This window comes from Nymphaea colorata, chromosome 5 (genome assembly GCF_008831285.2).
Source record: "Nymphaea colorata isolate Beijing-Zhang1983 chromosome 5, ASM883128v2, whole genome shotgun sequence".
NCBI lineage: Eukaryota > Viridiplantae > Streptophyta > Magnoliopsida > Nymphaeales > Nymphaeaceae > Nymphaea > Nymphaea colorata.
The window spans coordinates 26655449-26778834 of NC_045142.1; the positions used below are offsets into that span (position 1 = coordinate 26655449).

At 39.1% G+C, this 123386-nt stretch overlaps 12 protein-coding genes and 1 long non-coding RNA gene across 18 annotated transcripts in view; 7 read left to right on the forward strand and 6 right to left on the reverse strand.

Moving 5' to 3' along the window:
* The window catches only part of LOC116254284 (stress-related protein-like), a 3082-nt gene extending 1655 nt beyond the window's left edge, over positions 1 to 1427 (forward strand). The window contains exon 3 of the mRNA XM_031629567.2: positions 720 to 1427. Within this exon, the coding sequence (XP_031485427.1) occupies positions 720 to 1223 (504 nt within the window). The 3' untranslated portion in view covers positions 1224 to 1427. The remainder of the gene's footprint in view (positions 1 to 719) is intronic.
* Positions 1428 to 13761: 12334 nt separating this feature from the next.
* LOC116254597 (translocase of chloroplast 101, chloroplastic-like) lies at positions 13762 to 17839 on the reverse strand. The gene has a single exon (XM_031630079.2). The coding sequence runs from the start codon at positions 17707 to 17709 to the stop codon at positions 13825 to 13827; it is 3885 nt and encodes a 1294-aa protein (XP_031485939.1). The 5' UTR covers positions 17710 to 17839; the 3' UTR covers positions 13762 to 13824.
* A 3449-nt stretch (positions 17840 to 21288) lies between these two features.
* On the reverse strand, positions 21289 to 26170 carry LOC116254984 (uncharacterized). Of its 2 annotated transcripts, XR_004172793.2 has the most exons (5): positions 24967 to 26170; positions 24264 to 24751; positions 23863 to 24072; positions 23178 to 23333; positions 21289 to 21927 (listed from the first exon to the last, which is right to left on the reverse strand). XR_004172793.2 is itself a non-coding variant. In XM_031630671.2 (4 exons), the coding sequence occupies exons 1-4, from the start codon at positions 26102 to 26104 to the stop codon at positions 21808 to 21810; spliced, it is 1956 nt and encodes a 651-aa protein (XP_031486531.1). In that variant the 5' UTR covers positions 26105 to 26170; the 3' UTR covers positions 21289 to 21807. The 2 variants fall into 2 exon arrangements, 1 of the variants encoding a protein (XP_031486531.1); XM_031630671.2 differs by lacking the exon at positions 23178 to 23333.
* Positions 26171 to 30443: 4273 nt separating this feature from the next.
* On the forward strand, positions 30444 to 48501 carry LOC116254140 (uncharacterized). Of its 3 annotated transcripts, XM_031629284.2 has the most exons (28): positions 30445 to 30678; positions 30825 to 31032; positions 31134 to 31261; positions 33774 to 33890; positions 34029 to 34175; positions 35251 to 35755; positions 35852 to 35933; positions 36801 to 36922; positions 37005 to 37096; positions 37195 to 37417; positions 38202 to 38268; positions 39911 to 40059; positions 40169 to 40239; positions 40351 to 40524; positions 40732 to 40803; positions 41071 to 41172; positions 41246 to 41335; positions 41971 to 42046; positions 42140 to 42236; positions 42343 to 42412; positions 44504 to 44683; positions 46300 to 46422; positions 46503 to 46586; positions 46829 to 47013; positions 47112 to 47250; positions 47330 to 47389; positions 47904 to 48008; positions 48204 to 48501. In XM_031629284.2, the coding sequence occupies exons 1-28, from the start codon at positions 30601 to 30603 to the stop codon at positions 48315 to 48317; spliced, it is 3660 nt and encodes a 1219-aa protein (XP_031485144.1). In that variant the 5' UTR covers positions 30445 to 30600; the 3' UTR covers positions 48318 to 48501. The 3 variants fall into 3 exon arrangements, with proteins under 3 accessions (XP_031485143.1, XP_031485144.1, XP_031485142.1); XM_031629283.2 differs by having other exon boundaries at positions 30444 to 30678; positions 35251 to 35933; positions 37011 to 37096; XM_031629282.2 differs by having other exon boundaries at positions 35251 to 35933.
* A 2213-nt stretch (positions 48502 to 50714) lies between these two features.
* On the forward strand, positions 50715 to 55501 carry LOC116255315 (probable arabinosyltransferase ARAD1). The gene is made up of 4 exons (XM_031631112.2): positions 50715 to 50952; positions 51731 to 52557; positions 54030 to 54280; positions 54851 to 55501. Exons 2-4 carry the CDS (start codon positions 51918 to 51920, stop codon positions 55400 to 55402), a joined length of 1443 nt encoding a protein of 480 aa, XP_031486972.1. The 5' UTR covers positions 50715 to 50952; positions 51731 to 51917; the 3' UTR covers positions 55403 to 55501.
* Positions 55502 to 62157: 6656 nt separating this feature from the next.
* Positions 62158 to 70178, forward strand: LOC116254674 (ATP-citrate synthase beta chain protein 1). 2 transcript variants are annotated; one of them, XM_031630212.2, is made up of 18 exons: positions 62158 to 62389; positions 64387 to 64441; positions 64554 to 64682; positions 64805 to 64907; positions 65024 to 65089; positions 65200 to 65323; positions 65530 to 65664; positions 66012 to 66072; positions 66147 to 66223; positions 66683 to 66838; positions 66931 to 67059; positions 67198 to 67330; positions 67433 to 67560; positions 67643 to 67748; positions 68078 to 68154; positions 68247 to 68317; positions 69140 to 69424; positions 69887 to 70178. In XM_031630212.2, the coding sequence occupies exons 3-18, from the start codon at positions 64583 to 64585 to the stop codon at positions 69960 to 69962; spliced, it is 1827 nt and encodes a 608-aa protein (XP_031486072.1). In that variant the 5' UTR covers positions 62158 to 62389; positions 64387 to 64441; positions 64554 to 64582; the 3' UTR covers positions 69963 to 70178. The 2 variants fall into 2 exon arrangements, with proteins under 2 accessions (XP_031486072.1, XP_031486071.1); XM_031630211.2 differs by lacking the exon at positions 64387 to 64441.
* Positions 70179 to 72171: 1993 nt separating this feature from the next.
* LOC116255108 (40S ribosomal protein S21-2) lies at positions 72172 to 75466 on the reverse strand. The gene is made up of 4 exons (XM_031630865.2): positions 75342 to 75466; positions 74125 to 74215; positions 73819 to 73951; positions 72172 to 72446 (listed from the first exon to the last, which is right to left on the reverse strand). The coding sequence occupies exons 2-4, from the start codon at positions 74172 to 74174 to the stop codon at positions 72384 to 72386; spliced, it is 246 nt and encodes an 81-aa protein (XP_031486725.1). The 5' UTR covers positions 74175 to 74215; positions 75342 to 75466; the 3' UTR covers positions 72172 to 72383.
* Positions 75467 to 75618: 152 nt separating this feature from the next.
* Positions 75619 to 77028, forward strand: LOC116255109 (uncharacterized). Its single transcript, XR_004172823.2, has 3 exons — positions 75619 to 76165; positions 76246 to 76435; positions 76752 to 77028. It is a non-coding gene; the product is annotated as an uncharacterized LOC116255109 (long non-coding RNA).
* Positions 77029 to 78925: 1897 nt separating this feature from the next.
* LOC116254026 (uncharacterized) lies at positions 78926 to 86741 on the forward strand. The gene is given in 9 exon segments (XM_050077740.1): positions 78926 to 79084; positions 79200 to 79343; positions 79637 to 79749; positions 80411 to 80503; positions 81682 to 81713; positions 81716 to 81783; positions 83598 to 83693; positions 86225 to 86308; positions 86465 to 86741. Coding segments are annotated over 9 exon segments (711 nt in total). The 5' UTR covers positions 78926 to 79039; the 3' UTR covers positions 86501 to 86741.
* A 2136-nt stretch (positions 86742 to 88877) lies between these two features.
* On the reverse strand, positions 88878 to 91082 carry LOC116255287 (uncharacterized). The gene is made up of 3 exons (XM_031631063.2): positions 90973 to 91082; positions 90824 to 90899; positions 88878 to 90689 (listed from the first exon to the last, which is right to left on the reverse strand). The coding sequence occupies exons 1-3, from the start codon at positions 90982 to 90984 to the stop codon at positions 89047 to 89049; spliced, it is 1731 nt and encodes a 576-aa protein (XP_031486923.1). The 5' UTR covers positions 90985 to 91082; the 3' UTR covers positions 88878 to 89046.
* A 7327-nt stretch (positions 91083 to 98409) lies between these two features.
* Positions 98410 to 102264, reverse strand: LOC116254793 (uncharacterized). Of its 2 annotated transcripts, XM_031630370.2 has the most exons (7): positions 101820 to 102062; positions 101618 to 101656; positions 101450 to 101503; positions 101269 to 101322; positions 99336 to 99389; positions 99188 to 99259; positions 98410 to 98561 (listed from the first exon to the last, which is right to left on the reverse strand). In XM_031630370.2, exons 1-7 carry the CDS (start codon positions 101946 to 101948, stop codon positions 98514 to 98516), a joined length of 450 nt encoding a protein of 149 aa, XP_031486230.1. In that variant the 5' UTR covers positions 101949 to 102062; the 3' UTR covers positions 98410 to 98513. The 2 variants fall into 2 exon arrangements, with proteins under 2 accessions (XP_031486230.1, XP_049933933.1); XM_050077976.1 differs by lacking the exon at positions 101618 to 101656 and having other exon boundaries at positions 101820 to 102264.
* A 1845-nt stretch (positions 102265 to 104109) lies between these two features.
* On the reverse strand, positions 104110 to 111291 carry LOC116254703 (NADH dehydrogenase [ubiquinone] iron-sulfur protein 5-B). Its single transcript, XM_031630246.2, has 2 exons — positions 111084 to 111291; positions 104110 to 104446 (listed from the first exon to the last, which is right to left on the reverse strand). The coding sequence occupies exons 1-2, from the start codon at positions 111231 to 111233 to the stop codon at positions 104348 to 104350; spliced, it is 249 nt and encodes an 82-aa protein (XP_031486106.1). The 5' UTR covers positions 111234 to 111291; the 3' UTR covers positions 104110 to 104347.
* Positions 111292 to 118850: 7559 nt separating this feature from the next.
* Positions 118851 to 119579, forward strand: LOC116254838 (flowering-promoting factor 1-like protein 1). The gene has a single exon (XM_031630445.2). The coding sequence runs from the start codon at positions 119038 to 119040 to the stop codon at positions 119374 to 119376; it is 339 nt and encodes a 112-aa protein (XP_031486305.1). The 5' UTR covers positions 118851 to 119037; the 3' UTR covers positions 119377 to 119579.
* Positions 119580 to 123386: the final 3807 nt, after the last annotated feature.

Consider the following 123386-nt stretch of genomic DNA (forward strand, 5'->3'; position numbering starts at 1 on the left):
CTTTACTGTGTAGATGTCGCTTATATATAAAACTTGACAGTTCATGAATCTTTTCTCGAATGTCAGGCCTCAGGTTCATGTTTAGGCATGTTGCCACGTTTCAACATCCCCACTACCTTTTTCTGCTTCGTTGTTGTCGCTTAGCGACAGCTTTTTTACCATTATAAATTCATAGCAGTATAACTTTGGACTGTGGTACAGAAAAATGTGATTATGACATACCAAGATATTGGTTGCCAAATATATGAATTATTATTGCAGTTTATTGCGTTAATTGATTATCAATAGCACATGATATTAACCATCAGGTTTGACCGTTAGCTTGACCTTGGTCCCTCAAGGTATATAATAAAACTGTCTTACGCTGATTGATAGTACGCATGGAACCAACTATGAGCATTGAAACTTGAAAAAGTCATTATGAGCATTGAAACCTAATACTTAGGTAAATTAATATTATTCGAATTTTGAAAGAATCACCTGTCACGTTTCAATATAGTTTGTACATACTGATAGATAAAGGGGGCTAGTGCTACGAAGAGGAGATCAGTATCCCTTCTTAAAATAGCCTTTCTTAAAAGCGGTAGTTATTAAAATGAAATGTAAAATTATTAAAAAAAAAACCCCCAAACCTCATATAAGCTAATGAGTATAACTTGTTCACATTGGTTTTCAGGAGTCCTGAGCATTGAAGATTCCGTTGTTCTAATTTTCTGTAGGTCGACGAAGCGATCAGCAAGGTGGACGGGCGCGTGCCTCCCATTGTAAAGGAAGCCTCCAGCCACGTTTGCTGGGCTGCACAAAAGGCTCCGGCTGTGGCTCGGGAGGTGGCAACGGAGGTCCGGCGGGATGGCGTCGTCGGGGCGGCCAGCGGCCTCGCCAAGACCGTCTACTTCAAATGCGAGCCGGTAGGCAAGGAGCTCTACGCCAAGTATGAGCCCGTAGGCAAGGAGCTCTATGCCAAGTATGAGCCGGTGGCCGAGAGGTATGCAGTGACCACATGGCGAACACTCCACCGGCTCCCTCTCTTCCCTCAGGTAGCGCAGATCGTCATCCCGAGCGCAGCCTACTGGTCAGAGAGATACAACGACATAGTCCGCTCCTCAACAAACAGGGGCTACGCCGTGTCGTCTTACCTGCCTGTGATCCCCACTGATAAGATTGCCAAAGTGTTCGGTGAACGTGAGCACGCTTCAGGCGAGGGCGTCGGAGGCACTCAATGATGTCAGCGTCAACGACGGTCCTCTTACCCTGATCTCTTGCATGCCCATCTACATGGCTGGCTGTTACTTGGGACCGTGGGTTCGGTACGATAGCCTACGCAGTAGTTTGCTTCTGTTGTTTAGCTTCTGAAGGCATCTGCCTGCAGAAAACTTGAAACTTTTAGGTTGATTATCACAGTATTAAATCGTCGAGTTGTTTTACAAGCAGTTCTTGTTGATGCTTCGCCGCTTTCATTGCTCTTGATATTGCAGCTACACGGCCACCATCACCTGCCGTGGCAGGTTCATTCTTAATTTAAAATCTACAACCCACCATCTTCTTTAGTGTTTAATCTCCTAGCCGATGCTTGAGAGCCGGGCATAATCGAAGCCTAACTTGAATCAGCATAGAAAGAAGGTTTTCCCCAGCATGCCCAGAAACATCATCGTCACCAAACCCACAACAAGAAAAGTGCTAAAACAAAATAAAAAAAAGAGGTGACATGAAAGGGAAAAAAAGGGGAGAAGCAAGCTTTATAGCTAAACAATCTATCCAAAAGTCCAAACATGAATTGTTTTGTGACTTGCAAAGCTGACGACCATAGAGTTGCACAAAACAGCTTACAACACCATCCTTCCCAAAACTAAAAGACCCATATTTTGTTGATTCAAATCGTATCTACCTAAGTTGTAAAAAGGCAAAGCATAGAACCATGGCATATACTTTTGGAACAAATTCCATTTGAAGAGATTTGAAAAAGCACTATATATATATATATATATATATATATATATATATATATATATATATATATATATATATATATATATATAGGTTTTGCATGCTCATCATACCTAGTCCCTTCATTCAAACAGATATAGTTCAACATGAAAGTTAAATTCACACTTGCCATCTTGAAAACCATAAGTAAAGAGACATGTTTACTTATTACTACTTCTTTCTATTATTCTTTAATTTTAAAAATAATTTTAAATTATTTGAAAAAGTAAATCAAAAAATGTAAACCCATATTAGACATTCATCAAATGAATAAAGGGCTTGACATGGAAGCATACTAAACCATCTGACTCACTCTCTCTCTCGGTAGCCCTTACTCTCTTCAACAGTCTATCGTCTCTCTCTCATCTCGCCATCTCTCTCTCTCTCTCTCTCTCTCTCTCTCTCTCTCTCTCCTTCTCTTCTTTTCTAGGTATGGCGTTTACTTTCTCAAAGCGGAGCAAATGAACATGACATTTCCCACGAGTGATCCCCTTCATTTTTGTTAGGATTTTGAGGCGATGATGCAGATCTTCATGGGAGATCCCTTGATCAGAGGCCTAATATATGCGCGTCGGAGCAATCATCATGGCACATTGTTGGTCAAGATTCTCTTTCGCGTTGGTGAGCTCTTGATTTCAATCGTGGCAGTCGTTCATGGGTTATGCTGCGACCTGCATATCGTAGTAGTCTCTTCTACATCGACTAAGCGACAAAGGCAAACAAACCTAGCATCTACTCAAAGGTCGAGTCCAATCAGGAAGCCGAAACTCTACTTCGACTAATTCCCGTGCTTGAAAAAAAGCAACAAACCTCATTGTATCAGCTAGATGTAAATTTGGGACACACGATGGCTTGTTCACCACCAGCCAGGTCCGGCTGACCTATGCAAGGCCAAGAAGGCAAGATGGTTATGGTTATCACCTGAAGTACAGATTTGCTTTAGCGTAATGTTAGGATTGTTGGCGTATGGAACTTGATCTATACTAGACACTCATATGCAAATGTGGGTTTCGCCCTAATCCTTATGTTGCGAGGAGGGCCGCAATTTTATTCTTCTTCTCTGAGAGTGTCTATGTTTTATCTGTGAGTGAATAGTAAAAGATCTGTGCGACCGTAGACGTAAGAGTTTTTTTGCTCCGAACTACATAAATATTTGTCTTCTTCCTTGTTGTTTCTTACCCCCTCTTGAGAGTGCGAGAAAGAGTTTCGTATTGTTCCTAACAACTAGTATCGGAGTCAGGTTCGTTCGCGATAGGAACAATGGCGCTGGAAGAAGGAAAAGTCAGAATCGAGAAGTTCGACGGTAAAGACTTCGGATTCTAGAAGATGCAGATCAAGGACTACTTGTATCAGAAGAAATTGGATGAACCGCTCATGTGAGCGAAGCCCGCAACAATGGCTGATACAGATTGACAGTTGTTGGATAGACAAGTCCTTGGAGTCATCTGGTTGATGCTGGCCAGAAAGGTCGCCTTCAACATTGTTAACGAGAAGACGACAACAAGTTTGATAAGGACGCTAACAGATATGTATGAGAAACTCTCTGCTTCGAATAAGATATATCTGATGCGTCGATTATTTAATTTGAAAATGGTTGAAGGTGTCTCTGTTACGGATCACATAAATGAGTTCAATGTTATTACTTCTCAATTATGTTTTGTGGATATTAAATTTGATGATGAGGTTCAAGCTCTAATTTTACTGTCATCTCTACCGAAGAGTTGGAGAGCCACTGTGACCGCTGTGAGTAGTTCATCGGGGTCAAGTAAATTGAAGTTTAGTGGCATTTGAGATTTAATACTTAGTGAGGACATTCGCAGAAGGGAGGCAGGAGAATCTCTCGGTTCTGCGCTAAATGTTCAAAACAGGAGCAGAACTAATCAACGTTACCAAGAGCGTAGAAAGGTCCAAATCTAAGGGAATAAGTCAATCCAAACCTTGAAGTGATGGTTGTTGAAACTGTGGCTTACCATAACACCGAAAAAGAGATTGCAGGTGGTTAAAGAAGAAGAACCCAAATCGTGAGGATCATTCAACAAATGTAGCAACTCAAGATATAGCTGATGCACTTGCTTAGAGTGTACACAGCTCCATAGAGTTTTGGATTTTAGACTCTGGTGCATCTTTTCATTCGACGTATTCTAATGAAAGTATGCACAACTATGTTGCAGGAAAATTTGGCAGAATATACCTTGTGGATGATGAACCTCTGGATATTGTAGGGAAATGTGAGGTTCATATTAAAATGCAGAATGGACATGTATGGAAGTTAAAACATGGGAAATGTGAGGTTCACATTAAAATGCAGAATGGACATGTATGGAAGTTAAAATATGTCAGACATGTTCCAGGGTTGAAGAGGAATCTCATTTCGGTCGGACAGTTAGATGACAAAGGCTATGTTACTACCTTTGTTGGCGGATCTTGGAAGATAACCAAAGGTGCTATGGTTATAGCACGAGGTCATAAACTTGACACATTGTACATGACCGTAGATGTGAAAGACATAGTGGCTATGGGGAAATGTGAAAATAAATCATTGTTGTGGCATTGCAGGCTTTGGCATATGAGTGAGAAGGGAATGAAGATCATGACAACAAATAACAAGTTTCATGACTTGAAATCTATAGCCATTGGGTTATGTGAAGACTGTATCTTCGAGAAACAGAAAATGGTCACCTTCTCCAAAGTTGGACGACCTTCAAAGAAGGAAAAGTTAGAGTTGGTGTATACTGATGTTTGGAAACCAGCTGTCACGACCCAATTTTTGACACTATTTTTTTTTCATTTCTATAATAGTGGAAGCAATATTGAGTCATGACCAGAACATAAAGAAATCCAAAGGATCATGTACATACTGAGTCATGTCCTCTTGCAAATCAACTTATTCATGTTTATCTCATTCACCCTTCCATTGTAAAATACAAGTTCTTAACATATCTTCAAGAGTCTGAATGATTCGCTCGGATTGCCCATTTGTCTGCGGATGAAATGTTGTACTCAGTTTCAATTTTGTTCCCAATGCTCCTTGTAACATTCCCCAAAACTTGGATGTAAATCTTGGATTTCTGTCAAAGATTATTGATTTAGGGATTCCATGAAGTCTCATAATTTCATCAACATACAAATCTGCCAGACTTTCTAGTGATTGTGAAATCTTGATCGGAAGAAAATGTGCAGATTTAGTTAGGCGGTCTACCACTATCCAAACAACATCGTGTTGTCGTCGAGTAAGTGGTAACCCCACGAAGTCCATGGTGATGTCTTCCCATTTTCATTGAGGAATTTCTATCTGTTGCAACAAACCATCTGGTTTCTGATGTTCCACTTTAACATGTTGACACACTAAGCATCGTGAGACGAACTCAGCAATCTCTTTTTTCATTCCTGGCTACCAAAAGTTTATCCTTAAATTTTGATATATCTTTGTGTTTCCTGGATGTATGGTGTATCTTGTTTTGTGTGCCTCATCAAGCAGCTTGTTTTTCACCTCTGGATCATTCGGAACCCACAATCTACCGTTGAACCACACAGATCCATCGTCATCCTCAGAATAAAGAGTTTCTTCGTTCTTGTGACACTCAAGTTTCAACTTCGCATATTCAGGGCTCTGTTTTTGTTTCTCAATAATTTCATCAAGGAAACTATCCCGAATTATTCCAGCACACTTCACATTTCCATTATCATCTCGCAATGGATGCCATTTTTCAAAGTCTTCCACCAAATTTCATGTCTGCATTAATAGTCCACTAGCTTTAGTAGGTATCTTTCTGCTGAGTGCATCAACTACCACATTAACCTTTCCTGGATGATACTTTATCTCAAAGTCATAATCTTTGAGATATTCCAGCCATCTTCTCTGTCTTAGATTTAATTCCTTCTACGAGAACAAATATTTGAGGGATTTGCGGTCAGAAAATACTTCAAATTCCACACCATAGAGTTAATGTCTCTATATTTTTAGTGCAAATACCACAGTTCCTAATTCCAAATCTTGCGTTGAATAGTTTTTTTTTTCTCTCATGTAGTTTTATTCTCTAGAGGCATATGCTATGACGTTCTCTTCTTGCATAAGCACTGCTCCATAACCTGTTCCTAACGTATCTGTATATACCACAAATCCTTTCTTCCCTTTTTGCAGTGCTAGAATTGGGGCACTTATCAAACTATCTTTCAACATCTGTAAACTCTTCTGATAGTCATTTGTCCACATAAATTTCACTCCCTTTCGTAGTAGTTTAGTCATTGGGGTTGCAATTCTCGAAAAATCCTTAATGAACTTCTTGTAATAACCTATCAAACCAAGAAAATTTCTGATTTGGGTGACCTTGGTTGGCACATTTCATTGTTCTACAGCTTCTACCTTGGCCAGATCAACTGCTACTCCATCCTTCGAGATTATGTGTCCCAAGAAATTCACTTTGTCTAGCCAAAACTCGCTCTTAGAATACTTGGCATACAGTTGGTTTTGTCTCAATAATTTCATTACTATCGCGAGATGTACCGCATGCATTGCTTCACACTCTCAGTACACTAGTACATCGTCAATGAACACTATAACGAATCGATTTAAATACTCATGAAATATCTGATTCATAAGATCCATAAAAGCTACTGTAAAAACACAACCATTTTGGACTAACATAAAACTTTAAAACTCAATATTCACAACAAATCAAAACACCATTCTCTAACCGGCTTGGATGACATTTCCTCTGCTTGTGATCGACATTGGCATTGGACAAGAACTCTAAACACTGTGCTCTGATACCAAAGTTGTCACGACCCAATTTTTGACACCAATTTTTTTTTTTTCATTTTTATAATAGCGGAAGCAATATTGAGTCATAACCAGAACATAAAGAAATCCGACATTGTTTTATTTCAATAATAAAATACTTGGACCCAAATAAAAATAACCACAAATTCAAAAAAAAATTGACGCAGTGTCCAGAATGCCAATGTCCGTCCATCACAAGACCAAGGTCGTCACTCTAAAGCCAAAATCTATCAAGAACTACCTGTAGAGATAGAAAGAAGGGCCAGAATTCCTCTGAGTATGGAGAAAATCCAGCCATGAATGGAACATGGCCCATTAAAATAATATTTTACTTTTGCAAAACAAATATCTTTAAGTTTGATCACATATTGGAGTTACGTCACATTAACAGAAACAAAACGAGGTGTGCACAACCTCCAAATATTTCGTAGGCTTCCAACCGTGGTTCTCTGACAATGTCATGGTCATCGTGCCGAGCAACAGAAAACCCCATGGGCACTCACGGGCAGAATAGAACATCTCTTCACCAGGCGATCCAACGGATCGAGGGTACCTGCAGTGAAGCCTCTTGAGATATCCCAGATCGCTGCAGCAGCAGCATGGTCTCTTTAGGAACCCGGGTGGAGAGACCAGGAGACGTTTCGCTCCCAAACAGAAACAGAACAGAATCTCGGGCCCTTGTGCTGCCCAATACCCTGTGGGCCCTCCAGTACAAACAGAGGAGTGAGTGACAAGAGTGAGCCTCGCTCACCACTACATCATAGGACGAAAACAAACACTGGGCAAAACAGAAAGCTCGCACTCGCATAAACCATCACACAAAGTCCATGCTTCGCCTTCGAATTTCAAAAGTGAGGGTTTGCCAATGCCAGACATCGTCTAGTATCTCTCACAGAAACCGCCTTCAGGCTCGGTTTCCCAAACAAAAGCAATAAGTCGTTTCTAATTCAATTTAATGACAACGAAGCAAAGTCGAGTAGTAATGCCATAAAGCAAAACACATCACGTTCAAAATTAACACAATAATCACCATTTCAAAACAAGAGAGTTCAATAACCTTTTCCTGAAATTTAAATAACCCAAAAGGTACCACAGAGCAATAATGCATAACATTACGTTTTTCCTTCGAAATTACAAACAAATATAAGAAAACCCCTTTTTTGACAATTTAAGAAATTGAGAGGGTACCAAAACGTGATTGCACATTAAATACCTGGTTTTTACTGAAAATTACTTTCGCAAACCTCTTTTTGAAGAGGTTTTCAGCAAAAACGTTGCGGCATTGTCTTCTAAAATCTAGAACAGCTTATCCATAAATTATACTAATTAGGTGGACCCTCTTTGAAATTTTTCCATCTTAATATAAAACCCATCGAGCCCTCGTTTTCTTTCATTTCTCTGGTCCACTTTCTCTCTCCTTGTGAGAACGCCTCCACCTTCCTCTCGTGCGACCGACGGTGGGGCTTCCACCGTTTTCAGCAACTCAAAACCAGAAGGAGCGATCTCTCCTTCTCCCGTGAGGTCCGTCGCTCGGTTCAACGCCGTTGCGCCACTTGCCGCCTGGTGCCTTCAGCCACCGCCTTCCTCTCTCTGCCCCCGTTTCTCAGAACTGTCACCGTGAGGAAGACCTCCCAATCCAGGTGCGTCTCTCCCTCGACTGCCGCTTTCTTTATGGCGAGGAAGAATCGGCAGCAAGGAGGAGCGACGGGAGGAATCTGCATCTTCAATGCTGTGTTCCTCCCTTTTTCCCCAAATCGCCTCTGCTACCCCACGAAGGAGACGACTGATTTTCAGTCGATTGGCGATAGGTCCCGCTCGTTGCCAGAGCAGAGGGTATTTCCTCTACCTCTCCTGGAGTTTTCCAGCAACAGGGAGATTGAAGAAAAGGGCAAATGCTGCTGTCGACACCCGTGACAGAAACGAAAAATAGAAAAGTCGAGGGCTTTGCCCTTCACGGCAGGGGATGACCGATCAGGAGTTTCATCTACCCTGAGAATTCGGAAACATGGTCGAATCTTACGGTATTAATTCTACCTCTTTCTCATCATTTTCTTATACCATGTCATTCCTATTCGTACATACAAATGTTCATATTTTTTTTTACAACTCCACGGGGATTAGCATGCTCTGTTCGAAGGATTGAATGAAGTTTGGTTTCTCACGGATGAACACACATAGCATAACACAGAAAGTTTGAGTATTTCAAAACATAAGCAGAACGGAAGTCTAGAACCTCATGCTTGGATTCATTTCGAAGCATATGCATACTTAAATTTAGATGTATATGTATCTATACGAAATCGTAAATACATGGCTTCATGCTCCCATCATAACCGAAAATCCCCATACCTTTCAAATCCAAGCTAAACTTTCAGCCGCAGTCTTCTTGCGCTTCTGGTTCCCTCACAATAGTCACCAATCTCTACCTCAACTAGAAGGAGGGCAAAGATGAGGACGTCCCTCACTCTCTCTATCTTAAATCCTCTCGTTGCAGGACTCTCTCGTCGATGGCTGTAGCAATAACGGATGTTTATCTTTCATCCTCTCTCAAGTAAAGGAATCACGTCAGTTTCTCTTTCCCCTTCATTTCTTTCCATACGAGTGTTGCAGTTACCCTTGGCAGTTACAACCTCATCCCTATCTTTTCCATAATTATCTCCTTTATGATAAACTTGACCGTTTTTGAAAAATCATTAAGAATCATTTGATCTTTCATTTGATTCCTCCCCAAATTAACGTTTCAAATATTAAAGGAAACTTAATAAAAATCGTGGGTCTTACACCAGCTCCAGTTCGTTCTCTTGGAAGATCCCTATACTATGTCACATTTATTGATGATTGTACCAGAAATGTATGAGTCTATTTTCTCAAGCATAAATCCGACGTGTTTAATGTTTTTAAAAAGTGAAAAGCAGAAGTAGAAAATCAGACAGGAAAGAAGATTAAATGTCTGCAGTCAGAATGACAGGAAAGAGTTTAAAGACTTTTGTGCAGATCATGAGATTTGAACACAAAGGACGATCCCTAAAAAGCCATGACAAAAGGGGGTTGCTGAAAGAATGAACAGAACCATTTGTGAAAGAGCAAGAAGCATGAGACTGCATTCAGGCTTGCCAAAGATTTTTTGGGCTGATACAATCAGTACTGCTGCATACTTGATAAATCGTGGACCTTCTGTTTCTTTGGACTATGGGATACCTGAAGAAGCCTGGATCGGCAAGGATGTAAATCTTGCACACTTAAGAGTCTTTGGTTGTATCTCTTACATACATATAGACTCGGATAAAAGGGATAAATTAGATCCTAAGCCCAGAAATGTTATTTCATTGGTTATGGAAATGATGAGTTTGAGTATCGTTTTTGGGATGATAAAACGAAGAAAATTATTAGACATAATGACATAGTGTTCAATGAGATGACTCTGTACAAAGACATGATAGTCTTATGTCTGAGAAGAATGAACATCATGACACAAGTGAAGACATTGTAGAACTTGAAGATGTCTCTGAAGATGATGTTGCAATTAAGACTCAAGTTGGAAACAGTCAGATGGAAGAAGAGATGGACTCTCTACATGCTAACAGAACATGAAAATTAACTTAGCTTTTTTATGGGAAGAAGGTATTGCAAAACAAATGAGTATGCATGATTAAATAAGAAGCAGATGGAAGAAAAATGTATAAAGTAAGGTTAGTAGTGAAATGTTTTCAATAGAAAAAAGAAGGTATAGATTATACAGAAATTTTCTCTCATGTTGTAAAACTAACTACTATAAGATTGGTATTAAATTTAGTTGTAGCTGAAAATTTATATTTGGAGCAACTAGATGTAAAAAACTACATTCCTTCATGGGGATTTGGAGGAAGATATTTATATGGTGCAACCTGAAGGTTTACAGGTACTAGAAAAAGAAAATCTTGTATGCAAGTTAGAGAAGAGTTTCTATGGTTTGAAGCAGGCAGTGAGACAGTAGTACAAAAAGTTTGATAACATCATGAAGAGAAATGTCTTTAAGAAGTGTGATATGGATCACTGTTGCTATTTCAAAATTTTTGATAATTGTTATATCATATTACTATTATATGTGGATGATATGCTTATTGCAGACTCAAATCTGCAAGAGATCAATTCTTTGAAATAACAACTATCAAAGGAATTTGAAATGAAAGATCTAGGCACTGCGAAACAAATCCTCGGGATGAGAATTAGAATGGACAGTAAGACAGGTACTTTAAATTTGTCTCAACAAAATTATATTGAGAAGATCTTGTGCAGGTTTAAGATGCAAGATGCTAAACCTGTTAGTACGCCTCTTGCTAGTCATTTCAAATTGTCCAAGGATTTGTCACCTAAGACAGATGAAAAACATGAAAAAATGTCAAGGATTCCATATGCTACAACAGTGGGTAGCTTGATATATGATATGGTATGCACCAGACCAGACATAGCACAAGCAGTAGGAGCAGTGAGCAGATACATGGCTGAGCTTGGAAAGAAACATTGGGAGGCTGTGAAGTGGATATTACGATATTTGAAAGGAACTTCAGGTATGAACCTTTGTTTTAAGAAAAAATAATTACTTTTGCATGACTTTGTGGATGCAGATTTGGGTGGTGATCTTAACAGTAGGAGAAGTACCACCAGGTACATTTATACCCTATGAGGAACCTGTGTGAGTTGGGTTTCACAACTTCAAAAAGTTGTTGTGTTGTCTACTACTGAAGCTGAATATATTGCAATTACAGAAGCCAGTAAAGAAATGATTTGGTTAAAGACTATTCTAAAAGAATTGCATGTAAAGAAAGAGAAGAGTGTTCTTTCTTGTGACAGTCAAAGTGTAATTCATTTAGCCAAGAATCCAATATTCCATACTAGAACAAAGCATATTGAATTGAAGTATCATTTTATTAGAGATTGTTGGAAGAGAAGATACTATCTCTTGAAAAGGTTCGTGGAATAGAGAATCCAGCAGACATGTTGACAAAGCTAGTGACTGCTGAGAAGCTGAGGTTATGTTTTGAGGTTATGTTTAACCTCAGTTGGTCTCCAAGGTTGATTGATGAGGAGACGTCGCATAGGTTGAGTATATGATGTAAGGTTGATTGATGAGGAGACGTCGCATAGGTTGAGTATATGATGTACAAGCACTTGGATGGATCAAATTTCAAGTGGGAGATTGTTGGTGTATAGAACTTGATCCATACTGGACACTCATATGCAATACCGCGGATCCAGCGTAAGGGCATTTATGTCATTTTGTACAAATACGGGTTTCGACCTAATCCTTATGTTGAGAGGAGGGCCGCAATTTTATTCTTCTTCTCTGAGAGTGTATGTGTTTTATCTGTGAGTGAATAGTAAAAGATCTGTGCGACCGTGGACGTATGAGTTTTTTTGCTCCGAACCACGTAAATATTTGTCTTCTTCCTTGTTGTTTCTAACCCCCTCTTGAGAGTGCGGGAAAGAGTTTCGTGTTGTTCCTAACAAAGATCTGGAGCTTAACACCCTGTTGATATTGTAGTGTTGTTTGGAGTTCTACTAGCGCAAAATATTAGACCTCTGTACTGGTGTTTTATTTTTCTATTCTCTCGTGTTGTACCTCAGGAAAGTACTGTTGTTTTATTTTTCTGTTTTCTCTTGTGTTGTTGTAACTCCGGAAAAGTATGAGGTGATTCTTGCCCGCCCCCCCCCCCCCTCAGCAACTTGTTGGTGGGTGGTTTTTGTAATGTCAAATCATTTCTCTCTCCCTCTCTCTCTGATTCATTATTAAATTTCTCTTATTTCTCCAGGCTTTGTTCATGTCATTTTGTATGAAATTATTTTGTCTTACAAGAAAGTTGCATATGATCAACTCTGGACTTCTTCATTCTTCATGACATTGTTTTCCATTTCCATGTATTGACTATTAACTTTCTTCTAATAAAAACACTTGCTGTTTGCGCATTTGAATGTAAGAGAGAACCAAAGATGTGATGTGGGTGAAAGAAGACTAAAGTTTTAGACACTAATATACTTCTGCCGTTTGTGCATTTGAATGCAAGAGAGAAAACAGAAGTTGTGTGTGGCTCAACAACCCTTTATCTAGTTAAGTCTATTCCATCAGCATTTAAATAATGGTGGCAAAGGTACACGGACGGGGTGTCTCAATATTTTTCCACCATTTGTTTCTTTTGCACCCTTGCTGGTGCTACGGATTTTAGAGTAAGTCCGTACACTTCACATGGTTAAATCTGAACAAAACATCAATTTCCTTCCGTACGGATGCTTTTCCTATCAGAGATTGTTTTTCCACGATTTGCGTCATATGCTCTGTAGTCAAAGACCTTGCCTTCCACAATGCAATGAAAAGCTATTGGTAACAAAAACTTAACAGAGAACAATTTGATCACCTGTGCAGCTAGCCATGCAATCTAGAAGCGGCCGCTTATCATTTGACACCAAGGATATACGTAAAGAGATGTTGGCAAAACTGAGAAAGACAGGGAAGGCGATGCTCTTTTAGTGATTTTGCTGCAGAAGACATTGAAGAACCTGTACTTTCGTGGCATCTGATGAATATACTTCTTTCTGTTTTTAACTTTTAACATTCTTCGGATGCAGCATTCTATAATAACAATCGAATATGAGATTGTGGTCATGCAGACACTTGGTCAATGGACCAGACCACTTAACAATTGACATCCTGACCCTCAAGCGGTCCACCGCTGTCTTATATATGAGGACAACACCATAAAAATCTCAGCCTGCATAATGGCCATGGCTGAGACTTGATTAGCCTACTGTCTTCATGTGTTAAAAGATGTATCAGACAGAAAATTTGAGAGGAAAGAACAGGGAAGATTCTCCAGCACCTCAACAATGCATTTCCTTATCCTATTAAGAAAATATAATCACTAAATACTCATCAGTTGGCAGCATAAGAAAGAGAATATTTATTCTGCTCTACTCGTCAAAATCTCTATCTAATATCTCCCCACTGCTGCAACGTATGTTACGTATCCCGCCAAAAGAACATTCGATTATTCGAATATGAAAGGAAAACTGATAACATAATTAACAATCTAATGCATAACCTGGGATTCACCAGGCACAATGCTCCTGAAAATGGCCGCGGCAACCGGCAAGAGACCAATCAGAGCAATCTGAAGCTGCTCTGAGCTGCTGGTCCTAACTGTTATCTGCCCACTTCGCTTGTTGTTCAGGCCAACGCGCACAGCAGTCTTGGTGCCACGGCCCACAGAAAACTGTGTCTGTAAGTTGGCACCCAAGGCCAAGTCTCGCCGCCATTGCATCAGAGAGAGACCAAGGGTCGTGCCATCCTGCCCAATTGGATAATCCTTTTCCATGATTCGTGCCTCCAAGTTGGCACCGTAGGCCACATCACCTTGGGCACTCATAGCTCCTGCGCTCGCCGAAAGAGTTGCCTGTCTTCCAATTGAAATCTGATCCTCTATCTTGATTCCAGAGGCGACAGCCTGTCCGATGTGAGTGAAAGACAACCCGGCAGCAGTCCTGTTCTTCTTGAAGCTTTTGAACTTCGATTCACCTCTGAAAGTGTAAGCAAGCTGCTTACCAAGAGTTTGAACATCAAAGGCCGCCATCGTGGAGCCGTGATCCCCATGCTTCATAGCGATTGAAGAATCCATATGGATACTAAATTCTTTCTTGTCTTTGGTGATCTGCAATACAAGACCTGCTGGAAACCGACCAGACACCGTGCGATTATCCTCCAGGCTAATGCCATCGTATCCACAATCGTGATCCCAGCCATGGGCATCCAACACAGGGCGCACAAGCAGCTCAGATTCAGTTGATCGGTATCTGTATGCAGGGCTATCCCCATCAAATGTAGATGGCAATAGCATGTCGGGAAGTGGGACTTGAATAGAGGGGGGGTCCCCATTCTCGGGATCAGATTCATCTGATCTACTTCTTGGGCACGAACCAGAGAGCTTCTCGGCTTCTCTCCTCTGGCTCAATTCCTCCTTCAATTGCTTCTTCTGGAATAGTTTCACTCGATAGTCATACTCCTGGAAATAGGCCTTCCTCTGTTCCTTGCTCAGCTTAGCTATCTGAGATTTTCCCAAAGGTTTGAATGGTGGAAGCTGATCATATTCTTCTTCGTCAGTATCAGCTTCAGGCAACTCTTCCTCCATCTCAAAGTACGCTTCCTCATTATCTGCAGAGGCAAGACTAGGATGGGATCTTGACTGCAACAATGAGGACAGCAGAAATGGAACAGGTACTGAACGATAACGATGACCACCGAACAAGAGTTTTGTGATGGCAGGATCTTGCGGTCTCAGTAGAGAATTTACTTCTGTTAAGATCTTAGAAGAGTAGCATAACAGGAGCAGCCGCGGCCGCCAACTCTGCCCATTGGGCAGCACCTGGTGGCCGCGTTGATTCCGTCTGCATGATGGGTGGTTCTCAACAAGCACCACCTGATTCATGAGACGCATATCTCCAGCTGCCTGCCGGATGGAATTCTGAACGGCTTGCGACCTATGTGAAACCAATGTTTCATAAGGAAGTGGAGAGCCGCTGGGACCTTCTGGTGGTGCAGAAGATGCATGAGTGAGAGCCACGGTGACATTGAACCATATCGATGTCCCAAGGTTAGAGGTGATCGACTCTAACAATGGAAGATTATTGGTGTCACGTGAACAGGTGTCCATCCGATCGACATAAAAGATAATATCTGGTGGGAATTTCTTCATGAATTTCTTCACCGACGAAAGAATTTTCCTGTTGGTACGCTGTTCCATAACTGATGGTCTTAATCCTGGAGTATCAATCACTCGAAGTTTCACACCATCCACAATGCCAGTGATCACTCGCACCATACTTGTAGCTGGCTGAAAGGCATCGGTTGGAACTTTGTCTTCACCAAATATAGAATTGATGGTTGCACTCTTGCCAACTCCAGTCTTTCCAATGACCAAAATAGTGCAGGAGAAGTCGATCTCCTCTTTGCCATCTTCTTCTAGCTTTTTTGCAGTTTGGAAAGCGGTGTCTAGGCTGAAGAGTCTAGTAGTTTTACTATTCCTCGTTCCTTCAGCAAGAGCTAACCTGTAAAGAACCTGAGCAACAGCCGACTCGTCGAGTGACTGTCCTAATCTGTAGACAAGGCGCAAAAAATTCATCCTGATCATGTTTATCTTGTCATGAAGCTTCTTCTCTTCATCATCCATGTTCTCTGTTTCTGATTCTCTTGTGGCTGAAGAAGCAAAATTACCCGCACTACTAATTCTGCGAGGTGCAGACAGACCTAATGCCGGAACTGATGATCCCAAACCGGCAGGGTTTTGAGAGGTGGATCTGGCATTAACATTGCTCGCGGCCTTCAACAGAGCAGTCAGGGTAGCTGAATCAAACAACACTTTATCATCATCACCATATTCTTCTTCTTCTTCACTATCTGCTGCCTCAATGATGTGAGATGCGGTAGACCCGTTCTCAGCAAATCTGACGTCAGAGTTTCTGGAGAACTTCACGAAATTCTCTAACTCCCTGACGAAATTCAAATCGTCACTGTTGTCACCTGTAGCAATCGATCCATCATCAGCATCCAGCTCTTGCTTGTTTCTAATTTCGGAATCATTTGGCCCCTGTGAACTAGTTCGGTGTGTTAACTGGTTGTCTTGCAATCGGCCCGTTGGATCAGAACCATCAACTTCAGTATCGTTCCCACACATCCCAACATAGGAACTGGTTTGGAACTCCCAGTCAGCAGCATCTATTGCCTCAGAAACCGGTTCCAACGCTGGTTCAATCACCAAGCACGTTGAACCATCATCACTTGAACCAGCTTCAACCATTCCCTCCATCAGGGCCTCATCTAAAACAACAGTCTCTTTGCCAAAACCGACGTTTATACACGAGGCAGCACCATTGGGGTCTTCCCTCTTGGCAACAGTAGAACCCTTGGAGCCTAACGTCATGAAAGGTTCTTCATACACCCGCTCACCAACCACACCGCTCACGGAAGCCTCAACCATAATGGTATCCATGGAAGGTGAGTACTTCACATGTTCACTTGTTGCCTCAGCCTCTTTGTCAAACTCTCTACTAAAAGGTACAGTTCGTTTCATCTCCTCTATGCTACGAACCTCATCTCCATCAACTCCAGCAACATCTACGCAGATAATGGACGAATCTACTTCTTCACGACCAAGTTCTGCAATTACCCTGGTGCCACCAGCCACTTTGGTCTCTATTGATCCCAACTTCCCGCCATTATCCTCTACCTCCAGAGAGCTCGTGCCAAAAGAACCAAGGGTTTCAGCAATTGGGTCACTTATAAAATCAGATTTTCCCTGCCCACCGTCAAAAAACTTCATCGCTCCGCCCGCTGCACCACTCTCCTTCCCCAACCCTACCCCTTCCGACGCCGAGCTCTCCTTCTCCTCAAACCTACCACCCACCAACCCCTCCTGCCCTGTTTCTACAGGGATTCTAAGTACACCAATGAACCCATCATCCCCATCGCTAGAAACGCCATCCCTAACCTCACAATCTTCGTCTTCTGTCTCCGACGTCAGCTTCGCAACTGGCACCATCGTAACGGCTGGGCCGTAAATGCCGGGAGACGACGACAGGTCGTAGCTTCTCACAATTGGGACCCGACCACCGTCACCATCCTCCTCCTGTTTCTCCTCGACAAGCTCATCTTCGAATCTTTCCGACGCATCCCAAGGCGTCTCCGAGGCGGTCTCGAACTCGTCGTCCCCGCTTAAGAAGCTTGCAGAATCATCGCTGAAACGGCTCGCCACACCATCACTCTTGGCGCTAGCCTCGCTCGAGTAATAATCACCGTCATGATCATCATCGCTATCTCCAGAAAGGGGTGCCCTGATGGGCGGCAAGGGGGAGCCTGACGTAACGGCAGATGACGAAGGCGTCCCCTTTGCCCGGTAAAACGCAGCTGGGAGCCATGCGTCCATGGCGGTGTTCCTTTCCTTTCCGCCCTTCTTGGTTTTGGCTTTGGAGCGCAAAACATCAAGCACTTATAAAGAGGACGTGTGAAATCCTTTTCCCATTCTTAAACTTTTCCTTTTTGTTGACACATTTCTCTCTCTCCTCTCTCTCTCTCTCATTTTATGCCTCAATGCTCGCAAGGCAAGGGTTTATAAACTCTTTGTTTAATTTTTCATATTTTATGTTAAAAAATGATAACCGTACATTTTGAAGAAGCTAATTTGGTAGAGGGCATGTATTGACATGTCGTATATAGACAATTTTTTAGTCCATGAATTGAAAACTTTTGGGCACATATGAATGAAAAAGACAAGCACAAGCACAATGAACAAATTTCTTTGGAAAAGTAAAAATAATAATCATGTCATCGGCATGAAAAATCAATTTCAGTAAGCTTGAATTCAGCTATCAGCAAGTGATTCAGTCTTTCAACTTTAGAAGCTTTTTCGCATAAAATCTGAAAAAGGATTAGCTTGAATTATAAGTCAGCTTATTCAAATCGACTTGGAAAAGAAGAGACGTAATTGCTTGCTTTGATATTACTACCTTTTTTGTTCGTTTCCTCTGTTATTTCACAATTATGCTTCTAATTGATTAAACTTCATAACTCATTATTTACTTCTTTCATATTATTTGGGAAAACTTAACTTTAATGTTTCCTTAATGTATATTTTTTGTATTTAAAGAAATTTGAATCTGTCAAAATTTCAATGTAGAAAGAATCCAATGTGATTCTAGGCTTTTCATGATACGAGTTTATCAAACAACAGCTTTTAATAATCATTGGATAGATTAAGTTCACCATGAATGCTTTCCGCAGATTTTGTCAGATTGTCGATAGATAATTGTTTTCCAATATCTTAGGTCAAAGTTTGCGCTGGATTCTACAGTTCCTAGTTGCCCTTAGGATTCTCAGTATCCATTAATGACGCTCAGCATCCTTAATGTATCTCTGTGATTTTTGAACATTGGTTGTCACTATAAGTTAAAAACTTGACTATTTTAAATTGTCCTGAACCCAACTCAAAAGAACTGCTTAGAGAATTTTAAAATTTAAAGCTCATAACTGATTATTGTCAGTCCAAGTTATTATTTAGGCAATCTCATGAATAAGGATGTAATTGAGCCTGGATACGATTCTAGGATTTCGATTTTTTTTTTTCCTGGCTTTCTGGTAGTACCAATTCATCCAGCTATGATTTTTTTAAAGTACTTGTTCAAACTAACCCGTTTAAATCCCTGGAAATTTATGGTATAAAAAGTAAACTATCTTTCACCAGCGTTTGAATTTTAGAACTTGGGTTTTGGACTTTTTCAACTGTTTCAATGAATTTAACGATGCTGCAAAATTATGCTTAATATTTCTCTGTGCCTCCCCTCTTTTCCATGACCATTGTTCTTAAATTTCTCTGCAGTTGGTCGAAGCGGACCTTCACTTAGAAAATACATATTTCACATGCTGATAGCACGAGAAGTATATAGGAAATGGAGCTTTAGAGTTTCAATTCATGTTTTACACGTGAGCCTTTTTTACAGGTCATCCAAAAAGAGAACCCGTGACAAGCATGCATTCCTCATGATCCAAAGACTACAATGGAGGACTGCCTAAAAGCAAAAGTTATTAGTGATAAAAAGCATGAGAGATGGTCTAATCTTTTTAGCATCCATAAATTATATATATATATATCATCTTTAAACTTTTAAGCTTTCACAGGTGTCACAGGGCTTTCTGCAACAGATTTTGTGCATGTTCGCTTTCTGCAACAGATTTTGTGCATGAACATTTCGCACCAAAGGGTTCGAACAATATTCTTCCTACCACCATTTCTTCTCCTAAACAATATGAATGCCCTTTTAATTTCCCTTTCTCTTCTATGACAATGAGGGACTCCTATCACATCAAACCAACTAACGTGCTTGATCTGTGAAGTAAACACACGTCGAGCTTCCACCATATACCAACTCTCATACTCGCAATTCAAAGCCAAGAGATCTGAGACACCTTGATAAAGATCAGATGTGCCCTAAGTTCAAGCTTATGAATCATGTTCAGATGCTCATAACCTAACAACCATTTTAAAGTTTCCTTCACTGCCATTACAGTAGTATATTTACAGCACCAAGAATCTGCCTCACATGAACAATTTGATCAAATAAGGCAGCAATCAGCTCAGTGCGTCCCGGCTGCCATTTCTTCATGTAGATGAGAGGCAGCCAACCACCAGTAATCGATCCTTACAACCATTCATCTTTATGCACTAGATTCAATGTGTATCACTAGCTTTGAGACTACTGCGCAGATTCCATGTCATCTAAAGCAAGGCATCCATCCATGGCGGGTGACTCCTCGACCTAGATGGATGAACTGCAGAAGGAAGATCTTTGAAGGTTTACTGTTGTGGCCACCACCTCACAACTGAGAAGTCCTTTGACATATTGGAAGCCAACCGTTTTGGCATGCGAGACAAATGTACATGCTGCATCAGTTACGATGGAGTAAACAGTGGAACAATTAAGACAAAAGTGAATGTCCACTTTACTCTGCCTTGTTTTAAGTTTTAACTAGGGAACCATGTGATCCTGATGTACGAACAAGTGTTCAGCTTAACAGCATAGTTTTTTACTGGCAAGAATAAGCGTACTGCAAATTACAGAAAAGAGAAACACAATGTAGCCTCTAGCAGGCCATATCTTATTGAGAAATAGATCGGGAAATCAGTTCTTAGATCCCCAAAATCATGTTTCTCATATATACTAGTTCAAGGTTGATCTATGCTCATAATTTGTACTGGGCATCTGCTTCATTTGGATAGAGTAACCTTGAGCTTACGTCCACTAAAAACTTGTACGGAGCAAAACTGATGAACGCTGAAACCGAAGCTTAATTTGCTTGCAACTGATCTCAGTTCTACCCACTACTGATCTCAATTCTACCCACTGCCGACCAATCTCAAACCGCATTAATATGAATAAGACATCATAAAATTGATAGACTTGATGCACCTTCTGCAGATTGATATCCAATACGAACGTGTTCTAAACGGGCAGAAAGTAAGGAGTTAAGAAAGGTATTGAGGTAAAAAAAAAAAAACCTAAAGTTCAAGTCCCAACGATACTCCGCGCCCCTGAAATCTTCTGCATTCTCATAAGCACGGTGGTCCAGACTCACCGAGGCTTACTTCCCACAGGCAGGTCCACTAAGTAGTCTGGTCCTTGTAGAGTTCCTTGTTATCCAAACTTTTCACGTGAAAAACGTGAAAACAAACAACAAACCAAAGAAGAAAAGAAATTCCAAATTCAGAGGTGACCAGATAATATCTTGCAGTTGCAGGTAAGGGACAATTTCCCTTCCAGTCCATAACTAGTATACTTTACCAGCTGCAGTACGCAGAAGAACCTCCATACGGAAATTCCAGTACCTATTCAGGCCCAAATCTTACAAGCTACAAAACAGATAATGAGATAACAACCTGATGTACTAACTTCCAGATCCTGTTGGCACGAAGGTTAGTGGGATTCCTGTGTCATAAAAACAATTTTGCATGTTTTGTGGCTTCAAAGAAACCGAATGATGGATCTTATTTTCTCAAAATTGATAGCTTACAAATAAATATGATGTAAATCACCTCAAACCTAGGGATTTTGAGGACCCTCATTAAGAATCTCAATTACAACCATGCTACATCCTTTTCTTTCCTGGACATACAAAAAAAGTTATGAACTATCTGAAAGAATTACATTCTGATATTCTAAATCTATAAGGGATGAATAAGAGGTAAGAATATTGAAACCTTGCAGAAGTTGACTATGTTGACATAGCTATGAAAAGCTATGATGGAAAAAGCACTTGACGACATGATTATTCTTTTATATAGCCCCCATATAGATTGACCATGAAATGGATCAACGTGTCACCATCTTTCTGCTTTTTTTCAGATTCTTCTTCTCTCCATGATTGTGCTTTGTCAATAACTAAAACTAAACCACCACAAGGAAACACAAAGAAATATTAACCTGTTTGATTTCTTCTCCTTGTTTCCTTTTCTACATCTTGGAGAGTTGGTCTAGAGGGAACGCAATTTTCTCTCAACTTCCTCTAGTGGTTGTCCAACATAAAGCTTGAGTTCTCCCTTCCTCACCACTTTGACATTCATGGAGCCTGACTTGACTTCACCATGGAGCTCCTAAAAACACAGGTCCCAAGTTAGTTAGTTTAATGTATCTTGGTTCTGGATTAGATAATGCACATCATTAGCTCCCATAAGACTTGAAAATGAAAGAGGAATGTTTCCAGACAGATGTGTGTGTGTGACTTTGGGCTTTTTTGTCCATGCTTTTAGCCCAAGATTTTGTGTGGCTGTAAAACAATTTAAACTTCATCTAGTGTATGTTTGAAGTACGGATGAAATTGAAACTCAATAAATCCAACCATGTAATGGTTGGACAACCACATAAAAGGCACTCAAATTAGAATCAAAGTGCATCTCTTAATTCAGGTTTTAGTAAAAACTCAGGAAGGTGAAGGTGTAAAGAAAGAACATAACCAATTAAGCCATAAAAAACCTTTGATAAAAAATCCTCATAAGATAGTATTGCACTTGGAAATCATGAAAATTTGAAAGAAGTATTGGTTGACAATGAAATCAGAAACTAAAGCCGTTGCCATGACGGCATTACCCAGCAAAAACAGCTTCAGTCTTTCAGTCAGAAACTAGTAGATTATAGCAAAAATGACCTCTTTGCCACAGACCCTGGACTAACAGCAGACTTGCCTGTAATTTCAACCACCATCTCCTCATAGCTACACGACTAAAGAAATCATAGATATATATCCACCTTACTTGGACTATTACATGTTAGCAACCTCTCTAATTTGCCGCTTGAGTTGGATGTAGGTCAATCATACAATCGCAACCTACTTGTGTTTCTACAAAGAAAGATCCTTATTCTTAGCAAACTTCAGCACAAACTTCACATAACAGTCAACTAAGTCTTATTACCCAGGAGAGACATCATCCATTGTCTCCTACCAATGAGAAGCATGCATAGCTCCAAGTAATGCAAAATTACTGCACCAATATTATAGAACATACCAAAAGCGACACTCACATCATAGCCAAGTGTCTTGCTTAATCAATTGGTATAGGAGAAAAAAGCCAAGTACCTTTACCAACAGAAAAAAGCAAAATTTGGGAAGGCATAATTCTAATGATGTCATATTATAAGAAGATCCACAACCCAATTGATACAGCAAATTCTTATAATTCAAACAGAATTTCTCAGAAGTAATACAGCAGTGAGATGTTCCTGGCTATATATTCTGCCAAGCAAGGGTGTTTTGAACTGGTAATATGCAACAACAGTAGACAACCAATTCCCCACTTTTGTTTGGAAAATATTGGAGAAACATACTATGACTATGAAAAATTTTCACCTTGGCAATATCTAATATCTTAGACTTCAGTTAATGCCACAGTTGTCCATCAGAAGTATGTCATCAACTGCTTTATCAGAGCACAGAGTAGAAGACAAAGCATGGCTAACTTTACTTCTCCTTTGAAGATAACCCAGGAACCCAATCGAAGTTGTCCTGGTAACAAGGATTATATTAGATATCTCGATTTTGAATGGGCCTTTCTTCCTATGCCGAATGGAAGAAAACTTTGAGGAAATCACCTACTTCATGGGATCATAATCATTTCATTTTTACAGCATTACATGACTTGGCTTCTGGCTAGCCTGCTGTCCTCTGGAGAGACAAAGGGACTCTTCTTTCCATACTATTCCTTGACTCTGCAGTAGGTCTTCTTATTTGTTTCTCGTTTTACTGAATTTTGATTTTCTCATCCCAAAAAAGAAAACAGATAAGTGAACATCTCTATTACCTATAGCTGTATCTAATGTAATGCTGATTCCTACTGCAGTAGCGACAGACGAAGACCGCGATTGCACTAACCAAGACTCAGTTTCAGGGCTCTAGGGTGGTTCCATTGTAAAGTTGTACTATGAGCATAATTTTGCCTCCCTCTAGCTCCTCCCATGCAATGCCAAAGTAACACGTTTGATATATCATAGTACATGATAGAATTATCCAACCTATACAGTAAACTAAGACATACCTTGATTGATAAAGGAACAACATCAGCATACGCATCTCCCAGGTCTTTGAAAAGGGACTCTAAAAGAAAACAGAAATTGGTTGCATCACCACGGTCTTGAAATGCAATGATATGAGAACCAGCAGCATCGTTGTCTGCACCATGATGTAGCTTTAAGGAATAAAGTCCCTTTGCACGTGTATCACCCACTCCTCTATGCAAAAAAATTACCTGAAGCACAAGTTGTATTCATAGTGCTCACTAACTATTCAAACATGAGAAACAAAACCAACCACAACCAGATTACTTATTCAAGATGGCAGTACACCAAAACAATATTAATATCAGCATGATGAAAAGAAAAACCCACCCCACTGAAAAAAGGGTTAAAAAACAAATGTATAAGGCTGTTTATTACTTACATGGACATAGGGAAGGCTTAACCACCAAAATTCATTTTCTTTTGATTGATTGTGTTTGGTATCATGTAGTTGCGATTTATGTTTATCCTCTTTAGTTTGCAACCTCTGCTGAGAACCATTATTATGCTTAAGCAACGCTGAACTCCCAGATCTTGCGGGCTTTGCAGTATTTTCCTTCATTGACTGCCCAGACCTTCTATTTTCCACATTGACTTTTTTAGTTTCCACGTCCTTCATCGGACTAGGGTCATGAGTTACCACAGAAGGCATATAAGCATCATTTATTTTGTTCATACCATTAACTTTCGTGAGATTATCCTGCAAAGATCCTTCAGAATTGTAACTACCTAAACGACCGCTAACAGCAGTATCTCCGCCGTTTCCAAGCCTCCCAACAGCTTCGTGACATGAAGCACTTGATTCTCTTTCTTCGCTGGATGTAATAAATGGTTCAGTAAAGCTCTTATGCTCCACTTGTTTCGCGTCACCTAGACCACAACAAAAACGCAGTTATTCCAGCAAGGTTTATAATTCTCTCGGGTAAAAACACGATAACGATTCCAACATATAAAGCAAACACATCGAACAAAGAGAGTAAGCATCACAGGGGTGCCTGAGACATTTATAGATCCATCTTATCAGCTGAACTGTTCAGAGCAATGAACTCTGTCTCGTCCCCCCAAATTACAACTAACAATCATACCTTTTCTTCTGCCTAAAGAGGAATTCCTCTCTTTTGTACGTTTATCTGTTTTGCTGTTCAGCGCAACACCATCTTCAATATGAGCCTTGTTTCCTTTCTTATTAACCCCTCCAGTATTCTGAAATCCTCTGGGTTTCTCTCTGATCACTGGTTCTGCACTTCCTCCTTTTGGGTTGTCGGAGCCCGATTTCGCCAATTCATCTTTCGCTGGTAAGGGAGACGAGCCTCTGTTGCCAACCACGTTGTTCCTGTTCATTCTTCTTCGAGGCGCTCCAGCGAAGCGCGCTAAATACGATTTGGGAGGCAATTTCCTCAGACGAGATCGAACTAGCTGAGGCAATTCTCCCAACAGCTCGTCCACTTCTCCTTCTATCTGATTTTTCTCAGTTCTAGGACTCGCTGTATCCGTCGCCGAGTCCATAACTGCAGGTGGCACAACTTCCTTATCTTCCTCAGCTGCCAAGCCGCCAATGACGTCGCCATTGCGCCCCATTTCCAACCTTTCCATCAAGCGAGCTTCCCTAGCCATTGCACGAATTTTAGATATTTTTTCGTCCAAATCCTCGTCAGCATTCGCATGTAGCTTACCCAAATTCGATCCAAGACCTTCACTAAAACGACCGCCACCGTTCTGCAACTGCAATCCATTGTTCCCCTTCATTTCTCCTCCCCTCAACTTTGAACTTTCGAGATTCTTACTACCCCCAACACCCTTATCCCTCGCTTCTTCATCGGAATGGCCGGCCCCAAGAAACCAAACGGCACAAATTGTCTGAAAAATGAAGATACCAACCAGCTGCAACGACCAGCGAAGAACGGGAACTCTAGGAAGAGGGTCGGAGACTCCATGGAGGACCTCCGACGGAGTAGGAGAATGACCGATACTGAGTTCGATACGACGGTCGTCTGTCGAAACAACGGTTGCAGAATCGTCCAGGGTCGTTCCATCCCACTCTTCTCTTCTGTGGATGGTCTCCTGGGTTGGAGGAAGCGAGATGGAAAGCGGTTGGCGGGGAGGGCCAAGGGTCTTGAGGAGCTTCTCCCTGAGTCTGTTGGTTCTCCTCTTGGCGAGCCTCGACGATGGGAATGGTGGGGAGATGGAGCAGCGAGGAGCAACGCCCGCATAGAGGCGCGCCATGGGCCGAAGCAGACGGGAGCGAATGCTCCTGCCCGGGAAAGGGCCTATCGCATTGAGAGTCAGAGACTGAACGTTGGTGAGAAACGTTTGTGACGGTCACTTTTAAGGTACTTATCGTGTTAACGTGAAAGATCTGTCATTTTCTCTTTGTTCGGATGGGATCGATTGGGTTGGGTTAGCGAGTTGATTTGAATGACTCGTTCGGATTAAGTTATAAATTTTTATATTTCATTTTTTTTATAGTCAAATGAAGAAAGTAAGTACGCTTAGAGTTCATGTTTGATCTTTTGATCAACTGAACAACATGTAATATGAATATTTATGTATGTTTAAGAAAATTGATGATATTCATAATTTAAAAGACAACAAACTTCAGTATTCAGCAGTGCATGCATGACAAACAATCTAGTTAATGATCCCAATTGACCCGATGGACCCTAAAGTTAATAGACATTGGTGTTGTCTCTATATCCAAACATTGAGGTGTTTGATATAATTTTGCAACATTTTCTATAACAAAAATATGATAGTCTTGGAACATGCATTTTAGAACAAAATCAGATCTATTGAGGCGTTTGATTAATGCCTTTGGTAGGTGAGGTGAGAGACGGAGAGATATTTGATCATGAATGGGCAGTGATAATGACCTTAGTTAGCCTCTCTATCTTTTTACCCTTTCATGTGATTTTGATTGCTCGAATAAAAATTGCTTTGTAATGGTTGGAATTGATTAATGTATCAATTTATCAAACATCAAAAAGAGTAATGTTTTTCTACTTTACATCCAAGTAATGCAGTGAACAAAGTCAGTTCATTTGTGGTTCATATCAAACTTCCTGCAATATCATAATTTGTTGGGCCAAGAAAGAAGGCCAAAACTTTCTCCTCTCTGTGGTACCTTTAGTAATGTCAATGAACACACATGACTGCAATAACTTTTGAGTGAGCACAAATAGTATTTTATCATACTGCTTAGAAAATAATTGAAGCTCTCATCCAATCTCTTGTTTTCTTAGGGTGTCGCCTCATTATGCTTTAGTTTGCACATAAGTGGTCCCTTTTGCAACATAAAAAAAAAGTTGACACTTTGAGTATTCGAAACAGGAATTGACGGCCAACCAACCCCTAGCGTGACTATTGCACCGACCTCCTAAAGACATTGCCTCAAAAACTTAATCCTCATTAATGATAAAGGGCATTGGCATTGCCCCCTCGTCCATGGCTAAGGTGTGCTGGCGGTTGATGCATTGGAAATATGAAGTTGAAAGAAGTTTTCATAAACTTATTTCAATAAACAAAAACAAAATCTTGATTTTCAAAACCCCTTTGTGTTTGTTGGACTTAGATTTGTGTTATAAGAAATAAATTCCTTAGTTTGATAGGAATGAGAGATGAAAAAAGAGAAAGCGTTGGAGGATTAAGGAATTATTTGAGAGTTCAATAATTACTTTTTTTTATCCTGGAAATTTGATTCCACCCTTTGAGGTGGAAAAAAAAAATATGGAATGAAATTTCTGAAAACCAACTCAACTTACTTTTCTCATCTCAAGTTTGATGGGCAAGAATTTTTTTTAAAAAAAATTAAAATTTTATTTTCAGTGCTACAGAAAACATCCTGCCCATCAAACAGGAAGTTCAACCTCTCTCTACTAAACACCATGAGTGCCCTAACTTGTTGAATTCATAGTTCCAGTAGATATCACATATAATATTGTGATAACCATAGTTTGTTGTCATTTTATTATAATTGGCAAAAAAAATTCTCTCTCTAGCTGGTCGGGCAGGGGCGTGTATTAGGCACGTCTCTTATGAATTCCTATTCTCTTATGACGTTGAGAGTTGGGCTGATGGCTGATAGATTACTCAAAGCATGCCAAGTAGTTTAGTAGAAAATTTTAAGTCTAATTAAGAATAATTTTAAGAGTCAGTTTCATATGAGTTTTGCATTGTCTCATATCCCACTAAATATCATGGTAGCAATCTTTCTCTCTTTCTCTCTCTATAACTGGTAGGGTAAGAGGCACATATTGGACATGTCGATTCTTATGGACACTATTCTCCTAATGACATTGAGAGTTGGACTGAGGACCACTATTCAATGGTGGAATGTGGAGCATTACTCAATGGGTTCGGGACAGGATTTTTTTGGCTCGTGTCCCCCACAAAAGTTACCCCCACTACAAACACATAAAGCAAAACAAAAAACAATAACCACTCACCCAAGATATTTGTTGTTTTAGATTGCGTTTGATAGCCTCAAATCCAAAATTCGAGAGTTCATAAAAAGATGAATTTTGGAATATGTTCAGTTTAAGTCCATAGTTACACAAAACGCGTTTTTTCAAAAAAATGGGATAAATTAATTTGCTGTTTAAAATTTTTTAAAAAACACATTTTAAAAGGAAAACGTTTTTAATGCACTTTAACGTGTCTTTAATACATTTTTAACCAATTTTTTGTGCGTTTTTTGGTTTTTTTTAAGTCAAACTTTTTTTTTTCATTTTTATTTTTATTGGTTGCAAATCTATTTATCTTTTGATGTTTGTGTTATTTCTCACTTATTTTATTTTTTCTCATTTTTAGTTTTCTAAATTTTTAAAAAATCATCATTTTTTTTTTTTTCAAACTTGTCGTATTATACCCGATAAAAACATCACAGTTTAAAACTCCGAGATATTATCTGTGTATGATTTTTCTTTTATGGGAAGGGGGGAGTCTACCTTAAATCCATGAATTTAAGATCTTAAAGATCTCTTATCACCGAAACAAACACACCATACAAGTTACCCATGAACAACTTTTTTCATGCTTACAAATACCCAAATCTATCATGTTTGAATGGCTAAAGGAAATTGATAATGTTATGAAATTCAGTGTTCCTTTACCACATCAATCAAACACAAGACTAAACATCGCAAGAAGGTCAACGTCATTTTCTTCTTTGTATTTTAAGTTCAACTAGCAAAACAAATATTCATGTGTATGTGTCTTATGCACATCCAAACAATAGACAATAATTATGTACATGTTATAACAAACAACGTCAAACAATGAACAGCAGTTACATGTTGTCCTACTCCATCGAAGTGAAAAAAAAAATGACAAACAAAGACTCTTCATCTTGGAACCATTGCACTTTTTTTTTTTTAAAACAGTACATTAGGACATGTTGTCATAGAGACAACAAATTAAATGACCTTTTATAAGTGCATGAGAGAATAGGAAAAGCCCATGTCTTGTTCTGTGATAGGGCATCATGGGATGGTTTGTGCCATCAAGCAAACACAACCTCAATAAATTAATACAAAAGTAAATTATCTAGCTTGTCATAAACCCCACTACCATATAAATGTGTAGGGTATTTTGATTACCTCGAATTTTAGATCCATGGCAATTTAAGATCTTAGGATATTAAGTTCGAGGATTTTAAACAAGTGGGTTATAAAATGATCCAACATCTTATACTTGAAAGATGCAAATATTATGTGCTTTGTATTAATGGATCTCAAATCAAATCTCATCCCCTCTAACTTGAAATCAATGCATTTAAAAGATAGTGGTGACCATAAAGGCGTGTTTGACGGCACTTCAAGTTGGAATTAGAATGAAAACTCAAGTTTTATTTTTATTTGATAGTCTAGAGCTTTGATTATAAAATTGAAAATGATGTATTGTCATGACATGTGCCTTAAAGAAAGATGAATAAATTACACATTTCAGAACTCGTAATTCTATTCCGAAATTTTGATTCAAGAATGAGACTATAATTTTAAAACCAAAATTCTTTGTTCGATGACGCAATTTTCATTTCCTCAAAAAGGAAAATTTTAATTATAGAATTATGCAATTCCGGCCTGATCAAACAATCCTAAAAACCATGGTTCTTAAATCTGCTATTTGTTAAAACCATAGCTGAATCATTTATTAAACCAAATACAATAAAGAGAGATCCAAAAAGCTGACCGCCATCTAGGCACATCTTTTTAATAACATGGCCCTCCATGATTGATTGGAAGGGTCAAATTGCCAGGATCCCATTCCCATCCTTGATATGAGACAAACAAATCATCAGATCAAATGCAAACAGGAAACTTTCAACGTTTTTTCACAGAGGAATTTTCAGTCCACAACCGATGGAAAAGAAAAACGAAGAAACGGGTCGACCATGTCCAAGCGCACGCCGAAGATTTTTTTATTTTTTTGTTTTTTCACATTTCCACGTCCGATTCAATCTCGCTCGTCTCATCCGTATTAATTACTTGTAATATTGGATTAGGACTCATCACTGTCATTTTTGAATATCAAATGGTATTCCTTCTTGCTGCTTACAAATAGCAGCTGACCCTTCGTTGTCTTCCCTTTTTTCCTCCTTTTGCCGTTTCCGGAAGACAAGAAAGAGGAAGAGCGACCGACTTTCGTCCTCGCACAGAGGAGGAAAGTGGGGGAGAAGGACAGGAGAAAGGGGAGAGAAGGGAACACGATCAGAGAAGGGAGTCATGGTTTCCACCAGGCGCAGCTCTTCATCGGCGAAGCTTTCTACGCCGTCGCCGGCGCCAAGCAGCAAGCGTCTCAAGGTATTCGGATGAAGCAAAGGTTACCCAAATCTTGTTCGTTATTGTTTACTCATACTTGGGTTTGTTGTCGACTGAAACCCAACCTCTGGGTTCTTTGTTTTTCTTGGGGGGTTGTTTTTCTTTGGGGTTTGAATTGGGGGAATCAGGCGGAGAACTCGCATCCGAAAGAGGTGCCGGTCGCACCCAGGGACGATGTGCTCAATTCGAAGGAATTGGCGTCGTCGTCTTCACGATACCAGCTCCCCTCTGATCCGGCGACCGGTTCTGTGGAAGATCCGGCACCGGCTGAAACCCCAGCTTCCGATCCAGATGCCTCCGTCGACAAACCGGTCGCGATGCCACCTCCTTCACCAGGTTTGTATCCCGAATTCTGCGTGTGCCACTTGGGGAGAACGATGATTGTGAAAACCTGCTTTCCTTAATCTTTTTCCGTTTTGCTTATTGTGGGCTTGTAGGTTCTGCGCCGATGGAGGTGGAAAAATTGAAGACAGTGCCATCGACATGGAATAATAGGTCGAAGAAAAGGACGCCTAATTTGGAATCGTTGACTGCATGGGGAAGACTTATATCACAGTATCCGCAGGTATGTTCCCCGATCCACTTCCCCATTGCTGATCGAGTACATTGTTTTGTTGATTCTCCTGACTTCGGCTGTAGGTCATGTATAGGGAGGTTTTTACTGCCGCAATTTGGTCAGATTTCGGTTGTAGGCATCGGCTGGGTCGGTTGCATGTTGTTCTGATTTATTAACTAACATGGACTTGAGGTCCTTTCAGGGATTTCCGTGTTTATAAAGTATGGTGCCTTGATTTGAATTACGCTGTCATGCTCGTTAAGATCGTTAGTCTTGTATGCTGTTGCTCTGGACGGGAAATTTGGAAGTCTATGTCTGTTTAGGCGAAGCAGTTTCCTCAGTTATCAGCTTAATAATTTTTTTCTCTGTACTGGATTCAAGAGTTTGAGATTCGCCTCGTCGCTTGGTCCTATTTCACAGTGTAGAAGGTAAACTCTAGGATTATCATTTGTCGTCAGTGTATGAAAATGAGTTCTCTAAGTGGTGTAGCTTGGTTCAGGCCTTTCACAGACCTCTCAAATAGGAAGCAAGTCAACAAATCCTGCAAATGAAGGGCAGCATTAGGTCATGGGAAGGAGTAGGTAGATGACAGAAATAAAGTCAAGTCCATTATGCCTCCATGTGCGGCGACATTGTGTTTGGATGTGTTTTGCTAATGCTGTATTAGTTTGTGGTCAAGAATATATTTTAAGTTCATTATGGCATCTTTCCATGGTCAGACAATTATATAAACGGATGAGGGCAAGTGAACGATTAGAAACCAGTGTCAGAGACAGTCTTTTATAGTTAATCTACGAATGTTATCGCTTAGTAGTGTACATCTTCCCAATCAGTTTTGTTATTTATATGAGGTTAAGGACCTAAGGTACTTGAGTAGAAAAGAGCATCCTCATTAGCCTATTGTGCTGAAACCTGGCATGTCAGAGGAAGCCTGGCAACTGGATGCGACTTATTGTTGTGGTTGGTTCCGAGTATGTTGGAGAATGCTTTCAATGTGTGAATTCTGACCAGTTAGTTACTTCATACATAGAAGCTCTCAAGGTAATTTATTGTTGTAAATTGCACAAGCTGTTGGGAGTTGAGAGTCTTGAGACAGTTCAATCACCTACAAAATTAGTATTGAGATCCACTAGTGGATAATGCATACAGTGTTGCCACATTAGTGGGAAGGTTTTAGGATTTTTGATGTATAATGGTTTAAACTCCATTCCCTTGCTTTTATTGCATTATTTCATATTTAAGCAATCTTCAAGTGGCCTAGTGGCTGGCACTTCAAGTCTTCTAATTAGTGTTGGGCTTGTTGGTCCGTATGGTAGATATTTTCTCCCATATATCCAAATGAAATTGCCCTTTTTGCTTCTCTTAAATAACCTTGATGCTTGAGATGTGATGGTATCCAGCATATTGGCGCATAACATTTTCTCTTGCTGTTTGTTTTTTGCTTAAGGAGCCAACATGATGACTCTGATAGTTAAACAGAAATCTGAAGAAATGTAGAGAAAAGATAATCTCCACTGAGTTAGTACTAAAATACTGATTATATATATTGTGGAAAATAGAAAGGGAAAACAGAAAAGAGAATCCCCTCTGATCTATGTCACATATGTACGGGTGCGGGTACGGACCATTTTTAAAAAACTTGGGTGCGGGGTTACGGCCGTACACACACATGCACATACATATATAGAAGTTAAAATGAAGAAAAAAGAGGGAAGTGAGACATTAAAATGAGGGTTTCGAAAATTTTAACGTTAAAATGGTTTAAGAAGTTAAAATGTAAAAATCGTTAACATTAAAATTGGACAAATTTGGACTCAGTCAACATTGACCGAGTCTGAAAAATGTCAAAAATGACCTTGGGTGCGTTGACCGCACCCGGTACCGTCAATGCAGTACCCTGCCGTACCCGTGTCGTACCCGTACCGTGCGGGTACTCCTCCTTAGGAGGAGTACCTGTGTGACAGAGCCTCTGATGGTCTGACATTGATTGAAACTCGGTCTGGGTCATCAAGTTGACCCGTTAAGTCACGAGTCGTAAATGGACAAGTCGAGTCCTGAGTCCCTGAGTTTTAAAACATTGCGCGATATGTGTTTGTATATGTATATATGTACAATAACAGAAAAACATGTGTTTATACATAATGGTATTTTGTCTTTATTACGTTTGGCATTTTAATGTTGTGTTTCCATTCTTTTTGTTTTCTTTTGTTTTAGTTGACCAACTTTGAGTGATTCAAACCAACTAGTACAACTAGATTTTAGGGACTTGGCTAACTTTTGTGTGATATCATATTCTGAAGGTGAGATTTGGAGACATTTGTCTGCAGGATTAGATTAGAGTTATTGCTCCTTTAAAAGCTAGGAAATCAATTATGCCTCAGTCTATTTATTCCCTCCTCTTTATGACCCTTCTACAGTGCGCATTTCTTTTTGGGCTGTAGAAGTTGATGATTTAGAAATTAGTCAATTGTGTGTTGCTTTTTTGATGTAGTCTGAAATTTTGCAAGTTTTATTTTTTCAGAATCCTCATTTGCTCATGTATGGTCCTGTTTTCACGGTTGGTCAAAGTCGTAGCTGCAACTTGTACTTGAAGGATTCATCTGTGAGTTCAGTTCTTTGTCGACTGAAGTTTGTACAGGTAATCTTAAAATATATCTTAAACTTATTTGTGACATTATTTGCAAGATAGCATATATTTATCTTGTTTTCTGCAAATACTATCTTAAACTTGTGACTGGCATGTGCTCTCTGGAATCATTATTGGTGATGGGAACAGCGGGAGGAAGGATGCACCAGTATATTGGAAAATGCAGGAGCTAAAGGATCCATTGAAGTCAACGGAAAGCCTGTCAAAAAGAACTCAGATGTCATCCTTCGGGCTGGGGATGAGCTGGTGTTTAGTTCATCTGGCAACCATTCTTATGTATCCTTTACTTGCTACTGGAACACACTGTTGCTTACTAAACTTAAGATTTGGTTCTATGGGACTTCATGGTGCTCTCTGCCTCTCTCGATCATTAACTTGGTACTGGACATGTGTCTCTGTCTAACATACTAGTCATAGTGGCAGAACATTTTGCATATCTTGTCAAAATTTTATTTTGTTTTTCTTTTCGCCACACATCTGTTTGTTGATACAAATACATCTGTATGCAGTATGCACAAAATAGTCTGATCTCTGGGTTATAATTTTATGTAGTTAACTCTGAAGTAGCTGAATTCTAAGGTTCTTTCTTCTAGGCCGCTGCATTATATGATATGGAGGCGTATCGTACGATATATATCATATAGGTTGGCAACTTGGCTGAATATATATCATACACATTTTTCATGTGTGTCGTATATGTTTTGACCATATCTTGCCTTGTCTTATGATACGGTGCAATTTTTAAAAAAGGGGCACGATGCACCTTTTGATTGATTTTTTTTTTAAACTGCCTCTTCTCCTCCATTTCTGACACATTTGAGAGCTTTGGGAGAGAGTTTTGCTGGTTTTGGAGAGAAATTGCCAAATAAATCATCAATTTGAGGGAGAAAGTGTCATTTTAGAGGAAGATTTGCTCATGGGAAACCCATTCATGTTTGGAAAAAGAAGTCTTTTGTGTTTTTTCTTATATAAAAGATATACGATCTCTCAATTTCAAGGTTTATATATATTTCTATTGTTTTCTAAAGTTTACCATAAGTTTCTGTTTGTTTTATGAGATATTTTTTTTATCTTTACCATATTGTGTCTTATGAATGATGAATCGTGTATGTTCATTTATGTGTGTGATGAGTGTTTTATTATATATAACAAATATTAATGATTTTCTGAAATTTTTTCTGGTTTTTTTTGGTGAGTTAAAGAATAGTTTATGATACACTATGGTATGTTATGACTTATGATATGGTGTATAGGTTATCTCGACCGATATGCGCTACAATATGCCTTTACAACATTGCTTTTAGGCATTCTTTGCATCCTTGCTTCATGGTATTCCTTAAAATGCATCTAGATTTTCCAGCAGCTTACAGTTGAGAGTCCTACTGCTGCATCTTCTGTCGGTATTACAGAGGCTCACAGTGCCCCTTTAAAAGAGGTTCAAGTTGAAGCAAGATCTCGTGATCCATCTGCTGTGGCAGGGGCATCAATATTGGCATCTCTGTCAAATCTTGGGAATGATCTGTCACTTCTTCCTCCACCTTCCCAAAGCAATGAGGATGCCCAACAAGCAATAGGGAGACCAGCATTATCTACTGCCTTTGAAGTACCAGACGATTCTGTTCCCGTGCTTGATATCAATACCTGCACCAGGAAAGACAGTGCTGATCAAAATTCTGGAACTGATGTGCCACTAGATGATAATGCACCCGCACCAGCTGAACAAACATCCAGAGTAGATCTTAATGTTGCCAACATTGATCGTGGTATGAATGCAGATAATGGCAGATGGAACTTTAAGTCCATTTCACATAAAAAATTTATGCGTATGCTGAAGGATACAGCTGACATTGATCCAAGTGGGTCCTTTTTCAAACAATTACTTGAAGATAGAAAGGAGATGTTTAAGGATTCTGATTCATCAACACTTTTGCCAATGTCTGCTAAATGTCAAGCTTTTAAGGACAACATGCGCGAGGGAATTCTGGATGGTCAAAACACTCAAGTGTCATTTGACAACTTCCCTTATTATTTGAGGTGTCATATAATATCCATTCGGTTTCTGCAAAAATTCCTTTGTTTTTTGTGACTTTAGACTAGCTTTTGTCTCATGATGTGAGATGTGTCCATATCTTGTTTTGTTACATATTATAATTGGTTTATTCTTTTGAGATTTCGTATATCAAAATGTGAGATGAGAATCTGTTAGGTCTAAGTCACCATATGCCAAGCTAATCTCTCTATTATATAGTCTCTAGAATTACATGCATACAATGTCATTGCTTATATATAATCGAAGTAGAATAGGGACAAGTAAAAGAACATTTCTCTCATGGATCCAACATTGTAAAAAGCATGGCAGAATCAATCTCCAGTATCCTTCCCCAAATTGGGCATCTGGTTGCACCTTGGTATCTAGTATTTACATATCAACTTTACTTGAAGAGGGTACTAGGGAGTAAAGTTGTATGACATTGTTTCTTTTGCATGATCAAAATGGACCTGAAATTACAAAATTTAGGAAGTTAAGGAAATTTGTATTTTGCATATTAGAGTGTGGTGCTTGAGATGAAGAGAAAAAGTTATGGTCGAATTGGTACTGTAGAGATAAAGCTAAGGAAACTGTACTATAAAGTATAAAGTATAAACTATAATCTGAAGACAAAATATTAATGAAATTGTACAATTCTATACTAGACTTCGTATCTATCTGGATAGCAGCAATTGGACATTATCTTGCCCATGTTTCCGAGAAAGTAGCATCATATTTCTTAATTTTGCAAACATGTTTAGCGTTTCTTTAGTTGCTTGTTATGATAAGCAGTAATATTATTTATTATATGCTTATATGTATTGATTTATCAAAACTTTGAGCTACAGTTTGATAATCCTTCTTTTGTTTAGTGAAAACACAAAAAATGCGTTGATTTGTCCTATCTACATACATTTGAAGCGCAAGGAGTTTGCCAAGTTTACCACAGATCTTCCTACTGTTAGTGCAAGAATTTTGTTATCGGGTCCTTCAGGTACTCTTCTTGGAAATTTGTGGGTGTTAAGTGGAGGTTAGTTTTATCTACAAATGTTGTTACCATATGCTGTCATTTCTAGGTTCAGACATATATCAGGAGACATTGGCAAAAGCACTTGCCAACTTTTTTGGTTCCAAATTGCTTATAGTAGATACAAACTCATTACCGAATGTAAGTGCATGATTGTGTTTGCACATATTTGTCTTGATTTTTTTTGTTTTCAATTTATTTTTCCTTGTTTAATTTCTTTAGAACTTTATTTCGGTCAGGGGCTGTCGGCAAAGGATTCAGATGTTAACAAGGATGGTGTAAGAGTTGAGAAGTTATCCGGTTCTGTTAAACATCGTTCTTCACATTCAGATGCTGTGCAGCAGAAGAAGCCAACTTCTAGTGTTGAAGCAGATATTGTTTGCTCTTCTGCCATTAACCCGAAATCCCCACCGAAGCAGGAGGCTTCAACTGCATCATCCAAAACCTATACCTTCAGAAAAGGTAAGCTTACTCCTTTTCTTGCCAAATCCTTATTAATCATATAAAAAGCTCACCTGATAGCTGCTAGTTTAGCCAGCTTTTAGTTTTACATGACATATCTCCCTAAACATTTAACTTATTACATTATATTCTCTCTTCTGGTAATAAAACTGCCCTTCACCTCTTGAAAAATCATACTAACTACTAAACCCATCTTTTGACTGCAAAACCGTTATTTTTGAGTGCTTGAAACAGATTTGAAAACTTCTGTCATTTAATCAAATAATTTTTCATGTTGCCTCATTCCATGAAAACATCGTGATCTCAAACCAGCCTAGGTCTGCAAGATACTTTGAAAACAGATCACATTGGCATAGTAACCTATCTACAATATTTTTTGGACATGGTTTATGTGTATATCATTGTCGTTGTGCATAATGATTTGGAGAAAAAAGAAATACTTTGCTGTTGAAACCTGCTGTCTCTAATTTTTTTCTCTACTATTCTTGTTTTATTGAATTTTTAAAACGATATGATTTTCCTATGCTTTACTGGGGGCGAACATCTATATCCAGAAAATCCCTTCTGGAGAAAGAGGTATATGACTTATTCCAGTGCTGATGACTGTACTTAGTAAAATGGTGGAGAAATTGCAGGGTTGTACGATGATAGTCAATAAATGTTGAAATCTATCTTTTTTCTTTTTCCTTTTTTTTTATAATCTTGTACCTATTTTGCAACTTGTTTAATTTCTTGAGTTCTTTTTTACCTGTTGTTTGCTCATGATGACATGACAAAATTTCAGGTGATAGAGTAAAATATATGGGTTCCCTTCCTGTGTCAGCATATTCCTCATTTCATTCTCCTCCTAGGTAATCCTCTGCTATTTCTAGACAAACTTTTGTTATTACTGTTTCATGTGAGATTGACACTATTGGTTGGCATTTCCTTGATATTGTAGTTCTCATTTTTTTAATTATGAACATAAATATGAATTGGATGCATGGCTTATTTGCAATAATAACATGATTCATTAGTAGTAGTTTCAAATAATTTAAAGTTTAAACCCATCTCCTAATTAAGGAGCTACTACTGGGAAAAGTGCCGCATATCATAATGAATCATTAAAAGATAAAAAACGAAACTCTACTTCATTGTTTTATATGGTATGTTTTCCAGTGTACTTTCCTTCTGGTATTATTGTCATTTTGATGTTAGTGGTTTGGATGCCAGATGATGATCTAGGTGATCCTTGATTGTCCTAAAAAGCATCATTATCTTAAATTCTTCTATGACAGCCCTTATACGTGTATGTGTTCTATCTGATTTCTGTCATTGTTGTGAACCAATGGCATTCTAAAGATTCTACATTTGTTTCTTGGTTCTAGCAGCAAGATGTTTAAATTCTTCTTGCATAATTTACTTCATTGTCTGTTAACTCAGCTAATATATGTGACCATACATAAGTACTACAATTACAAAGTTCGGTTTGGGAGATGGTGACAAGTTGATGGCCTTTGACTATTCTATAACAGGACTTAATGACATGAAAAACTAAAGCGGTACAAAGAATATGCTAAATGTATTCACATCATTTTTTTTTTTCAATATCTGATTTTGTACATGAAGAGGGTACTACTGTGCTGCAGTTTTGTACCACTCATGTATGTCTGTGTGTCAGCATCCATATGGGTGACATTATCATCATGGCCATTCCCAAGCTATATCCCAGTTTCATGGGGTTGATTTTCTGGTTCCTGCTCTATTTGGTTTGTATGTAGATGTTAGAGCACTATCCAAAAAGTATGGTGCTTTTTCAATAATATGTTAAGTGAACTGTGTATAGTTTTCGAGCAATATTATAAGTTAGGTGCATTTTTTGTTAAGAATGCAATAAGTAGATGCATCTTTGTAGATATTCTTGAATCTTCTCTGTGCTTTCAAATATCCCCAAATGTTAGGTGCTTTTTTATGACTGGGTTTAATGGTGGAGTGTTATGGAGTTTATTGATTGACCATGAAAATTTGTGACGTTTGTAACAATGTTGAAAACTTGTGTGCTTCATTGTTGCTGAAACTTTTGTTGTATGTTGAAGGGTTCCCTAATTCCCTTTCTCCAATGGAAAGAGAGTTCTCATAATACCAATATGGGGACATTGAGCTTCTTCATCCTTTAGTGGATACTGAGCACAACTGGCTCTTATTGACTTTGACAGCTACGCCAACAAATTTTCACACTTGATCATGCATTCCTACATTAATTGCAAGATAACACCATTCATGTAATCTTGCAAAGGGAAAAACATTCTATCAATGGAACTTTGGAAAAGCCCTTGCTTTAAGATTTCTCCTTGCCAAGATTCAGTTGATTTCAGATGGGAATTAAGTAATAAACCCATTACTGAATTTCTAATTGGTATGATGTAACAAAATTTAGCATAACTTGTTAGTGTTTCCTGACTGTGTCAGTGTGCCTTGCACTATAATATTTATATTATTCCTTATGGTTTTCAGGGGTCCATCCTATGGTAGTAAGGGCAAAGTGCTGCTTGCTTTTGAAGAAAATGGATCCTCTAAAGTCGGTGTTAGATTTGATAAGCCAGTTCTGGAGGGGAATGACCTTGGTGGTCTATGTGAGCCAAAGCATGGCTTCTTTTGTAGTGGTTTGTTCTTCTTCAACGAGTGGCTTTATTCAGTCATTTGATCATCTCTCTCTCTCTCTCTCTCTCTATGTATCTCCTCTATTCTGATGACTATTTTGTCGTGTTGCAGCTGACTACTTGCATTTAGAAAGTTCTTGCGGTGAGGAAATTGACAAGATTGCTATCAATGCAATGTTTGAGGTATCCTTATTTGTCACTTGAGTTGCTTGTACACATATACATACTTGTGTGCCTGCACACATATGTGCATGCCTTTTCTGCCATCTGAAATGGTTTTTTTTTTTTACCCAGCTTGCCTCCAGTGAGAGTAAAAATGGCCCCTTGATATTATTTCTGAAAGATGTCGAGAAATCTTTGGTTGTCAATTCAGATTCATGCACATATCTGAAGAACAAGCTTGAACGGTTGCCGGACAATGTTGTGGTGATTGGGTCCCATACCCAAGCAGACAGTCGTAAAGAGAAGGTAGTGCATGATAACTTGTATTATTCATTTTAAACTTCCCTCAGCATCTAAATAATGAAATTATAAATGGCTGGTGAAAAATTTTGTTGTCTATGCACATTGAATCTTATCTTTTGATCTTCTGTAGTAAGGATGAATCTTATTCAGTATGTACTATTTATCAATAATTTATTCTTTATCTCATGGCTTCAGTTGTGTTTTTTCCAGTCACATCCTGGTGGCCTACTTTTCACAAAATTTGGCAGCAATCAAACGGCTTTGTTCGACTTTGCTTTTCCGGTAGGTATTCATAATCTTTTTTTCTAAGGTTCATCTGGCCTTGTGCTATATTCGTAACTTTTTTGTCTATTTGCTCTTCTCCAAATATTGGTTCCATTGGGACAGGACATTTTGTGGGATATTTTCTTTTCATGAACCATCCTGGATGTTTTCCATGGTCTATATGGTGGTGGCTCTTGTTTTATTCTCTGTTTTTGCCCAGTCTGGTAGATGGGGGCTTTACATGTGCTTGAACTTGAAGCTTACACTAGTATTTTTTGAATGCAGGATAATCTTGGAAGAATGCATGAGAGAGGGAAAGAAATGACAAAGGCAATGAAGTTATTGTCTAAACTTTTTCCAAACAAAGTAACTATCCAAAGTCCACAGGTAACTGAGAAAATGCTGTCTTTATGAAGTTGATTAGTGATAAGCATATTGTTGATTAGGTTGTTTCTGGCAGGATGAAAATGTGCTCTCAGATTGGAAGCAACAATTGGAGAAAGATGTTGAAACTCTAAAAGCAAAGTCAAATATTTCAAATATTCGTGCTGTAAGTGGATTCTCATGTTTATGTCCATCTAATGTTTTTTTGCTTCTTTCATGTATGGAGTTCTTTCCCTTTTGGGCAGTTCTTGTGGGCTTTGTGTGGTCTGGTGACCTTTATGAAGAAAATTTTAGTGAGTTGGATGGGTCACAGTATGCTCTCTTTCTTGAAATTTTACTGATAACCCTGCATAAAATATGTGAAAATAATATATTTGTACTTCCTGGTTTGTTAGAACATTTGTGGTTTAGCGCTTTTTCCCTGTTAAAGAGAAAAAAACCATGATATTGTGACAGTTGAAGCTAGAGAAAAGAAATACACGATGTTGTTCACCTGAGTTTCTAGGTAATCTGGTTCTAGCTGACGTTTCTGATTTTCATGGAAACCATTCTTGTATTAGATAGTGACTTTAGTGGTATTCAAATGTTGTTGTTACTGAAAATATGCAAGATTATATTGGTTTTTATTCGGTTCTAGCAGTGAAATTAAAGTTTCGATTTTAAAATTGTTAGAGTTGAGCTTAGTTGTGAATCTAAGCTGTTGTCGATGTAGTATTTTTCTTTAGGCCATAAATACTTACCTGGTTAAACTGGCAGAGTGGCAAAATCTTTATTGGACCAAATGATTTTTCATGTCTGTAGGTGCTAAATCGCAATAAATTGGAGTGCAAGGGGCTTGAATCATTATCTATGAAGGATCAGTCACTCACAAATGAAAGTGCGTGCTTTTCTTTCTCTTTCTTGATTTTTCCCCCTAGTTCCTATATGTAATTTAACACATATTGGATGCTTCTTGTTCTTGCTTTTACAGGTGCAGAGAAAATTGTAGGCTGGGCTTTGAGTCATCATCTTATGCAATGTACCGAAGCTTCTATTGAGGATGGCAAGCTTATGATATCCAATGAGAGGTTATTGGATTTTATTGTCTCTTGAATTTCTTTCGGCATTTTAAGTGTTTTATTCCAGTTTGTGCTGATTGGCCTTTCCGATAATGAATGATTGCAATGATTGCAGTATTCAGTACGGGATCACTATTTTACAGGGTTTTCAAAATGAGTCTAAAAGCTCAAAGAAATCACTCAAGGTAAAATTTGCAACTGTGTTATGGTCCTTGAACTTGTGTATTTTTCTTCTCTATAGTCCATCTCATTGAAGTCTGATGAATAGTTTTCTTTCTTTAGAATCTATATCCTTGTTCTTGGTGCAGACTGGTCGTTTGGTTGAGCCTAGAGCCCAGGTGGGTCTAGCTGTCAAATTACCTTTAAATCTTTACAAAAATCAAATCCAAAAAAAGAATTAATTAACCCACCAACAGCCTCACGATGATCTTAATAGCAATGTCAGACTCACCAGTCAAACTTTGGTGAACTGTGGCTGGCATATAAAATGTATAGTATTTTATTGAAGTGCTGATTCACAAAAGTAACAGCCAAAGGAAGGGAGCCCCATTATATGCAACTCAAGAAAGTGAGCTAGTCTTTGGACTAGCTCCAACAGCAAGATTGCTAGCTATTACAGCTAGTCAATGGCTAGCGCGCTTTGGTCAAAGGCCACAGATGACCAAATGAACCAGCAGCAAAAAGATAATTAACAACAGTCAGTTAATTACATGAAATACAGAAAATAAACTACACTATGAAATACTAAACAATCCACATACAATATATACTATTTTATTATATACAAATATACTAACTATACACATACATAGCCACAGACATATGCCTATGTATTATATACATGTGTAAAATTAATTTATATATACAGAGACATAATTGTATCTTCACTTTTTTTAACACAAAAGCATATTAAGTGGTAGAAAGCATTAAAAAATCTTGTAAATTTGTCTTTAAATGATAAAGTTAACATGATAATTGATAAATGAAGCATTTCTCAATGAAACAAAAAAAAACCCACCAATCAGTTTAGAACAAATAACACAATTACACTAATGGTAACTCGAGAGGTAATGCTGAATGATAACTCAGACAAGAAATGCTCTTAACATCAATACTCAAAAATTTATTCAAACTTCAAAGGTAAACAGTAGCAACACAAAACATGTAATAGAAAGGAGAAAGCAAGAAGAAGAAGAAGAAGGAGGAGGATTTGGAGGAGCAGAAAATGAAGAGGGCGATAAACAATCGCTCCAAAGAATTAAAAAAATAGTCGGATGGCAGGAGATGAATAGGAGGAAGAAGAAGAGAGAGTTGTGGGCCAGGAGTTGATTTATTACACGTCCCTGCTTGTTTTCCACGTTTTCTTCTTCTTGTTCATCTTTAGTCTTTATCTTTTCTCCTGTCTCATGCAGGAAGGATGGGCATAATGTCCCTTCCTTCAATTCTTGCTCACCAATACACACCTTTTCACAACTTAAAGGTTATAGTCCTTTTGTTTTCTTCAAAGGACTCACTATATGTCCTTTACACGTTTCTTTTTTTGTTAAAAAGACTCAAAACACCTAGGATTGATGTTCCCTGTAATTGGCCTAGGTGCTGAAAAATAGTTAATCGCCGGCCCTAGACTGCTGGGCTTTGGGGATGGCTTCGCCTGACGTGTGCTTAGGTGTGCCTTTTCCAACAGAGTTTAGAAAACCATCTGGAGGGATAGGTGTCAGTTGTTACGGATTTCACATGATCAATTTCTTGCATAATCAGAGATAGACCAGTGTCTCATGAAAATTCCTATGATCATTTTGCCTTGAAAGAGCATGTAAAGAACAAACTTTTTAAATTACAAAAATACTCTTTATGTACATGAACATCAGTTGTGGTGCAGTTTCCTATATACACAATGCACAAGCAGCATCTTCGTCTCGCTTGTTTCTGTTTCCTCTTTTCCTTGAGAGGGAAAAATGTCTACTTTTCATTATTCTAGAGGATGATTTTATTTACAGGAAGATATTCAGATATGTAACGGCAGATTGAAGTAACAGTCGACGTTAGAACAAAAAGATAAAACACCAAAATCTTGAACTTTTTTTTTCACCTCTCTCTGTTCCACCTAAATTTTGACACTTATGTTGGCCCGTTGGGCCAGATATGTATGATACTCTGATGTAAGTAGTTTGTTCTAACTAATAGGTGTACACATTGTGCTTTGACTTATTCTTTAGATAAGGTCCTTAGACTTAATGACATAAAGCCATTAACAAATTGTTGATTAACTTGGTCAGGATGTCGTTACGGAGAATGAATTTGAGAAGAGGCTGTTGGCTGATGTTATTCCTCCAAGTGATATTGGTGTTACCTTTGATGACATTGGAGCCCTGGAAAATGTCAAAGATACACTGAAGGAATTGGTGATGCTTCCCTTGCAGAGACCAGAGCTCTTCTGCAAAGGACAGTTAACAAAGGTTTGCTTTATGTTCTTTTAAATATTGATGCTCTAAGAAGATATTGTTCTTATTTTCTTCATGTACATTATTCCTAGATACAGATTTACGAATGTAAATTTCTCTATGCTCATTTCAGGGTTGTATCATGTCTTTTACAAGGAACGAAATCAGCTTTGGCTGATTGCTGTACTTAGATTTCTCTATTGAAACTCTCTAGTATTAGAACTTTTTTTCTCGTATCAGGAAGTGTGAAAAACTTGTTAGTTTCCGTATGAAGACCGATCTTGTTCTTGCTACTCTCCATTTACTGTCTCAGTAGTCATTGAAATTTTAGCTATGATATTTCTTTGGGCTGCTGAATGAGTAACAATGGATTGGCCTATTTTATGGTATAGAGTCTGTAGACGCCTGCCTGTTCTTTGCAGAAGATGATGATTCTATATCTTTTTCTTGTTGCTGTACATATAGGCATAACACATTTGAGATAATGTTTTCTCTTATTAAATGGATTTCTTGCACTGAAATTATTTATTTGGTCTCTGCTTTTCTTTTTGAGTTCAGTTTCTTTTTGGTCATGCTCATAACAAACTTGTTTACATTTTATAACTATAGATGTTTCACTCCATAATCTCTAATTCAATATTTAAACAATCCAGTATTTGCTGGATAAATGTTAGTGCCCCATTACTTCATCTCTTAGATTTTTGCACACTTGAAAGCACATCTACAAATGTGAGCTCCTGTGTCCCTATGACTGGAGTTTCTCTGGAGATTCAACTATGTTATTGATATGGCTGACACTATTGTGCCGCGGGGAAGGGGGGGGGGTGGTATGGCCATTGTTTGTGTGTAAGGTAATTTTTATATAAGCGAATGTGACTGCAGTTGCAAGTCAGTATCCCTGTGATATAGCTCCAAGGATCAGAGTGGATCATCCGGTGACATAGGTCCAAAGTTCAGGCTTGTTTCGATATTAGATCAGGCAAATACCATATGAGATTTTTTAGTCCATTCTGAAGAACCTGTATATGTAGTGTCTGGTAATTTCTGGCAATTATATGAATGCTTGCTGTGCTTGGCTTACTATGTGATCTAGATTGTAATCATGAGTGATTGGTTCTCATCTAGTCACTTCTAAAATGGTTCAAAAGATATGTAGAATGGTGTTTTGTGCAAACGGTGAGATTGGACGGTCCATTTAGAGAATCTCCAAATTAGGCCCACATTCATTTCAACGGAAGCACTATAAATTTGACTCCTTATTGATGCAAAAATGTATTTTAAAAGTTGAAAGTATAAAAGCGTCTTGCTTTGGGCAAAAATACATATTAAAAACACAATTACAAGACTTTTGTATCCTTTTGTCTTTCAAGTTTGAAATCATCAGCTTAGGCATGCGAGGTACTGTCATGGTGTTTGATTGTGTGAAATTTGACAAATGATTTTTTTTTTTTTTTTGGTGAGGATCCATACTCACATGAAGGCCTGCTGTTGTCTGTTTGTTTGAATTGAAATCTTTAACACAAGTTGTTTATAGTTAAGGGAGGTATTTGTTTTGTTTACATAAAGATATCTCTATGATTCGTATGTAAAACATACTGACGGTTGTGTTTCATTTATGGCCATCTAACCAGCCTTGCAAGGGAATACTCCTTTTTGGTCCTCCGGGAACAGGGAAGACAATGCTAGCTAAAGCTGTGGCAACAGAAGCTGGTGCAAACTTTATTAACATATCAATGTCAAGTATTGCGTCCAAGGTATTTGATGCACATGATGAGTTGTAGACATCTTTGTTTTGGTGTTTCCTATTTAAATTTATGTTATTCTTTGCTGGCAGTGGTTTGGTGAAGGAGAAAAGTATGTAAAGGCTGTTTTCTCCCTTGCGAGCAAAATTTCCCCCAGCATTATATTTGTGGATGAGGTCAGTCCTAAGCACGAATTTCTATTCCTATATCACCATGTTTTCTGAGCCTATTATGTTGTCTATTTCTTTAATTTGCTTATGAATTGAGTATTGATTTGCTTATGGATTGAGGATTGTTCCTTTATATTGTCCGTGTAGTGTTGTGTTGACTGCCAGATTGCCATGTTAGTTTTTCTTCCATACATTTGTGAGGATGTTGAAAGTTTTATGTTGTGTTGTGGCCTCACTTCTTTTGATAGGTTGATAGTTTATTGAGTAGACGAGAAAATCCTGGAGAACATGAAGCTATGCGTAAGATGAAAAATGAGTTCATGGTTAACTGGGATGGTCTGCGAACTAAAGACAAAGAGCGGGTTTTAGTACTTGCAGCGACCAATAGGCCTTTTGATCTTGATGAGGCAGTCATTAGGAGGCTTCCAAGGAGGTGAGTGCTTTGACATTCTTGCTCACAATTTTGTTTAAAGCCTCTGGCAGGCAAATACAGTTGGCTTTTCCTGACGTACTGGAGAACAATATCTGCAGGTTAATGGTGAATTTGCCAGATGCAGCAAACAGGGAGAAAATCGTGAAGGTGATATTAGCGAAGGAAGATATGGCACCTGATGTTGATTTAGGACATATTGCTAGTATGACTGATGGGTATTCTGGAAGCGATTTGAAGGTGTTCTTTAGCTACATTGCATTTCTTCTGGGAAGTTGTAGTTGCTTTAGTTTCTAAGATAACTTTTGTTGTATTTCAGAATCTCTGTGTAACGGCTGCTTATTGTCCGATAAGAGAGATATTGGAGAAGGAGAAGAAGGTTAGTTCATTCTAAAGACTTGAATCATCTGGATCAGTTGCAGTTGGATGTTATGGTTATTGTGTTCTTTTGGTTAAGTGGCATGGTCTAGTTATAAGTATGGAAATACTGGTAAGTGATTGGTGTTGCATGCTCCTACCATCTTCCTACTAGTTCAGTAGTGCTTGTATCCATGGGGACCTAGTTGGGGCAAGGTTAATTGAATTGGTCCCCCAGGGCAGAGTCTGTCAAAACACTTGATTCTGTTGAAGCTTCTAACAGTAATTGTTCATTCATATTCGTCTTAATTTTTTTTGGTGAATTTAAAAATGCTGTGCAAAAGAATTATTTTCAGCTTTATAGATATTAATTCAAAAGGATCTCCAATAGTGTCTTTTTGTGGAAACAGAACTTGTGATAACATAGATAAGTATGGATTCAAATTACTCTAAAGCCACTTGCATGTACGTCCTTCAATCTGAACTGTTGTTTTCTTGTATTTGATTATTTCTAACTGCTCTCCACTTCTTTGCAGGAGAAAAGCGTAGCACTAGCAGAAGGTAGACCACCACCACCACCCAGTGTCGGTGCAGATGTCCGTCCCCTCGGCATGGATGATTTCAGATATGCACATGAACAGGCATGCAATATTCTACTACTTGGATTCTAGTTACTTTTGGGCCTGGATCTTAAAATTTGGAGTAACTATTCCATTTATTCAAGATTGTCGAGGAAAGAAAACGTTTGTGCTCCTTCAGAGCATTCAGTTGTTTACATCTTGCTATACAATATGTTGCGGCATTGTTTGTAGCTAAAACAGCTTTGACAATGGCAGGTGTGTGCAAGTGTATCTTCGGAATCTGCCAGTATGAACGAGCTTCTCCAGTGGAATGATTTGTATGGTGAAGGTGGTTCCAGAAAGAAGAAAGCATTGAGCTACTTCATGTAGGTATCAATTTGTACAGCCCCAATTTTTTCCCTCTTCCCTCTTCAATATCTTTTTCACCATGTTAAAGCGCCAGAAGAAAGCATTGGTTGCCAAATACATGCCCCTTCTCCTCTAACTTTTATGTATGAAATTGCTATTTAAATATCAATATAATAGTATAGTAATCACAGTTCCTTCTGCTTAAGCTGTTCCAAGTTGGAGAACAATGGCTGTCTACAGTTGTCAATTGACATTATGCAACCCTGGTTGAAAATTTGTGCTCTATTAGGTCCTCATCTAATCGGACTCACTACAGGGGCTGATTTTGCTTTTACCTTAATCACAGTAATTGCTTCTCATGTTGTCTCGCATGAAGCTTATTGTTGTACCTTAGATTTTTGAGTATCTTCGGTTTGATCCTTTTGCTTGGCAACATGGTAACTAAAATTTTGAATGAATTTGAATAGCAGGAGAGCATGGTTGTACTAGTTTAAATAATATGAGAGAGAGAGAGAGAGAGAGCACCAAAAATATGAGCGCCGCCATGGCCTCCAAGGGAGTATAATCTGCAGGGAAATATACAAGAAGATTGTTAAGTGTTTGTATTGTCATAAATGCAGTCACTGTCCAGTTCTGGTGGGCATCCTTTCTACAAGTTCGTTGCATGGGATATCACGAATGTAAACTGACGTCTCTCTCTCTAGCCTCAAGAGGGCCTCTCTCTCTCTCTAGCCTCCAAGAGGGTGTAGCATAGTTGGTCGGTCCGTGAGAAGGTGTGTTTCGGGCGTGTCCCTTGTTTGATTTCCATTAAAGCTACTCTTTTGATAGGACTGAGTTTAGCTGAGGAGTGCTTCAGTAGCTATGGGACGGAACGGAATTGCTAGTTGTCCTCTCCCCATCTCTCACAAACATGAGTTGTATTGGAGAAAAGAAGCATTAAAAACACGACTACCACGAGAAAAATTTATTTGCCTTTTGTCAGTATCTAACTGGATCCAAGTCCAACAGTGTTTGAAACCTTAATCTGCTTTCATTTTATGAATGTAGATGGTTTGGATTGTTTCTTCAATAAGATGAGATTGAATCCAGTGTAAATGGAAGCAGATGGTTTGGATTGTGTCTTCAATAAGATGAGATTGAATCCAGTGTAAATGGAAGCAGATGGTTTGGATTGTTTCTTCAATAAGATGAGATTGAATCCAGTGTTGTTTTTGAGCCAAATCTACTGGGTATCAAGAAGAATGTGGTCGATGTCTCGCAAAAATATATGGTTCGTTCTCTGTACTTGGTTTCCGAAGCGCCTGAATCTCTCGGGGACACTGACGCCTTGCATGATGCTTCTATTTCACGTCTCTGATTGATCTTGACACCGGTGCTATTATATTTAAGTATCTCAAACCCCGCCTGTTCATCATAAGATCGGCTGGTCGTGACTCATTATAGTTTCGCCTTTTAGGTAGGGGACAGAGGAATTGAACCAAGTTTTGGCTTAGCTGCGAAAATTCATGGGATCGGCCGATTCAGTGATTCGATTCTCGTTCCAATTTTGTTGGATGTCTTCGAGGAGATCAGTGATTCGGTTGTCGTGATTATAAATCAACGAAAGGTATTATTATGTACATGAAAATTAATAATCAAACTGTAAAAATGTTTGAAAAAATAACATAGAAAATCAATAGTGTATGACGTGCAAGGTCCTCATATTATTACGAATGTCAAACGGTGTGCCACCAAGTCGTTTCAAGGCTGACTTTCACAAATATTCCAGCTGTTTGTGACTTCCAGATATCCAGCTCATTAAGTTGATAGTCCCGGAAACAATTTCACTGTATATAATACTCATAACAATATTATTGGAAGGTTATAGTCATTGCATGGCTGGCATCGGTAGGAACTTATTTGGATCTTTTTGCAGTTAAAGAAAATCCAGGTGCTTTTCTTTGTGAAAAATAAAGTGTTTGAAAATATAACATTTTTTTTTTTTTTTTTTTGCAAAAAGAGATTGAAATTTAGCTACTGCTGGGCACTGAGCCAGGACGAGCCAACTTATCAAGGCCTGACAAGGTTTATGGGGACTGAACAAAGCCAGCCTCTTTTCCTCCCAACAGCCAAGTCTGAGATTATATGTTCAATGGGCAGGGCAATTTGTCTCGTACACACCCAAGTCAATTTAAATAGATATGATCTTGTCTAACTAAAAAAATAAGTCTCTTAAAAAAATCTCTTCTATGCTATTATTGAATTTTTAATTATTGATTTAAATCTAACAATCTTAATAATGCGTCGTAGTTCCAACATATATCTTATATTATTTAAGTCTAATAATATTAACAAACACAAAAATCCATCACAAAGTTTTTCTAGCCGAGTACCGATTGAAGATCCCTGAGCCGCTCTGATCCAGCCCATTAAATAAACATGTTGAGCGCCTGAGTCCGCTCAGTAAAGGCCGGGCGTCGCCAGTCGGTTCCGTCGGTGACTCGTTCCGAAGCATGGTCATCTTTGGGAGGTTCCAACCGGAAACTTCCGGGAGATGGGCTTCCCCACATTTTTGAGGTTCGGAATGAATGGGTTACCGTACCAGAGGCCGGTGTTGCTGCGCGTGAGAAGGCTAGAAGCCACCGTCGCTATCCATTCTCTCCGGCATTCACGGGAGGTAAGCCTCTTTCTCTCTCTCTCTCTCTCTCTCCAAGAAATGCCTTTGTTCTGGCTTTCCTCCTCTGTCGCTTTCTATTGCTCTTGTCATGTTGGTTTTTCTCGATCGCGTTTCTGCAGTGCCAAGGAGCTGCTATCTGCTTGCTTTTGTTGCAGGGTCACGTTTTAGATTAGATTGTAGTTTTGGCAGCGACTTTGTGTAATTCGGTAATGAGCACTAGATTGGTTGCATGGTTTTACTGATTATAGATTTATCTGGCAATCAGATTCGTGGAGCTTTACTTTAGTGGCATGGCTTTGATTAGGTGTCTTTCCCAAAGATTCAACTTGTACAGGAATTTGGATCAGGTTCAGGAAATGTTTCATGGAGCACAATCCCAATTCTAAACTTATCCCGCTTTGCTGGATGTTGGGTGCTTCAAAAAACCTCCTATATTCAATGAGGATCTTGTCGTGGTATCCATTATTTTAGTCGTACAAGTTAATAATGACTTGGTGCGATCTAGTTGTGACGGATAAAGTTCAACCTATAAGTGTCTGTTTCAGCTGCAGATAAATTATTCCTTTTGTTATTCACATTGTCTAAAAATAGTAAATGGGTTAAGAAGAAAGCCTCAAAATTCTCTTCTTAGAGTCTGGTTCGGTGGTCGTCCTAACATTCAAGATGTACTTGTCTACGACTCTACATGCATTTAGCAGTTTCTTAGCAGCAGCAATGCAGTAAATCCTTTTCCATAAATAACAGCAGATTTACCCATTTTGGTTATAATACATTGCAGGCTCTTCTATGTAAAAACAGTCATTCGTTCCAACAAGTAAGGGTACTCTGGCAGCTGGCAAGGGAAGCAAGATTGCTGCTGCGGACTTGAAAAAAGCATTGGTTTCATTATCTTGTGTGCTTTCTAGTGATACGAAGGCCATCTATTTGAAGATGACACTTTTCTAGCGTGTAGCAAGCTGCCAATCATGAGAGAAAGGACGACTCAGAAGGGGATAATTCTACCATGCTCCATACCTTCCCTTGTTTTTTCATTTGGTCTTCTCTGCATCTTTCCACTCTCCCTTTTTCTCTTTTCCACCCACCACCACACAAGCCATATTCCATTAGCCACTAGAATCTCTAGATATTCTGGCGATGAGATCAAGGTTTATCTTGCAGACATCCCGAGGTCTCTTAATTATGGGCTGCTTGAGGAGTATTGGTCTCTGAAAAATTATAGCAGACTAGGTGATGATGAAGATGAGATCGTGAGGTCTAGGTTTTCGTCTAATTATAAGGGTGGATATCCTCCACCTTATCCAGAGAACCCTTTGATCAAGCAATATAGTGCTGAATACTGGCTTTTGGGTGATCTCATGACACCGGAGGATCTGAGAGTTTCCTCATTTGCAAGGAGGGTTTTCAATGCAGAGGATGCTGATGTGATCTTTGTGCCATTTTTTGCAACACTCAGTGCAGAGATGCAGCTTGGCAAGGCTAAGGGAAAATTTCGGCAGAAGAATGGGAATGAAGATTATGAGAGACAGAGGAAGGTGGTGGACATGGTCAGAGAAACACCTTCCTGGAAGAAATCTGGTGGGCGGGATCATGTGTTTGTTCTAACAGGTCTGAACCTTGTGAAGTCAAAAACTTGGTCATTTAATATGATTTTGTATCGTTATCTTTTTATTCTATTGAAATTCTTGTATCATTATCTCCTTTTTTGTTCTATTATAACGGTGGTTCTTTTAGTTTGTACAACTTCCTAGTGATTAAATAACTCTTCTACTGTTCTATTTTATCTAAGTAGGTTCATTTTCATAGTTTATGCATCAAACTTCAAAGACATGCATCCATTGTAGATGCCTGTAATTTTTTTTTGAAAAAAACACCTTTTGATTATGGACAAGTATAACATTGTCTGTTTGCAACCTTATCAACAAGTAGCTTCTAGTAGTTAGTCGTGGAGCAAAAGTTGTTAACACAAGGTAACTGGGACTGCAAATTAGTGCATGACTCTTTCATAGGCTTGCTTGGTTATTTCATATGTTCTTGGCTCGTAATCTTTCTTGTCAAATTTCACTTGTGTGAAGCTGTAAATGTGGCAGCTAAATTGAAATGATTTTTTATTACTTAAACTCATGGTTACTTTTCATTTGATGCCTTTTGGGAATTTTTAACTGATCAAAGACTCAGATGGCTCACATACAACTGTTTTTTTTGCTGACCATTTGTGAGGCTATGAGATGGCTAAATGGATGGCTTTTAGATCATCAAATTTCATGTTAACTTAGGAACATTTTCAATACTTAAATAGTAAATACACAAATATATGCAATAGGTATCTGATTGATGACGAGAAGAAAGACTTAAGGATTACTTTAGGTTATTAACCTTTTTTGTGCCTCCAGTGAGGTTAATCTGTGTTTTGGGCATTCGTGGCTCTACAAGGCTAAAGGTTCCAAAGTGCCTTAGATGGGGTATATTCCTTTAGTCCTTTAGAGTGGCACAACAGTATATCCAACAGAGAATAGATTTTCCCTTGTAAGGAAGGAACAAATACAATGGTCTAGAAGCGTAGACATTTTCTTTTGTCTAATGGCCCTAATGTGCAAACTGTGTCAAATGCAAAAACCATGATATACTTATGTGGTTATGCGAAAAATAGTGATCTAATAGTTGGGCAAAAATTCTCAATTTGTCTGGTTTGAAGATTTCAAGTGATATTAGGTACTTTGACATTTGGACGTGTATGATTTACATCCGCAAATGCAAGCTCTAAAAACAAAACATAATTATCTCTTAGACACCCCCCCTCCGATGTAGTGCAGGTCCACACAGAGTTCTTTCATGGCTTAAGATGAGTGAGAAATACCATAAGATTCATTCCATATTTATGTATTTTAAGATACAGAAGATAAGTTGCCTTGTACTGTCCTTGCATAATTCTCTGTCTAAACGATTGGTGAACCATGTTTGTTCTCGGTTTTTTATATTTCTAATTGACTGATGAATAAATTGACATGATGGTTAAGCTAGAAGTTCGTTGTTGTCATCAGTATATTGGATTGAGTTATGCATTGAATTTTCTTTGGCAGACCCAGTTGCAATGTGGCATGTGAGGGCAGAGATAGCACCAGCAGTGCTTTTGGTTGTTGATTTTGGCGGTTGGTATAGAGTTGATGCCAAATCTTCTATGAACACTTCAGAAGTGATACATCATACCCAGGTTTCTCTGCTTAAGGATGTGATTGTGCCATATACTCATCTTCTCCCCAACTTACTTTTATCTGAAGATCAGGAAAGGAAGACACTTTTGTATTTCAAAGGAGCTAAGCACAGGCATCGAGTGAGTTTTTTCCTTCTATGCTTTTGGTACTTTTGCTTTCAATCATGAAATGATTTTATATGGTTATCTATTTGTTCAGGGTTGTCTTCGAAGATAACTCTGAAAAGGCTTATATGTCATATCAAGGAAGCTTCCTCAATGAAAGTAATGGAGCAATATGCTCTGACAATTAGTTGAATATGGGTTGCTGACTGCTGTCACGTGTATAGGACCTGACACCTGAGAGCCATTAATCTAATAGTGTATGACAATATGCACACTATGAGATTCTTTATAGTGTGAAAAGGAAAATGATTTATTAGTTCTTACCTATGGGAAAGGTGAAGTTGTCACCTTACCCATGCAAGCATGACTTCGCAGAATATATTCTGACTAGCGACTAGGTTAGCTTGCGTTTGAAATTTTACAGATAATCTCTATATTGTCTACTGCCCTCTCATGCTTTTCTATTAGATGATTCTTTGGATGGAATTTTAGTTGGGTTATTTACAGGTTATTGTTTGTGATTCTTTTTTGAATGTCTGTCATTTGAAGTACTAAGAACATTCTGCAATTTCATTGGTTTTTCAGGGGGGCTTGGTTCGAGAAGGATTGTGGAATTTGCTTGTAAATGAACCTGGCGTTGTCATGGAAGAAGGTTTCCCCAATGCTACAGGTCGTGAGCAATCAATAAGAGGGATGCGGACATCAGAATTCTGTCTGCATCCAGCTGGTGATACACCAACATCATGCCGTTTGTTTGATGCCATCCTTAGTCTATGCATCCCGGTTATTGTAAGCGATAGCATTGAACTTCCCTTTGAAGGTATGATTGATTACACGGAGTTCTCAGTCTTCATCTCAGTAAATAATGCTATGAAGCCGAACTGGCTTTTGAGTCACCTAAGAAGCTTCTCCAAGGAGCAGAAAGATTCCTTCCGCAAGAAGTTATCACAGGTTCAACCGATCTTTGAATATGATAATGGCCATAAAGATGGCATAGGACCTGTTCCAGTTGATGGTGCTGTAAATCACATCTGGAGAAAGGTTTTTGAAAAGCTCCCAGCAATCAGGGTAGCTGTTGCTCGTGAGAAGCGAAAACCAGATGGTGTGTCAATACCTGCTCGTTGCCACTGTACATGAACGTAATTTTTTTTAGTCTTTAGTTGTATTTTAGTGATTGTGAAATTTATCATGGAGCAATTCATTCTCTACAATTATTTTCAGTTCTTTGGTAAGCAATTCCTTCATGTGTTGCTTTTCTTCTTTGGTCTTGTATATTGTTCTTTTATTGTGTATGTGAAAAAAAAGCACTATAACTTGCCGGTTGCAGAAAGAATAATGCAACACATTTCTGATTCTGGTTGTTGCGGGGGTCGACTGATGTTTTCTGTTGGTTTCTTAGCCTTCTGCCTTCCCAAAAATGGCCAGAATCTGACGTGTCATGTGTCCTTTAGGCCAGCACTATATGGACAGAATGACGAATGTAATAACAGGAGAGTTGCTATATTTCTCTAACGTTCTCTCTCTCTCTCTCTCTCTCTCTCTCCATACATACATATATCTGAACATGCAACTACGATGACCCTATCCATGACAAGAATGCAAAAGGAAGAACCCTACTGGGGGTTAATGCAGTTTGGTGGGTCTCAACTATCTGACTAGCAGTGACTGACTGACTATGATCTCTTATATTGCCTCTTCCTGTACAAGTTGATGAAGGGACAGTTACCTTCAGAGGACACGACGTTGGGCTTTACCGCAGCTCCCGCAAGACTTCACATGGCTGCAATCTTCTGTTTCTGCTTGGAAAATAGATTGAATAAGCAAATGATGTCAACTTGATGGCCAAGTGGTCCTATTTTAATGGCGTCCGTTCTGTAGTCTCTTTGTTCATCTGGCCCTGAGAGCAGAATCAGTGAAGGCAGAGACGAGCAGATTAAGAAGAGGTAAAGTTTTAGTTTAGAGGAATGTAAATTTTGTATGCGCTAAACTTTATTCACTGGAGCTGATACACGACGTACTTGTCTTAGGTGCCACAATAAATCAAAATCAGGGTTTTATACCGGACTGCAGCCATTATAAGAACAGCAGTTTTCGAAGATTTGCATTTGCATTCTCAAGCCAAAAATAAAGACACGTAAAGCAACCAAGTGTTGCTCTCAACATTCAATTATTTTAGGGTAGGCCGGCCGTTGCAGAATCAACATCAAATGAATCTGCCGGCTGCCGCTTCGCATGCTCAATTCAGCCCAACTTGTGTGAACAGTTATCTGTGCGCAATGCATGATTGCATCTCATCTAGTGCGTCGTCAACATCTCCTCTCTCTCTCTCTCTCATGCTAAATCCTTGTAGGCATATGAGGATTTAATATTAATTTTCATTTTTTTCACCATAAACAAAAAAACATTGGTCAAGATCGTTACTCATGGGTTTAGCATATGAGGGTCTGGATTCTAAAGGGAGTCTGAGTTGTCCACAACGTGGTCACTCTCTTTCTTTCTCTTCAGCTTGGTGGCGTATTTGGGAGGAGCGCAACAACAGAGTTTTTAGAAACACTTTCTCTTCGCCAGATTATGTGGCTCGTCTTGTGCAAGGGGATGTCCAGTTTGTCATTCGGTTGAAGCGCCGCTGTCCGTCTGCGGCTGAGTGACAGTGTCGCTCCGTCTTTTCTCTCTCTTATTTTTCTGTGCATTGTATTGTATATTTATTCTTCTTGTTTCTGTTTTTGCGGTTTATTTTTTGCGGATTGTTTTTGTACTTAGGGGACTTATTGTCCTCAGATTTTGTTATATATTCTCATTTTATCGGCACTCTCTTTATCTCTCTCTCTCTCTCTCTTTATATATATATATATGTATATATATATATTTAGAGTTATGTAGATCACTCATAAAGCCAACAAAAAGGAAAATGTGATGAATTTTTTTGTTGTTTAGTATTAATACACACCTATTTTTCATTGTTTTTCTCTCAAAATCCATTATGATGGATCAAACGACCCGAGTGAAATAGGTGATTTTGAAGAACCAAAGTCACTATTATCATTCTAGTCACTATTATCATTCTTTCTCTCTCTCTCTCTTTTTCTTTTACGTGATCGACTTGTAATCACACGTAATAGAGCTTCAGATTCGCAAGTCTAAGCACCTTTTACTGAAAATATTTGCGAGGATGTGGTCTTCCTTAAAGTTCTTATATTGAAAAAGATTTCTCAGTGAAACGTCATATAAAAATTATCAGCAAATTCGTTAAATTACTGCCAATTTGCTTCTGCGTCACAATTCTGCAGACGCTTGACGAAGGACGCCTCCCGTTTTTAAATTGGATTCAGATCCGGTGTAGTGCTTCTCCGGAAAAATTTTTGATCCCTTTGGTTTTCAATTAACTCGCCCTGAAGGCCAGGAAACATTTTTCTTTTCTCCTGGAAATTCCTTGAGTTGAGTTATGAGATTGACAAATTCATGAGGCTCAAATTCTCAACACCAGATGGTACGTCCGTCAACTAAGTGTCGAGGTCCCAACTTTTATGGTTCATAAAAATAGCACTCACGAGACTCAAACACTATGCAAATATAGTCAGATGTTCATAACTAAGGGTGCGCGTCAGGCCAGACTAGCCCGAGTCTCATTTTGGTGGCTCGGGCCTGACTAGCCCGAGTTCTATTTTGGTGGCTCGGCCCCTCTCGGTTCAGCCCGAGCCAGGCTCAGCCGTTATGTTTACACTAAAAGATATATATATATATATATATATATATTATAATAACAAAAAATAATTATTGAGCCCAGGTTGAGGCCCGAAAGCCTGACGAGGCAGTGCTCACTCTTAATCAGGTCAATGCTTACTTGGTCGGCCCGAGCTGGGTCCGGGTTTGAACAGCCCAGGCCGGTCAGAAGCTAACCCGTGCGCAGCTCTAATTCTTAAATGCAGGTGATACAAAGTGTGATAAAAATAAATATATTTTATTTTAGCTAAAATATTTTTGGATTGCTTCTTAAAAAATAACGTTTACTCGTAATATTTTTGACTGTTCCGAATAAAAAGTTAAATATTGTATGAAACGAAGGACCAAAAAGACAAAGAACCATTTTAAAAGCAGACGAGACGATCTCGTAAAGGTGGCGACCTTGCAAAACGTGCAGAGTCAAGTTGTTCAGTCCTCCTTACCAAGCGGAGGTTACGAAGCTGAGCGCATACTGGTCGCGTGTTCGGCCCTAACACGTACTTGGGCCAAACCACATGGCATATAGGTAATTGGTCTTTTGATTCGAGCTATGAAAGTGGGAGAATAATCGCATTTAGAAGGATGCGATAAGTATAAGTATTATGAGACAATGATCTTATATGGATTAGTTTTATGTTAAAATGACATTTACTAATACACGTTAAGCAGTCAAAATAGAACAAATTCTGAGAACATAGTTATAAGATTCATTTTGGGACACACTCAAACACTTAGAAAAAATTAAATGAGAAAATGATACTATATAAACTGGTTTTATGATAAAATAACATTTACTATGAGTAGAAAAGAAGTAGATTGTAATAACACAACATCAGGATCCGTTTTACGATGCACTCAAATAAAACCATATTTACAAACACGTGATGGTAGTAAAAAAAATTAAATGTAACAAAAAATTAAATGCGACAATGATACTTTATACAATGGCTTTATGACAAAAATACTTTTTATTAAAAAGCGATACCTTTCAGGTTTTAGATTGTTAGACAAGTGACAAAAGCCTAATTGTGGTATTGTTGTCAAAATTTTTGGGTGAAAAAAAAAAACAAAAAAACTACAACTTTGCTGTCTCCTGGAGGTGAATAGGGATGAAATAAAAAACTATGATGAAGGATTTCATTTTCTTGAATAACAATACCATGGAAAAGGTCAAGCAACACAATGATAAAATGGAAACCAAGTCAATAGCTTTTCTTAACTGTTAGAAACTTGAAGGGATGGTGTTTTCTCATGGCTCTTGCACCTACCCCTAACCAACTACCAACCACGTACCCATCATTAATTTTCAAAGTGCAGCAACCAACTCAGTGGAACGCTCCATTTACCAAACCAACCTTCCCTCCTTCTTCCTTTCATTCACCAGCCACGGAGAAGAGCAGTGATACCATGCTTCTCTTCCCACGTAGTGAGGCGTGGGAGCACCGCCATTGAAGTGACAGTTTAGAACCGCTTCCAATGCATTGGTGGTGATCCATTTATTTTAATTGTATTCTTTATTGTTCAGGCCAATTCAAAATCTAGGGTTCAGCTTGAAACAACTTGACTCATTCTTACACTGAGTTTGAGTCTTTGGAACCGACCCACTTTTGGTCGCTCGACCCCCCTGATTTGGCGGATCCCAACCCGCCCCTTAACAGTTTCAGTTTTCAACCCCAAAAAAACTAAGAACTAAGACAATCATCTATTTAATAATTCTTTTTATAAGCACTTGAATATCTCTCTTAATTTTCAATACGAGACTAAATTTTTAAGGTGCTATAGCACATGCGTTCGTGCATGTGGTACTTTAGGTCTGAATGTTGAAACCAGCTCTAATACCACTATGTAACTCACTTGATGCTAGGGGTGGAAGGAAGGTAGGGCCGACAAGAGTTCTGACTTTTCATAATTTTAAAAACTTTAAAAATTTATATATAAATTAAAAAAAAACTTAAATTTAATATATAAACAGTTTAAAAAATTTATTTTAATTCCGATTAAAATTCTAACACTATAATTCAACCCCTACAACAAAAAAAAGAAAAGAAAAAAAGAAAAAGAAAAATTCATAACTTCGCTATTACCTTATGCTCACTCTTATTATCCGTGATATTGCTGGTCCTGACCCTGCTGGGCACAGCACCATGTGCCTGCACCTTTCACGGCAGCCCTGTAACAAGGACTTACAGGACGCGTGGAAGTGAATGCAAGAAAAGGACAGTCTTCTTGTGAAAAAGAGCCAAAATTTTCTTTTCTCGAACAAAGCAACCTCATCTCTCTTGTTTAGATTTAAACGGGTAGTATGTGTCATAGATTGGGAAGTATAAACTCTTCCATTTGCTGGACCATAAATTAAGATCAACTGATGGGTCTTGACGTATAACATCTGTATAATGTTTTCCACCTATGCAGTTAGAATCGGATTCAGAAGCAAATTAGAAGAAAGTTTTGAAACCCAAAAATATATGAAGGTAAAGAGAAAATTTAATTATTTCTAAAACAACTGTAGAAGTAAACCAGATGATGGCATTTAAGATTCAAGCACTTGGAAAGGAATGGTTACTAAAATACTAAAAAGTGCTAACAGTTAATGATGGTGTTCATTTTTTTCATTGACATCCGCTGATTCGGACCGATCAGGAGTATATCATTCTACCCGCTCAAGAAAGAGTCGAAGCTTCCACTCAACTCTCCATTTCTTTAGAATATAAGTCATGCTTTTATATTGGAAAAATATGTCTTTTAGTCATAGAATAACACATGATGATTGAGAAAACAGAATTTTGGCCAACATAAAGACAGGATGATTTCTAAATTCAACCCTGCAATTAAGTGCAGGTTGAAGTTGACATGTGGGTGCATTTTAGTGAGTCTATAATCAGAGTCTGGGATTGATTTCTTGAGAACTGCAGTTTGGAAACTTTAATTGCTTAGATCTGATGCAGCCTTCCAGGTCAACCTACAAGAGCGGAGATACCAACACGGTGGAGAGTGACCTGATTCAGATTTAAATCCAACCCGATAAGGACTTAGGTTTTGGCTTTTAATGCAACAGATAGAATTAGCTAAGCAGGAGGGGAGCGCATATAATATGGTTGATTTGATTCTTCTTGCTAGCAAGATTCACAATTCAGTTGCAAGTAGAGGTGAACAACTAGCTCGACTCGTGAACGAGTTCGAGCCGAGTCATTTGCTTAATGAGTCAAGCTCGAGTTCATGAGTCCACTCGTTCAAATAATCGAGTTGAGTTTGAGATCAACACGTAATTGCCGAGCCGAGCTCGAGCCTTAATCGAGTTTGTCGAGCCTTAATTGAGTTGAACTCGAGCTCAACACATAATGATGAATATCAATGCTATTCAAACGAGTTTGTCGAGCCTTAATCGAGTTGAGTTCGAGCTCAACATGCAACGATGAATATTAATTTTATTCAAACGAGTATGTCCAACCTTAACCGAGTCGAGCTTGAGCTCAACACGTAACCGTCGAGTCGAGCTCGAGCCGACTGAACTCGGGCTCGACTCAGAATGATGTTCACTCCTAATTGCAAGGTTCAAATAATCGTTTATAATAATCACTTTCCTTCTCTTTTCTTTCATCCCCTCTTTCCTTTTCCATCATTAATTCTTTCATATTTTTTCCTTTCTTTTCTGTTAATTAGTATCATTTATTTTCCCTCCATATAAACATGGTATAAAGGACAACAAACAAGCTGCATAAAACGAAAACCAGGTTTGCGGTTGCTATTTAAGCAGACAAAACTTGGTTTTTGTTTTTTTCTAAAACACAGTTATAAAGACTACTGCTGTATTTGGTTAGAGGAAGAAAGAAAAAAATTGTTGTCTTTGGTTAGCTAATTAAAAATGAAGAAAAAAAAAAGGAAAATTGAAAAAAAAAACTTATTTACATGCAAATGCAAATGAAAGAAAAGAAGAGGAAGAAAAAAAAAAAAAAAAATCAATGTAAATCCAATCTCGAGAGCATAACATCAATTACCGACTCGGGCTCGACTCGGGTCAGTTCCTAAACTCAGTGGTGGTAAGTGGGGGCTGTTCCTATTTTAAGAGAAAGCAAGGCATGTAAATTTGGAGGAAGGCTCAGGGTGTTTTCGTAAATGGAAGAAGTCCTGTATCTGAAACGCGACAGGCTTAAACCGGTGAACCCTCCTCACCACGTGACATCCCTTCTCCCTCCTCCCTCTCTGTCTGTCTTCCTCCTTCCTCTCATCACAACCACCAGCGCGGAAGGACTCTCTTGGATCGTCATCTCACCATTCTCCTGCTTATAAATATCGCCCACCATTCCCCATTCTCTTGTCCTCTCCAGTGACTTCCTTCCTCTTTCTCGTCGTCGTCTCTCTTTCTGGCGCTGCAGTGTCTCGGAGATCTGAGATCCTAAATCTGAGGTTAGTTACCCGCTTGATCTTGAATTGTGGAGTCGTCATTGCTTCTTGCTGTATGCAGTTCTTCTACAGTTATACGATGGCTGAATGTAGATTTTGGCCTTGGATGATGCTTGAGATCAAGATCTGCTTCTCGTTCGTTTTTTTTTTTTTTTTGCCTTTCTCTTCCTTCCTTTCCTTCTCGCTCGTTGTTGTGGAGGACGGAGAAAGAAATCTTGAAGTTCATTTATGAAACAGTACTAAAGTGTCCAGTTTTCTGCGTGTTAGTTACCGTTTTTGGAAGCCTTTTCTAAATCGGATAATGGAGAGTTCATTTGAGTCACCTCAGCTGCTGGGATCAGCGCTTTTTCTTTTTTATCCGTCTTTGAATTTCGACGATTCTCTCCTGGACTTGCATTTTGTATAAGCGACGCGTGTCTTGTCGAACTTGCATGTTATAGGAATGCATTCCTATACGGTTTGTTTAAAAGTGTTCAGAAAATTTATTTATTAATGTATTTCCTAGATTGTTTGTTTGTTGTTTGTCTTTCACTGTTCACTGCTTCTTCGGACTTTAAAATTCTTTGAGTTTTTTTTTTTTTAGGTACAGTGTAGCATCTTATAGTTTCTCGCTTTGAAGTTAGGAGACGTTGGGTTGACGTCACTCGCTTCAGTTGAAATACGATCAAGTTTCTTGATTCTCGTTGATAGATTGAAACAATGAATACGATAAAATTCGTGATTTCTTTCCTCAGGGTTCGCTCCTCGTTGGTTAGATCGTCATTTTAAAGTACATACTTTAGTTTCGTGATGCCTTTATTACTTGTTTCCTGTATCTTTGTTGTGTTTTTGGCATTCAGAATTATCCTTAGGGATAATAATTTCTTAGCATTCTCAAGGTATTTGGTAGATTTTTTTTTCTTCGTCTGTGCATTTTTACTGTGTTGCACCCGGGTACATCTTTATCTCAAAATTTCATTGATTACCTGATGCAGTGAAAATGAGGACTGCTCCTCAATTCCACGATCAACGCCTAAACTAAATAGGAAGAATCAAAAGAAGATGCCAAACGGAACGTGAAAGGGAAAGGAAACACAAACAACGATTAGCATGGGATTTCATTAAAATTGATCTCTGATTATGAGCCCTAAACATCTTTAGATAGACTAAAAATGGATCCCTGGATCTCGATCCAATAAAAGAAAACGATAAATAATAAAAAAACTAAAATATCAGAACTGGATCTGTTTGGCTCCTGCTCCTGCATCATTACCTCAAGTTCTTTTAATTGCGGCTGTCTAACATTATTTCTGTTATAGTTGGTTGTAAGATAATTGCAGTAATAGAGCGTTCTAAACTTACTCTTTTCCATACTTGCTTTTCTCATGTTTGTAACCTATGCGTAGGAATTGATTCTCTATATTTCCTTATATTAATTGTGAATCGTACTTCAAGAAATTAAATATCTTGAGCTGTCCTTAGGAACATCTTTTCATCTCTTGCAATGTAATTTTTGGCTTTTGAAAATCTTTGGCACCACTTTTTGGTAAACAATTTAGTTTTTTGCCTCAAGATCAGTGATTTCATGAATTCTTTTTAGTGCAGTATTTGTTTAACATCCTCTCTGTTATGGCTTGGTCTACTGTTTGTTCAAACTTCAAAGCTAAGTCCCTTATTTTGTTTTTCTAAATTTTATTGTTAATGTAAAAGTGGTCGTTTTAAAACAATAGTCCTGGTTGTGCAGCTTTTCTGGAATTATACAACAGGTAGCTTAAACTATGGGACATATACTTTTTTTTTTGGCTGTAGACTAAGAGGAAATATATGGGGCTTAGAGATTGTCCTTATTTTCCTCACAGTCTTTCCAATTTCCATGCTCAGAGAATATGCAAGTTGTTGCTTCCATGTCATTTGTAGCAGTTACTTGTCCTTACTTGATAGCAAGCCATGCATCTTGGCTATTGTAGCAGACACTGCTAAAAATTTGGATTTCTTTTCGTTTGTATATCTTACACTACCAGAGGAGGAGCAGTGGACTGGTGCAGATTCTTGTACCTTTTCTTATGCCTTCCCTGGGTAAAAAAGTTGCCTTCTTTGTTACCTTTTTGGCTTTTGCTCATCATTGTTGGCCATGGTGAACAGATTTCTATTGTATTTGGAAACTGATACTTCCATTTCCTTCCTGCAGGTTGTCTATGCTAAAGGCCATTTGACAGGATGGCAACTGGGCAACTGTTCTCCAAAAATACACAAGCTCTCTTTTACAACTATAAACAGCTTCCTATTCAGCGGATGCTTGATTTCGACTTCCTTTGCGGTGTGTCTTTGAGTTTGTGTTATTTGCTTTTCCTCCTCTCCAGCATGCTTACATTCCAGTGATGATTCCAGAATTAATCTCATTTTAGTTTCCAATCCTATATGCTGGTTTCACACCTCTAGGAAGAGAAACTCCATCTGTTGCTGGCATCATAAATCCTGGTGCTGAGGGATTTCAGAAACTATTCTTTGGTCAAGAGGAAATTGCGATTCCCGTCCATGGAGGGTAACAATATCTCCTTTAGTCATGTTTGTCACAATTATGATCTGTACAAAGATGTTCCAGAATGCAGAAAGCTATTCTCAACAGTGTTGTTGTTTGTTTCCCTTTTCTCCCTCCAGCATTGAAGCAGCATGTAGCGCACACCCAACTGCTGATGTTTTCATCAACTTTGCATCCTTTAGAAGGTCAGTGTTGTGTTTATGCATAAACTGTAAATGCCATACAGGCTTCATTTCACTGTTTTTACTGTTGTGTATTGATTTTTTTTTTTTTTGCTTTTTTGGGTTATTTGCAGTGCTGCTGCTTCCTCTTTTGCTGCTCTCAAACAGCCTACGATCAGGGTTGTGGCTATAATTGCTGAAGGTGTTCCTGAAGCTGATACTAAGCAGTTGATTGCTTATGCCAGGGCTAACAATAAGGTGAAACTTTGACTTCTATTTCTTATTGCATATGTTTGCATTGCTAAGGAATATTGTTCTACTTGTACAACTCAAAAGTGATTTCATATACCACAGGACTCCATCTTTTACTTATTATTCTGTCTAGCTTTCAAGTTTCTATTATCTGATGTGAACAATTGCTTGTCCATATCAAGTCTAACCTAATTTTCTGATCTCAATGATAGGTGGTCATTGGTCCTGCTACTGTTGGTGGTATTCAGGCAGGTGCTTTTAGGATAGGAGATACTGCCGGTACAATCGACAACATTATTCATTGCAAGCTTTATCGGCCTGGATCTGTTGGATTTGTTTCCAAATCTGTATGTGCTTGCCCAAGTTGTCACTCAAGTCTTCCTTTTGATTTCTTCATAGTGCACTTATAACATAATGAACTGCTTCTGTAGCAGAGCTTACCAACTTTCACATATACTAGTGTTAGCATAAACTCCCCTTGTTATATGTTTGGTGAAAGCATTTCAATGCATGCTGAATAACACTATGAATCTGGAGTACCATCTACCATGAGTAAGCAAATGTTATGTAGCACCTGTTTCTTGGATGGGCAATCGTCCTTGCTTTCATGCATGTGGCACAGTTAGCTTCAGTTATCTTGGTGAAGTAAACAGGAAAAATAAAACCTCTTAAGCTTTTTTTATCATGAATGCAGGGTGGGATGTCAAATGAAATGTACAATACGATTGCACGTGTCACAGATGGAATTTATGAAGGTGTGTGTGGATGTTATCTATTGCTAGTGGAGCATGCATAATCAAGTAGTCATGATTATTTTTTTATTTTGTAGGCATAGCAATTGGTGGAGATGTATTCCCAGGCTCAACACTGTCTGATCATGTCCTGCGGTTTAATAACATTCCTCAGGTAGGATATTTTCATCTCGAATATTATCTAAGATACTTCTTTGTACAGATTTTTACATAACATCTGTTTTATTTGTTTATTTTTGAAGTCCTAATTGTATAGAAAATTGATGGTGACGGTACCATAATCCCTACTTATTAAATATTAACATGAAAATTTGAAGTTGTATCTCTTTCAGAAATTGGATGTAGTGTCTATCCAGAGGCCACAACCCCTAGACTGTTAGAGGCTCCTGTTGTTTCTTGCAATTGCATGTTTCACTTATAAAGCCAAACTCTTAATACTTCCAAATTTTGGACTTAGATGGATGTAATTCATGCTTAATTGGAATCATGAGTTGTAACTTTCTAGATTAGTATCTGTTACTAGAGTGTTATATGATTCCCTTCGTTTTTCGTCTTTTCAAGAGTTGTTTGAATGATCTAAAACTTGTATATCTTTATTACTTTGATATTGTAGGTCAAAATGATGGTGGTTCTTGGTGAACTTGGTGGACGAGATGAATACTCCCTTGTTGAAGCTTTAAAGCAAGGAAAAATCAATAAGCCAGTTGTGGCCTGGGTCAGCGGAACCTGTGCAACTCTTTTCAAGTCGGAGGTGCAATTTGGTCATGCAGTAAGTCATTGATTAGTTTGTTTACTGTTGTTCTGAATTGTTTTTTAACATTATTTCTGTCTGCTAATCTTTGCTAAATTTTTTTAACTCAGGGTGCTAAAAGTGGGGGAGAATTGGAATCTGCTCAAGCAAAGAATCAAGCATTGAAGGAAGCAGGTGCAGTGGTACCAACTTCCTATGAGGCATTTGAGGGTGCTATTAAAGAGACATTCCAAAAGCTTGTATGTTGTCATTATCTCTCATGTGTGCTATACTTCCACATTTCTGAAGACTTCTGTCAGCTAATGGTCTGTCTTTCTAAATAAAATGAAACTCATTTGGAGGCTTTGCCTCTGCATTGTACTGGTGCTTTGGTTAAGGTTGACGAAGGAAAGATTACTCCAGTAACTGAGTTTAAGCCACCTCCTATTCCAGAGGATCTAAGTACAGCAATAAAGAGTGGAAAAGTTCGTGCACCAACTCATATTATCTCCACAATCTCTGATGACAGAGGTTTGGGTCTTGGAGCACCTTAGACTTCACTTAGTTTTTGCAAGTGTTTTATGCTTGAACATTTGATTGGGTCTTTCCTGAGATATTCCGTTGCATATTCAGGTGAGGAGCCATGTTATGCTGGTGTGCCAATGTCAACTATTGTGGAACGAGGCTATGGTATTGGTGATGTCATCTCACTTCTTTGGTTCAAACGTAGTCTTCCCAGATACTGCACACAGTTTATTGAGGTGAAGTTCCTGCATCCATGTATTTCCTGCAAGGCTTTGATAACTATTGGCATATGTCAGCTGAACCCGCTGTCTTTGTCAGATTTGCGTCATGCTATGTGCTGATCATGGTCCTTGTGTCTCTGGAGCTCACAATGCAATAGTTACTGCACGGGCTGGAAAAGACCTAGTCTCAAGTCTTGTTTCTGGTGAGGCTTAACGTGTTCCAAATTTCCCATTTTTGTGGTTCATGTGTAACAATAGTTATGAATAATAGGGTGAAGTGAAGTAGGACTCTGCTATACTTTTGACATTAAGATGATGCTTTAATTTTCACTTTCCAGTCTGATGTAGTTAGTCAATGGAATGTTGTTAAATCCTTTTGTATTTCGTGCAGTCTCTGCTCACTATTTTTGACATTTAAAATCTGATGTTTTCTCTTTTACCTGCCAATCTGATGTAGTTAATTGGAAATGTTGTTAAATCTTTTTATGTTTCAAACAGGCTTGCTTACCCAATCCTTTCTTATTTCAAACAGGCTTGCTTACCATTGGTCCACGGTTTGGTGGTGCTATTGATGATGCTGCTCGGTACTTTAAAGATGCATATGATAAGGCAAGTAATTTTGACGAGGATGTGTAGTTAGACTTTTGTTTGTGCAAGTTTACCGAATTAGATCGGCTAAAGAAATTTGTTTGGTTTGACAGGGCCTTACTCCTTATGAGTTTGTTGAAGGAATGAAAAAGAAAGGTATTCGAGTTCCTGGCATTGGTCACAGGTATAGCAAATAATTTTCAGTTGTCTTACATTTATTAATATTTTGTCCCGATCCACCATGCAACACATTTTAATGGATCTGTAACATGATTCCATGAAAAGACAAGCTTCCCAATAGCAAGATGCAGTATTGCTACCGGACATTATCATATATGCTGTTATGTTCCTATACTTGCACTGCAAGCACCGGGATTCAATAAGGAACTGCATCAAAGCTATTACAACTTCTAAGAAGACTTTTTTGTGTTGGTTTATATTGTATGATGATTTGTTCACTCTTTTACCTTTTGCAATTTTTAACTGGAATGCCAGACGAATAATTAAACTTATCATAGTTTAGTTTCCAAAATCTTTCGGTCACCTTGCATTAGTACTTTGTAGTAGCTGGTCTAAACCCTTTAGGTTGTGCTATCTGGTCTAAGCCGTTAGGTTAGGTATTCTAGTCATCTTATAACTGGTGATTCTTGTAGCAGAATTTGTGTCCAAAGATGCCAATCCTAACACACGTCTCATGTAGTATATGCTAAGTTGGCTCGACTGACTTGGAACGTCTGAAATCTAGGAGATACTTGAATCGGTGACTCAGCCAGGTTGCTGAGTCCGCTTTCAGTTTTTGGTTGTACATCAGAACAGAAAAAGGAAAAGAAAAAGGCTACATTGGCAAATAATGTTGGTTTTGATATCACTTCTGCTTCTGTTGCTCCATTTGGTGTGGCTTGGCTAGATACTATATTGATACGGTAGTTCTTGAATTTTAATCGTTTGGTTGCATACTTGCAAAATCATGAATCAACAACTGAATTTAGTTTTTTCTTGATGAAAGAATTAAGCGGGGAGACAACAGAGACAAAAGGGTGGAGCTGCTTCAGAAATATGCTCACACGCATTTTCCATCTGTGAAGTACATGGACTATGCGGTGCAAGTAGAGAAATATACCCTGTCAAAGGCTAACAATCTGGTTCTCAACGTTGATGGAGCTATTGGATCACTTTTCCTGGATCTTCTTTCTGGTAGTGGAATGTTCAACAAGCAAGAAATTGATGAGATCGTGGAAATTGGTTATCTAAATGGACTGTTTGTTCTGGCACGTTCAGTTGGCCTGATTGGGTGAGTTCTCTCGAGTCATGCAGCATTGGTTTTAATGCTTTTGCCTTTTCCCTGTTGGACGTGTTCTTACCTCTTCTTTCTCGATCGCAAGTCATAACTGCTCATATTTCAGTTAACATTTTTAGGTCCCTTTAGCTCGTGACAGTAAAACCATATGGATGCAATAACTATTTGATCTTTTTTCTTCAAAGCCGGTTCTATATTTTTGCATTCTATCTTGATGTCCACATCTTAAATCATTAGTGCTCCAAGCCATTTTGCCCCGAAGTCTAGATTGAACCCCTGGTTTTAACCTTGCACCATGTTCACCTTCAGGCAATTATTGGAAAAATCCTCACCGTCGACACATATTCTTTTTTTTTTAAAAAAAAAGAACTTCTTTCTAAGGGCGTCAAAATCAATTGGTGCCATTCATGCTTGGTATTTAGCTTAACCTTCTAATTACTTTCTTTATATGTACAGGCATACATTTGATCAGAAGAGGTTGAAACAGCCGCTGTATCGCCATCCATGGGAAGACGTTCTATACACGAAGTAACAACAGAATTTTGCTGCTTCTGCTGTTGCTACTGATTTACCTTGCTACTGTTTGTTTCTTGCCATTGGATTTTTCTATCGTTCCTGCTGCATGAGAAGCATATTTACCGAGATCTGTCTTAAAGCGGAACAGGATTTTTTTTTTCTCCTGCTGCCAATGCATTTAGGCTGTTGTACGAAGACAATCATTTTAAGCAAAAAAAAATGTGGTAACTAATTCGTAGTTTTCTTATCAGATAGCTAGAGAAGGGAAAGAGGAAATTAGCATTTTTTTTTTGTACTTTTAGATAATCCTGCATGCACGTGGGATTCGGGTTTCTTATTCAAGTTCGCAATATCAGCCTCCCGTCCAAGACTGTCCTTCCTCTTGTGAGCAGTTTGGGGAGAAGGGGAGGCAACAGCTTTCCATTACATGAAACGGACATTCCAAGAGTTCCACCTAGCAGAGGCTGGATGAGTCCCTCTTCTTCCAAGAACTGATGTTCGGAAACAAACAAGTGAACAACCCATGGATGTCGCCGTTGGGGCATGGACCTTGTTAACCAAGCAACTCGTTATCATATCAAACCACCGAGACTTTAGAAACCACCGTCCTCTCCCAAGTTCATACAGTGCTGTGTCCATGAATGAAAACGGGCAAGGCCCGGGTAAAATCTCCAGTACAGCTGAAAAAAAATGCCAAAACCCTCTCCACCAGATTCGGCCCATTTGCGATCCCGGTTGTACCTAGGGTAGACCTGCAGTTCTGCTTGAAAACCAAACCGAGGGAAAAAAAACAACAAAAAAGTTGTCCCTCCACAGAAAGATGAGTTATGAGAAATTAGACCGTGCAGCAAAACCAATCCGTCCATATAGGAAATACTTCAGCTGCTGGGTTGAGACTGACGATTTCAAAATGTTGCCTCGTAAGCAGAGTACAGTTCGCCATCATGCAGGAAACAAATAGTAAGGGAATTTATCCATATGGTTGCGCACTCTTCCATCACCACCAGTGGCGGAGCCAGCGTGGGGCAGGTGTGGGCGCCTGCCCACGCCAGCTCAAGAAAACTCCATATGAAATGGAGTCTCAACCCAGCTTCACCCCTGTGTTGCCCACGCCAATATTTGCTTTATTTTTAAAATAACAGAGCCAAAAATTTCTGGCTCCGCCACTGATCACCACCAACCCTACTATTCAAAATGTTTCAATGGATTGATCTTAATATAATTCCTAACATGCAAAATTGCTCAGAAATGAAAATCTGCTTATTCAAGGCATGTGGACAGGCTTTATGGAGATTTCGATAGTATATTGTGTTCACACATGCTTCAAAAAACACAGTTGGATTAAAAGCAATATTTTATGATCACACAATGTTTATAAAAAATAAAAACACAATGTTTTCTGAAATGAAAACACGGTATTCCTGAACCATATGCCCTAGAAACATTAAGGCTACGGACGCTGATAACTTCAACGCTAATAGATGTTTAAGATTTGCTTTCTTCCCTCCAGTTGAAGGTTACAACAAAGCTCAGACATTCTTCTGCTCTCAAACGTGATCAAACCATCGAAGAATGCACCACAACAGATCGCGGGGAACCACCGATAACAATTCTACCCCAAGTATATAGAACTTAGCACTCCTAAAGTGCACAGCGTCATGGGAATATGAATCGTATCAAAAGCCAAAATGAAAGCTTACTCTCACGCCCCCAGCTACAAAATTAACAGAATATAAATCGTATCATACTAACTTAAGTAGTCAAAAGATTAACGTGGCAACATGTTAATGGGAGAGACGAAGCAAGAAGTCCTAAAAATTTTTACTACCACCTTTTCGAACTTTTTTCTCGGTTCACTGCTTCCCTTCTCACTTAAAACTTTTTTATTGACCCTTCTAAGCCTTCTTTCTATCCTTCAACAACTTCTTTGCCCGCCTAAGCGCCTCTATGTGCCGCTTTTACTCCTTTTTGAAATAACCCTGCTTACCGCTTTTGACTTCCAAGTCTGTTAATGACAACCATCCACATGGCTACATTGGTTAAAAATAAGACCTTCAAGTTGCAGGCCAAGGTCAAGAAAACCATGCATAAGGTAGGTGGGTCTCTTTTCTCACCATATAAGCGTTCTCTCCGTCAGTCAAATTCAACCATTTCCAAGCGAAGGGATCTAAATAATTTTATCAAATTTGAGCCAGCTCATACATAATAATCGAAAGAAACACGCAGAATAAAAACGAGTCTACATTTAATCTGAAAATCAGGGCATGTAAAATGTTTCCAAGGTTACCAAAGCACCAGGATCAGAACAAAATGAGGCCCAGGTTGCCAGGACAAGAACCTAAAAGTCTTTACTCATGAAATCAACATCAGACAGAACGCCAGACACCAAGGAACTATAGGCTTAAGACAAGCAAAAAATATTGCAGCAGACTTGCCCCTATTGTCGAATTTCTGCCTTCTTCTTTTGCCACAATCTGTCCAGAGCACTGTCAGCATCACCCTGCAATACGAGCCCAATAAGAACCAAAAATGAGTTTTTCGTTGCATTTCCAGAATTTTGAAACTTAACCTGAGGAAATGTAGACCATCATATGTTGTCATAAGGTAGACCAGATTAAATAATCCAAATAATGGAAAGGGAAATAATGGAAAGGGAGAAGTGACTTGGTAGACCACATATGTTGTCATAAGGTAGACCAGATTAAATAATCCAAATAATGGAAAGGGAAATAATGGAAAGGGAGAAGTGACTTGGTGCGGAAATGGAAAAATGACTTGGTATCCAAGTTCCATGCATAATTTCAAAGGAAGAATGATATAAAGCCAGTAAGTTATAAAACGGTAAAGCCTCAACAGTTCTTATCCATTCAAAGCTTACCAACCACGTAAAGAGTTGACTTTTCTAAGTCCATCAAATGATGCATTTCACAAATTTCTCGGTGTAAATAACTAACACAAAATATTACAAGTTCACAAGTCAGTTGCAATTCGACACAATCAAAATCCAACCAACCAAGTTGAACCAACACCAGGGTCTTTAGTAGGACTACAGATTCCTTCAGTAGAGCTGCTCTATTTTTTCTTATCTGGTACAGCTAGTTTGGGGAATACCTACTTGTTTGAAGGCTAGTCAGGAAGTTCACCAATTAACAATCAGAATTGTCTAGTTCCTTAATACAAAAGATGAAGTATTACTATTAGCAATAGTTCTACCTTACGAATAAAGAACAGAAAACAAATGACACATGAACATATCATATAAAACATAATTCTTATTGCTTGCAGACCTTACTGTTATCTTCTCTTTTAGGTTGCATTAAAATGTTCCAACTGCTTTTTGTTTAAGGCATTGGAACAATCAACACATCATGTCCTCTCTTTGGCTGACACATTACTTCTTCCACACTGTTCCTTTTTCTTTAATTTCAAACCAGAGAACTATAAAATTTTATTCACAAAGACAAGGTGCAGAGTCAACTGCTGCAAATCTCAAAACTATGACCAACTTCAGATCTCCGCTGTCATTTATTAGGAAAGGCTTACGTACACTAAGTAAATTGATAAAACAGCTTGGAACTAACGAGGAAATTCTCTGATATCAGTTATCTTAAACATTTCAAATTCACACTCATAATTGAAAATTTGTATTCCATTCATTCCACATGCCCCAATCCCCATGCTACTCAGGTCAGAGCAAAAGCCAGCGACGCTTTCAGCTACTGGACTCTCGCCATCTAGGGTTAGAAGCTGTTACTGATGTAATGAAAAATATACAAAAGGAACTTGCCAAGTTACGCTAAATAACAAAATAAAAATAGATAGATTTTTTCCAATGCAATAGAGAACATTTGCTTATGATGTCAGAAGGAAACCTGTGCACGAATGAAACCACAGAGTGCAAAAGTGGTGAATTGTCCAGTGTAAATCCCATTTTCATCAAGATGTCCAATATTTATCTGAACCGAAGCATGATCCTTTGAAGTAATGAGGCGGTTTGTTGCAGAGCTGCAAAACCCAAAACACAAATAAACAAAAAAAGAAGCGAACACAACATTTACAAATTATATTGACCTTCTAGGTAGTGAAGACAGGAATAAGAGCCCAAATCAAGCTGATAATAGCCAAAATGAAAAAATAGTATATCTATTCCGCAGTTTCTGGGTTGAAATTTTTATTACCATTTCCTTGGGATGTAAAGATCCATGTACTGACCCTCCTCGTTCTGCATCTTGTCGGAGAATTAAGAATCACAGTAGAACTTCAATCCACCTGAAATAGAGTACAATAATTAGGAGTCATAAATGCCTAAGATTCTAATTACATACATAGAAATCATCTTTAGAGGACAAATTCAGTCCACCTTGAGGCAACTAATGAAGGGAAACTGAAATGAAAATTTTTGGTTTTATATGAACTGGAAAGTTTAACAAGTTCAGCGTAAAACAGCTTTGATATGCATCTTTCATGATGTATAGAACCAAAAGCATCTCCTACCTTTATTTGGCAAACTTGCAAAATAATGTGAGCAACAATTCATCAACTAACATAGTGAACTCAGTTCTCTGACCACACCATGATTTATATAACAATTTTCATGATGAAATGACCATGTTCTGGCTGGACGATATAGTTAGGAACCAGCAACACAGATATATGGTTTTTCCAGGAGAAAACTGTTTGTTCTCGTTACAACCTATAACGCTAAAAAGCTAAATAAATCCATTATATGCATTCAATGCAAATGCAGTAAAAGGCTAAATAGAGCAAGAAAAATCCAAAAAACATGCTGATAGATAAAAGTCACCCACGTAATTTTCTATTCCAAGTAGCAGTAGTAACAGAAGTGTCTTACTCATATATATCCACAAATTACTCACCGATCCAGTGGAACCTTACAGAATTTGACCCCGACTCCGAGAAACCATGAAAAACTAACTAAACAACAAACAATGTCCTTGAATGACTATCCGGAAGATCAAGATGACCTCATGAAGGACTCGAACCCCAAATCCATCCTAAAGAAGGGAAATTAACACCTATTGCATATAAACAATTCGATAGTCCAAGAGTGAAAAAGAAATGGAGGCAGCAATCAACTCAATCCACAGGCAAGGTACTCTTATGGTTCAACGCTTCAAGGAACTGAAGAAGATAACGCGGTTTCACAAAAAAATAAACCTTATAACGCACCAAGAAGATAAGCACAACAACCGGTTCGCAAGAATCCAGTATAAAACAAAAATGGAAGCAAGATCATTCGAACCGCTGGATGGAAAATGGACAACAAAGCCCAAAGACTTCCGCGATACGACCAAAGAACTTGTCGCAGAAGAAATCATAAGATTCAGATCCATAACAAAATGGAAATCTAGAGAGAGAGAAAGAGAACGCTCACCCGAAGGCTCCTTCGACGAAGCGCTACAACAAGGCCTCAGAAATCTCTAACAATGAGGAACTAGGGTTTTCCGGGCCTCAAATAGAAGAAACATGCTGACGGATTGGATTTGAGACGGTTCGAGATCCATACCCGCTGATTTAAGTCCGGCCCTCCCTTTTTACGTGGAACAGGTTTTTCCAATTTCCAGCCAGTGAAACTGAAACCCTTGGAATTTTAGGTCTCAAGAAGGAAAATACTTTAATTTTAATCGTCTTTATTCAGATGAGGGAAAATAAAAATTTCCAGGAACCACGAGACATTGCCAATAAATAAACCATAGGAAAGCTTAGGGTAATTTTTTTCCAACGCCTTTTTTCTTTTCTTTTTTTATAATTACAAAAATCTTATGCCTTTTCCGAAAAAAGCTACGCTTTTGATAAAAATTCTTAAATAAGTACTTTTAAGGCAAACTTTTGCAAAAACGGGAAAAGAACAATAAATTTTTTAATCATTTTCTTGTCGTTACCTTATTAAAGATTTATGGAGTTTCTCAATGGCCCATCGATGGTATCATGGTGCCATCATCTTTTGACAATGCAAGAAAAATGAATGTGTTTCGCAATTGGGAATCTTTTCAGTTCCATTGTTCTGCAACTTTCGAGAACAAGATCCGCAGGTGCATCCATTCTTCTTCATGCCTGCAAATCGATCTTGCAGATGTCCAGCAACAGATCTTCTGAGTTCAAGTATGTTTCGAGAACGAGATCCGCAGGTGCATCCATTCTTCTTCATGCCTGCAGATCGATCTTGCAGATGTCCAGCAACAGATCTTCTGAGTTCAAGTATGTTTTGTTGTGATCTGAACGTGAGAGCGTGTGAGCTATCTCCCTTGCAGCTTCAAATTTTCTTGATATGAATGCAGGATCGTGAGCTTTCATGCTCGTGGGCACAAACCAAAACATGAAAAACTTGTTGCAGGAAGAACTCATGTAGTGAAGGAGGACACTGCAGATTCCACAAGAAAGCCATTCATACAAGGAACATCTCATGTACCACTGCCTTATGACAATTAGAAACAGCCCTGCTTCTAAAAGTTTAAAAGCAGCTTCTTGGTATGTTCTAAGGCTAAACCTCAGCATTACCTTGCATTCTGATCTACAATCCTTTTACCATGTAAAGGCATTTTCTCCCCTCTGCCCTAATAGTAGCATTTTTTTTTATCCTGTTCTGCTTACAAGATACTTAGTTCGTTCTGCTTCTTGTGCATCGACCTGCTTGACTTCGATGGCAGCAGAAAACTACTTTTGAAAAGCAAATTCTGTCATGAACACATCATCTAGAGCTATGTTAAAGTATCTTGCCCTATCTGCCAAAATTTTTCTGATCTCAGCTACTAACAATCTGCAAACTTAATATGATTCAATACAGAAGAGTCAAGGAATTGACAAGGAAACTCCATATTCAGCCATGCCCAATGCTTAACATGAATTCCACGGTTTCCAAACTGCCTAAGGACCACTCTTTGGACAAGTTGCATTCCCTCTCTTAGAGTGATCAGCCGGTTAGTATTGTCTTGTGGAACCACGGCTACTGTTTCAGTGACCATTTAACGCAGAACAGTTCTATTGTAATTTTTAGCAAGGATACAGTGGATTGCAGGAAATTGGTATGGTAAGGGACGATTGAGAACTCTGACACCAATGCTGACCTGCATAAATGTGTAGCTTTTTTATCATAATGCATTGTAAGAGAAAGAAAAAGAATGAAAGCCTTGTGCTTAAGGATTTCAGATTGTGCAAAAATTAAACCAGAAAAATATATGAGAGAAAGAAAAGTTCAAAAGAAGTTCGTCTAATAGTTAACAGTTGCAGCCAGTGATCCCTACGTTTAAGTAAAATGAAAAACAAGTATTTGTGACATGTTAGATGAATCTGTGCGTGAACATCGTACATGATCGATCTATCAAGCAAAAGGTATCTTTACATGAGTTCCTTCAGGATGAACCTGCAACAAAGGCATACCAGCAAACAAATAATGCATCTTCATCCACTGAACTTGAAAGCCAAGAAAAATTAGAAAAGCTGTGACCTAATTTTGTGAGAGCAATTCAGCTGAAACCAGCCGCTCAAAATTAGCCATCAAGCCGACGGTTCGTGTTGCCAAAGTATCAAAATTAGCCATCAAGCCGACGATTCGTGTTGCCAAAGTATCAAAATTAGCCATCAAGAAGACGATTCGTGCTGCCAAATCACAGAAACATGAAAGTGTTCGGTGTTTCTGCGATCAACTTACGGAGAACATCACAAAGCAAATGCCACTGTGCTCAAGCTTATGCAACGTCCATTAATCAGACTCACCGATTTAGGCGTAACTAATGTGAAGCGACTACCAAAGGCGTCGAAGGAATCAGAAGATGCCTTGTCCTTGATGCCAACAGCCCTTTTTGAAGACGACAGCCCGATGGCCCGCCCCAACATTGAAAAGGCTATGATTCGATAGAGCAAGGTAAGGACTGCCTACTTCACAAGCGTTGAGACCGGACCTTGGAACGGCACTCTCGGGATTCGAATATTGGTCGACTACGTGGTGATAAAATTTGATTTGATGCTAATGAAAAGCTGTGTAGATACGGGCGTTCAGTTGTCTTCATCTAAAATTCTTCTCTAAGACTCTTCTGATTCGATAACCCATGAATATAACCCATTAATTTAAGATGGGACACTTCCTCCCATGTTAAATCTGACATTTTCTATCTAGAAGGTAAAATTAAAGGTTTCAAGTGTCAATCTTGGGTAGACTTAATTTTATTAGTTTAATGAACCATTGATCTTTTACTTTTGTCACAAAAATATGTCGTATCATATCCACGTTAGACCAATGAATTTTGAATACTATGTAATCAAATATCCCTATAGAGTATAGAGGAAAGGAAAGAACTTGAATGTCGCATGACCACGAGCGATGGTTTATGATGTGATAACGGTTTTTATGATATTTTTAACACTGATCATTTTTTTATTTCTAAGGGACACTTGTCATATAACATATATATATATATATATATATAGTTGTTAAATAGTAACTTTAGCTATTTAGAATCACTCAACCTTCTAATCAAGCTCTCCATCTAGTTAACTTTGATTTTTGAAAGGGAGCCCCCGATAGTTCCCTCTCTTTTAAGAAGGTTAGGTGGACAACCCCATCCTTGAACACCGTTAAGAATGCTTGAGTGCTTATCTATATGGTACCAATGTTGCTCAGAAGTCATTTAAAACATTTTAGGGTGCGGCTAAGTCTCAGTGCTCCCAGAACTTCATGGTAAGACTTCATGTAGCAACTCATACAAAAAAAGAAAAAAAAAACGTAGCTTATGTTCAGGCACGGCTTTACAATAGGACTTTATGGAGCATTTTTTTTTACAAAATAATGTAGTTTATACTGGCTAGGTCTTCAAAGTTATAACAGAACCCATACCAAATATTCAGAAATTAATGTGAAACATATCTGAAAATTATAGGATCGTTAATTTTCAAAATACTCGCTCGGCCTTTTTTCTTTCTTTGGATGGTATTTGCATTCGACTCGAATATCTATTCTTTCAAAAGGCATTTGCCAGTTACCTTTACCCGTCAGTCTGGTCCGTCCCTCTCCCGCCAAAGTGAGAGGGAGAGAGAGCTGATGGACTTTCCGGCGACCAAGTTGACATATTTGGTTGAATGTGGACACCGTACTCGACTGCCTCCATCATCGCCTATTTCATGGTATGTCTCTCTTTCTGTGAAGTCTATGAGTTCTCTCCATATTTTCTTTGTTTTCTTCCTCTTGGCAGTTGGTTGGCTCATACCAGCATTTTGGTGGGCAAAATGATGATTGAAGGAGGAAGATCGGTCAGTTATGGTCTTGGAATCGACCATCTTCCATCCTCAAGGAGGCGGACGGCCGTCCGACACGGGCTTTATCTCAGACGCGAGCGGCGAGTTCAAATTCAGAGTGCAAGACGTCATATCGAGGAACGGAGTGGTAACAGTTTCCAATTCCCTCGTTCTTCTCTTTTTCCATTGTAACCACGTTAAAATTATTTATGAACTAGCTGTTCTTTTTCATTACCACCGTGTCGATTTTGTTGCAATATATGCATTCTAGAGCAGTTGGATTAATGGGTCGTATTTGGTCTATTTCTCCACCATGTGTGCGATTTTGGTCTCATCATGATTGCTGCAAACTTGGTTTGTTAGTTTCTCTATGTTTTTGTTTGCGTTGCTAACTCAATTAAAAAACCGCAGTTTCCAAATACTTATATTTTACTTTTATAGGATGTTCATTTTGGATGCTTCGATCCTCCACATCCCGGAGGTTCTTTGGCTCTTGACAAGGGACGGGGAGCTACTCTGCACGTAGGTGGCGAGCGGCGTGAGCTCAATTCAAGGTAATAATTTTAAGCTTAATGTGTTTTTATATTTTGAATAATATATGTTAGTTCCTATTAATTATAAATCCAATTTATGGCTTTATGGTTGCCGACAAGAACTCCATCCACCCAGCTGAGAGTTCGGACCTGAGACCGTCAAGTTGAAGGAAGTCGACGGTCTGGGATGCTTCTTTTAGCATAATCCCTTAGAATCTGCTTAGACTTCAGGATTCTTTTAGGATAATCCCTTAGAATTCTGCTTAGACTTCAGGATTCATACTTCCAATTATCAATGGCTTGGAGTCTGGCTGCATTCCTTCATGGGTTTTTGTAATTTGCAGTTCTCTGCTCTACAGGTTTGTGGTTGCTGTTGACTTCCTTGTTTGGTCTTTGAATCTATCTGGAACTTAGGCAATTCCTTTTATAGGCACCTTTTCAGTACCGATCGATGTCATAATTTGATGCGGAGGTTTATTTTATTTCCATCAGTTTACAGTTTGAGATGATGGTACAACGAGCTTCATTTATTCTTTTGTTGAAGAAAGTTATTTTTGGCCTGGGTGATAGTCATAGTGGTCGTCATTTATTGTTTTGCATAAATGTGTAATGAGTTGGTTTTGTTTGTCAGTGAAGCTTTTGTCTTATGATAATTTTTATTTAAATCACATGGTGCGTATAGGTTGCATTATGCTGGGCATTTGTTGGATATTTGCATGCGCAACGTTGGCCTCTCGCATTTAGAACCTGGGAAAGGCAACCATTTCTCTGATGGGTTTGAGTCTGAAACTGAGCTAATTAATTTCATAATTTCTTACTCTTGACATACTCAATCATGATTGATTTGTCAAAAAACTTTGTTTAAATCAAATTTTTACTGTTAAACATGCTTGGCTTTCTTCATGATAAGTTCCCTCAGTTAAGATAGAATTTCAGATATTAATTCTACCACATGAAATCCATCAACTGGTGATCGCTTATTTGATATCAACTGTTCAACCGAAGCATGCCTTTGTTCCCTGGGTACTTCTCCCTTGCCTGTCAGGAAAACCTCCTAGCGTTTTGGCCTTGTGGTGAAGCACCGTCAGTGTTGAACTCTAGACCTCCTCAAACGTAGGCTTCAAGCCAACTCATCTAGCCCAGTGAGTGGAGTGCGGGTGTTTGCACAAGAGTAGGGAACCATTGTAAAAGCAATGAAGGACAGAGCAGCGGCTTCCAGTTTTTCACTGCAGGTCAGATTGATATCTGAAGAGCCACATAGGAGGGAAGCAGCATGTTGAATTGCCAAAAGAAGCAGGCTGTTATGTGTACTAATTTTGTAGTTTTTTTGAGTTCTTAATTATCTTAAATTGGTGGTATTTGTTCCTAATTAAAAATAAAAACACATATTCACACTGGTTCAATGGAGCTGATACAGCTCAATCCTGTGCACCATCTCACAATATCGACTGTAGCTTGCAGAAGGTTGTACTTGTCATTTGGAACAGCTCTAATTAACAAAGGTAATTGAAAAATATCATGACAGGTGAAGAAGACACATTGTTATTGTGTCCATGGACTCCATGGCTTGCAATGTCTGCCCATGTGTGTGCATAGAACATTGTCTTTTACCTTCTAGCTGGCAACATAGATTATTAGATGGCCTTACATTCTGTCCATGTTGCTAATTTTGTTCTTTGTTGCAGTTTTATCATTCCATACTCATGGCAAGCAATAGAAATAGTCAAGTTGAATAATGTGATTATGATTACTAAAAGGTTGACAACTATGCTACTTAGATTGAATTGCCGTGTAGCCTTGGCCTTTCATGGCCTCTCTACTCAGTCTTTGATGTGGCAAATTTTCCATTTTAAAAGCATTGTAATGTTAGCAATTTAGCATTGTTGGATGTTGAAATGTTCTAAAATTAAGTTTTTAGTTTTTACCTTCATTTGTATGTTTTGGTCACTGCAGGTCCTTTGTGGAATATAAAGGTGTAATCCCACAAAAGAATTACAAAAATGGGCTATAGAATTGGAAGATGAAGCCAACAGATTGATCTCTATTGGTGGTAAGGTGAGTTCTAGTGATTATTCTATACTAGGGGGTTGTGGGCGCGTGGTTGTGGAAATTAAAATCAAAGACTTGTCCTGTACCACTAAGAATTAGGCAGTTAGGCATCATAGTATGTAATTCCGAGTTAGAGAATAAAATGCTATTGAGGATTAGCATATATGTGCATGTCTAAATAAAATCAGGTGGTTTAACAGTTCTAGCTTAATGGTCTTATGATTTAATTTGCTGCGACTAGAATATGTATGCATTTACTCTCTTTGAATGTGAATATGCTCCTTCACTAAATAGTCAATTGCGAGCCTGTAGTCTGTGTCTTGTATTTGTTAAATTTCAAGTCACGTAGCAGGTCAAAAGTTTCATTTCATCCTGTGCCTTGTCAATCATAAGTTAACATAGCATGATCAAACAATTTTCTGATGCATTTTAAAGTGATTTTAATATTGGAAGTATATACTAGAAGAAGATAGATTGGAACGTAGGTCTAAGAAACTGATAATAGCTCTCAACAGCTCACAAAGATGAAACACAGGGTTTTTATAAGAGCAGCTCCAGAGTGCGTTCAAGCAGAGCAATAACCTTTTCGTTATACCAAAAGTGCTTGAAAGAAGCTTACAAAAGAATGGGATAAACAGTTCCTCTAATACACATCAAGGTAGAACCTCTTTAGCTTCTAGAGCAGATTTGAGCGGCTGAATTTCTAGCCATGGAAGCTCTCAGTGGCTAGAGGATAACAGAAAAGTAAGAGGAGGAAATAAGAAATATGTGTGTGAGTGTGTGTATATATATATGTGTGTCTATATATATGTATAATGTGTGTGTGTGTGTGTATTTGTATTTATATACATTTTGTATTATGTATATAAATACAAACATGAATGTAAATAAATAAATATATATATATATATGTTTCTATTTATATATATTTTGTATTATGTATATAAATATAAACATGAATATAAATAAATATACATATATATATATGTGTGTGTGTGTGTGTGTATAACTGTAGGCAGTGCATTTTGACATTCCACTGTATGTTGGATTGGATAAACAAGTTCATGTTGTTAAGAAATGGGCAATCCCCTTTCACTGCTCACGATATATTTGCAATGTCAAATTTCTATGAGAAATTGCAATGGACATAAGGTAGTCAGAAGATTAAAATATAAAGCTTAGCAGTAATCATCTTGATGTTAGTTTTGTGTTTGAGGTGGGTTGATTGTAAAAGCACTTGTTCATGATTCGATTCAATGACCAAGATTGATTGTTAAATTGTTTCCATCATCTCATAAAAGTATTCCTTGAGTGGCCTATGCGTCATTATTACTTTCACGATTTAACAAATTGATGACTCAAAATGTTCCAGGTATCTGCCACTATCTTACCACAGTTATAATAAAAACTACAGGGAGGGTGTGGCACAATTTGTCTGAATTTTATTATTCTTTACATGGAAATTTTGACAGGACAGGAAGGAGTAATCCATGTAATGATGTTAAAGTATTCCTGTTCTTTGAATCTGGTCCTTGAATTTTTACATTATGTTGTCCTTTTCAATCAAATCTTTACCTGAAAACTTTGACATAGAACTGGGATTTGAGTAATCAATACAAAGGAACACCACCTTTCTAGTGGCAACCAAGACCTTGGTAGAAGTCCTGTTGTTTGAAGTAGGTTATTGAATCTTTGCATTCTGGTTTTTTTGTCAATTCTTTTCCTGCTTTCATTTGCTCAACTTCAGGTTTTCATATGCTCATTTGTTTTCCTGAACATGATCTTCTGGGTTATATTTTAGCTTTTGATGACTGATGCAGATGAACACCCCAAGAATTGTGACATTAGGGAATAATCTTGGATGCCCTTGTGGAGGGACCCATGTTGCTAATATTTCAGATATCAAGAGCATAAAGGTTTGTACTCTAATGGTTATAAACGCTCATTGATTGGTGTAGCGTTATGGTTAGGCCAAATTATCATTATATTTCATCATGATCTTTTAGAAGATGTCTGAGATGCACAACTTGATATAAGCCAATGAGATACAGATCACTGGGCTGCTTTCAACCGTCCACTCTTGCATTTTCTGTATTAGAAAATGAAAAAACCGACGCTCGAAGTCGACGCCGAGCGTCTAGCGTGGGAGGAGGAGGGGGAGGTCGCCGCCCTCCCTTGGGCGGTCGGCGAGGGCAGGGCGGTGGGAGGTCACCGCGTCGCCTCCCCTGCGTCCATTTTTTGTAAACTAAAAAAAAAAAAGGATGCTGGTAGCCTCTCCCTCGCCGCCGGCGACCTACCGCTGTCTTGCGGTGGCCGGCCGGTTCGCCGGGTCCGCGGGCCACCGCGAGGCGAGTGGGAGGCCTTCCCCCGTCTTGCTGATGGGGAGGGAGGCGTCGCCTCCCCCTTCCGTCCGATGCTCGGCGAAACCGTCGAGCATCATTTTTGTTTTTTAATTTTTTATTTGTCACAAACGTGGGCCGGCTCTTTAAGCCTTTTCTGCTCCTAATTGTATTTATGTTCTTCCTCAACTTCGTGTATTAAACTTATTCATGTCTCTCATGCATTGAGGTGCTAATAAAGCTACCATTTATCTCTCGAGTGCTTTAAGTGAGTGATTCAGATGCCGTTCTGTTCTAGTCCTTCGCGATTAGTTTGTGCTTATTGTAGTCCACTGTGAGGCTTAAAGAGAAGGACAGGAATCGTTATTCCTTTTTTTTTTTTTTGTCTTTGTTTGGGTGGGGGCCGGGGGGAACAAAGACCTGGATTTGAACAAATGAGAATTTCAATAGATTTGTAGAGCCTCAATGCCATTACTTGCCAAGTATGCTCGAAGAAACTTGTCTTAGCATGCAAAAGACGGGCAAAGCTCTTGCTGTGTCTAGACCGAGAATATGTGGAACATGTACAGACCTCCATAGTTTGTCAAAAATAAAAAAGGTGGAGGCAGAAGAAATTCCATTTGCCGCTATTGCATGAAATATATGAAGCTGGATTGACCAAATTTAAAAAGAAGGCAGTCTTAGGGAATTAAGTAAAGGAGGAGTCAAACAAAAAAAAAAGGCAATCTTTCTCTATCTCAATTGCGCAGGATAAATAATATGATTCTGAAGTGCACTTCAGCTTTCTTAGTGAATCATCATAAACATGTTCTCTTTTGTTCATGACAGTTGTTTCCATATTTGACCTAGTTGCTTAATATTTGAAACTACTGGTTCCTTTTTGCTACTTTTGTTTACCTAAATGTTGGCTGGCCTTAATATGTACACAATCATTCCAAGAATGGGAATCCTAATGACTAGTATGAACAGGAAATCACCAAGTGAAAGGTGACTTTGATGGCATTTCTCTAAACTGACTTTCTGTGTGCACCTTAAGGATAATAGGATATGCTTTTCGTTTTATGTGGTTGTGTAATTCTCACACTTCTATTGTTCTTCAAAGCTTCACTCCATGTGTTTTTTTAAAGAAAATACCAGTTGATTTCTTGGACTTGGAAGTTGGAAGTTTTATTTACTTGTTACCTGTCTTAATTTTGTTTACTGTTGGTGCTAAGATTCCTCAAATTCGTACAAGAAAGGAATGGCAAAGGTACTATATAGCATCAGCTCCTGAGCAAAGGTAGTTGTATATATTACCTGATATTATTAAGGGTATGTGATTCTTGAGAGAAGCTAAGGCAACTATGTAGCTGAGCAACAGCTCTTGATTCCTTTCAGCGTACTTGGTTTATTCTTGGTCTTACAAATTTAGCAGCCACGGTATTCTTCCTGGTAGAACGGTTACTTGTAATTGCAATGACCATAGATCACGAGGACACCTCATTGCGGTGCAGCTGGCGTTTTATTGTAAGAAGTGGACCTAAAATTCGCTCAGAGTATGAGTTAGTGTTTTTGCAAAGTTAAGGTAAAAGTTAGGAAAAGAGCTGCTGCATCTCTGGTTTTGGATGGTTGTTGGGCTGGCTCTGTAAGGTTGGTTACATTCTCTCTTTATGTTTTCACAATATCAAGTGCTGTTGCCAACTTTTGATATCTATCTTTCCTGATATTTATGAACTTGAAATTGCAACGAAGCATGCTATGTCCGCAAACAACCTGATGGACGATAGGCCTCCTACCATCTTATTGATTAACAGAGATATATAGAAAAAATTATAAAGAATAACATATCCAAACCAAACTCTTCGATAGAGGTATCCCCACAGCAAAATAAAACAAAACCTCTCCAATTCTCTGAATGGGAGTAGCACCATGGTGGAAAAAAAGAAGAAGAAAAATTTACTCCATCACTTTGATGGAGGGTGAGACCACTGCAACATCGAAACAGGCGGGTTTTAAATTGTCACAGAGGGAACTTGCTTTTTGCATTTTGGTTTTGCGTTTGACTGGCCGGTTCTAAATTAGAGCAGAGGGATGTTCGCTTTCTCATTACATGTTTTCCATTACGCCAGTTCTGGTCTCAACTGAAGTTTGCAGAAGCAGCAGTCTGGTTACTTGCAGAGGTCCAAACAAAAGAGAAAGCGCAACCTTGTCAGGTCTGTTGGACGAAAGTGCTAGACTATATTGTAGGCATGGTTTTGGCCATTTGTGTTTCAAAGCGAGGTCTATTTTCCTGTGGATTTATGCTGGCAGGCTTTTCTGAGACACATAAGCAACTAACTGAATACTTGGTTCCTGTGCATAACTTCCAGTCAACAGACGGGGGAGAGAAAGAGCGAGAGATATGATGCAATGTTGGAAGTTCTTTTATACAGCGACCATCTTCTTCAACTCAACAATGATAATGGATGAGACTTTGTCTTAGATTGAATCCTACAACCTCATTTTTCCTGAGAACGGCTGCTTGGGGTCGAGGCCTCCAACGTCCTTTATTGGTAAAAAATGGGACCTGTAACTTCATATTTGTATTGGTCTTTCGGATGTATGGGACTTTCTTATTATATCACACCAACGATTCCCTTGGCTGTTCGTCTGTGTTTAATCTCCTGAATTCTTAATCCTTGTTACAAAGAAAGCACTCTGCGGCTTTACTTTGATGTGGATATTTTACGGCTACACACTTAGACTGAAAGGCAGGTCAAGTCCTGCAGCCTCAGCAGTAAAGAAATGATGTTTAAGACAGGATTATATATCAAGTTATGGTTACCCCTAGTAAGATGACATGGATGGTCGGCCATTCAGCGTTCTGTTCCCCGGTGATTCCTGGTGTTCTGGATAATGGTATCCAGAACATGGGCAGGATAGAAAATCTCTTCCTGTGGGGCTCCCTCTGTGGAGAAAACAGTCTAAAAATTAAAATGGGTAGCTTGAACGAAATTAGTTTGCGCGGAGGCATGATCTTCTGGGGGATTAAACGTGACGGTTTACCTTCTAAGGGTCACCTCCAAACTGATGCATATTATAAGATGACAAACTATATTAATATCATTAGAAGGTATTTCTTTCTTTATGCTGTAATCCTCTATTATCAGATAATGACCTTTCAACTGCATCCTAGTTTGAGTTCCATAGAGATAGATCTGGATAGTGTTTTGGTATATTAGATTATGATAAGAATTAAGTTAAATCTTTAAGGAGGTGTTTAGTAACAGGAACAGGTACTGCCTGATTTTGGGGTATATTGTTAAAACAGTATGTTGTATTGCGGCAGGTTCATAAACGCTAATGCAGTGTTCCTGTTACCAAAAGGCTACCTAAAGAAACATGTTCAAAAGGATCAAGGGACGTTGACAACTGTTGGAGATTCAGACGTGATCTTCAGTAAAGGCTCATACCAACTTATACCACTAAAGATGTTTTCAGGCTATGAACTGAGCAACTTTAATCAACTTAAAGTTTTAAACCTAATCCCCTAGCCAGTAGTTAAAGCTCTTTGCGTACCATGGTTGGCTTGTTTTCTTATGTGCAGGCTTTAAGCTCAATAAGAAGCGTATATTAGTGGAAGTTCTAGCTTAGCATGACCTACCTGAGTTGTTCTGACCCTTAACAGCTTAGCTAACCAAAATAAACAAATAAATAAATAGAACTTGGGTTGCAAAACGTCTGATGTGCTGTTGTCTGGTCTCTCTGGTACTATGAGGTTGTCTTTTTATGAATCTAACCAGACAGCGGAATGTCCAAAACTATATGAACAGAAAGACTTAATTTCTCAATTAAAACCTCAGAACAAGAACATATATATATGCACACACACACACACACACACACACACACACACACAGTCTCTCACCACATAGGCAAGGCAACATCAAAGCAAAAATCTTGATAATAAAAGTAGAAATGAAAAAGTTAACCTAGCAGCTCTCCATCCCATATATAGAAGATAATAATAATAATAGCCTCAAATCAGTATCAGCCAAAAACTTTCACGCATGGCCAGCAAAGAACAACTAGGACAACATGATATCTTTGCCCCAAGATAAAGAATGGTTACTGGAACGGAGAGAGAGATAGAGAGAGTGTGATGGTAGTCCCTGATCAATTTAATTTACCAAAGATCAAGTGGGAATCGACTAATCTCCACAACTGATAAGATAAGCCACAAACCACAAATGACGAAAAATTCCAATACCAAAGCCAACAAAAATATCGCAGCCCAAATTCCCAGATAGAGTAATAACTTTTACCATCTCTTTTTCCCGACCAATCAGAGGGAAACTCACTCCTGCATAGTTTTGGCCCCTCTAAAGCACAACACACTACTCTCTCACCCAAAGTATGAGTAGTTTTCTTGGAGTTTTAAAGTGCCACTTGCGTGTTTGACGGCCACGATCCGGCCAAAGAGATTCACACCTTTGAATGGAACGCAGGTTTTAATCTAAATTTGGTTGATGCATCATTGGCAAATGTAAATTGAGATTTGCGACGCTCCATCTATCATAGTTTGTCAATGATAAAAAAAAAAACAAGATATGTAAATAATGAGTGATGAAACTTTTTGATCTTCAAGGGATATGTTTACTACATTGTAGGTAGCGCTTTGATATAGAAAACCAACCCCCACCAAAAGAGAAAAAAAAAAAACATTTTCATCTAAAATATTCATTATATGCATAAAAAAAAAAGAAGAGAAAGGAAAACTAAAAAGATTCATCGCTACGTTACCTTATTAAGCAAAGTCTCGCTTCCTTATGCAGCTACATGTCACCAAAGTTATCATATCCAAAGGCAAAAAAGAGGAGGGAAAAAATAGCACAAGGACCAAAAGCATATACAACTAGATGGGACTTTGTTGTCGCTAACTGCCGCCGGAGGGGAATTTCCGACGAGTACGTTACATCACCGAGCACCCTGTGGCGTTCTCCTCACTGAACAATTCCTCCAGCCGCCGCGGGTTGGTTCCCGGCGGAACGTAGCGTACGACCCCGCTGGAGGCGTAAGGCACGGTGATGGATACGTCGACGTAAGGTGGGAGGGGGTACGACAACCCACCATAGCTGAGATGGGGGCTCGTAGTGCTGTAATTTGTGGCGGGCGCCGGATAGAAGAGAGCGCCACCGCCTTGCGGGTTGGCCATTAGAGCCCCAGATGTTGTAGGCATCAGATCGCCACCAACAGCATTTGCTGCACCACCATCTTCTGAGCTCTGACCAACCTTCTTATCCTTCTTTCTACCGCCGCCGCCGTTGCCACCAGGATTGCCTTCACCGGCCCTACCGCCATCCGTCGCCTCCCAGGGAGACCCGGATGCTGCAGGCATCGGATCGCCACCAACACCATTTGCTGCACCACCATCGCCCGAGCTCTGACCAATCTTCTTATCCTTCTTTCTACCGCCGCCGATGCCACCAGGATTGCCTTCACCGGGCCTACCGCCATCCATCCCCTCCCAGGGAGACCCGGATGCTGCAGGCATCGGACCGCTACCAACAGCATTTGCTGCACCACCATCGCCTGAGCTCTGTCCAATGTTCTTATCCTTCTTTCTACCGCCGCCGCCGATGCCACCAGGATTGCCTTCACCGGGCCTACCGCCACCCGTCGCCTCCCAGGGAGACCCCAATGCTGCAGGCATGGGATCGCGACCAACAGTATTTGGCGCACCATCATCGCCAAAGTTTGAACCACCACCTTCGGCGATGACCACACCCTTCTTCTTTTTATCACTACCACTGCCACGATTACAGCCGCCGTCCGCCCGCGGCGCCGCCAATGGAGCCCCGGATGCTGGAGGCACCTGATCGCAGCCAACAGCATTTTCTGCACCGCCATCGGCGCTGACACCACCCTTCTTCTTTCTACCACCGCCCGCGTTTCCCATCTCCAACGGAGCCTCCCATGCTGCAGGCGCCGGACCACCCTCGCCGGAGTTCTGACCACCACCATCCGCGCTGTCACCATCCTTCTTCTTTTTAGCACCACCGCGGCCGCCGCCAGGATTACCTCCACCGGTCTTACCGTCATCCGCCGGCACCGCCTCACCACCAAAAGCATTTGCCGCAACACCCTCGCCGGAGTTCTGACCGCCACCATTGGCGCTGTCACCACCTTTCTTCTTTTTACCACCACCGCCGCTGCCGCCAAGATTGAGTCCACCGGCGTTACCGCCATCAGCCGGTGCCGCCTCTGAGGGAGCCCCGTATTCTGCAGGCATCGGACCACCACCATCGGCGCTGCCACCACCCTTCTTTTTACCACCACCACCACCGCCGCCGCCGCCGTTTCCACCAGGATTGCCTTCACCGGCCTTACCGCCATCCGCGTGCTCCTTGCCTTTTCTCGCGGCAGCCTTCTCGTTCTTGCCGAAACCCTTCTCGCCTTCCCCGGCGGCTTGCTTGCCAGCTCTGTCCTCCTCATCCCGCCATAATTCGGCATGCTTTCCCTTCTTCTGGAGCTTCATGATCAGCCTATCTGCATCGACATCTCCGGTAACCGTCACCTTCTGCTGGTCGATGTCTACAGTCGTCGTGGATACCCCTGCACCCGAACAAAGAAGAAGAAAACCACCAAACCAGAAAAAAAGAAAAAAAGCCAAGCTAGTCAGATGTCCAACAGACAAGAAATAAACCACTCTAACAACAACCAAGATTTAGAGAATGAAGATCTCTGACCATCTACGCTGTTCAACACTTTCGTCACTTTCTTCTTGCAGCCTTCGCAGTGGATAGGAACCTTCAGCACCCACGTCTACAAACAAGAGAAAAGGTCACAGACGTTTCACAGAGAGAGAGAGAGAGAGAGAGAGAGATGATATGGGTACCTTGCATTCCATGGTCAAGAAGCGAAGAAGATGAAGAGTGCTTTAGGGGGAAGATGGGGACGTTAGGGAGGGTTTTAATGGGTGGAGAGAGAGAGGAGGTGATGCAGAAGAACGTACTTGGAGGGGAAAAGGAGGTGGTTCTGGCTGTCATAATAAAAATGCCATTTTTTCGTGCCATCGAGATTTTTTCACAAAAAGAAGAAAAAGAAAGAAGGAAAAAAAGATTATATCCATTTTCTTCTGCAAAAGTAAATATTAAATTTATTATCCGACCATTTACGCCAAAGAATTGTCTATCAAACAAAGGAAGGTGTTGATTATCATTATAATACAAAAGGGGAGGTGTGCCTTTCCACACTCGTGCATCATTTTCATGGAGTTGACACGTGAGTGGCTAGTGGGGAGGTACTGAGAAAAAAAGAAAGAAAGTAAAGATTTGAGATGGGTACTGAAAATTTCACAAGAACGAAGAAAAAATAGAGGCAAGGGACCTTGATTGCCCCAATCAGATCAAAATAGAAGTCATTGGAAAGTGTTTCTGATTGCACGCATCTCGATCATTAGGGCATAAGTTCTTATGGTTGATGATCGATGTCATTCCTCGATTGCCATCTTCCACGTTTTGTTGGTTTCCCTTGATGCAACATAAATGATAGGGCCCTTAGAAGGAGGAGATATCAGCTCAAAGACCAAGACAATGTTGTACATCTTGGGGAATCTCAATAATCTTTTGTATCTTTCTATGGTCGATTATTTGAGATGCAAGCTACCAAGAAAAGTGCTTTGAGTTAATAAAAGATCTTTGGCATTAATGCACGAAACCACTACTTGGCTAGTTTGGTATTTAAATTTCAATCTTAAATCTATATCTCTTTCATATGTACAAATGAAGCTTTTCAGAAAAAGAGGAGCTTGGATGTGTAGAGAGAGAAAGGATACAGGTCATTGCAAAAAGGATCAGGGAGGTTGCCATCCAGACCATATATAAACCTCGAAGGTCATTCTCACGCAAATATGATCCTGACATGCATTGGTGTTGGCGTTTGTAAAGGGTGAAAGCCTCTGAAATCTGAACTAGCGACCTGCCATCTCAAGACAACAAATAGTTGATCTTTTCCGCAGCCACGAAGAATGTTCCCACGTCACAGGTCGAGTGCGTTTCATCTCCAACTATAACGTAATGGCCCCACATACTCTAAACAATATAATTAAGCAAACTTGATTAGCACATGATTGAATCAAAGTGTCTACATGCACTGATCTTTTCTCACAACAAAGAAAGCAATCAACGTTTTGGGTTGTGAACTCGCACATCATATAATTTAACTTCTTGTAAATATTAAGTGCGGAGACATTTGTATCATGTAAGTTTGGGGGTCGGGAGGGCGGGTCGGGCCTGGGCCGGTCAGGGCCCAGTCTGCAGCAATGGGCTGCGGCTAGCCCCAGCCTGATTCCTTATCCAGCCGGGCCAACCGGATGCCATGGTGTGTATTCTTAACTATGTTATATTCGTATACTCGTGTAACATAACTCATAAAGTTGAGGTTGAGAACTACTATTTTGTAACAAAGTGAACTTCACATCGTTAGAAAGTATGCATCACTGAATTGCGTATTTTTAGGCATCATCACGTGCAGACTAATTCCAAAAATGTAGCATTGTGGCGAACATTTTTCATTGTTCTAGAAGCAATTTGTTCATTTATAAAGAAGACATCATGGCCTTAACTCTTTCCATATTTTCCTCATTAATATATGCATCCAGCACGGTCCTTGCCATTAATGGCTTCTTACTCAGAATGGTTTGCGATGAATATCATATTTCCTTCAATCTTGAGATGCTCAGTGTTCTACTGTAAACCCCCTCTGAAATAGTACATAAAGTTTGATATTTGCAGGTCTCTTTAGTTAAATTCAAACAACAAGTCAAAGCTATCCTCTTAATATGGAAGCGAATGGAAATTACCATTAATCATATTATGCGCTTCTTCCTTGAAATGGTGTTGTGGACTTAAGCCTTACCAAGCCCAGATGCACTTTTAGAGCTAGCTGCAGGAAAAGTTTGGTTCTAGAACATATCCAAACAGGATCCGTTATAAGTTCGTTCCACCATTGAGCCAGACCCTCATATATAGGGTTCACTTGAGGACCTGACCAGACTAAACTAGCCATGGGCCAAAATTGGACTGGACTGCATGAAGTTGGTTGTTTGGCAAGGGAGTGTTGCATGAACCTACCGAAAAATTGGTCTAGATTCCTAGACACCTAGTTTTAGTGTCTCTATCTTTGGAACTGGTTCATGAAACACTCACATAATGTTCGCACTCCTGTTAGGCTTGTTCATTGAACCTATTCTCACAGGAAAATGGACATATTTTCATAGGAAAACTGATCAAACTTTGAATGTTTCAATGAGATCAACCATGTTTTGTAATAAGAATTGAGACCTACAGGAGCTTCCGTTCCAAGTTCCAGAAATTTCAGGCTTTCGGTATATTGATTCACGAACTTGGCCATGTTCTCGACAAAAGCATGCATTGGTTGTACGCAAGATCAGGAACTCGGTCGCCCTGTTCCCTTCATGTATCAGTGTCGCAGAAACAACCTCCTGCCACTTACATCTAACTAAACTAGGACCAACAAGAAGCCTTGATCATGCATGCCTTCCGTGAGATGGACGGTCCAGATCTGACTGTGACTGACAAGCACCATTTATGTCAAGAAGGTGCGTCTTGCTTTTACCATGCACACTGTTCTGAGTACAAAGATTCTGCAACGCCACTATCCTTATTTGGCAGTAAGGTCAGATCATGTCTCCACAGAGAGAAAATGAAACATCAATTACAAACAACAGCCAGAACTTGATCTTCCACTTACATGTGGCAATGGTTGGTAGACACCCAAACGCTTGAACTTCTGTAAAAAATGAAAAAGTTTTGGCCCTTGTTTCTAGCTTTGCCTTTTCTGAGAAAAAGTTATAAAAGGAAGCTTGTGTTTAATATAAAAGGCTCCTTTTCTGATCATAATCACAAAAGAGTCTTATTTATGCTTCTGAGTTTCCTTATGCAGCTCGAAGATCACAACGCATAGTTATATAAGATCATATTTATACCTGTTCTTCAATGTTAATAAAAGTTGGTTCACCTTCATGAAAGAGAACAAAAGAAAGGACTGTTGTGGTCATTTCTCAGAGATTTTAACCCAAGTGGGCAGGTAATGGAAAGCCTCTAGCAATAAACTGAGAGACATGAGGCATGTTTTTAAAATATGCCAACAAGGAAGTATCTTGTAGAAATATATATTCCAAGGTAGGAAAGAAATGGAAGCCTGTTAGGGTTTGAAAGGATCTTTCTCTCTAGCCTCTTAGGAGAGGTTGTGATCCCCAGAACTGCATGGAACTCTTAAGTGAAATGATGATGCTTCTGCAATGAAGTAAAATTGAAGGATCATGTGCTTCAGCATTTATTATGTGTATGTAATCATCATGCACAAAGGAGCACCTTATTGCTAAAAAGAGAAAAAAAGGGGGCCAAATGGAAATGTTTTTAGAGGCCCAGAGCTTGGAATTGGGACATCTCGTGTCAAAGACAAAACGTGCAATTGTCCTGAAAAGACAACTCGAAGCCCATCCTTTTCATCAGATATTCTAAAGTACGGGAATCCAGTTTGATTAATAAGCTATCAGCATAATAAGGTCAGATATTAAATGCTGGGAAGATCACAAATGCACAAACATGCATCTTGAAAGCCAAGTTGTTGTTTCAGACATCTATTTATCTTTACTATTGGAAATATTGTTCCCTTGTTTTTCTAATGCACACAACCTAAATGCTGCTATCTTAATTGTCATCGTCACTATCTAATCTCTTTCCCTCTATTCTAACTCAGCAGGAAGTTAACAAACTAACTACCGTTCGGAAAAGAAGCTGGAAATCGCCGGAAATCCCTCTATTCTTCAGAGTCTTTTTTGGGCAGTGGGCCGCCTTTAGCTCACACGGTCAATTTCTAACTTGTTGACTTACCTCTAGATGGTGTATACGGATGTCGATATATCTGATTTGAATAGGATATCCGATTGATCTGATCTAAAAAAATTAGATATGAAAAAAGATTAATATCTGATTAAGAAATTAGATCGGATTGGAATTTAATAAATGACATCCAATCAAATTCGGATTTAATAAATGACATCCAATCATATTCAGATATACATAAAGATCTAGGGGTGGGTATCGGGCCGGGCCGGGCCGGGCCGGCCCTCTAAAACCCGGCCTGGGTTGGCCCGCCGGGCCTGAAACCCGGGCCCGAGCCCGGCCCGATATATTGCCGGGCCGGGTACCGGGCCTGGGCCACAGAAATCAGGCCCGGCCCAGCCCGTTTGGTGGATCCGACCCGCGCTCGACCGCTCGGGCGGTCGAGCGTCTCGTCCTAGCCCTCCACCACTCGCCTGCCGAACGGCAGGCGGGTGGTGGTTTTTCACCGGCAGGCCACCCAACTTCGTGGGTGGCTGCCAGCGGATGCCGCCAAGACTGCCGGCCATCGCGGCGGAGAGGGAGGGGAGCTGCGGGGCTGCGGTGGACGGAGGCGGAGAGGGAGAGGGAGGCGGAGAGGGAGAGGGAGACGGAGGCGGAGAGGGAGGGGAGCGAGCGGGGCTGTGGTGGACGGAGGCGGAGAGGGAGAGGGAAACGGGAGAGGGAGCAGAGGGAGAGGGAGAGGGAGACGGTAGGGAGAAGGAGCAGAGGGAGAGGGAAGGGAGAGGGAGCAGAGGGAGAAGGAGACGGAAGGGAGCATAAGGAGAGGGAGAAGGAGCAAAGGGAGAGGGAGACGGAAGGGAAAGGGAGACGAGCAGAGGGAGATGGAGAGCGAGCCGAGGGCTCAGGGCGGAGGCCGCCCGACCGCCCGAGGGCGGGAGTCGGGCCGGCCGGGCCGCCGTTGGGCCGCCCTTCCTGCCCAGGCCCGGCCCGGTTTGGTTATCGGGCCTGGCTGTCGGGCCCGGGTCCGGCCCGGGCCGGGATTTTCCCGGCCCAAACCCGGCCCGTACCGGGCCGGGCCGGGCCGGCCCGGCGATGGCCCGGCCCGACGCCCAGCCTTATAAAGATCCGGTCGGATTCGGATAGGATTCATTTTTAGATAAATATCATGTATATAATGCTATTAAATTTTAGAAATTAGCAAAACCCGATTCAAAATACGGATTCAGATATAAATATAAAAATCGGATTCCGGATTGAAAATGACATTTTTTTATTCGAATTGAATATGTGAATATCCAAAAAAGCAGATATGATTAAAGATATATTCAATCTAAATCCAATCTATTGACATCCCTAGTGGTGTCTGATGGTGTTCCTCTCCCTGCATCTAGATGGTGCCTCGAACATAACATCTTTCTTACGTTGAACTTCTTTGCATCTAGATGGTGCCTCGAACATAACATCTTTCTTATGTTGAACTTCTTTTCGAAGTGCAATGAGGCTATCAAACCATCTGTATTATGTTTTATGTTCCAAACACAAGAGGAAGAATTAAATTGTAGGGTTGAAGAGTCGAGGGGCATTTCTTTATACATGTAGTGCACAAGTTGCGGCGGCGGGAAGGATGGAACGGCCACAAGAAGATCAGCTCATTTTTAATATTGATGGATCTCGGAAGGATATATTAATATCTACTAAGAAGCCCTCTCCAAACAATTTTAATGTTGTACAAGTTAATGTTATTAGTCTAGGAGAGCATTTGCTGATGCACCAAAGAGGCAGTAGGGCAATGGGAGAACATAAAAAAGCCAACTTCTAATGGAGTGATGCGTAGGGCATTTCAGAAGGACCATAGCCCTCCTTTAGGACGGGTACTACTGTTCAAGAACAGCCATGGACGACCGCAGACTTGCCTTGTGTACCAACAAGATAAGGTGGAACACCACAACACAAGCAAGGAGGGACGTCCGCAGACTTGTCTTGCCTACAAACAACACAAGGAGGAACACCAGTAGTACCACAAGCAAGGATGGACGTCAGCAGACTCGCCTTTTTTCTGAAAAAATTCCAAACTGAAATTTTCACCTTTTTCCCATGTTATTTTTACGTTATTTTTGTTTGAACTTTAGAACATAAGTTAAATTATTTGCCTCCATTTCTATCATTACCAAAACATCATTTTTATGTTTTTAACAAGTTATTTTTATATTTTCTTACAAGTTTTAATTTATTTTATTTTTTTCCTAATCACACACATGCACTTACACACGCACCACCGCAATCACAACTTTCGTAAGAAATGCTTCTCTTGATATATTTGGCAATGTTTATTTACCAAAAAAACATGCTTACGATCAAGTAATTTATTGATTTACAGCTTCAAGAAAGGACAAACAATTGCCAAAACTATTTATCCTAAATGGATGACCAGTTTCAGGTGTTGTAAGTGTGGGATTGTCTAGGTCATTTAGTAACCACAATCGAAATATATAATAAAAAGAGTTATGTGAGCGAGTCAATAAACCTTCTAGAGTGTCATATATTTTAAACGATCTTTTTTGGTTTTATAGAACTGACAAAAAGAGAAACTTCGCAATTAGCAACAAACAAATCTGATTTTGATAGGCATATCGTTGCTTCAAATTGAATTGTTGCAAATGTTTAAATCCTCTCATTATTTTCACTAGAAAAACAGTTCAACATATGATTTTCAGTTATAGAGTGTCTTCATGCTCCACTGACACCCACCCAATATGTTCCAAGTACAAATACTCCAAATAAACAGAAAGGATTGGCTCTAAACTTCAAGTTGCAGGAGGTGTAAAGTTCACTCTCTGGGCATGCTTCTCTTGACGAGTCCGGGAATCAAAGGAGGAAGCAGAAGTTTCTGGCTGAGGGGCACTATGGATGCATAAATTTTTTTTAAGGGGCAGCCACATGTAAATAAAGATACGACTATGAGCTATCAATGTCGAAAATAATCAAGTTTTTATGGGCGGATGTGGGCAATTTGCCCACACTGCGTCCACCGCCGACGGCAATGACAAACTGTACTTGTGAGCAAACAAGGGGCATCCAAGATCTTATATCAGGACAACAAGAGTTATGAACATTGCGGCTGCTTGACCAAATGGTTGGAAAGTTGATTAGAAAGGAAAGGAAAGAGAGTCGCTGGTTTCTCTCGCCACGAAATGAAACGAAAATCCAATTCTCTCTCCAATAACAAAACAAAAGAACGATAAGGAAGCGCAGAAAAAGAAAGGTGGAAGATGGGTAGACAATGAATTGCACCTTGAGGTTGAAGGAGTAGAACACGGATTTTTTTTTTTTTTTACTGAATTTCTCCCAGATTTTCAGCTTTGACAAAAAAAAAAACCTGATAAAATCTTCGTCCGTTAAGGCCCTAAACAACATTTGTGAGCATACTATATATATATGGTTGAGTCAGGAAAGGAGACCAAGGGTTTCGTAATTGAAATATCATGTTTTATTTATCTGTCAATGCAGGAACAGCAAAACATAAAAACAAATTTACAGCCCAAAATTTCTCATCCCAGGCTCCAAGCTACTAATTTCCCGCTTTCTCCATGTTTTCCACATTGGGCATGTCCCTCATCTGCAACACAAACCCGTTGTCCGCCACAAGTTAGAGAAAGTAATAGCATAGTTCTTGCAAAGTCACTAAAACCAGCCCCAACACCATCTGGAAGGCTAAAATACTGAGCGAAACTTTCTTAGAAATCAAAAAGAGCGCAGTGGTGGATAAATACAAGTCCAAACTAGAGACACAAATATGTAGCAAATAAACTGAATTACCAGTACTTTGTGTTTTCTGGTTCTCCCTTCTGAGAGAGAAAGAATTGCATCAGCAACAAGAACAGGAAAAAAGGAAGACGGCGATGCGGAGAAGAGGAGTAGGGCAGGAAGAAACTAGTTCAGAACACTGGGTTTAGCATTGACAAAGATGGTTTGCCAACCTACTGAATCAGGGTATGACATGAACAGCCTCACATATTCAGCAATTAAATTGAACAGCCTCACATGATTTTTTTTCCTTTACCTGGCCCAGAGCCATGGGGGCAAGTATGACCAAGAAGATAGAAACCCATAAGTTAGACTCTGAAAAACGCTATACCTATAAGGCTATATGTATGATTCTACAAGTCTTTAAATTCACATGAACAGCCTCACATATTCAGTAATTAAATTGGATAGCAGGATGGATGCATATAACCAGCATACCTCTAAGTTGCTCAGACAACATTTTGTGTCTTCTTGTTGCTGCAGCAAGCTGCCCCTCAGTTCCTCAAATTCCTGCATTGTTAAAAATTGCTGAGGTGGAAGACAAGCATGTGATGTTGCAAACATAAGATAGGATTCGGTTATTTACCGATCTCAATTGTTCAACTTCAACATTGAGGGTTTTTTTCAGTCCAGATAACTCCTGATCATAAATTGAGAAGCTATCGAATTAGGATTCCTAAAATAACAGCAAGAAAGGTAAAGAAAATGTAAAAGAAAAAGTAAAATAGGCAATCAGTAAACACACTAAATGTTTGATAGCTAAGGAAATATGTCTGGCCATATAGACAGATTCATCAAATATGATCACTTCAATCACAATTTTTTCTTTATGTTCAGTCATGTCTTTTTAATCATCAATTGTATCAAACCTTTGTAGGCCAATGCAGGGTAAGGTTTTGCTGGGAAGCTACCCCGAGCAGCTTCTGAAACACCAGCATCGCATGTAACAAGGTAATTAGCTCTAAGAATATCCATATGTCATGCTTCAAATCTTTATTTGAATATATGTGGATCTTCATAATGCAGAACTACATATAAAAAAGAACCAAGTTGCAGCACTCATCTAAACATATGATTCATTAAAAATAATGTTTGCACACACACACAAACACACACACACACACACATATATATATATATATATATAGCCAGTTGATACATGGAGAAATTTATAGCTTTATACCTTTTGTAATACTCACTAACCAAGAAACAGACATAAAAAGGCTCTTGGTTCAAGTTTTCGTTTGAAGTAGTCCCTAAAATGAGGAAAACATGGAGGTGCAAAAGGTGCAGAAATATAACTTTCCTTTCTGAATAAAAAACTTCTCATAAGGTGTCATCATCTTGAGAAACTTGATAGGAGCCCCATTCGAAATCCAATTGGCTGAAAAGAAACTCTGAACTCAATATTAGAAGGGACCCAAGCTTCACTACTTTGACAGCATCTTTCAAGTTTCAACTCGCCCATATAGTTCAAGCATTTTGGGAAAACAGAGAATACGATTAAAATTTCATTTTCTTTGAGATATTGCTGGAAAATATACACGTGAACTTTGTCTCACCATCAGTTTGGAAGATTTTACTGTTGCTTTCAAGTTGGTTTTTCACAAGTTGAAGTACGTGAAAAGCTTGTGTTTGAACTTGAGAGGGATATGTGTTGAGTACAAAGATCAACAATGAAGGCACAAAAACATATCTTGGAATGAGGTAATTGAGGGTGGTTCCCACATATACCAGTGCATTTAAGAATATCATTTATGCATTCAGAATTTCAGATGGAAACAAGGACAATGTTTTACCATACTCATGCTGAACGAAAAACATAATGAGAACAAAGTAATGGAAGTAAGCTTATTTTTGCTAAAATAAACAGCCGTGTCCAATCCGATGCGACTCAAATCACGATGTCATATGATGCAATCTACAAGTTGATGCCAAATTGAGAAAAGAACTGGTAAAGTGATGGTGGTTCAAGACCATAAAGACCAGCCTTCCTATGCTCCATAGAATAATTCTGAATCTAAAGTTAGTTGGCTAACTGAAAAAGAAGAAATATTTTTCTTTATTCCAGGTACCACAATCACACCGACGCAGCTGAATGGCCATTACCAACAACAGATAGGTTGTGCCGAGATAAGTGATTTTTAATTTTCCAGCCTCTTCGCCTGACTTTCCACGGTTTCTCTTCCAGGTATGCACAGAAAGAGGAAAAACATGCATAATAATTTCATGATATTGCCCACAAGTCAAAGACTCAAATACAAAACCAGTCGAACATTTTGATTGATAATAATTTGAATCGGTAACAGATAGTGATCCATTAAGGTGGCATGACAATGGTCGGAGCAGAAGAAAAATTTTCTGAGAGCTAAACTTCACATAGAACTTACAAATAGCTCATTCATTTGCTAAAACTAAGAGCACTATCCATGACAGCAGTTACGGAGATCTTCTCTTCATAATGGTATTTAGAAATTGAAAGCAAACAAAGATCAACTAGAACAAGACAGAAACCTTACCTCCCGATAGGTGCTAACTTGCGTATCAAGCTTCAATCTCCACTCCTGCAAATCCTGTATTCCGTTGGAAGACAGACTACAGTTAGAAGAAAAAAAATTCCTTAACTTGAGAGGAGAAAATGAAGGCTAAGCCACTTATGGAGCCGCATCGATGACCACAGGCTGATTTGGAAATCCTTGCCTTCTTCAAACCTTGAATCCGACTTAATAATTCCGCCTTCGACTCGTTCAGTTCCTTCCTCAAACGCACACGTAAAATGAACATAATCAGAAAACAAATAATCATCGAGGTCTTTTCTCTCTTTCGTTACACAGTTACTGAAACTGACAACGTAGCTTCGAGGTATACCGCTATTTTCGAGCTAATTGGTGGCAGATTCTCGTTCTTCTGCATAATGGGGATCACGAAACCAGGGAAACCAATATAGGAGAAGACAATATTAAATCAAACACAGACCATGAGAAGCCACTACTGAACAAAACATGAACAAATCAACAAAATAAAGAGATCCCAACTCCGTTATCACCCGAAATATGAGAGAGAGTATTACCGACGGAAGAGGCAGAGCAGAAATGGAATGCATAGCTGCACTGTAGGCGTCTGCCATCGACGAAAAGAGCGAGCGAGAGGGAGGGATCGAAGTCGATGAAGCTACTTCGGAACATAGTTTAATATGCATCCAATGATGGAAAGCAGGCAGAAAAGTAAATTACATTAAATAATTACAAATAACAATAAATGACGAATAAAAGCAGGCTCCGGCGAAAAATTCAAAGCACAAGAACCACCCACCCAGGAGAGGGAGCGCCTATCCGACGGTCACGCGGACAATTAATTCAAAAAAGGAAAAATAATGGACGGTCCAGATTACCGTTTAGGCCGCGAAGGCGCGCGATTCAAAAACGAGTGGGACGTGGAGCGGGTCGCTTGTGGATCCGTTCTGGCCCTCCATCCTACTGCCACTATGAATAGCCAGGTAAGATGAATCGGGGTCTAAAAAACCCGAGACGGGGATCAATGGGCCAGATCTGAAGAACACGTACCCTTTTATTGTAAACAAATTATTGGGTGTTCATATATTCGGACCGATATTTAGATGAAAATGAAAAAAAATTTATACTATCCGAATCGGACTTGTAAATTCATGATACGTTGAGAGTTGATTATAAATATTGGATACAAGAATAATCAAGGGGTCAGATTAATGCTTGTTACTTGTTATTTGGTAAGATACTTATTTGGAAAGCGGAATTAGAATCCAAATCTCATTGGATGCCATTTTTTAAATCCAAATTGACTGATTTATCAATCGAAGGTTGGCCCTGTTTTTTTTCCATGCCGGACTTTGAGAAGCGTAGTTGCAAGTCGGTTGTAACCTCCTCCTCAATTGCAAATTCAAAAATTTGTAGCCGTTGGCAGAAGCATCTGGACTTTGAAGCAGTGGCTAGGCTTACTCAAATGGCTTGTGATACAACACATATGAATGCCACGGTTAGAAAAGCCCAAACAGATGATATCCGTTAAGTGGCGTTTGACAGCAGAAAGTTTTTGTGATGAAAAGTTTTTCCTTGAAACGCTGCAAGAAATTTTTTTCAAGGTGCCCATGAGTTGAACTTTGAGTTGTCTAAATACATGGAAATCGTTGCCAAGTCATCGTCCATTGATTTAGTCGCTTCATAACAAGTACCACAAATGCTTCTGACAACATTGTAAATATATTCACGTAAAGTAGCTCATTTTGCAAATGAATATGTCTAGCGCACAAAAAATGTCAATATCTGCACCCTATTTGGATCAAGTTTTTCTAAAAATTACGTTCATCATTTTTGAGATACCAATAGCAGCTGAACTTGTAAAACATAGACTCACTCTCTGATAGATGGAAAGGGGACAAAAGTAGACAGTCATCCAAACTAACGACGCTTCCTTGTGCTCGAGTTTAGCTCTTTGTGGTGCAGTTTATCAGGTTCAATCTCGTGAACCATGAGGATGAGGATGAGCTAAACAAGCACGGGTCCGGTTAGTTGAATTTGAGACGTCGATAAAAAAGTAGAAAAGCCTGTTCTACACTATGAATGCTAGGTCCAACCAGTTGCATCTTAGAATGCCAATTTCATTTTATAAAGGCTGTTAATCTATGCAACAGCCTGAGCTTTTGGTTCTATGAGGGACATCTTACCTTTCCAATTTCAGGAACTTCGGTAGACATTTCCAGAGAGAATTACTCATATAGTGCAGATGGTTAATGCAACATATGGATAGCAGAAAAGGTAAGTTTGCACAACAGACCTACGGTGGTTTTAAAACATTAAGTGCTGCAAGAAAACAAATCAATTTAAGACTTACAAGCCATGAAATGAAATTTTAGTACCTAATGCAGTACCGAGAATACCAGCATCCTGTCTCGGGCATTTGACCCACAATCTGCCTCCCATGTGACAAGCACCAGAGCTGGTGGCCCAACCCATAATCAACCAAATGGAAGTTACGAGTAACTAACCGTTTAGAGCTGGCACAGGATATCTCAATTATTCATCTGCACATATTTTCTGCTTAGTCAACCATAAGAATCACAATTTCATGGATTTTGAGATGCGAAAACTAGCTTTGACAGGAAAAGAAAACTAATTTTAGATGACGCAGGCCCTGTCGGGCAGTCATGTCTTTTGGCAGACTGGGTGGACTCTCCCATCATGCTGCTCTTTGCCAGACAGAAGTTTGTCTGTCCCTAACAGAAATCAAATTCGTGTTGTGATCGGAGGGACTTCAGGACATTTTAACACTTGCCTGACCAACTGGCTAACATGATGGAGGCTTCTCATGCCAGATATGCGCTTGACTTAATTAACAGAACTATAAACATTTGCAAAATCAACAACAAAGTTAGCTTGCTCAACGTATCCTTCAGAAAGAGAAATGGCCTTCCAAGCTATAGGTTTGTATAATCCCCAGAAGATGGTAACCAGGCCCCACAAAAACTTACAAAGAACACAAGAATGGCAGCATTCATCAATTTTTATTGGACAGTTTGGAGAAAGAAGAGCTCGAAAAGACATGTTTGACTAACAACATTACTGCTCAACTTCCACCATGACCATCCTTTTCCTCCTTTTCTTTGCGTTTAGCAGCTCTCAGTTGACGCTGCTCTTCCTTATAAATGGAATTTCTCCGGCGAAACTGCAAGAATGATTTACAAGCAGATCATTAAGCAAGAAAAAGACAGGACAATGCCACATCAGACATGTAACTTACTGGCAAGTCAGTGCCAACTAGCTTCTCAGTAGTACTAACGCATAGAATGGAGCGTAAAACTTCAGAATGCAAATTAACATAGCACCATATAATGTCTCATGTACCATCGAAAGACTTGAGCAACGGAATCTTTAAACTGGTTCAACAAAAACAGTAGTAGCTTATATCTTGCATTATTCTTGTAAGGATAAAATAAATAACCATAGATGCATAGAACTCAAGAAAAAGACACTAGCTGCTAAATATGTATATGAATGATGGCCTCCACAACATTGACTTAATTGCGTAAGTCAGCTAGGTGCAACAACCTACAATATGAAAATCACAATACCTGAGCTGTTAAGAGCATAAAGAATTAGAAAATATGATACTACAATATAGGACATTCAGCCAGTCATCCTATAACAAGTTGAGGAATAAATCCTCAAGATGAACCATGACTAACATCTCCTGTTCTCCACTGCCATTTTATCCAATCAGCAGGTTATAATGTTGGCTTCTCAACATCCAGACCATGGAGGATCACATCAATGCAAAATCAATAAGACAGCACAAGCTCATTACCTTTATTTACCAATTCAAGTCAACTCCACGGCATGTAAATGTATCTCCTGAACTAGGGGACAACAGGCTTGAGGTTTATAATTTTGCATCATTCAACTTTGAAATTTCAGCAGTTAGCCTTCTGTCCCATCCTCAAGTTGTGCCCTTTCAAGTAATCTCAGCTACTAAACTTTCCAATTTCTAAAAACAGCGACACCTAACCTAATAACTCTGATTTACCATGTTCACAGTATTAATAATTGTGATCGTCACAGTAACCTACACTTTGTCACAAATGCTAACTTTACTACACTGGAGTTCACAGGCATGCAAAACATAATGAAATCATTAATTTCTATTATTCAATGATACACCTTCCTATTGATTATCCCTTTGACGTACTTGTCATAGCCAAGTCATGAGTATTTCTGCACCAACCAAGTCATGAGAAATTGCACAATTTTTTATTTCTTATATTTGCATCTGACATTCTCCCATCAACAGCCAGGTTCCTTGATAACATATTCACATATCCAACTGGCGCAGCCTTCAGGGTTTTTCCATTGCATATGATGTATAGTCAATCTACTCATCAAAAAGAAAGTTAGGAGAGAAATCCCCCCACACGTTACCAATCAGAGACAAACATAGGCCCCCAATCAAAATACTGCAAATTTTCCATCAGACTGTCAAACCTGACTTCCAATTTGACATGGAGTCTTCTGCTTTACACAATTATCTTTCTGGATGACATTTAGATATGACAACTCAACCTCATAGTCACCAGATGTGGTGCATTTTATTCATAATTTTTTACAATAGGAACACAATTTTCATGTAAGCTTTATCCATCCTTGACGAGCTTGATCCCAATCTAATAAGTAATAACCTTCGCCTACCTTTTGCAGAACACAAATATGATTGCTTTTTTTTTTTCCAAAAAAATGTGAAAAGGATGGGAAAATAAAAACAAAAAACAAAAAGGGGGAATATCGTGATATTTGAAAAAAAAAACGAAAAATGAAATATTATGATCTTAATGTGTTTATTGTTTTTTAAGAAAAACTTTAATGTAATTTATTTTTTTATTTTTATTTTAATAGTACTAACTCTCTTGGACCTTGATAGATGTTTTTGTGGAAACTTAGTAGAATTTTCAAACTTTCATATTTATTCTATTTTTCCTATTTTTGTTTTTAATCCTGCATATGTTTCGAGAGAAATAAAATTTCCTTTTAATACCTGAAACAATGGTCATCAATAAAACCCAAGAACTATATTTGAGACCATGATCTTAAGCATCCATTAATACCTTTTTCATCTATGCTGCAGCTAATTACCACTCAATCATCAACTCCACTGCCCTATTCTTGACCTGCTTTCTCCATATAGAATTCTTATTTCTTCTAGTTGGACCCAAAGATCTTCCTACAATTTTTCTTTTCCCTACTAAAAATTAAAAACTGCATCTAAAATTGCTTACTCCAAATAATCTGGTCAAAGTTAAACCCTTCCAGCATTTCATCATCATTGTTTAACCATCTCTTAACTTGCTTATACATAACCTGGTCCATTTTTAACTTCCTCATTTTTTAAGCACTGCTAAGTTCACATTTGGCTAGAAATGTCATTTGACTTCGAAACATTCATGTGGCTCCAAACTCTATGTCACACGGGTACTCCTCTTAAGGAGGAGTACCCGCACGGTACGGGTACGGTACCGGTATGGGTACCGGTACGCCCGTGGGTGCGCCTTTAGTGCGGTCAACACGGTATCGGGTACGGTCAACGTACCTGGGTTCAATTTCGTCCAATTTCAAACTCGGTCAACTTTGACCGAGTCCATAGTTGTCCATTTTTTATTTTGATGATTTTAAGTTTTTAAGTTTTAACGTTTTAAATATCATGTAACGTTAAAATGGTTGAAAACCCTAAACCCCAAAGACGTCTTCTTCCTCCTTCAACACATTTCTCACTGACTGCAGCAATCTCTTTGGCGACCGACAACTACAGTGGATGAATGGCAGCGACCGGCAGTGACCGGCGACGGTATTTTGCTTATTTTTTATGAATCCTCTCGACTGACACTTGTGTTTTCGACGGTCGGCGGCAACTTGTTCCTCCGGCGGCGATTACAACCATACGTTCGGTAGTTTTTCCGATAGCTTTTTCTGGTTCTTCAAATCCCATCTTACAGTCCCTTTCTTTGTTTTATTAACCTATTGTATGTCGTTTTGATTTCGTTTTTACGTTTTTTTGTTTTCTTGTTGTTCGTTTAAAATTTTTAACGATGCATCTTAATTTGGTCTGTCTTCTGAATAAGTGAATGTTCTATGGACCGTTTTTATTTGTTTTCTGTTTCTGTTTTCTTGGTTTCGGTCGTCAAGACTCTGCCAGACAGCCACTCAAGGCTCATGAGTGCTGCTAAGCCTGCTATAAATACACTTAGAACAGAAAAATAGCATTATAGGCTATAATGCTATGTTTCTGTTCCAACTGTTATGTTTTTTTATCATTAAAATGATTAAATCGGTAATTTCTGCCTGCAGCCTGCACCTACTTTTACTGTTTTACAGTTTTACTTGTTTAGCATGTTCTGTTTACCTGTTTAGCATTTCCTCTTTAACCATGGCTTGAGTTGTGACTTGTTTATCAAGAAAGCTGAAATATTTGTATGTTAATTACTTCTACACTGTGTTTTGGATCATGATTTATGAATATGCTATTCTGTTTGTAATTTTTTGATATATATATACGTGTGAATATGTTATTTTGTTTGAAATCTTTTGATATATATATATATATATATATATATATATATATATATATATGGCCGCATGTGTGTACGGCCGTACCCCCGCACTCAAATTTTTTGAAAATGGTCCGTACCAGTACCCGTACCCGTACCTATGTGACATAGTCCAAACTAAATGTCCTTTCATTTGCGAGGAGGTCAAATAGATAAGGAGGATGAAGCAGTGCTGCAGTTTATAGGAACCTACCCAAAAATAGGTAAAAACTGATGGGATATCACTTTGTAACATTATTATCAGAGACTGTAGGTACCACCGTTCCTTGATTTATGACTGTCATGGCTTGTGAGGTATCAAGTTTCTGGCCCTAGATATGTAACTGTCAAGCACACAGCAGCACAAAGGCTAAAAAAGATATGTTTGCTCATCACAATCAGCTCATGTGCAAGCTTCGTCTGTACAACAAAACAAATGATGCTTGGTTTTATGATATCTTCAGTCTATGCTAATCTTCACCATGAAATATCTTTTGAATAAGATATAGGATGACCAATGGAGGATCAGTTACATCACCTAGATTTCCAAAGACAATCCAGCAAGGCTCACGCTGGCACATTTAGCAGCGTATAAGAAATCTATGCTTTGTGTTGTCCTCAAGATAACTTTGCATGTATGGTGGTTTGATTTTCCATTGATTAAACTTACAACATATGAATGAACTAACTAATTAATATTGCAGTTTCCTCTTTGAATTTTTATATAAAATAAAAAAATTTGAGAGAATGAGAACAACAATCAACATGATCAATGTTGGGAATCAATTTTGAATTGTTGATTTCTAGGTGCACACGTGCATGCTTAACAAAGAAGGCCTCAGTGAGAATTTTTCTAGTCTAACTTGAAGAAAAAAAGGAAAACAAAATAGCAAGCCATCACTTGGTTAGAAACTGGGTAAGAGCTATGATAAACTTTCACTTGCCATCATGAACAACCGTCCAGACATATGCTGCTGCATAGAATTAGTCCTGTCGATGTGGTATCTACAACTATGCTAAAGGGAGGACTACTATGAATTGATTTAGGTCAGCTGCAGAGGTTTTAAGTGCGTTCTGCCATTCTCTGGTATGTCAACCACAACTAAACATATACCCTAACCATATTTTCCTTCAGCAGACTGATTAATAAATAATATGTTCTTTGTTACTCATATCATGATTTTCTCGTGCAACTTAGTAGAAACACCCAACAACATTTTGTGTGAAACATAGACTAGGTAAATAAGCAAATGCCAGTACTTTAGAGATAGAGCTAAACTTAGTGTTCTGTAAATTCAAGGAACTCAACGATCATACAATGAAGTAGTTTCCTTCAAAGCAAAAAGGCAACCATTTCTTTTATCTTCAGAATCTACCACCTAGTCCCAACCATCAGAAAGCCATGTTTGACGCATATAGAGGAAGTTGAAAAATCTATCTTTCATATTATCTAAGCCATGCATCTAATATCAACCAAAAAAAAGAACATCCATTACCCATTTCTTGTACGCTGGAATTTTAAGTGTTAAATGAAAAAGCAATCCCAAAATAGACCCAATTAAAGCAGTGATAATCATCATAATCTCCACACAAAATGTTTCTAGGAACTACCTATACTTACCTACAATGTTGTAAAAGGTGTAGCGTAATGCGTATTGGTCGGGCCGACCTATACGCCGTATCGTAACGTATCACAAACGTAGCGTAGCGTATCGTAAAATTAATGAAAAAATCATAAAAAATCCGAAAAAATAAACAAAAAAATCAGAAATCAAGAAAAATGTATTCAATATAAAAAATATCATCATACATAAGGAACATTCATATGTATCAACAAACATTCAAAAATAAGAACTCAGAGATTCAAAATACCAATTTTAAACTTGAAAATTTTACAGAATCTTAGGGCTTAGAGTCTTAGGACTTGGAGTCTTAGTACTTAGATTACATCACAATTTCATAAGTTCAAAGCATATAGTTATCATCTTTCATGATTCTACGATAATATCTCCCAAATCAATGAATCCTCAGTGATTTTTTATGAAAATTGGCAAAATCTCTCCCTTCCACGTCTCTTGAAGTCTTTAGACAGAAAAAGGGAGAGAGGAAAGAGTGTTTAAACTTTAAAACATAACGCAAAAGGGGGCCGTTGGGCCCCTTTTTTGTGTTTTTCTCCATATCGTATGTTACGGGAGTGTATCACATGTATAGTACGATATGGGCGATATGCTTACAATACACGAGCGTATCGTAAGCATACCGTATAGGTTTTCTAAACCTATACGGTACGTATCATACGATATAGATAACATTGCTTACCTAAATAATAATTAGAATGTGAACGAAGGAAGAAGTGTCAGCAGGCCAATGTATGCTCCGGTTACATAGTAGATGGAAGAAAAGTACCATATGCATGAAAGAACGCAATTCCCAAATCACAATAATGATACCACCATAATCCAACAATAAAAATGGTCACGTAAAATAAACACATCACTTCTTTTCAACTCACAGAACAACCAGCGGTTCTAGTCTCAACATGCTTTCATGTCCAACCAATCACCATAACCTATTCCATTATGCTAAACACGTTTGGAATACTGTCCGATAAATTGTATTGATTGTTTAAACAACCCTGCTGAAGAAAAACTTACTAATTACTAAGTTAATGCACAGAGAAGTCCACTGACTGATTAAAACCACCAAGCGTCTACATCATAGTTGAATCAAGTTAACGCTAAGCTGCGAAAACTTAATGTGCCAAGGAAACCTAGAAGTTGTCCCAAAGTACACCTACAGTCAACGCTAGGGGATGCCAAGTCCTAATGTTAAGCTATGTCATCTAATTCAAGTCATTGATGTAGGAAGCTATGGTAATTGAACGGCAAATTTCGGAACGAATCAATACCAGAATTCACCAACTTAATTAATTGTTCAACCACGAAATGCACAGTGATGGATGGAACAAATGGAGGGGGAGGGACACGAGATACTTAACGGAAGAAGAAAAGGAAACGCATATAAAATTAATCAAGAAACGAGAAAAATGCCACTAACAAATCAAATCCGACCAAACACTTAGTTCCAAATAGGCGGCCCGCCAAGATCAAGGCGAGCGGTGGATATTAAAGGGGAGAAAGATATTAACCAAATTATGAACAGAAGATCATGGAGGAAGGGAATGGGGGAAGGCACGAATAGGGAAGTATTGATGGATTGGGGAGATTTTACCTCCTTGCCATGGTGGAGGCACTCAAGGTAGTCTTCGCGGAGCAGGGCACAATCCTTCGGCTCTCTGCAATGAGACATGCACTCACTGAACTCCGTCCAGAAATCGAAGCACCGACCCTTGTTCCCGTTGATCCCCCAACCAGACGCCATTCCTACTCTCTTTCTCTCTCTTCCTTCTCAGTCGCTCTTTCCTCCGACTTAGCGACGGGTACCGGGTACATATCGGATCGTAGTTAAATGGGATCCGAAACATAGGTTTTTCTTTTTCTATTCAACTGCAACTTAATAGAGATAGTTGATCAATACTACTCTTCCTTGATTACGCTTGTCAAATTTTACCTTTAAAACAAATTCACTATTTTACTGTTCTAGTCATACTTGTAGCTAATTATAAGCTTATTTAGAAAAAAAAATGTTTATATGTGTTGAACATTCTTATCTATTTTCTGAAAAAGTTCAAAATTTTTAATTAATTTAACTTTCACTCGAAATACTCAAGCAAAAGAATGGGAATGAACAACGTATTTCCTACTTGTAATATGCAATTTCTCTTAATCTCTTTATTTCCAAATCTCTCTCTCTCTCTCTTTCTCCTTAACTAGAGCCGATAAAATGGGAATGCATATCAAAATTGGAGGACAAAACGTCCCCTAGATACAAAAATTGGGGACAAGAAGTCCCCTAGTTACAGTAACAAACCGCAATACAAAAGCAAAAGAGTAAGTATAAATACAACGTACAGAAAAACAAAAAAATGGGTAAAAAAAGAATGGAAGGACGAACCGACATCATCTCCCAGTCGCAGAAAAAGGACGACGTCGCAGCTGAATGGCAAAATGAACATCTCCCTGCACAAGCCGAGCCACAGACTCCGACGAAGAGAAGGTGCCCCTGAAGACCTTGTTGTTGCGCTCTCTCCTTAACTAAAGGGTTCTTGGTATATATATATATATATATATATATATATATATATAGGAAAGTTGGTAAAAACCAGACCACATGATCCCTCTCATTAATAACTCTAGCTCAAACTTCTTAAGCAGCTTCATGAAATTCTTATCTTAGACTTCGGATATGATACTGACAATGAGTTGTTGAGCCCTTTGGCTATCAAATGCCCCTTAACATGCCAATTAAGGATGCGATATTGCATATTATGTCGAAACTAATACCATTAAGGTAATACCAACAATGAAATATATCTCTGGGTTTCATGAACTAATTAAGGACGCGTCTCTACTTGAAGGAGTGTTGGTGCCAAACGAAGAAAACTCACTTCAAGATATATAAAAGGGCTCCATGCATGGTTAAGGGTTTCACAATGAGTTTGGTATGATTGATACTGCAGCTCACCGATCTCTCTCTAGTAAATCAAATCGCAGAAACAACAAAATCCCTGGAAATCTTTTCAAGATGAATGGAGGCAAGTTACAGATGGCTGGCTTTCAACATGCAGGAATTCAGAATTTGTCAAAAAAAGGAAAAGGATTTAATGTTGCCCATGTCTAAGAAGGAAGCAAGATCTGATAAAAATGAGACTAACAAAAAGAAGTAACATAAGTAAAGAATAATGAGGAAAAGAAAACGTGTACGGACAAGCTTCCGCTTCCATATAGGGGCCAACTTTAGCATACGACCATCTCAAGAAGCTTTCTTACATTTTTTCAATTCATCAACACTGATGGCCGCAATTTCTTCAAAATTGTAAAACAAGTGCCTAATTTTATCTAATCATATGTTTTAACTTAGATTTACAATCTTAGTTACTTTGTCATAAACTGCATAAAGTTTTTTACACTTTGTGCTAACTTAGATAAGGGTTACAACATTAAAAGGATGACACAAAGAGCTAGTTTGCAACGTGAAATGAATTAGGAAATTCAAAGTTGTGGGGCTTGCTTTTAGGTTGAAAGGAAAAAGACCAGTTGTTTTCTCTTTCTCTTTCATTTGGTTATACCGAAGATCTTTGTCACTTCATCAAGTAATTCGTTAGGAAGTAGGTGATCTTCAACTTATTCAAAGACAAAAGAGGGAGGGATGACCAATTAAAAATTTAGAAGCAGGAAGTAAATATACATGGAAATCAGCAAGTTAGCAACCAATAATATTTGTCACAACTGTTGAACATCTATAACATGGAAAATTCCAATTATGTTTTGATAAGATATCTCAAGCCAAAACAGACCAACATGTCTTGCTAGCTGATTACATAACTTGTTCAAGGTGCAAATAGCGAAATAATCTTAAGAAATAATGGAGCAAGATTAAGTTCATCTAAGCCACTAACAAGAGTTGTTCAAGATTGCGAACTTGGTCACATTGTACATGAGAATCAAATCAGCACACCGTCACCACCAGCTGCAAGAGGTTCAGCTCTAACTTGTTAGAGGATTAGACTCGAGAGCTTCAAGCCAAATCTAGCTAAGGGAATGCATCTCTCGAGCATGTATTATCTGGTAAGGCGGGGTTGATATGCTTAATTAACCTGATCAACTTTTCTAATGAAGAAGAAAGAAACAAATCTACCCTTAAGTACCACAAAATTGTTAATATTTTGGAAATCATGTGACTGATGGTATGAATGACACATATATATAAGTTCAATCCTGATCTAATGGACAGTGGGTCCAATGATTTTTTTTTTTTTTTTTGGATGGGATTTGCACATCTAGTCATGAATATCACAGTGCAAAGGAACATGTGGACTTATTCCTGCTGTCGGTGTTAACAAATCAAGCACTAATCTTTATATACATATATCATGAGATAACATATGCACGTGAGATTTAAAGAAATAACTTAGTTAATAGACTAAGAAGTCTACATCGATCACAAGATTGGATTAATTGGGCATATTTAAGGATGGCATTGATGCCCATTATTGAGGGGGGACTTATGCTCAAAATGGAACGTACTCTTGCTAATTAAATGTATTTGTTGTCACGCAAGCATTGAAACTATATACCTTGATTCAATTATGCACGTATTTTTGAGAAAGTCTGGCATGACTTTATGTGGAAACACAATGGAAACCGAGCCATGTACCCTTTTTGCTTTGAACAATGAGTGAGTTTTCTTTTTTTTTTTTTTTCTTCAAAAAGAAAAAGATTTTATAAAGGTACAAATACCTTGATAGCGACTATCATTAAAAGGAAGATTCCACCTTCTAACTCCTCACAGCCTGTGATGCGATTCCCTCCTCCGTAATATATTGCAATAAACCATAAATAAGTGTATTTGAATTGATATTTTAAAGTGCATGAGAGACAGAGGGATGGGGGGCCGGAGATACGATGGGTTGTCTGGAAGAGAGATTCCCATGCAAACATGGAGACCCCACGATCGAAGGGATTCTCCCTTAAATTGGGCAATAGCTTTTGCGCCTGGCAAAAAGTTGGTCGGATGGGATCCACTCCAAAAATTCCTCATTACTTTTTTGTTGGGAGAAAGAGATCCAAGTCGCGGGTTGCCCAAGCTTGGGACGTGGACCAATTGCAAGTCCCTGAAGTTGAAGCTTATGTACCACCATGCAAAATATTGTGAAAAAAAGAATGGGGAAAAACCATTAATTAAATCCTAGATATTCAAGCATTTCTTTACATCTTTTTTTTTTTTCACTCAACACTGAAAATGGTGGATCCTAGAAGAAGAAGAAGAAGAAGAAGCAGAAGAAGAAACTTTAAAAACCAGTCCCATTTAACTATATATGATCAAACATTTGTGGGTGTTCATTGATTTGAATCAAAGCTGAAAGGCGAAGCAGTTGCTTTAAAAACCAGTCCCATTTAACTATACATAGATCAAACATTTGTGGGTGTTCATTGATTTGAATCAAACCTGAAAGGCGAAGCAGTAGCATTAAAAACCAGTCCTATTTAACTCTCTAACGATTAAATATTTGTGGGTGTTCATTGATTTGGATCAAACCTGAAAGGCGAAGCATGCAGCGGCTTAAAGAACCAACTGTCCCATTTAACTCTAATAGAGGAAACATCTGTGGGTGTTCATTGATTTGGATCAAACCTGAAAGGCGAAGTATGCGGTAACTTTAAAAGCCAGCGCCGCCGTCGAATTCCATAGAGTAATATAGATTAAACAGTTGTGAGTGTTCATTGATTTCGATGAAAGCTGAAAGGAGAAGCAGTAGCTGGTTAAGTTACATCTGGTTTTACTTTTGGAATTTTGGGAGTGGCAATGCAGCATCAGAAATATGTGAAGGAAAGGAGATATGTAAGCAATGGTTCGCCCTTCACGTGAAGGGCATCTGAAGACGACAATGATCCTATCCTCCATGTCCCGGCGGTGGACCAAGCTAGGAAGGAAGCTTTTGGAGAAGGAATTTTGAGAGGTAGACGGGCACAATCAAGAAGCAAAGATTGAATGGGCTTGGGGGTGATGAGAAAAGGGTATCGGGTTTCTGATGCCATTCATGGCCTCTTGTCCAGGTTTGCTTCTGGTGGGAAGCGTTGGTGGCCCCTCCCGGCACGGGGAAAGCCGAGCAGAGAGGGAGGGGACGAAGCCAACCTCACGTGACAGCGCCGTGGGGTTGCTCCACGCTCGACCAGCAAACTGTACCCGCTTTTTGCTGTCAGCTTCCTCTCATTCTTCTCCCCTGTTGGGATGTTGAGAGATTGGAATGATGCAAGTGGACCATTTCACCTCCACGGCAAGTGGAGATAGATTTTCTTTCCTCTCGCTCTCTCTCTCTCTCTCTCTTTTAACTTCCCAGTGTTATTTATGAAGATCATATATATTTCCAATTGAATTCACCTTGCTGCACGCATTATCATATTTTAAAAGATGAATGAAAACTGAATGAAAACAAAATGGGATGAAAAATACTCAAGTACCAATCTTGTATGGGCGTCAAATCCCATTGGTTTGGCACTAATTAGATTCAAATTGTCTCACTGCAAGTTAATTTTGTGTACCTCTCTCTCTCTCTCTCTCTCTCTATATATATATATATATATATATATATATATATCGCGGCTTTAATTTCTAAGGCTTTCCGATAGTCTCGTGCCCACGTCTTCACGTCCTTGTCACAATAAACTGGGTTCCACTTTTCCACAGGTGCACCAACACAGAAGAACAACTCACTGAAATGACTGAAACATGCACAAAGATGGTTGGGGTCTATTTCTCTTCCTGTTGATAATAGATAACTTTCCTAAGATGGCTAGGCAACTCCAGCATTAAAGATGACAATGAATATTGTTGGTTGGTTTCCCATTGAAAGGGAGACTGTTAGTGCTTCGTGGATTTCTTATTTGCGGGCTCATCTGCTGCTGGTCATCATTTAGGTTCTTTCCAGCTTCTTGAATTAGGCCTAACAATCTTCTGCCCAAGTAACAGAAGCTCTATGGTTACAATCACCACTTAGACACTTTCAACTATAAAATTTTCGTCAAAAACTGGTTATCACTACTCGTTCCTAATTTAATTACAGTGATACTTCTACCGACCTCATAATTACAATATTGAATTCTTCCTTCTCTTGCAGTGATAGCAGACCCAGTTTGACAGTACTTATGATCAGCAAAAACTAATGGAGATCACATTGGGTACCCAAGTGGTTTCTGGATTAATCATAGAGATCAGCATGAGCAGACCCCATACGAAGAATTGAACAATTTTCATTTGGTTTACCTTTTGACCGTAATTTAAAAGAAAAAAGAAACTGCCCCTCTGAAGATCTACTCCTAATAATAACCACACGATTAGAAAGTTGTCAAATAAAAGCATGAACTCGAAAGGAAAAAGAACTTGATTGCTAGCCAAATGGTAAAGGTATAATGTAGAGATAGCAAGTAATATATACTGAAAGAAATTGCAGCTAAAGTTTTTAAAAGTTCACATTAGATTCTTATTTTAACAGTTTTTTGAAACCTGTAGTCCTTATAATTAAACAAAACCGTAAAACATGCTTTTAACTATGGGAAATTGAAAAGTAGATGAAAACATATTCAAAAAGAATATTTTAAGATATTTTCAGTTGTTAGACAGTCACAGAGATGCGGCAGCGATTTTCATTAATCTTGTGCGTATGTCACTAGCAGATGATCTGATCCTGGTTCCTGTCAAATAAGCCACAATACGAATCAACCTTCCACGCTCAAAATCAAATTAACATGAACATGGATTTATTTGAATAATCAAATAACTAACAGAACAAATAGTGGGAGAGAGAGAGTTACTCAAACTCATTTAACTGAGGAATCAATCTGTGAAATTCTCCTCTTAATCTGAAAGTTGAGAGGAGTATACAAGTTTTAGTTATATATATATTGCGCCACAGAGATGCCTAACCAATACAAGCATTTCACTAGCAAAATGGCAGACAGATTATGCTAAAGAAAGGATATATATATAGATCTAAAGTTTGCATTCATAGTCATTCCCCAAAAAGGTTTCAATCATCTCAGGCATTTATTAATATTCTCAGGAGGTTTAAAGTTATTATTCAGCTTTCCCAGTTCTCAACCATTTCTAATATATCTTACTTTGTGACGTAAGCTTAACTTTTCACTTTTTTTTTGTTTTTTATGTAAATTTTCATACATTTTAACTGTATGTAGATTTGATTTACTCTCGAGAAAACACAAAAAAAAGAAAAAAATCAATGGAAGTCCCATATTTCTAGGAAAATCGCGATGCTACTAATTAACATGATTAGATAAATAACGTGGGAGTGGCGCAGGAATATTCTAGCTAGCTTTTATGCACCATTGGGTAGCTCCAGCTTGAATGTTATGTATACAAATAACTAAAGCAAGCTCCAGCTTGATTATGTATAAAATAAATAAAGCAACTATAATAATCAGAATAATCAGATTGGTTTCGGAACTATAATATTCAGAATTATATTTTGCACTACGATTAGCACTTTCTTGAATGATCTCCAACAGTTTCTTCATTTGTCTTGCTCAGCGACGGATTCTACTTTCATTGGTACACAATCATCTAGACAAAAAATGTAAATAACGATGCTTTTTCAGATTATTAAGATTAAGAAGAAGAAAGCAGACGCGCAAGAGCACAAGGATCCATGTACGTAGTTCGGAAGACCAATGGTCTTTCGAAATCGGCAAATGCAAGGCAACACCACTTGTTTAGGCCTAAAAATCTTGTGATTCATCAATCTCATCGGATTCTTGCAGTTGATGATGGTCTTTGATCAACAGCAGATAGGTAAGAGGAAACTGACCGATCAGTTCATCTGCCCAAGTAGCAAAAACTGCAATTAACACCAGTGAGGGCTAGGGACCCGCCATGAAAGGTGCCAATGACTTCACGATGCCAGTGCTCGGGGACGTCGTTGACAGCGAAATCGGTGACGGTAGGGTGAGACCCACCTGGCCGAACGCCCGCTTTCACAGATGTAGGAGGCAGCAGGTTACATTCTCGCGGCAGAGACCCAGGAAGCGTGCTTTATGCGATTGTTTTCACCACATCTAATTTTCCGTTCGTTCACACTTCACACATATAAAAAGGACGGAAATTTTATTCCTGAATATGTGTGTCACGCAGGTGGAGGTTTTAAATGCAAAGACGCCTGAACATCTGGTTCCATCTTTCTTTCTTTCTTTCTTTCTTTTTTCTTTTTTCAAAGAGGCGTGTAAGTATTGTGATGTGAAAATGAAAACTGCTGATCTATGTGTCTTTCTCAGGTTTCTGTCGTGGGCCCTATTTGGGCATCTAAAGGCTTAAAAAACAAGAGGGACAAGCGTGTGATGAGCACAATTCCTCCTCAACTTCTCACACTTTTCTTCTTCTTGTCCCAAACAAAAAGCTACCTTCAACGTGTATATAAACCCCTTCTATCCCCTTCTTCTCCGCCATCAATCCTTTCATCTTCAATCTCATCTCCGAATTTGGTTCCCTGGTTAATCTAATCCGCTCAGTGCCTCCATTGCTCTTATCTTCTCCTCCCTCCCCACCTAGCAACAGTATGTCTGGAGTGTGGGTGTTCAACAAGAATGGGGTGGCGAGGCTGGTGCAGAACCCGGGGGCGGAGCCGATCGACGGCACGACGCCGTCGAATGCGCGCCGGAAAGTGCTGGTTCACATCCCAACGAACGAGGTGATCACGTCGTATGCGCAGCTGGAGAGGAAGCTCCTGAGCCTGGGCTGGCTGCGCTACTACGACGACCCGGAACTCATCCAGTTCCACAAGGAGGGGTCCATTGACCTCATCTCACTGCCCAGGGACTTCTCTAGGTTCAAGACCATGCACATGTATGATGTGGTGATCAAGAATCGCAACATATTCGAAGTGAGGGACATGTAGTTCAGACGGCATCTTACTCCCTCTTCTTCTTCTTCTTCTTCTTTTTCTTCTTCTTCGTCTGTGTGTGCAATAAGTAAGAGTCATCCCCACGCCAATTTGGTGCACCGATATTTGAGGGACAATAAACATGGGGTAAGTCTATAGGTCTATGCATATGAACATGCTATGGGAATGTCAATTCGCTCATGCTCTGGGAATGAAATAACGTGTTTTCATATAACTCTGTTCACTGCATATGGCGTTGCTGTATCGCTTTTTTGCATAGATACGTCTCCGCTTGATTTCTGCAAAGATTGATAGCTAGATCTTCTCGGAGCTCTCTCATTGTCTGGTTCAACTTCGACCACCATGATGACAAAGGAACCACGGGGCAAATATATAATTTTCATGCCAATCAACGTATGAAACAGCTTTGTTGAGCATGGAGGTCTTAAATTGATCACAAAATTTTTTCCCACAAAAACGTAGTTTAGTCTTCGATCATGAAATTTTGGTGCATTGTGGCCTTGACGGTTGATGCCCTTGGAAAAGCTACTAAAGTCCCTTACTCATGACTTGATTCAGAAACCATTTTCTGCATATAGATCACGCTCCTGATGTCAGATTTTCAGAAAACAGAAAAAAGGGCAGGATGGTGCTCTTTCTTTTTACTGATCAACGGTCTTTGACCGCCATTGTTCGGTAAACACTTACCTGGAGGACGCATGAAGCGGCTTGCTATCCATCATACTCGATTGATGGTGCTTCTGATTCTTGCTCCTTCCGCTCTTTCAAATGAACAAAGAAAAGAAACAGAAACAAAAGTAAAAAGAACCTAATTGCTTCTTCGGAAAGCATTAATCCGCTGTGTTTTCCTGCCATTGAAGATTGTCTCACGGAGCTCTGATGGCAGATGGACGTGATTTCTCGATGAAAACCTTTAGCGGCTTAAGCGACAACCCGAGGAGGACCTTGCCATCGTCCTGTCTTCAGCGCAGGGAGCGCTTTTGGTACTTTCAAAGAGAAAGGGATCCCCACGTTCACTTTCCCTGCGAAAGAGGGAACGATGACGTCATCTTCCCATTCCCATGTGAGTCGGACAACTAGTAGATCTTTTTGTGTTTTTTTTTTCCATCTTTGTTTCCTTTTAGACTCGGACGGCTACAACGGCTTCAAACAAGAACCTTAGTCCGAGGTTCTTGCTAATAGTGGTGGTGGTGGAGTCAGAAATTTTTCATGATAGAATTAAAGTTAAATTAAAATACCATTTAAATTGTTAAAATTTATATGTATTTTAAAAAATTAAGGTGGACTGGTTCTACCTTGACTCTGCTGCTGCTGCCAACGTTGTCAATATGGGATTTGCTGTGCAGCGGGGTCAATATGGGATTTGCGGCTCCTGCCAACGTTGTCAATATCGGATTTGGTGTGCAGCGGCCCGGTGAGCTTAACAATGTGCCGTATCTGCCGATCGTTGTTGAGGATCTTTTTAGGGTCTCGTCGCCTGCATTTTTGCTTTTTTTGCTGCTAGCTGTTGAAGATTAAGGGACGGGTGGAAAGAAACAGAAACCGAATCCGATCTAAAATCAACCGGCGACGACCGGATGGGTGTCTTTTTAATTTTTAATTGGATGAAAGATAGAGCACCGGTGCATGGTTAATCTTTTTGTTGCTGTTGATCATATATACTCTGGCATTTGTTTTTCCCTGGTTGAGAAATCAATTCCTCCAATCACATCTATGATTTCTTAGCCTGCGATTGTTCAATACTGGCCACAGAATCGCGCTATGATTCTCAAAGAATCACACGTTTGCAGAAAGTGCGCTTTTGCGCCGAACAACAAGAATCACAACCTGCACCTTTTTCCTTTTAATTTATGAGTTCGATTAACTTGTGATTGATTTGAACGTTTCTGATAAAAAATTCCCAGCTTCATGATCTTTTTTCTTGGGTTAGGTTGTCATCTTTAACGAATCAGCAGACATTCGATTACTAGATCCTCTTCTGTAGTAAAAGGAATCAAAGATCTGGTTTAGACGATCAAGATCTCAACAGTACTGCCATTCTGAAGGCCGAGTTTTTCTCATGAAATCATCATCATAAACCCTGTTGCTCGTGGTAAAGCAGACATATATAGGCGATATATATGCAGCCTAATGACTTCGATCGATCGAGAACTCCACAATCGATTCAGAAACTTAATGGGCAGATGGGCTTCGAGATCAAGCAACATTCTAAGGATTACAGCACTTAAGCAGTCTATTTCTGAGACCTGAACTTTAGGTGAACAACGCCGACCTTCGTGCGCCATATACAAGGAGAGTTTAAAGATGGTGTGAAGTCACTGTTACAAGAAGCTACTAGATCGTCCGAGTCACAATCTTCTGCTTTTCGTGGTGTGGCTAAGGTTGCTGGAATCTCCCTCCCTTCAGAGCTCATTTACACGTGTAAATATATATGTAAGCCCTTGTGCTTGTGGATGAGCAATAAAGATGAGAAAACAAATCCGCTTCTTCCGTCTGTCTAAAGCCAAGAATAAAAAAGCTAAAACAGATGTGCAAAAAGATGCCTTCGGAGGAGAAAAGTATTCCGATTGACTGAGCACAGACTGTTTGATTAGCAAGGGCGTTTGGAGAGACTAGTTAACTTAATTACAGTTGCCCATTTAACCGTTGAAGTGAACTAGCTATGAGAGCATGAGAATTTATATGAGAACGTCAGAAGACTATAGTGATTCAGTGTTTAATTAAGTAGAATTGATGAGCATGCAACACCTAAACAGTACATAAAAATTTTATATATAAGCATCTCGTTTTGTTGTCTGCAGTAATCCAATCATATAATCGACCAAATAACTCAGGATAGTAATGTCATGAGTTTCCTTCTTTTTTTCTTCTTGTGCATCAAAATTAACCAATATGAAGCACAGTCTCTGAAATGTATCTGATCTAAGAAAAGTACTGCTAGGTAATTGTGTTTGGCGCGTGAAGATCGAAGGAGTTTAACTTGGTCTGGCTAAGTTCACGATGTGTGTTAGATCCCCAAGTCAAGATTAAAGAACAAGTTTTCATCCTTGACGGCAATTGCAACGATCGAGACAACTGCTCACTTGGGCTGCTTGCCGATTAAGCCTCAGTTCTGACAAGCAGGACATCGTTCGTCACTGTCGCTGTTATTCTTCTTTTAGTTGATTCTACACTTCCGTTGCGTAGATGACTAGAGACTTTCAAGGAGAGAAGCCAAAAGAATACTGCGTCTGGTAGGATTAAGCAGGTAGCAGCATTATCCTCTTCACAAAGGAAATAAATGAAAGAAGGGGCGATTTCGATTTCCTGCTGTCCACTGTCGGTCGTTTTCTTTGATTTGGTCTCCCATGTGGTTGTGGGGCTAAAGAGAGAGAAGGAGAGGATAAATAAGAATACGTTAAGAATGATAAGAATCAGCAACCGAGAGGGAAGGAGGATAGATAAGAATGCGTTAAGAAAAGAAGTGATAAGAATCACCAACCAAAAGAGTACGTTATCTTAATATTACGAGGAAGAGTATAGGAATCAAATAGGAATGCATAAGAGAATGATAAGAACCAAGAGAGGGAGAGTTCCATATTTTTTGCCGCAGATCTTGCTCTTGTTTTATGATCTGCATTTTCTCTGTTGAAAGTTTGGATGAATCATGAATCAAAGTACATACATATATATCTCATCGTTCACAGTTTAGTGTTTCGTTCCTCTCAAGAAAACAAGTTGGCCCTTCGATTCATGACCGCGACCCACGAATCGATTCAACTTTTTTCGTACCATCTTTTTGTTATTTATTGCTGGAGGGCCTGCCCACTAGGAAGAGTTCACATTTATTTTAGTGCCATCGACCCATTATGATTATTAATTCGTGATACAGGAACCAGGACGATGGGTATCATTTAATTAGTTTTGTCACTATCATCATGCACTTGCTTCCCTGATTTTGGAGTCCTTCCTCTCGGTTCATCTGGTTAGAAGCAGCTGTCAATGAGGATCGCCATCTGCTCGGC

What these genes read in the sequence shown, in the direction of transcription:
- LOC116254140 (XM_031629282.2), top strand. Translation starts at nt 30,601, where the DNA reads ATGGTTTCCACCAGGCGCAGCTCTTCATCGGCGAAGCTTTCTACGCCG. An exon ending in CAAGCAGCAAGCGTCTCAAG is followed by an intron (nt 30,679 to 30,824) that starts GTATTCGGATGA and finishes TGGGGGAATCAG; the next exon opens with GCGGAGAACTCGCATCCGAA. An exon ending in ATACAAACTCATTACCGAAT is followed by an intron (nt 37,097 to 37,194) that starts GTAAGTGCATGA and finishes TATTTCGGTCAG; the next exon opens with GGGCTGTCGGCAAAGGATTC.
- LOC116254703 (XM_031630246.2), bottom strand. Translation starts at nt 111,233, where the DNA reads ATGGCGTCTGGTTGGGGGATCAACGGGAACAAGGGTCGGTGCTTCGAT. An exon ending in GCCTCCACCATGGCAAGGAG is followed by an intron (nt 104,447 to 111,083) that starts GTAAAATCTCCC and finishes TCATTCTTGCAG; the next exon opens with TTTCGCCGGAGAAATTCCAT.
- LOC116254674 (XM_031630212.2), top strand. Translation starts at nt 64,583, where the DNA reads ATGGCAACTGGGCAACTGTTCTCCAAAAATACACAAGCTCTCTTTTAC. An exon ending in ATGCCAGGGCTAACAATAAG is followed by an intron (nt 65,324 to 65,529) that starts GTGAAACTTTGA and finishes TCTCAATGATAG; the next exon opens with GTGGTCATTGGTCCTGCTAC. An exon ending in CACAGATGGAATTTATGAAG is followed by an intron (nt 66,073 to 66,146) that starts GTGTGTGTGGAT and finishes TTTATTTTGTAG; the next exon opens with GCATAGCAATTGGTGGAGAT.
- LOC116255315 (XM_031631112.2), top strand. Translation starts at nt 51,918, where the DNA reads ATGAGAGAAAGGACGACTCAGAAGGGGATAATTCTACCATGCTCCATA. An exon ending in TCATGTGTTTGTTCTAACAG is followed by an intron (nt 52,558 to 54,029) that starts GTCTGAACCTTG and finishes TTTCTTTGGCAG; the next exon opens with ACCCAGTTGCAATGTGGCAT. An exon ending in GAGCTAAGCACAGGCATCGA is followed by an intron (nt 54,281 to 54,850) that starts GTGAGTTTTTTC and finishes TTGGTTTTTCAG; the next exon opens with GGGGGCTTGGTTCGAGAAGG.
- LOC116255287 (XM_031631063.2), bottom strand. An exon ending in AGTGTTGAACAGCGTAGATG is followed by an intron (nt 90,690 to 90,823) that starts GTCAGAGATCTT and finishes GTTCGGGTGCAG; the next exon opens with GGGTATCCACGACGACTGTA.
- LOC116255108 (XM_031630865.2), bottom strand. Translation starts at nt 74,174, where the DNA reads ATGCAGAACGAGGAGGGTCAGTACATGGATCTTTACATCCCAAGGAAA. An exon ending in CTTTACATCCCAAGGAAATG is followed by an intron (nt 73,952 to 74,124) that starts GTAATAAAAATT and finishes TGGGTTTTGCAG; the next exon opens with CTCTGCAACAAACCGCCTCA. An exon ending in GTGGTTTCATTCGTGCACAG is followed by an intron (nt 72,447 to 73,818) that starts GTTTCCTTCTGA and finishes CTCGTATTGCAG; the next exon opens with GGTGATGCTGACAGTGCTCT.
- LOC116254597 (XM_031630079.2), bottom strand. Translation starts at nt 17,709, where the DNA reads ATGGACGCATGGCTCCCAGCTGCGTTTTACCGGGCAAAGGGGACGCCT.
- LOC116254793 (XM_031630370.2), bottom strand. Translation starts at nt 101,948, where the DNA reads ATGCATATTAAACTATGTTCCGAAGTAGCTTCATCGACTTCGATCCCT. An exon ending in CTGCTCTGCCTCTTCCGTCG is followed by an intron (nt 101,657 to 101,819) that starts GTAATACTCTCT and finishes CCCATTATGCAG; the next exon opens with AAGAACGAGAATCTGCCACC. An exon ending in GGATTCAAGGTTTGAAGAAG is followed by an intron (nt 101,323 to 101,449) that starts GCAAGGATTTCC and finishes AACGGAATACAG; the next exon opens with GATTTGCAGGAGTGGAGATT.
- LOC116254984 (XM_031630671.2), bottom strand. Translation starts at nt 26,104, where the DNA reads ATGGCGCGCCTCTATGCGGGCGTTGCTCCTCGCTGCTCCATCTCCCCA. An exon ending in TAAGCCTTCCCTATGTCCAT is followed by an intron (nt 24,073 to 24,263) that starts GTAAGTAATAAA and finishes CTTGTGCTTCAG; the next exon opens with GTAATTTTTTTGCATAGAGG. An exon ending in TTGTTCCTTTATCAATCAAG is followed by an intron (nt 21,928 to 23,862) that starts GTATGTCTTAGT and finishes CTGTGTTTTTAG; the next exon opens with GAGCTCCATGGTGAAGTCAA.
- LOC116254838 (XM_031630445.2), top strand. Translation starts at nt 119,038, where the DNA reads ATGTCTGGAGTGTGGGTGTTCAACAAGAATGGGGTGGCGAGGCTGGTG.